Source organism: Labrus bergylta, chromosome 4 (assembly GCF_963930695.1).
Source record: "Labrus bergylta chromosome 4, fLabBer1.1, whole genome shotgun sequence".
Taxonomy (NCBI): domain Eukaryota; kingdom Metazoa; phylum Chordata; class Actinopteri; order Labriformes; family Labridae; genus Labrus; species Labrus bergylta.
The window spans coordinates 24,843,166-24,987,344 of NC_089198.1; the positions used below are offsets into that span (position 1 = coordinate 24,843,166).

The 144,179-nt window shown below is 39.9% G+C and overlaps 5 protein-coding genes across 12 annotated transcripts in view; 3 read left to right on the forward strand and 2 right to left on the reverse strand.

Annotated features, from left to right (window-relative positions):
* Window positions 1–15,294: 15,294 nt before the first annotated feature.
* On the forward strand, window positions 15,295–36,694 carry cables1 (Cdk5 and Abl enzyme substrate 1). 2 transcript variants are annotated; one of them, XM_020635216.3, is made up of 10 exons: window positions 15,295–16,368; window positions 23,339–23,410; window positions 23,577–23,669; window positions 24,889–24,966; window positions 28,720–28,825; window positions 29,419–29,575; window positions 29,711–29,814; window positions 31,843–31,949; window positions 32,927–33,134; window positions 34,365–36,694. In XM_020635216.3, the coding sequence occupies exons 1-10, from the start codon at window positions 15,788–15,790 to the stop codon at window positions 34,503–34,505; spliced, it is 1,647 nt and encodes a 548-aa protein (XP_020490872.2). In that variant the 5' UTR covers window positions 15,295–15,787; the 3' UTR covers window positions 34,506–36,694. The 2 variants fall into 2 exon arrangements, with proteins under 2 accessions (XP_020490872.2, XP_020490873.2); XM_020635217.3 differs by lacking the exon at window positions 24,889–24,966 and having other exon boundaries at window positions 15,298–16,368.
* A 4,389-nt stretch (window positions 36,695–41,083) lies between these two features.
* npc1 (Niemann-Pick disease, type C1) lies at window positions 41,084–55,322 on the reverse strand. The gene is made up of 25 exons (XM_020635220.3): window positions 55,165–55,322; window positions 52,951–53,079; window positions 52,696–52,802; window positions 52,185–52,330; window positions 51,755–51,922; window positions 51,369–51,618; window positions 51,137–51,219; window positions 50,658–51,028; window positions 50,292–50,518; window positions 49,803–49,903; window positions 48,997–49,099; window positions 48,683–48,872; window positions 48,260–48,442; window positions 47,649–47,763; window positions 47,355–47,482; window positions 46,915–47,049; window positions 46,684–46,773; window positions 46,233–46,423; window positions 46,006–46,121; window positions 45,373–45,502; window positions 45,014–45,199; window positions 44,313–44,544; window positions 43,404–43,517; window positions 42,956–43,118; window positions 41,084–42,863 (listed from the first exon to the last, which is right to left on the reverse strand). The coding sequence occupies exons 1-25, from the start codon at window positions 55,258–55,260 to the stop codon at window positions 42,781–42,783; spliced, it is 3,837 nt and encodes a 1,278-aa protein (XP_020490876.2). The 5' UTR covers window positions 55,261–55,322; the 3' UTR covers window positions 41,084–42,780.
* Window positions 55,323–57,724: 2,402 nt separating this feature from the next.
* egfra (epidermal growth factor receptor a (erythroblastic leukemia viral (v-erb-b) oncogene homolog, avian)) lies at window positions 57,725–100,599 on the reverse strand. The gene is made up of 28 exons (XM_020635214.3): window positions 100,339–100,599; window positions 78,797–78,948; window positions 77,928–78,114; window positions 77,681–77,812; window positions 77,481–77,549; window positions 77,085–77,203; window positions 76,556–76,697; window positions 75,838–75,954; window positions 75,277–75,403; window positions 75,112–75,185; window positions 74,937–75,024; window positions 74,581–74,780; window positions 74,276–74,408; window positions 73,552–73,642; window positions 72,746–72,903; window positions 72,245–72,283; window positions 71,946–72,090; window positions 71,688–71,810; window positions 69,589–69,687; window positions 67,964–68,149; window positions 67,426–67,581; window positions 65,665–65,740; window positions 64,748–64,894; window positions 64,520–64,617; window positions 63,698–63,865; window positions 61,356–61,403; window positions 61,133–61,226; window positions 57,725–59,748 (listed from the first exon to the last, which is right to left on the reverse strand). Exons 1-28 carry the CDS (start codon window positions 100,415–100,417, stop codon window positions 59,405–59,407), a joined length of 3,591 nt encoding a protein of 1,196 aa, XP_020490870.2. The 5' UTR covers window positions 100,418–100,599; the 3' UTR covers window positions 57,725–59,404.
* Window positions 100,600–107,236: 6,637 nt separating this feature from the next.
* mmp16b (matrix metallopeptidase 16b (membrane-inserted)) lies at window positions 107,237–126,302 on the forward strand. Of its 7 annotated transcripts, none has more exons than XM_065954204.1 (11): window positions 107,240–107,833; window positions 110,160–110,308; window positions 110,547–110,561; window positions 110,926–111,042; window positions 112,609–112,913; window positions 116,287–116,454; window positions 116,972–117,189; window positions 117,282–117,420; window positions 118,756–118,906; window positions 121,793–121,908; window positions 122,507–125,765. In XM_065954204.1, exons 1-11 carry the CDS (start codon window positions 107,702–107,704, stop codon window positions 122,869–122,871), a joined length of 1,875 nt encoding a protein of 624 aa, XP_065810276.1. In that variant the 5' UTR covers window positions 107,240–107,701; the 3' UTR covers window positions 122,872–125,765. The 7 variants fall into 7 exon arrangements, with proteins under 7 accessions (XP_065810279.1, XP_065810276.1, XP_065810280.1 ...); XM_065954205.1 differs by having other exon boundaries at window positions 107,244–107,833; window positions 122,510–125,765; XM_065954206.1 differs by having other exon boundaries at window positions 107,246–107,833; window positions 116,287–116,448.
* A 13,446-nt stretch (window positions 126,303–139,748) lies between these two features.
* The window catches only part of pter (phosphotriesterase related), a 5,099-nt gene continuing 668 nt past the window's right edge, over window positions 139,749–144,179 (forward strand). Inside the window, exons 1-5 of the mRNA XM_020635273.3 lie at window positions 139,749–139,847; window positions 140,337–140,794; window positions 141,497–141,762; window positions 142,962–143,102; window positions 143,462–144,179. The exon at window positions 143,462–144,179 is cut by the window's right edge and continues 668 nt beyond it. Coding sequence (XP_020490929.1) covers window positions 140,363–140,794; window positions 141,497–141,762; window positions 142,962–143,102; window positions 143,462–143,672 — 1,050 coding nt within the window. The 5' untranslated portion in view covers window positions 139,749–139,847; window positions 140,337–140,362 and the 3' untranslated portion in view covers window positions 143,673–144,179. The remainder of the gene's footprint in view (window positions 139,848–140,336; window positions 140,795–141,496; window positions 141,763–142,961; window positions 143,103–143,461) is intronic.

Sequence of the window (144,179 nt, forward strand, 5' to 3'; positions counted from 1 at the left end):
CAGTCGAGGTGGAGGAGTGGGGGATCAATTGTAAAACCTCTCACCCCGGTCTTTCACTCAGTCAACCAGACTTTCTTATTCAATTGTTTTCTCCATCTCCGCTCAGACTGGCTGCTCCGCCAGCCTGCACCCGACCCCTCACCTTTGGTCGACCTGTCACCTGCAGACACCCTCTGTGGCTGCCTTTGATGTGGTGTTTGCTCTTATGTACAGTAGGGGTTAATCACACACCTTGAGAGAGGGACGTGGAATTCCATACAATGGGTCCGTTGGCCGGTGTTGTCTGAGGGCTCACAGAGGGATTAGAGATTAAAGGGCAGCCAGTGTGTGAAGTAAACAGCAGAGAACAATATTTTACCTCCTCCACATTCAGTCAGCGGATGTTGATGTCAGTTGGCCTTCTTAATATATAGTTTGACTGAAGGGCTGGTGGTCGTCCAGACTGTGACTATTCTTTCCGTTTTAATAATAAATTAGACTTTTATAGCGCTTTGCTAAATACTCAAAGACACTTTTGACTTTAGAACTGGAAATTCCAACAGTTCCATAAAAAATATGAACAAATATAAAGTATTTGAGTTTGAGTTTTGAAGAATAGGAAGGCACATTTCCTATTTTATATTACGAACTGTCTTATGCCGAGGTCAGAATACACAATCTTTTTGTCTGTTATTATGATGATCACTGTCAGATTAGACTGGAAATTTCTATAAAGCCGTGAATTTGTGTCATGACTTGACCGACCGACATGAATGACTACACGGTTGAACAGACTAATCACCACAACTGATGTGATGACGTTGGAAACAAGAGGGGCTGGGCTAGATGATACCTAGAAATAGAAAAACAGTTCCTGCCAGAGCTCAACAAACTTTTCCTTGTTTGTTACGATCGTAACTTCTGTGTGTGCAGTGTGCTCTGATTGGTCAACATTAATGCTGTGACAGAACACATGGCAGAAAACAGAAAGAAAAAGAAAAAACATTCTAGACTTTCTGTCGGGAGGTCGTGGGGCATTCCAGATGTGGCCTTGATTGCCGGTCACTATAACACACAAGATAAAAATAATTGATTTTCAGGGAAGCTGGGTCCCGAATCCCCATGTCTGCTGGATCGGGCTCAAATCGTGCTTCATGTGTAGTTCCACCTCGGCATTAAGTGGTCAATGGAAGATGTCGAAGGTGTTGACAGGAACATAGAGGTCTGAAACCATTTCTTTAATGTTTATAATATGTGACTTTTACTACATAAAATCCCACTAAACTTATTCTATCTAATTCAAAAGTCAAACAATTTTGTTCATCCCAGAGGGGAAATTCAGTTTAACAACCTACCAAACAAAAATGGTCATGGTCGTGGTTGTTTACATTGAAGAAGACTCCGATGATTGAACAATACTTCATGACTTCATCCGACTGTGTCTTTTCTTGTTTTGATTAAGAGTCTGCTAGCACTACAAAATGACAGACTGTTTCTTAATATTACCATGGGGCATTACAGATTTGTGGTGGACAGCACCATTTGAAGAGGACAACATTTGGCTCCCATGAGAGTATAATATTGAATTGACAATAAATGAAATCTTAAAATTTGATGTGACTTACATAATTAAATGTTTCCGTCTACCCGGTTTGGCTTGTATGCTAATCATGTTTGTTTATATGTTTCTCTACTCATATAACTGTTTGACACACATTTTAAGGGCATTTTCCCAAGATAACTGTTTTATGAAGTATATGTAGACAGTGATTGAACAGAAATGATCTGCAAGCTGAGGAATGGTGCTGTTTGGAGCGTTAATTGTAATATTACACTCCCTCAAGAACATGGTCAGTCACATGCTCACTGCAAGTGAGGTATATAAGTTATGACTATTTCAAACAAAGAGCACCATTCATTTAGTGACAGCAGAAACAAATCAAACCAAATAGCACAGTAGACAGCATCTCAAAGTTAAGATACCTGCAATGGACAGTTAATGGACAGTGGATGAATATCAAAAACAAACAAAAGGACACTTTAAGCTTAAGCAAGTTGAGGATGAGCTTAAAATGATTATGATGTTTAGTAACTATGACAAAGATTTGTAAAAATTGGTAAGTGATGGATTAATGATTACCTGTCCCTCTGCCTATGTCTTTAGGGAAAACTCAAATGTCTCCTGTTTCTGTGAGCATACCTCTAAGTTAAAACAAGATGTGCTCAACCGTGATTCCAGATTCTGCCACCAACATCTGCTCTTCAATCTCCCCACCTATACCACATTCCCTTTTAAGCCACTATCTGAATATCCCAGTCTGCTTCCTTGGTGCATAATCTGAAGTTTGAGGACCCTAACATCAATAAGGAAAAACAACTAAACAAAAGTCAGTTTCCACACCCCACAGTTACAGAAGCATGCTGATGATGGAGCCATTTCACTACCAATATTACTTAGAATTTCTGGTTGAAAAAACAAACAAACAAACAAAAAACAGTTTAGTGAAAATGTTCTTTTTTTGAACTGGACCTTGTTTTTGTTTTTTTGGTTAATACCCAACAGTTTACTCTTGGCTTCATTTGTTAAGAGATTTCCAATTTTGGGATTAGACCATATACCATTTTCTCTTTGAAGATGGACACTGTCAGAGAACGCAATTATAGTGTTGTAAATAGCGTTGCCACGATAGCAAAATTATGACTTTTTAGGGGCTCAAAGTCTCGATACCGATACTGAAACTATACCACCACCAAAACCTAAAAAACCCAGGACAAGTGATGATTAGGCCACAACAATCCCCCAAAAAGTCTGCAAAATCCTGAATGGACTGGCTATAGTACTGTTACAACGCACTAAAACGAAAGTTTGGCTGAAGGCCATTCCATTTTCGCTAACTTTTTAATGTCATCAAAGACATCATAAAGGTGGTCAAACTGAGGGTTGTACAAAATCCTAGAAAAGATATCCTAGATTGTGTCCACAATGACACACTGTCAGGTCTGACATCAATCCACTTTTTTAATTACACGCCCCTTTTTGAGGCAGCTCTATTATTTGACTCTGACAAGCGTTCTGATCTTGGTCTAACAGGTAGTCAACTTCCACAATGTTTTCAATGATGCCAGAGTCATTCAAAAACAACTTTGTTTTTGGGATGAGCTTCTCTGTTAAGAAGGTTTGTTGAGTCATTTATCAGCTGCTGGTGGCCTGGTGCAGATCTGAGTCATTAAAACTTACAACTACAGTACAGTTGAATGTCTGGGAGTTTTTTTGGTTTCTTTGTGACATGTTAAATACAATTAAATCAATCTGGACTTGTGTAAATCACTAATTTTGTTCTGCGAAAATTCTTGTTAGCGTCAGGGACTTTTTCATTTGTTATTTAGCACCAGTTATCATGACACAAAGAACACATGACAATAAGGGTTTTTTTCTGAATGGCATGAGACCTTATAGAATAAAATGTTCTTGGTTGATAGGGGATGCTTAAAAGTTGCCACACAATCATTTCGCTTTGAAAGCTAAGCACAGAGGCTTATGAGTGCTGAAAGACATGAAGCCTCTGGTTTCAAAGGGAATTGTTGATGAAATTTCTTAGAAGAGGTGTAAGTGGGAGTCAGAGCCTGCCGGTGAATCGGCCTGTTTGCTCTTTGCACAACGTCTTCATCCATCCCTCCCACTGGAATCTGATGACAAACTAGGTTTAACCTCACAGCTATGAGTAGCTGGGTTCAGCTCCTTATTGCTCTGCGTGGGAGTTGCTCCTTTGGTGAGAAATGCACTCTAGTGGTCGGTTATGATTCAGGGCAGAAGGAGGTACAGATTTATGTTACCTCTGACTTACTCTGTTTTGAGTCACAGGCACTGTAAGTTATTGTTTAGGACAAAGACATGTGAATGACTGAAATCAATGTGATTTCTCTATATTCTGCACTACCACTAAACCCAACATTGCATACCTTACTGGCAGCCTTATAAAGTTGTTTTGCTTATACCTAACTGTTGCCTTTATTACAGTCTATCAATATTGAAGGGAATTGCAGCTTAAGTACACACTGCTTAAAAAAATACTAAAATGTGGTTGCTCTGTAACAATAAAGACATTTGTATTCAGGTTTATGAAAAATCAAGCAAGTTTGTGAGTATTCCATCAGATTTTTACATGGTACAGAAATGAACAGAAGTCAATAATGATTTGTATGAGGCAGACACTCCAAACCTCTTATGGGCCCTAGAAGTGCATAGTCCTAAATGTATGTTTACAGAGATGAGGCCACTGGTTTGTGTGTAAGGTCTGAATAACACTGGCCAGAGCACACTGGATTAAATATGGTCCTAGGAGGAGATAAAAACTAGTGAAAGCTCAATTAACTATACTTCAAAAGGAGACAAATTGCCAATACTTCCCCATGACATTTTAAGTTGTGCCAGTTCTTTCATCTCTTCCCAAGTTGCTTTCGGGCCAGAAACCTAGATAGGGTCAGGAAAACAGTGGTACAGCTCAGCTTAGCATTCTGGGATATGAGAGGCAAAGCACTCTATAGTGTATAGAAACAATTATGCTTGTAAGAGAATTTAGGGTCCTGTATCCACCAATGGCATATTTTGTGCTAGCAGTGCCCATGACCTCAGTTTTAAAGCACTTTTCATTGGCACTGTTAGTTGCGGGGTTATGAAAGTTTGCTGGCAGCTCTTCCGCTTCCCTTGGTAGTGACTGTTAGGTCTGTATGAAATGTATTGGTATGCTTTACATTTGTCTTTATTCAAGGAGCTATCGCCAAAGAAAAACACAAAAATAAAGTTGAGGTTTTGTGTCCTAGCATTATCAGCAGCTCTAACGGGAAACTATACCATCGAAGAGATGAGTCGGATTAGTTTCTCCCCCACCATTTTTGTTGAGCAAGTCGAAAGAAGTACCACTTCTATTCTATTTTCTTACATTTTCAACTGAGAGCGCAAAACTGCAGACACAAGCACATTTTTGTGCTTGAGATGCTGAGCGCTGTAAACGCTGGGCTGCATTGGTTTTGTATTGAAAACAGGCCTTGCTTATTCCAATAGACCGCGTTTTAGAACTTGATCTGAAGGTGTTTTTGTAAGATGTATCATTCTTTTAAATTTGGCTAAGTCTCTGAACTAAATATTTAGGACAACAAGAAATGCTGTTGTATATTAGCCCTGCTGGGGTAAAATCCCTGACTATAAAATTATTGAAGTAGCTTACTCTTAAAGTCACCACTAGGTGCCACCAGTTATGCTTTCAACATAAACAATTATTAAAATTTCAAGCCTAGGTGTTTTCCTCCATTTTCAGGACAAAAGAAACCAAAAAGTGCTGATGTAGCATGAAGGATGGTGTTTTCATAAGAAGTTTGGCGTCTCTGTCGCAAAGTCTGCCACACACAACTATCCATTATCTTTCGGTGGGACAGGGGAAGTTATCTTGGGGACCTATTGTGTGCTTGGTGGAGTTTTGACAGTTTGTGGCACCTCTGCAGTGCATACAGGAGGTGTCGGAAAGAAAAAGGCTGGAGTCTCAGATCCCAGAGGAAGGTCTTGGCTCCAGGGGGCCTGTCCTCCCCTCTGGCCCTCACTTGGCTGCTGGGGAAGCCAGGCATGGAGACAGTAGGATGAGGAGGGGGGCCGGCATAGAAGCAAATGAGCAGGAGAGGTGCTAGGCAGGCTCTTGCCCTCTCACTGACAGGATCTGGTCAATGTCCTGCCGCCAAGGGTCGCGGCCCAGCTTACGCACACAAACTTATCTCCAGTGCATCTGCCGGGCCGCCTGCGCAGTCAGGCTGTCTCCATTGCGGGCCACAAGCGTTTTCCTGCTGGGGGTGAGAGGAGGATGGTGGGAGGATAGAGGGAGGAAAAGGAGAAGGGTGGGGGAGATAGAGGGGGGAGAGAGGAGCTAAAGGCAGAGAGGGACGGGAGGGGGGCTCAATGTGAAACTGCCCCTGTAGAGGCCTGCCAAGTCGCTGAGCTATATGGAAAACACGAGCTGCCTCCAGGGTAACAGGACCACTTCTGAATTTCTACAAACAAAAATAGCTCTGATGTCTGGCTACGACCTCTCTGTTCTCTGGCCCTTGTCGCTCTCTGCTTGTCTGTCGCATTCGAATTCCCACATGTAGACAAAGCTCATGTTCAAACCCAAACAGGCCTCACGAACAACTTAATTTACTGTTGAGCAAGAAGAGAAAAAAAGAATGCAGAAATCTAATAATTGTGCTGAACGTATTTTTCATTCCTTCTCCTCTCTCGGCTAGAGATGACCTCTTGGTGACCAATTGCGTGGACCTCGATCAAGGTCCCTTTGGTGAGCCATTTCATCATTTAAACAGCACAAGTTCCAATTCTCATGACCTAATGCGTTGTAGAATGCCTGAAATCTGCTGCTTGTGTTTTCTCTTCTCTCCCTCAACCCCTTCTCATCAACAGCAGCAGGGATCCATAACAGGAAGAAAAGGCGGACAATGCTGAGCTGCTGGGATGAGGTAGTCAGCTTGCATTCAAGACAGAGTTGAAATTTCTGCAGTGACACAAATGATTTCCTAATGTCTGTGATATTCAGCTTTTCTAAATCTATGTTGCATCTAATAAAGATGCACACAAGAAACATAGGAGAAGAGTAAGGGTCTCTATAAAGAGTTAAACCAGGGAAGATGCAGTTGTAAAATGTATGTATTAACAATAAGTCCATTAGGACACAGCATAAGTATCATTTTCAAAGGATACATTTTGTTTTATTATTTAGGTCTGCTGATGTTGGTATGAACAAAATTGTATAGTGATCGTCAAAAAAAATTGGAACAGTTAATACTAACATTGCAACTGCAAAAACAGTACATCAGACAATTGGACAGTCATTGCAAAAGCTAAATTCTAAGTGAGCTTAGCAGAATAACTTAAATCAAAGGTTAAAATTAAAGTTAGCATGCTGTAATGTCACCAATATTCTGGAACTCTGTAGTAAAACTTTATGCTACCACAAGTATTGTAGATCAAAGTCGAATAACATAGTTGCTCTGCATTTAGAAATTGATGTTAACACTGATAAGTATTACATTTTGTTCGGTCTAAAGGTCAAGAATTAGTTTTCAACAACATTTTAAAATGTTGTCCAACAACTGTGCATGTAAACAACAGCATGGTTAAAGTTAGGTAAAGACTATCGCCCTTCTCAGACTACATTGCATTTCTGGAAAAGCATCTTCACTGAGCTTAGCCGTCATTACATCTGTGTACATTCATATTGATTCCGTGACGGCATAATATCGGTGTCCCAGTCTTTTCTACCTCTGAAGACGGTACAGAGCGGGGATCACTTTGCCCCACCCCCATTTACACCTCTGAGACAGTCATATTTCAGGCAAATTGTAACAGCAATGTAAAGCGCCTTAAAACGGCATTCTGAATGGGGCTTCAGGTTACATTTATGGAAAGATGCTGGTAATGGTAATGGATGGTTTCTCATGAAAGACGGGCTTGCTGGATTTGTCATCCTGACCTAGAAACACACTTTCTGTAAGTGTTTCTGTATAATAAACAATCTGTGTCCTGCTGTGACCCTGAGCAATGGATCCAAGTCATATAAATCTCAATTTAAAGTGTCTTCCTTTTCCTAAATTTTTCTTTTTACTTTGCTCTAGAGAGGGACTTTTTGTTTACTGCAATTTCAACAACCTCTGTAGGTTTTCCCTGAATGGCAACCTCCTGTGTTGAAAAATGTCAATGTGGAAGTGCAAAATCCTGTAGTTCCTCGAGGGTCCGCTTGAGGCTGGCTCCAAGAGCCCCGCAAGTCACATACACACCGTATACAAAAATGTTCAGTTTTTACAGTAGACATTAACATGTTTACAGCCTTGTACAAAAAACTATATTAATCTGATTAGTTATCTTCCTCAAGGTCACAAACCTTATTGGGGGTGAATTTTTTCATGATGCGTCTTTTTACGTGTTATGGTTCTCCAACATGCTATAGGGATAGTGATGGGTGAAGATAACATTTGGGTGACATCTGAAACATGACTGCTAGATGCAACTAAATACAACACACTTGTCTTTTTGAACCTGCAAGAAAAACTCTGTTACAGCTAATATGCACTTTTAAATGTGTTTATTTATAACACATTGTATCGTTATCCCAATATTGAACTGTTGCACATTGCATATCTTTTTGTCATATTGTGCAAGCCTAAGTAAAAAAGAAACCCCGCCCCAGCAGTTATTCAGAAGTCCCAAAACCTGCAATAGGTCTTCCAAGTTTAACATGACAGCACACCTGACCCTGACACATGCACACCTATTAACCCTACACACACACACACACACACACACACACAATTTACCTCGTCTGCTACTCATTGGGTGCACTGTTAACCCAGGACTTTCAGCAAAAAGATAAAACTTTGCTATGCGTGTTTACAAGGCAGAGTTTAGCCATGTGACCTCCAACACTAAACTATTTGACAGTGACTGAAGGAGAAAAGGTGCAACAGGACGAGTGCTTGATTATAGTATTCTACTTTTGGACTTTTAACAGCTCTTAATGCAAGAAACAAACATCAAGGTTAACTGGAGCAAGTGCTACGTGAGCCACATTTTGGTATCAAGTTGCCTCTGTGAGGGAAGTAGGGAAAAACATAAATAAGGAAGAGAGGAATTTACAACTTAGTTTCTTCAATAAATGAACCATAATTTAGCCTCAATCCTTACTTCTATGTAGTTAGGGTTGAGGATGTAGGGCAAGAAATAAGGAGAGGATGGTAAGAGAAAAGACCTCCTTAATGTACATTCTGTTCTGCTTTGGCTGCGATTCCCAAGGTTGCCTGTCTACGGTGGGTGTGTTTTTGTGTATGTGTTTGTGAGTGAGTGAGAGTGTGAGAGAGTGTGTGTGTGTGTGTGTGTGTGTGTGTGTGGCGGTGCCAGGCACAGCGTCTCTTTCTGGCTCACACAGTGTTGACCCTGCCCTGTACTCTCCTCCTACTATGGGCGAGGCTTGGTGGTGCAGCACGTAGCAACACTGTGCTAATGTGAACACACAGATGGGTCAACAGACAGACAGACATGCACAAACACATACACACTTTTGAGAGAATTAAGACTGTGATTTTTGCCCACTGCATTAAAGCTTGGAGCCTACAGAAACTGAGTCTGCTTTCTAATCTTGTTTTTTGTTTTTTTTACAATACTACACATAGTAAAAAGCTTAGCTGTATTCATGATTCATGCTTACTGTTATCTATACCTGGACAATGGCTAGCAGTCTGCCAATCAAAACAGTTTTTTAAGTGTGAGGTGTAAAAATGTCAGCGCAGGTCACATTTTTCTTCTACTCCTATTGGACTGACTGCTTTAAAAGAACACAAGAATTCAAATAAAAGTCCTTCTCCCCTTTATCTCACTCCTCCATTACCATCACCCAACACTCCAAGGCACAGAACTTTTATGAAATAAACTGCAAGGTATGTGAAGGTACATTCCTGAAGCTGTTGCACACTGATTTAAGGCGTCTAAAGCCCCCATGTTGATGTGTGAGAGACCACGTCCCCCCAGTCACAGCTCTCGATCGTATCTTGCCACATGTCTACTTCATGTTTCTCTCCCACTCAATTCCAAATGAATATAAATGAGTGTTTTCCTTGTGAGACAGAACAAAAACAGCAAAGTATGTTACTAAAAACACTGGCTTATATTCTTAAAAGGAGCAAACTTGTCCAAAAGAAAACAAAAGTAGGAAATACTTGGAACTAAGTTGTTTTCATGTCTGCGTTTGTGCACAACAATGCAGGAACAAATGAAAGATGAGAAGGACACATGCTTAATAACTATTGTTAAACATAATCCACATTAAATGCTCAAGATTCAAATTCTTTGGGCATTTAGCCTCTTAATTTTCCAAAGCATGCTACTATAACTGCAGCAGTGAAACAGGCCTACATTCCTAGACTAAAAACATTACAAAATGACTAATAGGAGCGAGTGCAAAGGCCAAAGCAACAGGAACAAGTCACTGGATGTGACATGAATCTGTACAAAAGCGGTCCAAATTTTCACATACAAGATTAACTATGGATCTCATCTCACTATTTAAAAGGAAATGCAAAAAAATAACTGACCTAATGTTCCCAAAAAGTGATTTCGTCATAACTGTGGAATTCTGAAAGATGCCAGGAACATGTCAGAAATATAAAGGAGGTTTTGAATTACTTAAACCCTGCCTGCCTAACAGTCTGACAGAAAGTATGTGCTAATGTGTTTATGGCGTTAAATGATACTTTTGAATATTTACGTACAATAAAATCACAAATATGACTTTATCAATCATGGCAGTCATGATATCTGCAAGTTAACTACAAACTGGATTTACAGGCTGTCAAATGTATCACAGACGTCACAGAGCTAGAAATGTATTTTTCTAGGTTCATGCTACGACCTGAAAGTTGTCTCAGTGTAAATCTCTCAGTTCAGGACCTGCGCTGACCCTCAGAGTTAGCCTTTGTTTGGCAGACGCCTTGGCCCCCTTTAATCTTGTGAAGAGATAAATCCTTTGATGGACCTGGTCGGACTCAGTTGAAAGTGCTGCCCAGCCATCTCCATAGATCAACATAATACGGCATGTTTGATGTTTGGGGGCTGTGGCACGCGGGTGGGCTCTTACTCCACGACCTATAACAGAGTCATCAATCCCAGACCTCAACCGCAGACCCCCTCCTCCTCTAACTGTGGACTGGACCACAACCAGCCCTGCCCTCTTGACCACAGAGCACGAACACTCAACCAGGATAAGAAAACCTGTCCACATCAGGCACCAACAGGCAGAATTGACACAGAAAGAATCATTTTTTTAATATAAGAGTGCCATTGAAAGGAATAGCTGGATGATAATATTTGACACTGACTATTTGTCTTGTCTTGTATAGTGAAGTGGACGATCTGCTTTAGAACCTTATTGCTGACATGACTCTAGAAATCACTGCTCCCAGCTAAGAAACAGTCAAGCACAAATCCTGCATAAAACTTCAACAAATATCTTTTTTTTCTGAAAAGGAAAAGGATAACATTCAAAACTTGTGAGCTTTAGAGGTGCAAGATGAAGCATTTTCTACATTTCAGAGTCATGATGGTGGTTTTCTATTGTTTCTATATGCTGAACTAAGATATCCTGTGTTTGGCTGCAGCTACAGACCTACTCCACAGAAATGGGAATGATGTCAATCTTTTCATGTAAATTTTGGAAGGAAAGTAGATCATTGCAGATTATTTCCTCATTAAATTCCTCAGAGACACTATAGGACAGAAATAAATAAATAGGGTTTTCTTCATCTGTCTGTCACCAAGCTTATTACAGCGATTGCATCACAGTGCTGTGTGTCTTCCAAAAGCCTGTGATTAAACTGAGGTGAACTTCAGGAGCTCTTTTGATTCCTCTGATAAGACCCTGGTGCCATTAGTGAGAGCAGTCACTGTGTGAAAGCTGAGCGCTGGCCTCACGCAGTCACTCTTATCTTAATCCTTCATCAACACACACCTAATCTGACCACGGCTGCTAATGTTGATAAATTTGATTCTTGGTTGGTGGTTTCAGTGTCTGAAATCAAACAATTACAAACTATATCAAAACCTAAAATTTAAAGTTGATTGGCTTATATTGTGTTTCCAAATCTGAAGCAATTTCTACTGTTTTCGCATGATCCAGTTTTCTTCTTTGGTTGCAGTAGAAGTTAAGGCACCTAATAGATGATGCTGTGATGCTATTTTACTTCTATAGTTCTGTGTGTGTATTAAATATGCATATACCATGAGTGTGTCCCAGCAAGACCAACTATGGCAAACAGGGACTTTAGCAACCCTGAAATAGCTTGGAAGGCATTTTAATTGCTTTCCTCTGCAATGGCTCAAACTGTTATTGCTATAAGAAGGTAAACACCTTCACAAAGATGTTGTTTTCCCCGTCACTGGCGGGGAATTTCTCCCTCTGAAAGGTTTATTCTAGACTTTTAATAAAACATTAACTCTGATGACTAAACTTTACATCCCTATTGTTTTCTATGACTTTTGCCCTACTCCTTCCAATTTCTCACCTTAATCCATTTGTCTTTCAAATCGCTCCTTTCACTATTAGGTCCATAATTATTGCACTACTGTACAATGCAATATTCTAGTAGAGACTGAAGTACTGTGCCAGCTCTGGGAAATTTATGATGCATGTTGGCCTGTTTCTCTTTAATCATTGTGAAAAAATGGCAGAGTCATGTGCATGAAGCCTCACAATGAGGTGCTGAAGTACTTCATGAGTAGGAAACTTCACACAAACACAGGAAGCTCAGCGTTTCTCACCGAGGGCAGGAGGCTTTGCTGCGGCGCTGCAGGGACTGATGGGCTGCTCAGATTAACTGGGGCCAGAGAACCTGCAGTTTCTACTTTTTATTGTTGCCCTGGCTGTCTACAGAAAGACATCAGAGCACTGATCTGCATGGTATGGGGCTGTAATCATTAGCTGCAAGATAATGTAGATTGTACTTAAAAAGCACAACAGTTCTGAATGTCAGAGACAATTTTTTATTTATAAAACAGGAGAGTCAAGACATTTTAAAATGCAGTATAACATAGGCTACATAGTGATGTGTCTATCTGCCAATGCCCAAAACCGGAAGAGGTTGGGTGATTAAATAAAAACATTAAAAAGGGTATATCGTATCTCCTAAGGGTCTTTTGGGGACTTTTGTATGAATAACAGTATTAAACAAATTAGTAAAACTGCCTGAAGTTTAGAAGTGTTATTAATACACTTAAGCCTGACATTATGATGAATTACACCCTTGGGATTTTGAACATCAGTTACTATGTAGTTTTTTTTAAAGTATACTGGAGACATGCAGCATCATGCAGATTAGAGGTCCAACAGAGCCCTCTAGTGGTAAAACAGTGCTCTGTTATTGACGGTCTAATAGCAATGACACATTCCAACAACGTCTTTCTTTTATATTCAATTTAATTTACATTTATTTTATTTAACATGGATGGAAGTCTATTTTGTAAACCTGTTCCGTGATGAGGACAGGACTGAGGGTGCAGTTATTAAAAAAGAGGAAATTAACTGCTTGGGTTAAAGTTAATTTTACAATAGTCAGCATTGTAATTGCGATAAACACATCATAGGAAAACAGCTTTTGCTGCAATTAGAGGAAATGTTTGTAAAATGTAAAAACTCAAATTGTAAAACAAATCATGCTGATAGGCAAAAGGAGATACATTCGCAAAGTATGCAAGTAACCTGCTCTGTGGCCCCTGATCCCCCCCCCCCCCCCCCCCCCCCCCCCCACACACACACACACACACACACACACCCACAGAGCCTGAGGTCCACTGCCTGTCACTTTGTGGTGATTGTTATTCTGGGAATTTTGGGTTTTTGTTTTTGTAATAAAAAGGAGAATTAATGTTTCCTCTTAAGTTTCTTTTATTCAATAACAAAGTGTGAATTCAATGCCAATGGAAATGTTGACTGGGGGAGATATGAAGGGTAGATAAGTGGGCCTACCCGAGTAAAAGCATAAAATTCCAAATGAAAGTAACCCAAAAAAGCATTGATTACTCAGTTTTTTAAAGAAAATTCACTGTAGTCCTAAAACTTCATGAGTTAAATATACTATTATTGTCGAGCAGATTAACAACTTCCGTCTGATGAACAATCATCGTAGAACCGCCAAATTTCCGACGCTTCAGGTATAGCCAGCGGTCAGCAATAGAGGACTTCCGGTAATTTCTTAATTTTCTCTGAGTTGCTCTCTGACTAACAAACTGGGGGTGGAGGGAATACTATTTAAGTTTTATGTTGCATTATGCTCAGGTATTCTTCAAAGCTAGGCCTAAATAAAGTGTTTTTTGTTAATTTTGACACAAAGTTAAGCACAAAACTTGCAGAATTAGTTTGAATACTGGCTGTTCACTGGGTCTAGACCTCTATGGTTAAACTAAAGTGACTGCCATGTGTTATGCTACATTTACCACGACGGAAACAAAGAAACTGTACATGATAGGCTATAAGCCAGCAGGGGTATACATCGGCTTGGACACGCCGGCTTTTAATTCTTAAGATTGAATTCACAACCTTCGCTAATTGGACATTGTGCAATTTGTTGTTCCCAAAGCTAGAACTATAATTTGGGCAAGAAAGCATTACGGTTTTCTGCACCTTTTACTTGGAACAATCCGTCTGATGTGTTTAAAATCCTTAGTGAAGAGTCTTGAATCCAAACTTTCTGCATGCAACTGTTGCTGATGATTTTATCATAAGTTTTGTTATTCAGAAAAAGTGTAGGCTACTGCATCACTTTTGAGTGTTTTTATTATTCAAACTGTATATTGCTATCTTTGCCAAGAGATCTGTATATCAATGGGACTATCATGGACCAAGAAGGGTTGAATAAAAATGTAAAAGAAAAAAGCCATAAACCGGCGCAAGGACCAGTAATCTTTCAGATCCCCTCAACCCCCAATCTGGGAATCCATCAGCAATTATTGTCTTTCATCGGCTGATGGCGATTTATGCTTCAGAGGTGGAATTGCTGACTTCTTTGTGTAGCCTTTAGTAACAGTTAAAGGACTTCCAGGCCAGCCAAGTTCTGTTCTGTTGTATTAACAATCCATTTAGCATTGCAATTTAAGAAGACAGTGTTGGCAGATCCAAAGAATACCAAAATAAGCCTGCTCAACGGTTTGACACAGTGGCTCCATGCTAGTTTACAGAGGATAATAATAATCAGATATTATTATGATTTACACGTAATTTACAGGTCGTACATTTGTCATACTAACATGATAATGCAGAGTTAAAAAAAAAAAAGTAAAAAATGCAAATTCTGTTTTCTCTAACCATGGAAAGGAGTTAGTAACACATTTATTCAGACTCCTTAGAGTGAAAACACCATCCACATCCTGTAATATTTGTGGGATAAGCAGTATTCTTCACAGGACTGGTGTCAAAGTTTTAACTCAAATAAAAAAAAATACACAACAACAATTTAAACACAGAGGTATAGGTAAGTTACACTGCTGATTGCCCCTCAGCCCTACCCCTCCACCAATCCATGATTGTATGCTCCTTCAAATACTGTCATCCAAAAACCACTAGATGGCATATATATTATTGGGTTATGGCCAAACACAGAACACGCATTGCATGTCAAACAGACAGATGGCGCAATTGTTGCAAATATGCTGACTTGCACAGTTCATAAAAATGATCTGTGTTCTCAAAACAAACAGAAAAAGGGCTTGATTCTGTCTGTCAGCGCCCATCGATCATTCAGCATAACTACGCCTTATGCGGACTGAGGAGGCAGCAAGCAGCTCTCTCACCAAGCCCCTCTGAAATCTATATGCAAAAAAGCGTATAGATAATAGATAAATGTGACTCCTATGAATACAATTAATGGAAACTGATAAAATGTTGTTATTATTAGGTTATATACTACTGTGCAGGTTCGTCTGTTTTTGAGATTTTAGTGTAGTTTGTGTAATTTTGTCAATTACTGTCAGAAAAGCTATAGCAATAGAACAGGCTTCATCAGGCAGGAAAGGTGGAAAAAAACACACATATTCCTGACAGCTCATTGGTCCAAATTTTCCCTGTACTGCCACAATACTGCACACACGTGACCTCCCTGTTTTCACCCAGTTAAACGCATGTACTTAAAAGACAGGCCAGTGCCATTCACCAACACAAGCACGATCCACACAGTATTCATGTCAGAAAGGTAAGATCGCTGCTGCGGGGACTCGGATCTCTGGAAGTGGACCATGGCGGCTGCCACGAGCAGCAACACATCCACAGCCACGCTACAGATCAAGCACTCCAGCATCGAGCATACGCGGAAACGCATAGACCCGAGGAGGAGACAGGCGGCGTTGTCTTTTCTCAGCAACATTTCTCTAGATGGACGACCCGTGCAAGACGATGCAGACAATCAAACGGAGGAGGAGAACTCGCTCGAAGCAAGGACTAGACAGAGCCTGGTTTCTCCGGAGCGCTCGGCGTACGGGGCTGCTGGAGCCGCTGCTGCTGCTGCTGCTGCGGCCGCAGCGGCGACCACAGCCGCCCAGGCGCTCGCCTTTGCAAACCAGGCTCTCCTCGCCAACACTCGGGCCAGCTTTGGGACAGGTCCCGCCGCTTCCCCGGCGGGCACAGACGCGGAGGGAGACGCATTCCTGCCCTCGACGTTCAGCTCGCCATTCTCCGCGGTCCCCGCCTCGACAAGAGGGAGGCTGCAGACGTACACTCAGGGAATCCTACCTGCCCCCTACTCCAGGCAAACCTCCCAAAACTACTGCCTGGAGGGAGGACAGATCGCAAACTCTGCAATAGAGCTACAGCGGTCAAGGTAACCTTGTGAAAAACGATTCTTATTAACTGTCTGGTGTTTGGAAACATGTAGGCTACAGTCAGTGTGATTGGTGTAACGAGGGTGTTTAAGGTGCAAGCTTGTCTGCAGGATGTGCACAGTCAGGTCGTTAAACTGCACGCTGATGTTATCATAGCAAGCAAACAAGAACTCAACTAAAACAACTATAAGCATGCTGCAGCAGTCAGTCCTCATGCATGTTTGTCAAAATAGGTTATGCAGGCAAAATATTTCCTTTTATATAACCATCAAAACCATGTTCATCACTGTTGTAGCTCCATTATGTTTCCACCTTTAAGATCATCTGTTGCATTTTGATGTTTCTCTTTTAGATGACCTCAATCCGCGTTCAAAAGCGCCCAGATTATTGGTTCACTTGTTGAAATTTTGATGTCAAATACAACTTTATTAGGAACATTAGTTAGATTAAGCTTCTTAATGTTCCTTTTTCTCAACCACATTCACCAGTGCCGTGGCTGAATGAACTCTTGGAACACTTTTCATCTCTCACACTATGTTTCGAAAGGTACTTTTGGTTCTTAGCATCAAATTCCAGCTGGATTGTGTATTTGCTCCATGCAGGTGTTTTTAGCCTTATGACTCACAGAGACAGATCGATCCAGTCGGATCTCAGGTCCAGCAGCTGTGGAGCTGTAACCTAGTTCCCCCAGAGAGAGAACTCAGCAGCACACCTCATTAGTCTGTGTGTCTTTCTTGTTTCCACTTGCTCACATTCTTTCACACTCTATTTCAAATTTAACAACTCAAATCATTTTTAGGGAATGTCAGTGCAAAACCTTCCCCACACCTGCTGCCTTCTCCGCCGTAAACATCCTGTAACTCAACTCCCCTGTTCTTACATGTATCCAACAAGGGGCTCGTCGATCCAGCATGTGCAAGCCTTTTATTTGCCCTTTTTTCCATTCCGCCTTCATGTTGGAGAAGAGTTCGGTGGGTCTGACCTCGCACCAGGAAAGCTGTCAGCAACACTCTTCTCATGGTCCTCTCACTGTCAGAACCTGCTGTCAAATCCCTCCCCCCCTCTCTGCTATCCATTCAGAGCTCCTCTATTTCCCAAATCCTCTCCTCGCTCTGCTGCCTCTGCCAGACTCTTCAGGAAGCTCCTCTTTATACCGAAACATTCATTGAGCATTTAGTTCCCTTCCTAAACTGATGGAAATTGCACTCCAGGACTAATAGCTTCCGATAATCTTGATCTGTTCTTTTTCAGGAAACATGAGAAATGACTGAAGTTATGTAACTCTTAAGTGCATGGTTCATAGGTTTGGAAACAACAGGAACCATGTAAACTCTTTGCTTTTCTTCAGCTTTATTAAAATAGAGTTGAATCAAATAAAAGACTGGAATAAAGTTTACATTAGCTATTAATCACCACAGAGGCCTTTCTTGTGTTATACCAGTTGAATAGCAATTGTGGATGTGTTAACTTAAAGTAGGTGTTTTGTCAGCTTCCATTTCTTCGTACTAGTTGACACATTTCAGGTTTTAACCAAATTATAAGTTTGAGGTTTAATACCCTGCCACAGTGCTGCATGTCTGGCAACTCGTTCGGTTTGCACATAATGAAGTTGTTAAACCCTGACTGTATCCTGCTTTAGGAATGTGCTTGGAGGACATCCATGCAAAATGAATTCTAATGTTGAAGAGTAAGCAACCTGTTGATGGAGCGTGGCCATATTCCACCGGCGAGCAGACAGACCAGTGCTGTGCACAGTGCCGGGTTTGTTTTCCGAGGGCAGCTGGTAGAAACGTGTCCAGAGGTCCCTGGCTGGGGAGAGGCAGAATGCCCAGGCTTTCTGAGAAGCAGCCTGGCTCTCTGCTCTTTATTTTTCTGTCCTCCACTTCCTCTCCCAGGGGGCATCAGAGACACACTTTCCCCTTAGACTTTTGGCCCTCTGTCCTGCTCCTATTCAGGAAGTAGCAGAGCCTCTGATGTGCTGCCAGAATAGACTCTATGAGGCCAAAAACTGCTTAAGACCATCTCTTGGGCTGAACTTAATGCATGAAGTGATGGATGATTTCTTATTCAGCCTTCCTTCCCCTCCTCAGCCTTCATCTATCATGAATCAGCATGCCAAGAGCTGAACGTTAAAAATAGCATTCCTATAACCACCAGGCCTGGTCTGCCGAAGGTGAATAGCTATTTTCATTCCATTCTTTTCACCTTAAACATAGACAGGTTGCGTCCTCTCACACCCCTTTTTTAATTAACATTCCCATCACCTTTTGTGAGTGCAATCTCACATACTTTATAAGATCTTTTTTCTTTTTTTTTTTTAGCATGAAGAAGCAGAGACTGCGGCTGGAAAACAAGCAGCACAAGCCATCATAATGGTCCTGTGGCGTTTTGCGTGATTGGGTCACATACTTCTGGTTAGGAGGTTGATTGTTGTTTGCTGAGGTCATGGTGCTCATTTTCCTTCAGAGTTTCAATGTCAGTGCAGTCAGCAGACACTCAGAAAAGCCCATGAGACTTCAAACCAAAAAAAAAAAACACAACAAGAAGCAAAACACATGTTCAACTTGATACAATTTGGAGTTGGACTCTGAAGTGAAATATCCACATTAGTTTTGAACTCTTCCTGCTTTTACTTGTTTGATTTTAGATGTTGCTTGAATGCTCTTATTTAAAATTGTAGCACTTTGAGATTTGCTTTAAAATACATATTTTATATATATTATTATGATAACATCATAACTTGTTATGTTCTGTACTGTAGTATTACTGGAATACACAAAGGACTATTTTAAGCGTCCTATTTGTAGTGTTCTTCAGTGTTCTGATCTGCTACATTGGCTTCTTTATTTTTTTTGGGTTTACTTTATCTGAATAATCACATTTCCGTTTTCCTTGGTCGTGTTTTTGTGAAGAAGCCGGAACGTTACGTTTATTTCCACTCAGTGTTTCTCCAGCAAAATGAAAGACTATGTCCAGTGGCGTACTGCCAACTGGGTGTACGTGTGAAACTGTTTATTCTCCACATCTAAACAGTCCACTTGAGTTTTATAGCTCCATTGCATGGTACCTCTGGGCAGGGTTATCAATAGCTTTAGCTTATCTTAGCTCTGCAACATTACAACAACCACGAGAGTGTGGCTTTGTGTTTGCAGGAGAAATGGCTTTCTGTGACACAGGTTCCATTTATGAAGCTTATTTAAATGAAATCAGATGACTGGAGGCAACAATGACAGGAACTGTGTCACAGATACTGAGGGAAACTTGTTGCTCCTGAGCTGCTGATTTATTCTGAGGTTCCTTTGAAGCTTCTGACCTTGTTAAGGTCAAACTGGGTAAAAGCTGACTGTTCCTTGGCTTTTCAGAGTGCTGTCTGAGGTGAATGAGTGGCTTGGCTTGTGTTATTGTTTCCAGGATCTGTACCGGCCTGGAAAACATCTTTTGCAGTGATAACATGTCCTACCACTGCTGTTCATCTACAGGACCTGGATCAAAGTCCTTACTGTTCACTTTTGTCTTTACAAATGGAAACATGCCCTTTGGCCAAACTGGTGAATTAAAAGATGATTCATTCTCTAATGCAGATAAAGAAATTCTTTGTAACAATCTTTACATATTTTAGCAACAGATGTGGATTTTTTTTTTGTTTAAATATAAAATTCATATCTGTTTGATCATATAGTAGTATAGAGGTATATAATCTAGAGGTAGTGCTCAATGATTTCTACTGTCCAAGCTAACTGTCTTGGCACTGTAAGAGGCGGGACAAAATGTACACATTATTCCTTTTCTGCAAACATTCAGCCCAAGTTTAAATTAATCAAGTTGCCTCTCAAGGTTCAAAGTTTCCTTCTTTGTCTTGCTTACCATCCTTCTGGTGCAGTTCTGCCATTCAAATATTGTCTGTAAAAATGGGACTTTTTATTAATGAGGCCATAATATTTACCCCATTTTTAGTTTTGGGCAAAACAATAATCCTTCTCTATTCATGTCAGTGTTTCCCCTAGGTTTACAGCGTTGGGGGGGGGTGGGGACAAGCCGACATGCCAACACGGCGACACGACGACACAAACACTTGAAGGAATCTTGGTGTTACTTGTGTAACACTGCATGTTATGAATCAGTAGCAGCGTGTCAGTAGGGACAAGGGGAATGATTACAGCAAATAGTAACTCTTTCTGTGTATGCATTAGCATATAGCAAATGTTTTACTGGTACCTTTGTTTTGTTAGCTCATAACAAATAAGGGAGACAAATGTTTTTTCTGACATATCCGCCGCCAGCACCGAGGGGCCACGCGGCCTCGGGTGCGGGGATCTCAAACCGGTAATGATCCTTCCGCGGCGGATATGTCAGAAAAAACATTTGTCTCCCTCATAATAAAACAAGACTAAGTTACCGAAGACACAAGTGTACAACTTCAACTTTACTGTTGATGCACGTAGCTGCCATGTTGAATTATCCGACTTCAGGCAGCGTTCCTGATGATGGATCAGACTGGCAACTTGGAATTTTCAACTTCCAAGTTCAAAATGAACACTCGTAGGGCCTACATATTTACACGTCCAGGAGACACATAAAACTGAAGTATTGTATTCTTTTAGTTCTATTTTGTTTACCACCGACTCCTTTAGATTAGTATTTAGCTTTTAAGCTGCTAAATGCACCATTTCTGTTTACCAGCTAGGTGCTAACTGTGTTGCTGTTGTTTTGGGCTTCAGGTTGATAGCACTCAGAAGGTCTCTCAGACCTTTTTGGCCCTCTTTATCTGAAAGTTGTAGGATATAAAACCAATACAAAGCAACCTCCTGTATTGCAAAGGAGAGCACCAATTTTGCGCGATAATTATCTGTGGGTTTGTTACTTTTAGTGTCAATACACACTTGATCCATTGTTCACTTAATAGTATTGGTTAGTGCAACCAGAAGGACACTGAGCCTCAGACCTGGACTTGAATGAAGTGATTTTTACTTTAACATTAGCTTAGGCCTGTTTTCCACGCCAACATCCCATTTCCCCTCTAAATACATCAAGATACAGATAGATGACACCTTGTAAAAAAAAATATTTGTAATTGGATTGGTCGAAAAACTTATTTTTAAAATAAAGTAGCTTAAGGAATCAAATGATGCAGCAGGAAAACTACAAGCCTGTCCTTCCAGACTGCCTGTAGTCTCAGATCCTTATCCTACCAATCCATCTTTCATGGTTGTCACAGGAGGAGAGGAATGATGCAACGCCATAAATCACATGATCTCACTCGTCTGACCTTCTGGCAGAGGTTAGGCCCCCTCGTAATGACCCTTTTGACTCCCATTAGCAGCAACTGCTCATTGTTACAGCTTAAAAAATGTTCACATTCAAATCAGTTTGAGTTTTTCCTTCCACTTCATGACCATAAGGGTCATAATTTACAGTGCAGAGGGTTAGCCAAATTAATGGTCTCGTGTGCTTCAACAGTCTGGCTCCTCCTGTAAACACTTATCTCCCCTCGTCTCCTCTGTTATACAGTGTTCACTCAGCTTTTGTTGGTTTAAACCCCAGGAGATCCTCAAGGACAGAGTCATCTTTTGTTAATCTGTCCTCATGCTTTGTCATTCATTAACCAGACACACTCTGTTTACGCTCTTTACGCTCCTCTGCCTCCCCCTCTGGCTGAAATACTCAGTGAAGATGGGTTCGACCGGGTCATGTGTCAGCAGCTTGTCTGAATGCTGCAGGAACTACAGCTTCAACTACACATTCTGCCTTGTGAAAAAAGTTAAAGATGACACACAGTGTGAACAGTCATTTTATTGTATCCAAACTTGCCAAGTAGTTAGAGATTGCAGATAAATTAAGAACTTGATGACAGACCGAGCCCTTTTGCACCATTTCTTTTTTTTTGTTTTACAACCAACGCATCCATTTCCTCAACCCAAATCCGGCAACTTTGTAAGGCTGACTAATGAGTTGGATTATGTTGTTGTTGCGGTGTTAAACATTCAATTACAACCTAATTTTGGAACAGCTCATGCACACTTAGCTATCACATGTGGGTTTGTTTCTTAAACTGGCAGCCGATCATATAAACGAGGTCCAGCAGACTTAGCTTGTTGAGTCGTGCAACCAAAGTGTGAAATAAAGGCCATCTGTGACAAAATGTGTTACACAAAGTGCTCGCGGAGCCAGATTATTATCCTCTTAGCCGCTCTGATCCAGGAGAAAAGTCTCTGTGATTTACCCAAGATTGAACAGTGATCATTAACCACACAGGTCCCAACAGTGGCGATGATAAATGGTCATAACTAAACCGGCCAAGACTTGTTTTTGTAAATTAACTGCAGAACATACAGACAGACACTGGTGATAATTTAAACCAGTGTTTGACCTTTCCCCACCCAAAACCTTTCAAGACCACACATACACTGTAGTCAAGGGCTGGGTAACGAGCTTTATGCTTTTTGAGTTCCAATCAAAATGCGTCTATCAAAGGTTCAAGTATCAAAGGTTTGCATTGATTTCATGGTGAAACTCTCAGGCTAAGATTCTTTTCCGTAAAATTGTTCAATTTAGAAATCATTATCTTTTATTCTACACATTGAAATCAAATGCATTTGTTTTAAGTCAACCAGAATGAAAACTTGATTATGGTTTGGTTGAAACTCCCTACACTGTTTCTGAATGCTGATCCATTGTTTTATAAACTACACAGCACATATGTTGAAAAAATAGATGTATTTTCCATGTGCACTCTTGCCATTCTAGGTATTGCTGTCTAATTGACTTTGATTTAGTGGTGTGCCCTTTTCATCAAATCGCTTTGCAGAGCCATGTGTTAGTCAAAAACAAAAGAAAACACAAAGTATTCATCAATTTGCCAAAATTGTCTTTTATGAATATCTTTTTAGTAGAGAGGCAGTTAGTCCTGTGTTGTTTTTTTTATCTGTGATGTCTCTTTAAATCTCCTAACTTTGAACTTCTTCTCTTCAGACGAAGACTCATCTCTCAGCGCTCGTCACTTGAAACACTAGAGGACATTGAGGAAAATGCTCCCCTCCGAAGGTAGTAAACTGCACAGAAACACTGTTCACATTCAGACTTTATGCTGCAACATTCAATGCATCAACTGAGTCATTTCACAAAGTGTGCTGTATCCCACAAGCAAAGTATCAGGATATTTTGTTTGTTTTTTTGTGGCTTACTTTTTGCTGTTTGTTTCCCATTTAAGATGCCGGACCCTATCGGGTTCACCCCGACCAAAGAGCGTCAAGAAGATCCACTTCATAAAGAACTTGAGGCAACATGATATGCGCAATGGAAGGTATGAAAGCAAACAATGCCAGCTCTTAGTCAATACAAGTCCTGAGTGTATAATGGCAGGCTGCCCCAGTCAATGCACTGCAGTTTGCTTGTTTCTCACATTACAGGCCACATCGTTGTTAAGCAGGGCTGGTCCATTCACAGCATGCCATTCTCACTTCTTAATGAAATGTTATTGATTGAGAATACACAGGTTAATCTAATTGTATATATTTTTTTATCTTTATTTGATCATCATTGGAATCATGGGAATCTGCACCATCAATCACCTAAAGCTCATTTAGTGTCACTCTTTTCATGAGCATGTATGCAGCACACAAATCCTTAAATCCCAAGATATACAAGTGAATTGGCACAGTGTTGTGTTATGCTTTACACTTTTTGCAGAATGTAACTTAATAAAAGATGGTTGCTTAATCAAAGCGAGGACTCCTAGAAAGTGTTTCTGGTTCAAACAGACCCTTTGGTTTTCATCAGCAGCAGGAGTGTTACATTCTTTATATTCAAAGTCTTAATCAGTTAGCCCATTTTTCCAGGAAGGTTAGTAATGGAGAGTTTAGTTGTTGTCCTCTTGGAGGAAATATAGTTTCAGCTGCATTGTTTTATTAGAGGGAGGAAATACTTGTCAGTCTTCACCTCTATTTATTCAGTGTTTGGTTATTTTAAAGAAGCAGATTTGTGTGTTAGCTGGAACAGTTTATCTTTCATCTGTTCCATCTAGATGAGTTGATAAACCAAGTCACCTGATATAGATACGTTGTTTGTCCTCATATCCAGACACATGGCTCTTGTGTCCTTATGTCCTGCTGTTTACTTTGGCAGAGTTGTAATTGTCACCATGTGAGTTGAATATTTAAACAAAGTAATTTTAAGTTATGCTATTCACTTTTGATATCTGGTCGTTGGAAACATTGGATACTGTAGATATGATTACACAAGTACAAGCTAGTTTCGCTTAAAAAAAAAAAGCTAATAGCTAAAGATAGCTAACAGCTAGCTTAAGTTTATGACATCTTGTAACAAAAATGCATCATTGTTGCCCCCAAACCACTGAATACATGTTCTACAACACAACACCACAAAGCCCAACAACACACTCATACTGATGTTTCTGCTCATTCTCTTCATTCTTATGTTTACTGCACACTCTCTCCAACTTGAATCTGTGGATCTTGTCACATAGATATTGATTAGCGTGTTTACCATTTTTGTTTTTTTAGGATAGTCCTTATCAGTGGCAGAAGATCCTTCTATAGTGTATTTTCTGTCCTGCCCTATCGAGATTGTAGCCAAGCAGGGTATGTATCCTACAGCATGCCGAACTTTGTAACCTCCTCCAGCCTGTGCCTCCCTCTTTCCCTTTGTTTTTTTCATACCTTCTTTTTCTTTGGATGTATTGTCCTCTGACTGGTGCATACATCTCTCAGGGTTGGTTTTGGTGGATGCATTTTTTTTTATCATTAAAGTCAAATAGTCTGTTTAACTGTGGGATTAATTGGGTTATTGTTTTTTTATGATTTTTATACATATCTAAACTATATTGTAGCTCAACTCAATTCTTGTTGTCCATGTTGCTTTTTTCATAAAGGCCTCGGTGGCTTTTGGGCTCTCATCCTTGTTGTTCAAGTCAACCCTTTTTTCTGTTGCATCTGTCGCTAGCTTTGCTGTTTAGCATTTACGTTTCATCTTCGTGGGGGTTCCTGCTCTTAAAGACTAAAGAGTTAGTTTTTGTCATGTTTTGTCTTTTGTCTAATTGTCAGCGATGCTGGAAGACCGGAGCTTCTGTTGCGTGCACAACCTTTTTGTAATCAAACTTGTTTGTTTATTCAGCACCTCATAGTTTCCATCTATTGGTGCTAATTGCTAAAATACAAATGGCTTTTTTGCTTTTTTTTTAAAGCAGAATACAGCTCAGTGTTATTGTAACCTAACCCGCCTGGTTTGCATGGCAATAGCTCTGGGTACAGCCTTGGTTCTGAGTCCCTCGGTCACATGAAACGGTGTGTTTTGGAGGAAGTGAAAGAGAAAGGGGACAGATAAACACCGGAGAATACAATGCAGAGGCAGAAAGGCTTCACACTGGGGCCTTGTGAAGAGCATAAAAGACTGAATCTGTTCGTGGAATGACCTAAGCCAGCCAATCAATGCAAGGTCGAGGGTTAATAACCCACCTGGGGTTATCCAATGTGGACATTTGACTATTTTGCTGCTAATTAACAATTTACAGTCAGACTTTGGCTCCCTCTGTCAAATGTTATACTTTATTAGATTACTTGTCCCAAAGCAGCTGATTGCATGTTTCTTTTCCTCTCTCTTTCCTCTTAGTTAATTTATCCGTATTAATACTACAATTACTACAGCCCCATGAACAAATAAAACCAAATTAAGCACAGTCACAAAAAAAACCTATAGGGACCTACAGTTAGCCTAGTAAATAGTGAAACTGAAAGAAATAGTTTGATTTTGATGGGAAAAGAATAACTTGCCATCTTGACAAGAGTTAAAGGAAGAATGTTCAACTTTTTGATCCAGTAGATGTCGCCCTTGAGCACCAGCATGAAACCAAAACAAACTGCTGTGTGGTGACACCTCCGCCACACTGAATCCTCCGCTCTCCTACAGCGACACACCGCCAACCCCTCTCCCCTCGCGTTTACACAAAGGAGTTATCAAATTGGAACGTACCATGATTAAGCACTAAGCGTTGAGCTTAGAAAAGCTAAATTGTCTTTGTCCCGAGCTGCATTGTTGTGTTAGCAGGCTAATGTTAGCACTCTTTAGTTTGCTCGTAGCTTCTCACTGCATTCAAATTGACCGTGATCTAAAAACACTTACGTGATATTCAAATAAGCAGTGAGTACAGTATGTTATTCGTCTTTTCTATAGTCACTCACTCAAACAGTTTTTATATGCAAGGGGATGAGCCTGCCGGGCCGTCCCATCCATGTAAACACGGTGTAGATACGGCTCAGACAACATCACAGCCACAGCGACTCGTGCGTCACACTCATTCAGGGCAACATTTACAGACTGGATATACTGGATTTAAATTTCTAGTGTAATTGGGCGTCTCTTTATAGGGCATCACTTTCCTGGACCACCATATAATCCTGGATTCAAAACTCACTCTCGTCATCTCTGACTTTTCTGTGTTGCCGTTGCATGCTCTGCCTCTGTTGGCATGGGTTTCCTTATTCAGTGAACTTCAGTTACTGACCTTAAAAGACATGCATGTTAGGTAATGCTAACTGGCAATGAGTGTAGTTGGAGTTGGCTTTCATTGAGAAAAGTTAGAAGGGTCAAATGCAGAGGTCAAATTCCCCTCACAGGGAATAATAAAGCATAATGCAGTGAGTCTAGTTTAATGGGTGGATTCGGGGCCAGGCTGTTGGGGAATATTATTTCAAGCAAGTGAACCAAACCCTAAAACAGTTTATGTGAGCTGTAAAGTATTTGGTCGGGGTTCAGATTCTTTTACTTCTGGTCATATTCATTCTCAGTTTGCCTGATGCTAGATTTAGAAACACTTGGCAGGGCATGATAATCACTCTTTAATAACACTGCTAACATTCAGATGTTTGACTGTGATTCCTATTCATGCATGTTACTAAGAAATGTCTACTGTTCTTTTGATTTACTTCCATTTCTCTTCATTCTCAGCAGACTGAAGCAAAACTATTTATTTTGTGGTTGGCTTAGTAGAAAAAGCTCTATCCTTAGCAAGCTTTCTGTGTAATATGTTCCCCCCCCCCTTTTTTTTTTTTGATCTCCACTGTTCTGTAAGACGTCTGCTGCTCGGGGATCTCTGTGTCCATGATGCATCTGTCAGCATTGTGTCCTGACTTGCCTTGTCTACCAGATAACACTGTTTTCATTTAAACAGAGTGGACCCGCATGTCATCAAAACACTATTGAGAGTCACGTGAGGGCCCACTCTGTCCTCTCTTCAATTATCTGGACACCATTTAAAACAGAAAGAAAGACAGAGCAAGGGCAAACAAGAGAGGAGTAGAACAATACCATAGTCTTATATGTCTTTTGCTGTAACTAAATTATGGCTGAAATTATTATATCACAAACTCCGGTGGCTTTTTTGGTATCTCTGTGTCCTTGCCTCGATTTAAAATCTAATGCAAGAGCAATTCGCTGCTATATATAAAATGCAGCGGAACATCTGCCCTACATTTTGGCTTTTTTAATTTCCCGCCAATCATTTGATCCCTTATCTGAAATAATGAGAGTTTTTTCACATGCATTACCTATTTGGCTACAGCTATTCATAATGGATGAGTGTGAATGAAGTGGACTGTGCGCATGTAATCTTTCTTGTCAGTGCACACTCTCATTAGCCTCCGTTTGCACTGACCTAATATGCTCAAACAAAGTTTAACCAAAGCACTAACCGATTTTTATTTTAATTATCATATTTTCCTATTAAGTTTTCTGCTTTTATGGATGTTGCGTTTTATCCTCTAATCCAAACACAAAATAACTATTTAAATTTGGCTCAATATGGACAAGATGTTGAGTTTGCATGCAATCGTCCCTGTCTCCAGTTCGTTCCTAAGAGCCTGCACCAAGTACAGAAATATTTGAACAATACAAATATTGCCTGGTCAAGGAGTCTCGCTTTTTTCTCCATTGACACACTCCAGTCTCCAGTTTTCTTCTCTCTACTTCTGCAAATGACCTCTTGAAAATGTCCCACAGTAGTATGACATTTCAGGCATTGTTTAGGCAGCAGCTGCGTCTAAAGAGACTTGCTCAATAGAACAAAACGGCACTGTACTCCATTCATCTTCCCGGGGGAGCTCTTTATTTCTGACTGCCCTGATATGCACCCAAAGCCAAGACAATTGAAGAGACTGGGCCAGCTGATGAGTACAGATCAATAAAGGGCCAATCTGTGAGGTAGCAAGGTGGAGGTGAGCTGGAAAATTGAAAAATCCCAAGCAGGATGGTTAAGGAAAAGGAGTTAAAAAAAAAAAAAAAAAAAAGAATCTGTCGTGTGTTTTGTTCAAAGATGGCTCTAAAGATATTCTGCTCATTAGGGATGTAAAGCTGGAAGGTGGGCGTCAGCGGCACCCGTCAGGAGGCGTCAGTGCCAAAGAGATGGTGATTGGGCTGGAAGGGGTGGAGCTGGGAGCTGATGGAAAGGTGAGAAATCAATAGTGGATATTGATATCATAATGGATTAAATTTAATAGTTACCTTGTGAATGTATTTGGCCAAAGGAAAGTGCCAAAAATGGCCAAGATTTAATTTTTCAACACCAGCTGTAATTTTCAACTGTGTAAAAAATGGACGATATATTTCATGTTTTTCTCCCAAGCTAGCTTAAAAGAATGCCTTTGAATTATTTATCGCTGAATTACTCATGAAGCTTTTTAAAGTGGCAGATAAAACAATTTAATTGTTGGCTAACCATAGTAGCTACAACTTTCCCCCTAAATGCTTAATGATGCTAAGACGTTTTTCTAACTGTATCTTCTTGATCTTTATGGTTATGGTTAGGTACAGCCTACCAATGAGAGAATCTTTTAAACCACTCGCTCAATAGCTTGTTGTTTGCTAGCTGCTACACTGGCTTGAATTTTTTCAAAACAAGGTGAGTAGTCAGGGTACGTGTTGGATTTACAGAGGTTATAGTCCTTGTTGCAGCAGCTGTAGGTTCGAGGGGAAATATGTATAAGCAAACTTTTTAGCCTTCTGTGGAATGAAGATCTCACTTCTTGCACCTATGTCTTCAGACTGTGTCCTACACCCAGTTCCTGTATCCCACTAATGTGCTGGGGGGTCGAAGAAACACCATCGACTCCACCTCGTCCTTCTCTCAGTCTCGTAACGCCAGCCATAGAAGCCTCAGCCTGGGCCGAGCCAATAGCAACCAGAGCAGCATAGACACAGGTCAGTTGCATGTTGTGGAATCCTTCCCCCGTAATTGCTTTTTTTTTCCATGAATCGGCAACGTTTCATTTTTAAATGATGAGCCGCAGATGTTAAATTGCAGCTTGTGTCTGTTTTTGTCGTTATGCTTTTCAGGGAATGATTTGGGAGACTTGAGGGAGTACGACCCAAATCTGCTAGATGACCCTCAGTGGCCTTGTGGGAAACACAAGAGAGTCCTCATCTTCCCTTCCTACATGGTTAGAAATCACACAAGCAGCTTCTAACGCAACATGACCACCAACAGCAACAAAAACAACAACAACAACACTGGCAAAAACAACACTGACAAAAACAAGCGAATCATTTTTTTCTGAAAGATCAAAGTAAAAAGTTAAGGACATATTTTAGCTGAAACCGTGCACCTCTGTTTGACATGTTTTGTTCAAATGTCCTTCAGTTTGTAGCATTTTGATGTTTGTCATTGTTGAGAGATTTTTCGGTGTTTATTTCTCCCATCACAACCAAGGACAAAAAGATTCCAGAAAAATATGTCTGCCATGACAGTTTTCTTGTTTAAAGTCAGGAGGATGTTTCAGACTTTTCTAATCAGCAAGGTCACTGGCTGGGCAACTCCCCCACCCTCTGGGACCTGAGTGAATACTTTATCCTAGTGTAGTGAGTAAGCGTTATTAAACAAAGCAACAGTTTTATTTGTGTCTCTGAGGTAGTGACTCTCACACATTTCCGGAAAAGCACAGATGTTTTATCGTGGTTGCAAAAGAAAAACAAGCCCGACTAGACTCCCACCTCTGTTTTTGTTACACAGACTGGCAGAATACACAGCAGGGACTGACATAGTTGAAATGGTTATACAAGGCCAGTCTATGTGTTTTTTTTTCTTCTCTTCCTCCAATTACAAAACCCAGCATCTCACAACAATGGCCATTGTGTTTACTACAGGAATGGAACCAGTGAATTCTCAGCATTTCACTGGTCGAACACAGGCCGAGGACATGACTCTCTAAGTGAACTTACAAGTTCCACCTGGGGATAAAATTAGCTTTTACACTCATGCAGTTCAATGAAAAATCTAGACCAACCTCTATTTATAGATAGAAAGTCAATCTTACTTTAGTTATAAATGTGGTTAAAAAGCTATTTGCACAAAAGGCTCTAGTATTCTCATAGACTTTAAAACATGGTGTAATGTTTTATGTGTAGTCAGTTTGTTTACATGCACAGTTGTCGAGCGACAATTATAGCTCCATCAAGCCATTTAATTTAAATATCTTCCTCGGCCCTGTTTACATGCACCCTGTAAAAATGTATTTATTGACGGAGGTATGTTATACTCCGCTATTTTAGGTAGAGGTATGTCCGCTTTCAGCTAGTTACTTTTGGACTTTCAGAATCACCCTGCATACCTAGCCGCAAAGATTCCTTCTTTCCCTCTAGAACATCTTGAACAAATTCTAGATGAAACAAAATTAAAGAAATGCATCATGTGCTCTTACACTGAGCTTAAACTCTCAGCCACTCATTAAACCAGATTTTATGTGATTCACCTTCCTGGTACTCATAGCATGCTATAACAAGCTCTAGAGACTGTTTAATAGGGGCCTGATGCAGACATGCTCTGTTAGCAATTACGTTTATTTCCCCTTGTTTATTACAGGAAAAGCTTAGAATAATAATGTGTGAAAAAAAACAACAACAGCAACATTTCATCCATCTCTGAGTGTTTGTCAAAATCAATAATCAGTCTTTGGGCCAAAAAGTGTAGAAAATGCTGACACAGCAAACAAACAGGAGTAAATAATGATTCTTTTCTGGGATTGTTCAGCGGAGGATTAAAACACATTTGGTGTACAAGAAAGTAATAACAGCAGCAGGATGGTGTGTGTGGGACTGACCGAGAATAAACCACAGAGCCCATGTTTATTGTAATGAAGGAGCATGTCGGCCAGTGCAACAGTGTGACTCACACTAAATATGACTGTGTTGTCATATTTGGACAGCAGTGGTGTTCCGTGTTTGTTGATACACACAGCCGGGTGTGAGTCAGTGGGATCAATCCATTGATGGCGCTGGTCTTGTCGAGGGATTAATAAGAGAATATAGAATACTACCCGACTTATCCTTTAAGTGTCATGTGTAACAGCAGCTCTCTGCCAAGCCTCATTGCGAGAGGGTGGAATCCAACACTGGTGTGCGAGGATGAAATCAGTTCGCTCGGTGCTGAAAGCGTGGCCTCTCTTGACACCTCCTCTGGTTTTTCTTTTCAGACTACGGTCATCGAATACGTCAAACCCTCTGACCTCAAGAAGGACATGAACGAAACCTTCAAGGACAAATTCCCCCACATACGCCTCACACTCAGCAAAGTTAGGAGGTAAAACACACAGATATGTACAGGGTGTTTGTATTTTAACGTGAAACGACCTGAAATCTGTAACTGCTCGAACAATGTTTGAACAGTCATTCTGTTTAAAAACAATTCCATGAAGAAATATGAAAACTGAGAATAAATAGATCTGTGATGATAGGATAAGTAGTATTGACTTCCCTTTTCTAAGGAATCATCACAGACTGGAAAACCCATAAAAATCTGTTTTATTACAAGATAACAAACTGACTTAGTAAAAAAAAAAAATCTGTGAGCATAAACATGCTGAAAATTATAATAAAAGTATCTAATCAAAAATGTAAAATATGGAATGCGGGTTAGTTGTGCGCCCTCATGTACAGAGGCTGTAGTCCTCGAAGCGGGCAGCCCTGGTTCAAATCCGACCTGTGGCTTCTTTCCTGCTTGTCATTCCCTACTCTCCCTGATTTCTGACTCTATCCACAGTCCTGTCTATCAAATAGAGGCACAAAAAGCCCAAAATTCAGTATAAAGAAGTACAATGCAATAACAGTGTATTTTCAGATTATGCTCTCTTGAACAAGGCATGGGTTTGTTCTGGGTCTCTTCTCTTCTGCATTGGTTTTAGGTCAAAATGTTAAAAAAAGATGTTGCAATATTCTAATGACACAGATCAAGGATTGACACAGAATGAAGAGCAAGAGAAAATGACAAAACTGATAAAAGACAACCCTTCATGGACCTGCAAGTTGAAAGCACATATAAATCTTCTGTTTTGTAATTAACATTCACATTTAGGGGAGGTCAAGGTTTCGTGTTTGGATGGTTTTATTTCAACAAAGTCATAAGATTGCAAAATTTAAAAACGGTCAGAGCAACCTCGTGGTTGTTCTTTTGAAAGCAGGTTTTCTTAATAAAAATAAAAAAAACTTTTTGTTAACTTCCCCCTTTCTCTTTCTCTGTTTCTCTTCCTCATTCTCTCTCTTTTTTCCATCCCCCTGCAGCTTGAAAAGGGAGATAAGAAAGCTAGCCCAGGATGAATGTGGCTATGAGGAGCCAACCGTGGCCATGGCTTTCGTCTACTTTGAGAAACTCGTTCTTCAAGGCAAACTAAACAAGCAGAACCGTAAACTCTGCGCTGGAGCTTGTGTCCTTCTGGCGGCCAAGATCGGGGGTGATCTCAAAAAGCATGAAGTCAAGCAGCTGATAGACGTGAGTTTCTGGATCAAACATGTTGGAAACTGACCACATCAACATACGTGGACTATCCTGATGAACCAACTTTGTTTTGGTTAACGAACAAGTACAAACACTGAAAGATAAGACGTTTTTTTTGTCTTTCAGTTCTTTCAAAATCATTTAAGGTTGAGCATCTTTAAATGATTTTGAAGTCGGCATCAAACAGAAAAATATAGAATGCTGAAAAAAAACACCTTGGGATGGCTTTCATCGGCGGACGCTTTCTATTGGACAGGCAGGTCCAAAACACCAGGACCAGTTAGCTTCTGCTAGCTTTGCTAAATGTCCCTCTTCTTGACAACACATGTAATATTCTCAGGAAATTTGCAGTAAACATACATGCTAAGTCCCGCAGTGGGTGTGTGCTTCTGGGGACAATGAGCCCAGGAAGAGGGACTCAGTTTGTATGTTGTGTTTACATGCTGCACAGAACATTTGTACTGACTCTACCTCTGAGGGCACTTTATTGTTGCCTGGGTAAAATTTGTCTTGGAATGTGTCTAGCACATGGAGACCAAGAACAATTTCCCCAAAGAGACAATAATGTGTATGGTTTTGTATCTTATTGGATTGTAACATTGTAATTATTTGAACGACCTCAGAGCAGACAAAGCCTTCCACCCCCCCTGATATATATTGCGCCTCCCTCATGGGGGGCTCGTATCCTAGAGACTGATTTAAAAAGTAACTTACAAACTGGACTCAAAGCAGATTGTCACTGCTTTATTCTTTTCAACATTTCAAGCTTATATCACCTCTTACCACATTTAGTGATGTCACAGAGTGTCAAGCAAGGTGAGAACAACTTGAGGTCAAAAAAGAGAAGGTGTTTTTCAGGTGTTAAGCTACTCTTTAAAAAATAGACCCAAACGGTAAGACGTATGGAGAGATGTAGTGAGAAGCCTCTATTGGCGACAAACTCCAAAGTTTGTTAACTCTCGTTTTTTTCAAATGTAGAGCTTTTTTCATAAAATAATTGGAGTGCTTCTTTTATAAAGGATTATTCAGGGGTTAACTAAACCCCTTTCCATTAACCATTTTGGCAAAAAAAAAACACTATTTAGTTGATGTTGACTTTCTAGTCAGCTCAACATTTACACTCTGTTACTGTTTTTGTTTTTCATTGGCTTGAACAGCATGGTGGTTGCCTCAGGCATCTGTCCAAACAGGCGTCTTAACTCTAGTTTCCTTTTTGTCTGGCAGAAACTGGAGGAGAGGTTCCGGGTGAACCGCAGAGAGCTGATCGCCTTCGAGTTCCCCGTCCTCGTGGCGTTAGAGTTCAACCTGCACCTGCCCGAGCATGAGGTCATGCCCCACTACAGACGCCTGCTCCAGACCTCCTAGCATTAGTGACCCATCAGGAGGACAACTAAGCAGGTTCTCCTCCTGATCCTCCGCTTCCCAAGACATCCATCCTCCCACATATTCTTCACCACCCTCTGAAATATCAACCGACCTCCTGCAGCCACTACCCGACATCAGCCTCCTCCCTCTCAGAGACATGAAATCAGCCAAAGTGATCCACATTTCCTGAACTTACTCTTTCCATTGTTTGACTTCTACATTCATTATCACTACATGGACCACTGAAAGAAAGGGTTGTATCGTCTGCAAACTGGTTGTTTTTCTAGTTTGCATGTTTCCACGCGTCTTCTTCTTTGCTTTCAATATTTTAGACCTCTCTTGTTGATAAAGAGAGCTTTGAATCTGATGGACCATTTTTTTTCAGCTTAAGGAACCAATGATTGTAACCTTTTTTTATCATTACTTTCATGAATCTTCTTATAAACGTTGATTTTATTGGTTGCCTCCTGACTGGCATAGAAATGAAACAGAAGCCTTTTAAGTGGCTGTTTTTTGGCTGGACGTTTTTTCCCTTAGAGTGACTCATATTTCCCGAGGTCATGGTCTTAAAAGTGCACTTTTTTGCAAAACAGAAGGGGAAGGGGGACATTTTCTAAGACTTTTACTGAGCTGTGGAACCAACCACGAAGAAATAAGCTGTGTTCACAGGCACCACAATCATCTGCATGAATACTAACAATCATTTTTACACACAGGTACAAAGGTGCTTGCAGACCAGATGGGACTTTCTATTTTCATTGAAGTATTTCATTCATTTTCTACCATTCAAATGCTTGCTATGGACTAACCCAGTCCACACACCCTTTTTTTATCAGTGTCGAAATTCCCTGTGCTCTATGTTAGAGTGTATTGCTAGCACGTTTACAGTGCTAAACTGGGTCAGGAAGGCACTTTTGGAGAGGTGTTTGAGTGAAGAAATGCCATTAAGCAGTGATCAGGTTCAGCTGGAGGTGCTGAGCTCTCCTGCTGAAGTGTCCTCAAGCAAAAGTCTCTACAGGCTTCAGGGACTCTTCTCTTTGTGGACTTCTCTTTAATAAAGTCGATCTCTGAGGAAATCCTTAACGAGAATGAAACAGGGATCAATGATGGATCAAATATTTGCATACAGCTTGAATCAGAATTTGTTGATTTAAAATTTAAGAGGTTTTGAAAAAAGTCAGACTATAAAAGTCAACAAATTTGCTCATGTGACCAATCCGAAAAGTATTATTGTGTTTATTTGGCATGTATCTCGGCTTGATTTCTTCTTGTATTACCTTAAAAACGGTCGCATGCATTACCACAGAGTATTGAGAGGTAACTTAATTTGGTATTATGCGACCCACTTTGAAAATGCTATTTGAGTTGAATCAAAACTTTGAAGTAAATTGCAATAAAAATTAAAAAAAATCATAGACTGAGCTGATAACGGTGAAAAGCCCAAGCTTTTTTTTCCCTCTTTGCAAGCCCAAAGACTTATGCATTTAGATGCACACTAAAATACTCGGCGAGGAAAGACTCATGGGCGACGCTTGTGACCTGTGTATGTTTGTAAATAAATTGCTTTGCTTGTTCAATCAAAACAAGATTCTCGCTTTTTTTTTTTTTAAACTATACCTGAAAGTTCACATTAATCCTGGGGTGTGAAAAATGTAATGGACTGCTTCATCTTGTAATTGAAGTTAAAATCACTTCATGTTTTAGGGAGGAATTGTCATCTCTTGTTATGTAACAGTGAGTGCGTGCGTGCGTGCGTGCGTGCGTGCGTGCGTGCGTGCGTGCGTGCGTGCGTGCGTGCGTGCGTGCGTGCGTTCCACTTAACCTCCGCATCAACTCAGAACTCACCAGAAACTTTGGTTCTTTATTTTTTCTTCTTCTCCGTGCATTTAGCCTTAGTAGAAGTTTCAAGATATATTTTTTTATCCTTTTTATCTGACACTGTTTAAGCATCAATAACTGCCGATCAGGCTTATTCCATTTATACTCAACTTGTGCTCAGACACATCTTTATTGTAGATATAGAGTTCTAATTTAATCATGGTTTAAAGATTTACACAAAACCAGTTTCCAAGCAGTTGTTTTTTATGGATCGTTTGCAGCGTCTTTCACCTGGTCTGACCTCGGGTGTGGTTAGAGATGTACTTGGCTGCACTTTGCAAACACACTGAACATTAACGTCCCGTTTTCCAGCGGTACACCTGTACAAATCAACTGAGGACAAAAAAAAAAGATTAACCGCTGGCGTTACAGCAACGAAACAGATTGTCAGCATTTGAAGGAACTTGTTAAATATGAATTACAAAGCGACAGTCGGACTTTTAGTTTTGACAAAATATGTACCTTTAGTTTATCATTTAATAAAACAACATCAAACCTAAACAAATTGTTACTTAAGCGTCTCAATTGGGTCTGTGTGGGTGTGGTTTGTTTGAGATACATGTGACATAAGAAAACAACGACACAAGTGTCACCAGATTTTGATTCATTAGTTTGCAAACTGTGATTGGTGCATAGAAATATGTTACATCATCCTTTTTTTTTTATTGGGGGAAGGTTATGTCTTCATTTGAGACAGGACAGTGGAGAGAGCCAGAAATGTGGGAGAGAAAGGAGCCACAGGTCGGATTCTAACCCGGGCCGCTCGCTTGGAGGACTAAACCTCCATACATGGGCCGTGTGCACTAACCGTCACCTGTTCCAGGACATTTCAAAACATCCACCAGTACACACTAACTGTTCAGGGTCAATGTCTCAAGAGAACCTTTGAGGTGTTTTATGAAACGACTTTACCAGTTAAGGCACACTTACTGTACCTCAGTTAATCTGGTTTACTTTCGAGGAATGCTGTTTCATCAAGGTGATGTGGATTAGTCTATGGAGACTTAGTCCTCAGGCTAGCTTATTCCTGGTATGGCACGTTACAAGCTTACTACTGTACAGGTTGAACTAGAGTGACAATCAATCTGGCAGACTTTGAACGCGTTTGTCCCTCCCTGAAGGTTTCACTAAATGCTGCTCTGTGAACACACGTCATGTCAAAGTCAACATGCGGACATGTTACATTTGTCATATTTTGAAATGGGCTCTCTTAGGGCATAGTTCAAATATGAGCTCATGCCTTCTTTCCTGTTGAAGTCATCCACACAGTATCCCATGTGTACAGCGTTTATAATGAACCTGATAATTAACACAGCCAAACTAAAGGTTTATTACAACATATTACAACATATTCACCATGTGGATGAAACTTAATGGTGGATTACTGAAGTTTCTAGAGAGAATGTAATCTTATTGTGATAAGATCAATAACCTGTATTGGGTATTTTCAGCACTTCAATAGGAGAAAAATTCACAATACTCATATTTTGGACTTTTAAGTCTGAGATCACTGCTTGCTGCCAAAAGTTATCTTCTTCTTTGTTGGTGGGAATGTTTGCATTCATTTTACTTTCACTGTTTTAGTCTCTATATTTATCCATATCACAAGCATCATTGTCTTGTTTTAGCCATTCTGTTTGCTTTGTTGTCATTTTCTGTGATTTGTGTTTAATAACCTTCAAGCCTTTTAAGATTCATTCATTCCCGCTTTTCTTAAACTGACTGTCAAGACGGGCTTACTCCTCTGAAACACACCACTCTCTGTCTTTTAAATGCAAACTCCTTTTTGTCCACCTGTCACGTCTGATTATTTCAGCACAGTAAAAAGGTGTGACTCCACAAGCCTCGACTAGAAAATATCTCCCACATGTGGCTCTGATGCAATCCGAGAGGTCAGTTTCTCATGCAAGAGTGGGAACTCTCCTGCCTGACACACATATCCAGTGTAAACAAGGCCCACAGTCACGCCAGTCTCGTGCTCCCATCAAAACAAACAGGCCCCCGAGTAGAGTGTGGCCACATGGCATACGTGGCTTAGTCCCCTCCATTGACAGCCTAATTCCCCTCTCGTCTCCTCATAAAGGGCTCTATTGACAGGCCTTCCTGAGCACTGCTCACACATAAGTGACCCTCATTGTCAAAATATGTGTACCAAATATGTGTACTCTGTTGCCCTTCTCTTTAAAATAACAGCAGTTGGCTGAAATGGCATATTTCCTCTTTCCTGTCATGATACTGTGACCCCGGGCTTTTCTACCATTTACAGTAACATGTAAACAAATAGTCGTCAACATCCAGGACTTTATAAAACTGTAACTTCTAATGTTTGGTTACTTGCTTTTTTTCTGTACCATATTTTCTGCAATATAACAAGTTTGGCTTTTATCTTTACTACACACAAGCCAAGACATAAGGTTTATGTTTAAAAATCTACACTGGTAAATGTTCTGTTTTTCTTCCCCGGTCAGCAGGGGACAGCACTGCAGGTGGACCTGTGAAGCTGATCTTCTCCTCATGTTTTTGACAAGGCCACCTAATCCCTTTTGTTCCACTTCAAGAGTCCATTTCAGAGACAACCGAGCCCACTGTAACAGAAAACCAGTGACGCAAAGCAGGGCATTAAACGCTGCTCACACTTTATTATTCATGGGTGTTTTTAAAACACACAGAACAACTTTTTTCAAGTCAGTGTGGTGGAGGCCCCAAGGTGGTTTCAAGGACAACTGTAGGGAGTCGGCATAACTAAAAGTAGGCTTGCAGTGAGTAACATCATATCGTTTTACAAATGAGTTTCAGAATCAGGTGTTATTATGAACTCTGGATTTAATAATGGACCAGTTTTTATAAGTACAAATTTCTCTTGCACCCATCATAATAATGGAATAAACAGAATAATAATAATTTTGGAGCAATTGGCATCGACAAATAAGTTCCCTTCTAAGGCATAGTCACTATTTTTTTTATTAGTTATCTCATGAGTCGAGGAAATTCGTTATTTGGGTTCACTAATCTTGAAGAAATTTGAATCCTTCATTCATCATTAAAACATTAAACCGTATTTTTTTAATCATGCTGCTTTTCCTGAAGTTTGAGAATTAACATGACATCACGTCATGATTGCTGTAGCGCACAGTTAGTAATAACGAATGGCGCTGTATTGACTCACATTTAATACAGCTACTTTGGTTATACCACACCCCCTTTAATCTTTTAATTTCACCTCTCAGTGATTGTTGTTATAAGAGCCACTGAGCTGCATTAGCTCTGAGATGATTTTCTAGATTAGTCCCGTTCTCTAAGCGAAAACAAATTCAATTGTAGGGACTGATAATCCAGAGTCATCACTCTGATGACAGACAGTCAGGGGGAGGGAGATTCAGCTGGCACTCGGCCCATCAGAACAAATGATGAGATGAAAAGTTATTGTACTGTAATATATAATAATAAAGCATGTGTCTCCTATTGCATTAATTTATACACATAAGTAGGAGACCAGAATGAGCACTTTCACTTGGGTTTAAATTTTGCAATATTTAATATCAAAAGCATTACAGGGTGGCAGTAGCTCGGTCTGTAGAGACTTTGGTTGGTATCCTGAGGGCCGCCAGTTCAATTCTTATAATGGACCAAAGAATGGAAATTGGTCTGGTTGCTGGAGAGGTGCCAGTTCACTTCCCAGTACTGCAGAGGCACTGAATCCCAAACAACAGAAGCATCCCCTGTGTGCAGCCCCCCTCACTCTGACATCTCTCCACTAAATCATGTCCAAAGATCCTGTTTGTGTATTTGTGTATTTTGGGCCTGTGTGTGTGTAGCATGTCTCAGAGTATAAACCCAAATTTCCCCTGGGGGGATTAATAAAGCATAAATATAAACATGAATATCATTCCATTTTATTGAGCTAAAACACCCTTACACTACAGTGGGTGTGTACCTTTCTGTCACAGTGAAGTATGGGGACAGGGTAGAATCCAGTGAGAGCCAAGCCTTGCACAACTTACATAATAGTTCTCTCACAACCTGCATATAGACAGCAGTGCAGACCTGCAGAGGAAATTAATATTTTAATCTCTCTGCCAAAGAACAGTTCCCCGCTCTCACAGGGCAGCGGATAAATAAGTCATGAGGTGGAGGTTTGTGTGACAACAGAGCTGGACAGACAGACACAACAACACTCGCTGTGAGGAAGTGCACGGCTCGGGGGGTTTTGGCAGAGACTTTCAAATGGGATGTGTGAGTGACTCAGGGCCTGTGTCAAGTTTTTCTGCAAATGTCTTGAAGCTGCAGGTTTAGAGGCAGAACATCCAGCTGCATCCAGAGGCGACGTGGACTTGGCATTGGTAAATTCTGCACCCTGCAGAAATGTAACGTACCCACTATGTAAAAAGCATGACTGCTTCTCCTCAAGGAACATAAATTAGGTCACTCCTACTACACTAGTGAGAGCAGGATGCAGGCAGAGCTACAAGAGCGGACTCAGGCGCCACACTGTGGTGAGACTGAACAATCTCAACAGCAGTATCTGTGATTTATGCCACATAAGCATTAAGGACAGTAACATTAAAGTTATGAATAAAAGTACTTTAGATTTTGCTTAAAAAAGCTTAAACATTTACAGTGACATTTTGATTTAACTAGAACCTCTAAAACAAGCAACAACAAAAAATAAACAGTGAACAAATAGTCAAGAAGAAGCAGGATCATTTACATGAGAACATTTTAATATTTGTTAAAAATGTTAAAAACTAAAGTCTCCCACCGGTGGTTTCAGTCCTCCCCCACACACACACAATCATATTATAACAGTTTCAGAGACGATTTGTCCAAATCAATGCACAGCACTGTTAACAAACAAATTTCTGCATTATTCCTGTCACAACTTTTTCTATTAGTTCCTCATAAAAGATGTTTCCACACCCAAGATTTAACTTCTCATCCACAGAATATCTTTTCCCATCAACAAAAAACATAACTGCATCTTGAGGGGAAAAAAATGTGCAGAGAATTTTAAAAACACAAAAAGGCTGTTCCTTTAAATGATTGTATACCAACTGAGTAAAACATGAACAGCAAAGCATGATAAAAAAAAAAAAAAGTTAATTAAAAATAATAATAATAACTTAAATGAGTAGGAATGAAAAAGTCAGGACTGTACCATTATCCATTTTTGAAAACCAACATTTTGTATGACAATATCAAGCTGACAAATGAATCAATCTAAATCAGTCCTGGTCAGCTATCTACAGTTAAGCTTTGATTTTTCACCTCTTCATGCAACAAAATGTTGTTCAGTCTCATTTACACGTCATTGTAAAACCATTATTAGAATAAGAGAGCCTCATAAACCCTGGCATCAACACACCCCGTGACTGGATCGTTTTTAAAAAGCACCAGAGAAGGATTTATAATCTAGTCATGCAAACACGTCAGAGGAACACTTAGGATTCATCACCTAACTTTAAAATGAAATGTTGCACCAGATCATGGTGCTACCCGCCTATGTTGAAATAAAAGACCAGATAAAATGCTGCTTTGAGAGCAAGTGTGCTAAAAACGATCACATTTGCTCAAACAACGTCAACAAGGCCCATCTTGAAGTTGTTCACTTTTTTTTTTTTTTTTTTTTTTACACACTGCAAAGAGTAAAACAAATCCTCCTAAATCCATTAAACAGAAGTCCTAAAACGTTACCGTTCAAATCTTTAATAGCTGTGTAGAAACACGTCACTGCCAGGTGAAACCTAGCCTGTTATACATTACGAGATATGATGCATGTTAATGCCAGTTTATGAGGACCTGTGATATCAGGATTTTTGTCGGCTTTAGAGCATGCTGTGTGCGTGTCATAGATGATCATCATTCATATCAAATGTTCGTACAAAAGTCCTGTTTTCAAAAATGTCTTTATAGATATTACTTTTCTCTTTTCTCTTCAAACAAACTGACCAGTTTTACCCTTAAGAGTTTTCCCAAATCTAAAAATCTCATAGCATATGGAGGCGACTGCCAACTGATATTTGACGCCGTGTTTCTCCTACTTCCACACTGTCGTTGTACTTTTTTTTTTTTTTTTCTTTCTTTCTTTTTTTAAAGTATGTTGCCCAAGCTTCGAACGCTGAAGACTGGCTCGTCCTGTAGTGTGAAGGAGAAAAGAAGGGGGGAGAAGAAGGGGCAATGTCTGGGGGGTCCAAAGTCTTCTGAGGAAAATCAATATGTTTGCAGTCTGACAAGGCCTCTGGCACTCCTCTCCACGAGTATATTCCTGAGTTAAAATCCGTGCATAGTAGTGGCAACGATGATGAGTGTGTCAGTAATCACAGAAACGGCCTGCGCTCACACCCACACGGCCACTCCCAGACAAATAGTTAGTTCATTGTTCAGTGTCCCAGGCAGTGTGCTAGTAGTTGAGGAGGCGCTCCCTTTCTGTACCAGCGTAGCGTTTGTTAGCAGCAAACGCCTTGGCTTTGTTCACTGAAGGACCTGTGGGAACACGAGAAGACATGACACTCAATCAAGATGTTGTACATTAAATCTCTAAATTAAGTCTTTTTTCTTTTTAACTTAATACTGACCGATATAACTGAGCAGTACAGGGAGGAAGATGAGGCCGTGCGTGGCCCCCAGCAGGACTATAGCCAGGTACATGCGGAAGTAGAAGACCTTAAAGATCTGAGACTTGGAAAGTGCCAGGATAAGGATCCCTCCAAACTTTGTTAATGTGATCCCACTGAACACCTGTGGAAAGAAACATTAAACCGCATGTAAGAATGACCAAACTTAAACTCAATCATCGTTATTTTTAAACAGATTTTGAATCAATAAAGGTTTGCATTTAGAGACTTAATTTTCTGAGCTACAGCATGTACGTAAATACGGTTTTCTGGTTACAATACCAGAAAACAGATGCACAAAAATAACTAGAAAAATCAATAAACGTTCTGGAGCCCAAAAGCTTCTTGTCTGCTTCTACTGAAAAGCTTCTTCTTGTGCATTTGATTGGAGTAAAAAAGTGAGACTTACAGAGCTGCCCATGTGAGCCAGAGCCTCCTCAGCCCGTTCCACTCGGTTCTTCCTCACACTGATGGAAAACGCACGCACGATGTGACTGCAGAACTCCACTGAGATACCACAACTCTGCAACAGAGGACAAAACACAACTCAGCACCAAAACACAGAAATGCTGGAATAAAATCCATCTGACTAAAGTTTTTATTCAACTGCCTTCCTTGAACTGAATATTTTACAGGTGAGATGAAGAGCAAGTCGTTAAGAGGCTCCTAATGGTTCTGAAAATATGTTATTCACAAACATTAGAAGGGAAACTTAAGGACACGTTGACATAGCTAGAACAAAGTCCTGAAAGGGTGGCAGAATGAGGAGTTGAGTGACCAGCCAGTATGTAAACAAGTTCAAAGTTTAAAGGTTCAGTCTGTGATTTAAACTGACGGATGTAAAATACATCCCTAACAATCCTAGTGACAAGTCTTCAAAACATGTGCCACTTCTCTGTTGTGTGCGAACTCAATGACTGATGTCACTTATATTAGTCATGATTGTAAATCAAGACTAAAACTCATTCAAATATTTTCAAGTGATGTTAACTACTACCATTCCTTTTAACAGAAATTGTTTGGAAATGAATTGAACTAATAAATTAATGTATCCGGGGGGAAAAAGCCCATTGTATTGAACTGGATGCAGAGTGAGAGTCCAGTTAAAAAATAAGTTGCTCCTATAATCTGAGGCATGACTATAAATAAACAGACGATGTGGTTCTGGTCTAGAATGGTATCACCCACTTGCCATAAGGGTGGAAAGGATAAATGCTACTTTTCCTGAAAACCCAAACTCAGATCAGTTTTGTTGCTGCATTAAGGACTCTATTCAGATACTCCACCCCAGTCATTTGTGTCTCATGTCGTTTCTCACCATGACGAGGTTCACTAGAGAGACCGCGTTGAGGCTGATGTCCCACAGCCACATGACCCCGAACATGTTCACCAGGATCATGGCGATGGTGATGCTGACGATCAAGGCCGACCACAGCTCGAAGCCGAGCAACACCGTCGACACCACGAAGATGGACGCCAGCGACACGCTCAGGTTCACAGCTGTGTCGTACGCAATGGTCAGGTACTGCTCGTAAAACACGTAGAAGACGCTGCAAAGGGAGGACAAATGGTTTTGAGTGCACACTGCTTTGAAAATGACACCTGAGGGCTACTTGTTATTCAGCTAATCGATGCTCCTTTAATCATTTTCGTTCAATCCAAATGAAATATCCGATCTCTTATTGCTACCACGAACTGTCCCACCAAATCAACTTATTCTAAAACCTTTAGTTTCATCGAGTACATTTACATTTTTACAGATATGGTCAAGCAGATTTTTAGATATGGTCAAGCATGATCTTAGCCATTCATAATGTCCTCTTTGCTTATCTTTGAACTACCCCCTGCCCCCAATAAACATGAGTTTTTGAGGGGAGGGGGTTCAAAACAAGCAAAACTTGTGTCACATGTATTTCCCTTGAGGAACAGAAAACGGAATGCTAGTCATTATCGTCACAAAGACAGCAATGACTGGGATTTGTTCAGCATATTATTCAAAGTGAGAACACTTGTTGTTACCTGTAGGCAAACACTTTGTGGTCGATGGACTGAGTGATATTGTTAGCCAGTGCCCGAGCCATTTTCAAACCGTGTATGAAGTCCGGTGATTCCTTCATGATGGTGTGATAAGTCATGAAGTAATTGGCTCCGACCCCCTTGTTTTCAGGATAGATGTCGACTGCTGTTGCGTAGGCTGCGTGGCCTCTGGAGGAGCGTTGTTAAAAAGGGACACAAGAGGGAAAAATGACCAACCATCACATTTAAAGCAACACTAGCAACACTAGAGGTTGATGTGAAAGTTTTGAATGAAGCGCTGAGTGTTTTCAATCAAATCTAAGAATGAAAACACATTTCAGCAGAGCTCTAAAAAAAATTACCCTTTTCCACACTTGATGTTAGGATTGTCTGACAGAAACATGGGTAGAAACCGCATGAAGTCGTCTCCTTCTGGCCTCTGCTTGCCACTGGGAGTCATGGGCCGACAGTGTACACATGAAGAATTCACCACTGGAAAACAGTATCAGAAATATTATCATCCATTGAAACAACTGGATAGTAGAAACGACATTTTTCTGAGACAAAAGAAATGAAAAGAAAAAGCAAACAAATGGGGAAAATGACCTCAAACTTGCACTTTAAAGAACAAAAAGAAATCTTGATGAAACCTTTTCTTGATATTCAGAGCCCGGAAATAATAGTACTTGAGTAAAAGCACACTATTTGTTCATACGTGCTTTGACGCAATGCTGAAGCAACGTGGCTGCAGAAAACATTGAAGTAAATGGCAGGCCTTTTTAAATAAAAATAACCCTACTGCACTGAATGTCTCAATGCTTTTGCTGCATGATGTCCTCAACACTAAGGGCATTATGCAGAAAACAATGTCCCTAAGTTCACAGTGTTCTCTACATGAAAACAGAAAGAAAAGGTTGAAAGTATGTCAAACAGCAGCTTGTGAAATAATGATTAGGAGGCAAGGGCATGTTGACATTTGATTAAAAAAAATGTACCCGAGGCATTGCAGAAGGCTCCGCTGGTGTTGAAGTATCGACAGCAGGTGGTCTGAGGCTTCACCCAGTCAAAGTAGTCATCGAGCCAAGAGGACGGTGTGTAGGCAATGGTTGTGCTAGGAGTGAAGGGGAACAGAAATGAAATAGATTGCATAACGACAGGTCAGGTGATCTAGATTTAAGCCATGTGTCTGTGTGACCCAATTTTATTCACAATTCAAACGTACTAGTTGCTGATGAGTGAGGCGGCGTAGACCTGCTGGACTAGAGAGTTGTTGCTGCAGCCAACTCCTCCACACACAAGATTCTGACCCTCTGGGCTGCTGTAGTTTAAACCGTCCTCCACCACAAAGTAGACTGGAGCTCCAGTGTGGAGGTACCTGCTCAGATTCCTGAAGTAGTCCAGCACGTAGGAGTCCTAAACGGAGAGGAAGACTGTTAGAGCAGCACGATGCAAGGCTGTAATGTTATGGGGATGAAAATACACACACAGCACTCGATGATGACGATTGGATTGATTTAGCATTGATTGATGTCTTATAAGAGCATGAAAATACACAGAGAAATAAGAAGAACTACTTGTGTTTATTGCAGCAATCAATTCATAGAAGGAACAAGCAGAGTGCACTAGCAACCCATAAAAAACACAACTATGACAGAAACTGGAAATAGACTTACATCAGGCATGGAGAGCTTCTGGTCCAGTCCAATTTCTACTTTATTCACCACAGCAATACTGAAGGAGAGCATTCCCACAAAAACTGCAACCTTTACAAAGACAAACACAGTTAACAAAAATCATCAATACATTTAGGAATGCATCGACATGTTTCAAAAAAGAAGAGACAGGAGGGGGGGAAGTGAAAGTCAAGAGATTCACGGCTATCGGGGCGTCTCCGGGGCACTTACTATGATTGGTCGCACCCACTCTTTGAGAATGAATGGAGCATAGACTTTTTTGAAAAACCGGAAGAGGAAGCTGTCTCTCTTTGCTTCCTGACTTTCTGGCAGCTTGACACAGCAGAAGATGTCGAGACGATTGCCCTGCAAAAACCAAGGAACACACAAAACTCTATAAGTGAGTGAGAACGCTGATTATTCAGAGCAAGACTTCCTGAGGCCACCAGCAACTCTTCACTGCAATCACAGCACTGGCTAATTACAATGCTCTGAAAATATTCAACCAGAAAAGAAGATTTATCTCTTATATTAGCTTGCACAGTGTTTAAAAGAATGAATACTGATAAACGTGTAGAAGATTCTGTCCACAAAACCTCACAGTTTGTCAGCCCTTCTGTGAACCCTCCAGTGTTGTCATTTAGGTAACCACCATTTCCCCGCAGTCTCACCTCTTGTCTTTTGGCGTCCAAGCCGAGCAAGCTGACAAAGCAACTAATCTGCAACAGGAAATCTATGAAAACCGCCAAGCCAGCGAACAGAGAGAACGTCCTCACGGCGGGCATGTTGGACAGCGCTCCTGCAGGAGACAAAGAGGACATATTTATCAGGATGTGACTTACACACTTTTTCAAGCAACTGGGTCACGTCTGTCCAAGAAAAACAAACAAACATATTCTTCACTTATAATAACTAAGAAAACATAGTTTCATTTCCATTGTCAGGGTCAGTACTAGAGATTTTACCCAGTAAAAAGGCCACTGTCTCAGAGAAGGAGGAGAGGAACATGCTGGGGGCTACGTCTCCAAGAATACGACCGATCTGCTGGTGGAGTTCCTCTTGTGGCATCCGCTCATCCCTCTGTTAGGAGACACAAGTGTGAATTTTTTTTTTTTTTTTTTAACAAGTTTTACTGGCAGCATCTACCCTTCAGACTTTAACCTCACTGACATTACAATCTCTTTTTAAACATCAGAAATGTATTCATAAACTAAAGATGAACAATGTTGAGATAGAAAGGGTGAAAAATACATTTGAAAATACAGATATAATATATAGAATATATTTGAAAATACATAATGAAATTACATTTCTTGGTGAAATATTTGATCGTAAACTTTGTTGGAAGCAGCATGTAGATCACGTAAAAAGCAAAATGTCTAAATCTATTTCCACATTGTTTAAAACCAGGGCTACCCTGAATCAGAACTTTCATTTTCTTTTCTTTTTTATTTATCAAGGGGACAGTGTGAAAATGACATTAATCATTTATGCAAATAAAAAGTGTATATAATGAACCCATTATAAAAAGAAGGAGGTACATAACATGCTCAAGTATGGAGAGAAGAAAAGGTACCTGATATGTTTGAACTATAATAAAGATGTTATCTACTCCCACGGCAAGCACCAGGAAAGGAATCACTTCGATCACGATGAGGGTGAGGGGGATGCCACAGTAGCTGAAGATGCCCAGTGAGGAGGACACGGAGCTGAGCACAATCAGGATACCCGCGATACCCAGAGAAATCTTAGAGTCCACCTGTACGGGCCAAAAGATAAGAGGATCAGACCTGGTCGTCCTTTTCTCTAATCTCTTTTCTGCTCCAGAGTTGGGAAGTTGTCCAGCATGTTTTACTAGTTTAGTTGAACCATTTCCTCAAGCTCTTATGTCACAGGCAGGGGAACATTGAGTAACATTGCAAAATGTTGTAAAGCATTCCAGAGATGGACAATAACACGTTTTGCAGGGTGGGAAAAAGAGTGGTGCTTAAGCTCTTACCATCACCCTCTTGAAGCTGTTGATGTGACCCAGAGCCAGGGAGATGTAGATGAACATGATGGCATAGCTGATCACTATGGTGCGGACGTCGCTGTCACTCTCTCTGTCTAACTCATCTTCAATGCTCCTCTCCGCACTAAAGGCGATGGTCAGGTTGGGGTTGCTGAAGTTCTTCATGAAGCTGATGAATCTTGAAATAAGTACACAAAAACAATCAAATCAGTACAAGCCATCCAGCAGTAGCTGTTACTTCTGCTCGCTAAACAAGTTTGAAAGGCTCTAACGGATTTTCGAAACAGATCATTTTCTCTCACTCTTTCTCCCATGCCAGAGATTTGGCCATCTTGACTGTGTCGTTCAGGTAGTTGTTGAGTGGGAAGGTGATCACCAGAGCGGTGGCGTTGTTGTAGTTGGTCTCTGTAATGTAGATAAATTCATTCAGACATCAGAACAGTTAAAAAAAAAAAAAAAAAGAAAGAATCCACCAAACAAAGAGCAGCCATACAAACAAACACAAAACAAGAACTATAACTAGAACACATCAGAAGGGCATGAAATAAAACAGGGAAACCAGCAAATTAATCAACCAAATCATCCCCATGAATATATCAGGCAGAATCTGTACAGCCACGTGTGCCTGCCTCCATGTCATTTGAAATCTCAGGGGACTCACACTAGGCAATCTGTACCGTGCATAAGCATGCTTCACCCCTAAAGTCCAGTTTGTTTTGCGAGTTCTCCGATCACTTCCTTGGCTTTGGCACGGTTGGAAGAGGTGTTCTTCGGCACAGTACGAGTACACAACGTGGATTAAAGAGAAATTTCCTGAGTGTTATTGCTTTATTTTTTAAAAGTCGATACAAACTGCTGCTAAAATGCGTGGACCCTCCTTGAGCACGATGTAAGCTCTTGTTAACACAATTTTAGAGATTGCCACATCTAGCAGGATGATGCTTAAAAGTTAACCGACCACTGTTGGACCATATTTTCCTTCTTAGTGCTATAAACTAATCTACAGAGAGGTTGTAAACATTATGAGATTATGTTACTGCTTACAGTGGGGAAAAAAAACAAAATGTTTTCTACTTCTCTGCACACTAAATGTGTTGATCCAACTCACCATCGTAACCACCGAGGGCCAGCCACGGGAAGACGGGGCCACCATATGTGCCTAAACAGGGGTCATGGAGGAGGGTGGTGTCATTGAGGGATGCTGGTGCACTGTGGAGGAAACAAACAGCAGAGTTGTAATGCTGAGAAGTCACATTGTAAGAAGATAAACCACAATCATCGGCCATTATATGACCCCATTGTTGGGCAGTAAAGGAGAACATCCAAAGAACAACCAATGAGGAAGTTTGAATTTGCTATTTTAACATGACGGCTTCCCCCACAAATTGCAGATAGTCGCATTTTGTGAAAATAGATTCTCGTGACATGCAGGTGTTTGATTTTTCTTTTGTCAGCTTTGACCTTTTCCAAGTCCTCGAGCAGATTTCTCCAGGCAGTAAACATGATGTCTACCCATTGAGTGCCAGACTGCTTGCCCAACATTTGAAATTGAAAACAAGAACTGAACCAACTGCAGAAGAAGAAAAAAAAGAATCACCTGACACAATAGAGGAAGTGGCTGTGAAAGTCAGCGTAGGTGAAGAAGTCGTCTCCTATTCTGTGGTCCAGCACAGTGTGGCTGTTCTGGAAGTAGTTGAGGACACTCAGGATGGTACAGTTGGTATTGAACGGGGCCAGTGGAGACAGGCAGAGGTCTTTCAAGGTGACTTCTGTTCCATTGTCTGTGGCTACAAGAGCTTCGATTTCAAGCTGCAGGTCTAACACCTGATTTGGATAAGGTTGGAAAAAGAAACAAGAAGCAATAAGTTAAAGTGTCAGAGTTGCTTTTCACATCGCAATGTTCCTATCCAACTTGTAAGAGAAAGACTAAATACTAAAACCATACAAACTCCATCTAACCCACCTGGTGCAGGAGGCCTTTGTCCAAGACGGCTCCGAACGGGACGTCTGATCCTCCAAAGTATGGGGAGTAGAGGAAAGTGTCATTGAGCGGAGTGGTAATAATTAGCTGTACAGTTCTGAAGAAGGGTCCGAAGTGGCTGTCAAAATAATCCTTCTCTTGGCGAGCCTGGCTAGACGGAGACGACCACAGCTCAACAGGGTTTGTGGTGATGCGCATGTATACCAAACCCCCAGAGGAGGCCACCACCAGTATCAGGCTCCCCACTATGACCACCGAGGGATGCCTCACGCAGAAGGAACCCCAGGAGCTAAAGAGGGTTCGCAGAATGTTCTCGAAGAGCTCGCCAAGTGTTTCACAGCAGGACGCATTTACTAAAAGAACCAACCAAAAGAAACACACATTGATGAGTTTGTTGCAGCAATAACAAAAACATGTTCATTCTACCAACAATTCAAAACACTTCGACAGTACTACTATACCTTGGTTAGGGTTATCACCGTTGAGGGATAATGGGTTATTGCTATCTAATATGGGGCCGTACTCAGACATGATGGTCCTTGTCCTGTTTGCACAAACAACAACACAAGCCAAGTTTATATAACTCTAAATTAAGCATCTGAATAAAAGTGTGTTCTTTTACAATGACTGCAGGTAAAACACATTCTAAACCCTTCAATTCAAATCAAAACTAAAAGCCAGTCAGGGGTTTACCTGTAACACCAAGCTCCCACTACAGCCCCAATAAAGATAAGCAGGAAGGCCATGTAACAGATCCACATGATGACAGTCATGGCATCCATACCGAGGATGGTCCAGGGAGGGGGGAGAGGGGGAGGCACAGGTTTGGGACCACAGGCCTTTGTGCAGTCCTGGCAGGAGCAGGGGCCTGAACCGTCCTCCAAACCCTCGGTACAGTCAAATGTCTTGTTATTCATGGGATCGTACCCGGCCACTGGGACATCTAGAACAAAGAAAGCAGCATAGCAAAGCGGCGTGGATGAAATATACAAAAACTGCAAAAGATCTTGGTAAGGTAAACACTGACTTAACCAACATAAAATAAGCAATGGGGGAATGTTTCTAAAAAATGTTTTTACCTGAGAATATTGGGATGATGGGAAAGGGAGTCTGCCCATTATTTATATTAAACATATACTGGATCCAGTTAGTAGCATTGCACTGATCGGCATCCTTCCCACACAGCAGAGCCAACGCCTTCACGTTGCTGGATGGTGCCTGGACATCCCTACAGGCATTATACATTGCTGACAAAAAAGAAAGCACAATTGTATTATTTTAGGGGAATACTTCAAGATTTCTATGACACTAAATTGCCAGTTCCCCATTTCATTTGACCCAAAAAAGAAACGTGTAAGTTTATGGCCAACCACAGATTTACACAAGTGAGAACATGACTTTGTCTTTAAAGGAGGGAACTGCAATAGATGCACAAAAAAAACCAACAAGAAAGTAATGTGGGTGAAGCTGTCTTTTTATATCCAAATCACAATCTGGCAAGGAACTAACCATTCGTAAATGTCTGTCCGATGTAGTACTGCACTTCCACTACATTTGGACCGTCAACCTTTGTGGCATTCATGAACTGACTCTGGTTGGGGCTGCATGTCAGCTCACAGAAGAGGTTCATCAGGTTGAAGAAACACGCGGGACACCTGCACACAGACGGGATGGAATAAAGTAAAGAAAGGGATTATTACACATATAGTACAGTATGATAGAAACAAGTTTGAGGATGCAAGGTAAAAAAACAAGGCAATAACATTTCCACTGGAGTAAATCAAATCTATAAAGGTAAGAAAATATGCCAACCTTGTAAAATCATCTGTGTGTCTGTCGCTAACCAATTATTTAGAACATGCAACGGCGAGGCTTGCATGTTAGAATAACAACATAGATTTGACAGATTTAAAAAGACAGACAGTCTCCTGTTTTTGTTCAGCGTTCTGAACGGCTATCATAATGCTCTTCCACCAATGTCATGTGCTTTATTGGTTAATGTTATAAAGTCAGTGCATACCGAGACAAGAACTGAAGGGGCAGCTGAAGACTTCCCTTGAGAGTGAGTAACTGGGTGGTATTACAACACAGGCTTCGGTTTCCATAGTCAAATCCAGGACAAAGTTCCTGCATGCAAACACAAAATGTGTGACGTCACTTTGATTCATTTCTTTCCTTGGTGTAAAAAAAAAAAGCAGAAGTTTGTTGCAAAACACTGTTTTGAGCATCAGATGTCAGGAATAACACACACGAAGCATCAAGAGGCTGTACGTACCGTGAGAAGCTCATAACCCTCCTCTTCAAGTGGGATGGGAGGACCTGTGTAGTTGCAGTTGTACTTTTTCCCAGGCACCTTTATTGACTCCCCACATTCCCCGTACCACACGCAATGCTGGGCCTCAACCTGACAGAAAGACAACAAGAAACACACGGTGAGCCATGGTGCAGCGTGTGTACATCAAAGGAATCCTCTTGGCCTTATTGTTTCAGGATGAGTGTCTGAGTAAAGTGTATTTCTTTTCTCTCGAGGCTGTTGAATCTTATTACTGATAGTAGCCTACTTCAATTATATCTAGTAAGGACAAGAACAAGGTTGCCAACATATCAATACCAGAGAGCCAAATCATACAGATTCATTAAAAGCTTCAGTGGGCATTTGGACTGTGTTTTTGGCCGCTCACCAATAGACTTTAACATTCTGATCTGATACTAAACCTCTATGTGTGTCTCATATCCTGTCCTCCTTGTGTCTCGTGCTTAGAAAGTCGAAAAATAAACTTCTCACTTCTTCTTTACAAGGCGGTATTTTAAGAGCGAGCTTTGAAGAAGAGACAGAGAGTTGTTTCAATTGTGTCCCTCAATGCTGCTCTGATTAACCCAGAATTTAAGATAGAACAGGCCAGAAATAAAAAAATAAAAAAGAAGAGTTGATAGTAAGATGACAACATTCGCATACTGTTGTTGAAGCTACAACCAAAATCAGTTTGTTTGAGTTGAGGAAACATTGATTTTAATCGTGTCATGTACAGGAAATATTACAAATGGCAGTAACTGTTTCTTCAAAAGATGGTGCTTAACATGCATTAAAACCATTGAGAGCTTCTGCAGTCTAGGTTTTTACATTATCCGTCTATTCAGCATCAAAGCCCTCACGTGGTCTTAGTTGGGAGGGTTGCTTAGGGAAGTTAATTCACTTACTCCACAAACTGTTTTATGAGTGGGCCTCAGTGTTAAACCCTGTCCTACTTGAGCCCTGTGCTATTGAGTTCAAGGGCAGCACTCGTATGTCATTATCCCCTCACTCTGACTTCTACGCAGCTGCAAACAAGGAAAACTGTCCAAAGTCAACTTGCAAGAACTGAGAATTTGTTTTAAGAGGATTTTCTTTTTATTAAAAAAAAGAACCCGATCCCTGCTAGATTTCTTTGAACGGATTTATGAAAATCACAGAGCTGGTGTATGACCCCCATACCCACAAAAAAAAAAGCAGGCACGTAGGCAAGTATTTGCAGTCTCTATAAAGTCAATATTTCACTTCTTCTTCTTCTTCTTCTTCTATATCCTTGCTGTTGTTTCCAGAATCAGAATTCTGATCTCTTATCTTGGAAAAAAAGAATAATCCATCATATTTGGTTCTTGCATTTTAGCACGCTTTCAAACAGTTCTATGAATTGCAGTGGACTGTCCTCATTACCTGATGAAAGGGGAGTGCAAACAAGAAAAGAAACACCCATTGGATTAGAGAGAGACCTCTGGTGATGAGAAGAGACAAGGTGATTATCTGTGTGTGTGATTAACTCAAAATAAATGCATCGAGCAGGGACAACTGAGTCCAATGGTTTTGTATGCTTTTATAAATAACATCTTTACCTAAAACCGAAGAAAATATGAATGTTCATCCTGTATATTACACCTTTATGCCCATCATTAGATAACGACTAATCATTTACAACAACCCATTTCATTTAAGTTGGCTTTTGTTGCCCATCTGCTTTATTGTAACTACGTACTTGTTTTTTGTATTTTCTGCAAGAGTTGCTTAAAATGTTTGGACAGTCAAGCCTTCTGTATATGACAACATTACAGGAACACAATGTACACTCAACTAAACAGAAAATTCACTTTATCAACAGAACTGCAACACACACACACACACACATATTCATCTTGGCTGTATTTTCGTTTTGTTTTCCGGGACACTTCTGGATAAAATCGGAACTATCACCTTTAATCTGTGAGGAATGTCACAGCTAACATCGTATCCAGTTTCGACAACGTTACGGCTCCTGCTGTTTTATCTTGTAATTTATCTCTTACTACAGCTGTACTTTATCCACCAGTAAACCAATCACTGTCAGAATCTAATTTTATCCCGGATAGAAAGAGTGTAAACCACGGAGAGCCTGAATGATAGTTTCGCTAGCCGCCTCGGATAAACAACAGAAGAGCGAGCTGAGTCATCTTTTAGTCACGGCTGTGTTAAACTCACCCATCGGAAATGTTCCTCTGACAGGAGAATAAGAAGGAAAAGTACATGTAAAATGCTTCTTTTCCGTAAGAATCCCATCCCTCTTACTGAAGACATCCAAACGAAGTGACAGCCCTGTTGAAGTTTCGCATATCTTGTTGATGGGCTCTTCTTCTTCTTCTTCTTCTTCTTCTTCTGTTTTCTGGTAATGTGTTGCATTACCGCCACCATCTGGATGGTTCTAACTATTTTTCTTAGGGAGGGAGGGAGGTAGGTATGTATGGAGGACGAGATCTGACAGAAGTATAAATACTGGAATAAATAAATAAAAGAATGACTAAATAAATAATTTAATTCGTGAATAAATAAATAAAAACTGGTAAATAAATGGGACATAAATAATTAAATGTCTTAAATTTATTTCTACATTTATTTATTTCCACATTTATTTATTTCTACATGTATTTATTTCCACATTTATTTATTTATACATTTATTTATTTCCACATTTATTTATTTCTACATGTATTTATTTCCACATTTATTCATTTCTACATTTATTTATTTCCACATTTATTTATTTCTACATTTATTTATTTCCAAATTTACTCATTTCTAAAAAAAAATTCTTCATTTATTTATTTCTACATGTATTTATTTCTACATGTATTTATTTCCACATTTATTTATTTCTACATTTATTTATTTCCACATGTATTCATTTCTACATTTATTTATTTGCACATTTATTTATTTATACAATTATTTATTTACATATTTATTCATTTACACATTTATTCATTTCTACATTTATTTATTTCCATATTTATTTATTTCCACATTTATTTATTTCTACATTTATTTATTTCCAAATTTACTCATTTCTAAAAAAAAATTCTTCATTTATTTATTTCTACATGTATTTATTTCTACATGTATTTATTTCCACATTTATTTATTTCTACATTTATTTATTTCCACATGTATTCATTTCTACATTTATTTATTTGCACATTTATTTATTTATACAATTATTTATTTACATATTTATTCATTTACACATTTATTCATTTCTACATTTATTTATTTCCATATTTATTTATTTCTATATTTATTTATTTACATATTTATTTATTTATACATTTATCTATTTATCTATTTACTCATTTCTACATTTATTTATTTATACATTTCTGTGTCTGTATGCTAATGAGGTAGGAGGGACTAACGTCAGTCTCATTCAGGATTGGTCAACTGAGCGATCCAGTCAGATCTATTCCTAACGAGACTTCCTGTTGACATTAAGCAGACTAGCATGGCTTCAACCAGGAGACCGCTGACAGACCTGCTGCTGCGGGAAGTTGCTGTTAGTTATACTATCTAATGGCATACTCAAAATAAACTCACAGTTCTCAAGCTGGTCAGCAACTTCCCGCAGCAGGTCTGCCAGCGGTCTCCCAGCGGTCTCCCGGTTGAAGCCATGCTAGTCTGCTTAATGTCAACAAGAAGTCTCGATATGGAAAATAAAGTGGAAATAAATAAATGTAGAAATAAATTTAAGACATTTAATTATTTATGTCCCATTTATTTACCAGTTTTTATTTATTTATTCATGCATTTAATCATTAATTCTTTTATTTATTTATTTCAGTATTTATTTATATATTTATTTATTTATTTATTTATACTTCTGTCAGATCTCGTCCTCCACAGATATGTTGCAAAATAGGAGAGCTTGTAGAATGTGATGTGAGAACTTACTTATTTTATATGTATAAAAAGATCCACTACTTTTCTCTCGTGAATCTGCACTGCTTGAGTTTTGCAACACATTTTGCGAGACGTCTGTAGCAAAACAAATTTGTACTTGCAGAAATGCCCCCCTCCCCGCCTCCTCCCCTCGAGGTGTGTCTACGTGTGGGGGGAATTGGCCAATCGTAAGCCGTTACCCACTCTAAAGTTTTAAATTGGTCAAAATCAGCAGTGTAAGCAGTTCTTGCAGCTTGTAGCTCATTCTCATTGAAGTGTGTAATATAATTATTTCACCCTCTTATTAACATTTTAATTTCACTTATTCTTCTTATCACACCTTTTAAACTACAACAAAGGTGTTCACACATATAATGCAAGCATAGCTAACAGAAAAGTGAAACATTTGTTGTATCATAACTAGAAATTAAATAAAACAGGGATTTCAGAGGGTAATCAAACTTCATCTAAAGCCTTATTGATCTAGTTCTGTTTCTTCCTTAAAATGCGGTTTAAACTCCTAATCCTCAGTCAAGTGACTTTTATCTCATCAGAGGAGGTTTTATCTCACGATTGTCTGTAAGATGTTTCGACATACTGCAGCTTCAGCCTTTTAAATATGTTCGTCTGAATCACTTTGAGTGAAACAACAAACCATTGGGGGGTGGGCTGCTCTCGTTCAGCTGATTATCTGCTCCAGGCATTTCATCAAACTGTTTTTTGCAGTGCTGCAAGCATGGAGATAAACAAACCAGAGGAAAGGAATAAATGCCAGAGCACTCAGTCTCACACTTATCTGTCAGGGGGAAAAAAACAAACAGGTTCTTCCATAAAAAAAAAAAAAAGATTTATTAATGTTCACGTCTGAATGAAATATTCACAAATCAGGAATAAGTGCATATTCACATATAATGTGACAAAAACTGTGTACTGAGTATAAATTATACACAATTATTTTAGGGTATATTACAGTATCATGAATGTTTTCTGTACATGTACCTGTGTAAAATCTGCAAAAGTAGGTTTAATGGTTGCTACAATAGTATATTCCTTTAAAACTAGGAATAATGTTAATGCTCTTGCACGACTACAAGACTTGGAAGCTAGAAGCCTTTTCATAGACATGGTGTCAACACCCTGTGTGGAAACAATAGTCTACACTTTAGTTAAAAAAAAAAAAATCAGACAAGGTAAAGTCTCTAACAAATATAAAGTCACAAACAATATAGACACATTTAGAGCCGAAACCTTAGAAACAGTCTTAGTTTCTGACCTGACATATAGACATTCAAATAAAACTCATATCTACAGGGAATTCCTCTAATCTAAAATTCAAACAAGTTACTCACATGACCTAGGACAGTTCATCCAGCATATTCAAACAAAGGACAAAACAACATAAGATAGTGAAACAGGAATTCAAATACATTGGGAAGTCTTGGTTTTAACTGCTTTACAGTTTTCTGGTGATTCTGTCAAGTCAATGTGGTTTCTCATAAAAATAATCTGAGTGCAGTCAGATTGTTACAAGAGATGCTGAAATTGGGAGGTGATCATTACAAATGCTTCCTGGATACACCAACTTTAATGCCATACTGCTAACAAGCTTAGACTTTCAGGACTGTGAATACTACCTCATCACCTCTGCTATTTGTATCATTGCATTCTGTATGCAGTTAGTGTTACATCACAGATCAGGTCAAACACTAAACTCTCCTGTTTCTATCTCAGAGAAACAGACACGTATGTAGTACACACAGAACTGTCTTAGAGCATTAAGGTAACATATTTCATCCTTACAATAAGACAATATTTCCCGTTAAACTGACTGTACATTCTATACATTGCAACATTTTGTTTCCTCATTGACTCATCCTTTAAGACGAGTGTCGTCAGGCCTCTGAGGACCCAAAACAGTCAGCATTATTCTCTTTAAGAGCTCCCTTTAATCATCTTGACTTCATCACAGTGAAAGCTTCTGAGTGTTTGTATTCGTGGATGCCTTTCGATTGATTGTGTGTCTAACTTGTGATGCTACAACACATGTACCTTTGTGGCGTTTTTTTTTTTTTTTTTTTTGGGGTTGAGCTGCCAGTTTCTGTTCTTTGCTTTGCTTTCCGCTTTTGAAAACCTCATTTTTCAGGAGAGACTTTCACTTCTTGACAGAAGTTATAATATGTAGATGTAGTGTATCTGGCCCAGAAAGTCTCAGGTCAACTGAGTCATTTAGAAGTCGGCCTTCATCCAGCTTTTATTCATAAAGAGTCATTTGTGGTTAACTGATGAGATAAAAAAGAATCTTTGGAATGAGAGGAGGGCGTTTTGTGTGACAAGTCTGAGTGCATGCAAACTACCAAAAAAAAGCTGCACAAAGTGTCACATGTCTTTGAAAGGAAGAATACAACATATTTGATAACTGATGGTGCCACTTTGCTATGCCCTTCCAGTCAAGACCTCAATGTCCTTTCTTATTGGAACAAGAAGAAGTCTCTTATATTTGTCCACTCGGTCCTCAGTCAGGTCCCAAGTACTCTGCGTTCTCTGCTGCCGGGATGTGTCCGTTGGTGTGTGTCTTAAAGGTGGGAGTAAAGTCTTGTTGATAATCAGGGTTGTCTATGCTGTTCTGAGGCTGATATTTCTGAACGCTTTGGACCGTTCCATTGGATGTGTGTGGAAGGGTGGCAGGGGATGGGATCTGGTTGAGGTACTCGGGTCCCTTGTCCCCGGTTTTAAAGCAGTTCAGGTACTCTGACTCTGCGTCGTCTGAAGAGATGGTGGGGAGTATGGTGCGAGGCGGACCAGGGTGCTGGTAGATGGGATTCATCATATCCGAGACACCGTTCTGGTTCATGTAGTCTGTAAGAAAGATAATGAAATGAGTGTATTATTATGGTTATACCCAGATAAGTTTATATAATCACTGCTTTGGTGATCATTTCCAGTCCATGATTTTCAGCCTTCCTAGCTGATAGTTAAAAGTGAATTATATACTGCATTCTTTTACTCTTAAAGACTTTCTTAATGTGAAGGAAATAACCCTGAAGAAATCAACATGTCGTCATTATCATGGCTTTGAATGGAAGACCTGAAAAAAATTTGAATAAATGTCTGAGTTACAAACTAAAGGGAACAAAAAATATGCTGATAATAAGCATTATGGAAAATGTAGGATCTAGTTTTCATAGAGCTTCATTCCTACTTGGATGGTTTAAATGTCTAATATCTTTATCTCTGCTGCATGGATCTATTTTTAGAAATCTGACAAAAAAAAGGGGATTGCATTATTTTTGTTAAGACAAATCAATGTTTCTTTAACTTGTCAACGGACACTGAAGCTTCCATGTTTAACCAGCTGTTCATCAATCTTTAAACCTTTCTGCGTTCTAACCGCTCCGTTTTTCAAAAGCATCTCCAATATTTATCAAAGTCTTAGTTTCTGATCGTTAGAAAAGTGCAGAGGCTTTTTAGATTGGGTAGAATCAGTTAGATCTAAACCAGTTCCCATGCCCGTTTCAATTGCTGTAACACTGTTGGTTTGGCCGTTTGTTTGGCGAACCGAGGGGCGTCCAAAACGGCTGTGTGGGGTATCTTAAAAACGCCAACTTCTCTGATCAAAACAAAAACTAAACCATTCCAGATTGGAATGGAAAATTATGAGGACATACTGGCTGCTACATTATTCTAAGAGAAGCCAGCACTTCAACATAGCATGTTTCCTTAATGTCTGATGATAAAGTAAGGTCATTTTATGATTTAATTCAGTAGATAGCTTACATATTGCTCCTTTAAAAACAAACAACAACACATTTAAGTCTGTCATTTGCAGCCAAAAAAACAATTAAAAATATTAGCAATATTTTACAAATGATTTCAAGTGTAAAATAAAGAAAAATGAGAATTCAGAAGTCTGTCATTTAAAAAGGGTGCTGGCTGATAATCAAGTTTTCAAAAGACAAATAGTTCCTGTTAGAGATTTAAATAGATCTACTGAAAAGGGAAGTTAATATGAAGATAGAAACAAGTCATGTTTGAAGTTTTTTTTTCTTTTGGGCTATCCTCAAAATGCTGTAACTAATAGATTTGTGTAGTAAAGCTAAAGAAAAACAAATGGATCAAGTGTTATAGTGTTGTGTTAAAGTTGTCCACTAGATGCTCCTCTAACTCACTGGATCACATAGTGAGACAAAGGCCGAGCTTTACTGAGATTCATTTGAATGAATTGTGGTTGAGGTAAACTTGCCTGGAGCTGGCAGGAAAGCGTCATCTAAGTTTTTGTCCGTGGGGTCAGGAATGTACCGGAGAACCATGCTTCCATCTCTGCTCGGAAATGCATTCTGCAACAAAAGATTGAGAGTTTTAAGGCTGTGGCTAACGACAACATATGAAAACAATTACATCAAAATAAAGATTAATTATTGTTTTCATTTTTTTTATTGCAATTTAATTAACATATTTTCTCTTACCAATAAGCCATTTCTGCTCTGACACCTTCCAATGCTGCTGTTGAGGCTCTGCAAAATAGATCAAATCAATTTGGGTTCATATTAAAAGATGAAATGCATATAAATAAGGCAGAGAGGAAAAAATTAAGGAAGTCAATATAATGCAGAAAAAGTTAGAATTTATGCAAATCTGTTACTTTGTGGACTTTTCTATCCCTTTAATATTTCTTACTTCATTTATAAATTTGTGTTTTTCTGTAATGAGTGTGTTTCTTCAAGGAATTGGGATTTATTTAAAGCCTCTCAGGGGGCAACAAGTTCTCTTTTGAATATGACTGTAATGAGTTTTTATAGCCCCGATGTAACCATAGCAGTCTTTTCAGCATACGCAGATAAGGAAGGAAACAAACATCCAGTGAGTTGACTCATATTAATTCAGACAATGTGAAAAGCTTTGTTGTGGCTGTCACTTTCTCGAGTGGTGAACTGGGTGAAAAACCATGGAAACTGAGGGAATCAAAAGGAGAGAATGGCAGCTGTGGCAATGCAATTACTTTTCAACAAGAAAGGAAATTACAAACGCTGAAATTGCAGCCATCTGTAAAAAAAAAAAAAAAAAAAAAAAAGAAAATGCTCGACCCACATTGCCCCAACTGTGATATTACAAAAGCAGGCTTACGCTGAGCTTTTGTAGGACACAGGTTTTAAAGAGTTCGCCTGCTTGCCTGCAAAGGTAATCAAAGTTTAAAGCTCATATGAGCTAAGCAGGCTGTCAGAGTGCAGCAATGATCCCAGGTAAGAAGAGCCAGACCTACGCATGGCCTTCACTGAACCTGAGGTAAACGAGTTCTGCTCATCTATCAAAGGGAACCTGGGAGGAAACGTGGGTGAGGGGATGATGATGAGGGCGTGTGGGTAGGGGGTCAGGAAGAGGAGAATTAGTCCCTGTGGTGTAATAGAAAGAGGGCAGGTGGGTTCAGCCAGGTTCAGGTCAATCAGGTACGACTCTCCTCGCTGTGGGATCACCTGGATTCAGTTAAGCAGTCAGAGCTCTGCTGCTGCTTGAAATGAAAACTAATTGATTTCAACAAGGCAAAAAAAAAATGACTAACTATTTTTTCCTTTCCCACTCATGGTTTAATGACTAATGCAGAAATTCTACTTCCCCAAACTCAGTTTAAATAGCACTGTTCCATTTTGAAGAGTTGGTAAGCTGTACACTGCTCAGTGTTTCCCCTAGGTTTACAGCTTTGGGGGGGTGGGGGGGAAACACGCCGACACAAACACTTGAAGGAATCTTGGTGTTCATGCGTTACTTTTAATGACAGATGTCCTTTTCTATGGGAAAGGTATCCTTAAATGACTTCTTCCCCTGATTTCTGACTCTATCCACTATCCTATCCCTACAATAAAGGCAAAAAAAGCCCCCCAATTTTTTTTTTACTTGACCTTCAAGGGGGGCATTGGGGGGGCTGTTGGGGGGGGGTTGCCCCCCTAATATAATGGTAGGGGAAACACTGCTGCTAATGCATGTGGTGCAATTTCTTTAACAATTAATGCTTCTTTTTCTGGGAAAGTTCAGCATCCAACACAGCTGCTATTCTCTTTTCTTCAGTGCTTTGACGGATATGGCCAGTATAAGTGAGTCTGGTGTGTATCCCAGTCTCGTTTCATGCAAGACTAGAATTTTTAAATCTTTTTGTGAGTGAAAGTTCAGAGCTTAAAATACAGGGACACTGTCTATTTCCACTTATTCTAAATCCTTTCATGAATAGAAGAACATTTGATGGACCTCAAATACAAAAGTCTCAAAGTAGTTAATGTGAATGTTTACATGTAATGGGTTCTCCCTTGTTGTGTCCCCTATTGTCTACTACTTTGGCTTTTTTAACCCTTTTTTCTTTATGTATAATTGTATCTAGATCATCAGTATCTGAGATTTGACATTTGAACTGATCTCCTTGACTATCTGTTACTTTACAATGTCTTGAATTTGTTATTAAACAGTAGGTGGAAAATACAACATACTGTACCTTGTGATGTTTACAAGTAGCATAGGAGGCATTTTCAGTAAAACTACACCACCTTGAGGACATTCTACATACATGCACTAAAACACTAAAATTACATATTAACCCAACTTTCCCAGGAGTCTCTCATTGAGGACACTGAGGACATTCAGTGCATGATCGCTTGCCTTCAGCAGAAAATGATTTACTCCTTTAGTGAATCATAAACAAAGGTTTTATCAGTCCAGAATGCATTTTTTTTCTTAGTAGCTTTGGTAACCTAGGACAGAGATTCAGATATACCGACACCTGATTCAATAGCTCTGATTGTATATATTTGTCTTTAGAGCTTACTGTGGAGTGAAGCAGGGGGGTGACAGATGTGCTTGGGCTGCTGAAGAAGCCATGTTGCGGCAGCAGGTACTCGTCTGCGTCCACAGCGTCCTCCATGTCCTCCCCGCTGATCAGGCTGCGATACAGTTTTGGGTCCGCAGGACTCGGCAGGTGCATGCGGTCATCCCCCTGGAATAGGAACAGAATTTATAAAGTCAGCTTCACGTGTCCAGTGGGTTACTGCAATTCATCATCAAGTATGGACTGCAGGAAAAAAGACCTAAAACCTAGAAATGAGTAAGCAACTTCCACTTCCACTTCCTTCTTCTCTAAGTCAAAGGTTTTTTTTTTACTGGGTATTGGTTGCATGAAAAAGAATTGGTTGTTCACTCAAGCTAGTTATCCAGATAGTTTTGGTTTCAACTTTTAGTTATGTGCTTCTTAAAAACCTACCACAGGTGAGGTTTATAATTTTACCTAAGAAAGCGGGACAACAGGAGTTAATGACTACATGAGACTGAAGAGATTTATGTTTATACACTAAAGGTTACAAAGAGGCCAAAGACTAATTACAATTACAAGCAAAGCGCTGGCTAGACTAAAGTAATCGTGACCGTAGCATGACTTTGCTTTACAGCCATAAATTTAGTTTATACTCCTGTTGTGGCATATTTTGTTTTTCACAGAGCTTAATATCCAAAGTATTCCCAAATCTTATAGAAAATCTTTTTATTGAGGGAACCAGGGTTATGCTCACGTTAAAAATGGTCCCTAAATGATGTCATCTTTGCAAATCTCTTTTAATATGAATTTTATTAAGTTAGTTCGACGGTGACATTTTACCTGAATGACCAGATAACGAGAAGGATCCCGAGCCATCTTTGTAAACTCGGCTATCAGCTCCCGGAAATGCGGCCGACTGTCTGCATCAATCATCCAACCTGCATAGAGAAATCAGCATTATTAGTCATCATTACATAAGGACATTAAAGGGAAAGTTTGGAATCATTAGCTGCACATTTCAAGTACAAATATTGTGTTTTTGCACATTAGAATTAGTGCTCAGCTTACATTTCACCATGATCATGTACACATCTATGGTACAGATTGGTGGCTGAGGAAGTCGCTCCCCTTTCTCCAGGACCCCTGCTATTTCACTGGCTGGAATCCCGTCGTACGGTTTGGTCCCAAATGTCATCAGCTCCCAAACAGTTACTCCTACAAGAAAAAAAACAAGGACAGTTGGGCCTGGTGAGCTGTCATTCACTTGTTTTTTGCTCCCAATTAAAGAGGGAAAAAAAGAGTGACAGGATGTAACCTCGACAAATATCACACAGTATCAAAATAACTCTGTTGACAAATTGGCTGTGGCTGCAGGAGTGGGAGTAAGCAGGATGCGTATCTGTGTTGGAGGAACTGAAAAAGGGAAAAGGAGGAGAAGAAGCCTGTCTCTTCTGCCAGGGTCTACTGATGCTTCTGCCATATTGAGCGGAAGGCATGATCAAACCCTCAAGGGATTTGGAAGCTGGCCCACACAAAGAAAGCTGTGCTGTGTTTGGCTTCCGTGTGTGTGTGTTTAGGCATCTGTGCAAATGTACTCTTCTGTTTCTGTGGGTGTTGGTAACAATCTCTTTGACGTGATATTGTCCATCTGAGACTGCTGGTGTGTAGGTGTGCGCTACCAGTGTCCTAAAATCACAGATGCTAGCAAGATGTTCTCCTCTCTCATGTCATGCTGTAAAATGTTGACGAGACTTATTAGATCCCAAAAACAACATCTTAATCTTCAAACCTCCTTCCTCTCTTGATGTTAAAATATTTAATCAAGCAATAAATAAATATTACTCCACTGAGGCCGTCACCAATTCCCCAGAGTACAGAAGCCCAGCTGCTTTACATATCTGAAATCAAACAAGCTCAGACTGCAGCAGGCCTCCCCCCTTAGGTCTGAGCATGCATTCACAACACAAGACAATCACCAGGCTTACCGTAACTCCATACATCACTCTGGTGTGTGTATGTTCTGTTCAGGATGGATTCAAGAGCCATCCATTTTATCGGCACCTGTGGAAGGAAAGGGAGAAATTAAATCATCTCCACGTAGTGAGTTTTTTTGTTGTTGCTTATATTATGTTTAATGTTTAACTTTGTTTAACTTTGTGTGTGTGTATACATACATGGCCAATAAAGCTGATTCTATTCTATTCTGATTCTATATCAATAAAATGACATAAATCTGTTGATTTGTACCAATAATGTTTCTTTAAGTACATCTGAACATGAGCTTGACGTGCACAGAAAACAGAGCTTTAATGTAAATCAAGGCTTCATGTTTAATTAGATTATTTCTCATGTCATATTTGACATGTCTATGTTTGGGGGGAGGGGGGGTTAAAATGGATGAAGAGGTTTATTGGCTCAATGAAACTGGATGGAACAGCAGCAATTATACATGTGCCAATTAACTCTCTAAAATAATAGACTGTTGAAGTATTCATAATTGAATTAGTACAGTAACAGAACTTGAAGAAACGTTGCATTTTCTGAAACTGATATCATGTATTGTTCTTTTCTCATGTAAAATGAAATGTAACAGTGCTGCCACCTAATGGTTAAATAGCCACACATACACAATTCCACACTTTTAATGGAGTTACTGACAATGCAAACATCTTACAAAGGTTTGTTTTTGAGGAAGGTTTTTTGACGCGGTTTGTATTTTGTCACAGTTTGTTGTAATGACACAAAACTTATAAATGAATTCCGGGACGTTTCCTGCCGAGGGATTACGTCCACTCACATACTGACCGTGTTTTCTGAAAGATTTCTATACTCAGAAGGTCAATTCCACAACTTGAAGGCTGTTTATGAAAGTTTTAAAAAAATCAATACATTTTACTACAACAAGTACTCTTCATGTTATTCTCATCATTGGGAAGATTTTATGAGATGTATAAAAAGAGCTGGACATTCTCCACATCTGCTCCTCAGTGGAAAAACAAGAAATCAAATCGTTCAAACTTAGAATTGTATTACATTTATCAGGAAAAGTCGTTATCTTGTTCGTTGGAACGTAACTAAGCAAAGGAAGTTTTAAGAACATAAAAAGTTGATACATCAACATAAAGCAGTAAATGTGTCACGACAAGGTCTACCATTTGACTTAGTAAGGATGCAAATTACAAGTATTTGGGAATTATAACCATATGGGAAACTTGTTTATTAGTACTCGGTTGTACAGAGAGAAGTGTGTAGGTCACTGTGTAGTTTCAGGTGAACACAAGTACTACATATTTTCCTGTGAGGTAAAAAGGGACTTCGAGAGTATGAAGATTTTTTGATAAGAAAAGGAACTTACTTATCTGACTTGTCATTTCTCTTAGAACTCATTTCTCGAGCAGAACTATTTATACTACATCCCTTACATAAGATACAATCTAGAGCAAAAACTACAAACACAAAAATACCATCTTTCATGACATGGAGCAAAATCCCTTCATCTACAGGAAGTCATCTTTCTTACAAGCCCCCAGTTTGTTGCTGGCTATAAATGTAAAAAATAAGGTCATCAAGAGCATCATCAGCACATCACTAATGGACTCTTGATTTAATGTGTTTGTTTTTGCTCACAATAAGACATAGTTCAGTCTGTTTTCTTTAATCTGATGGAGGAATATTTTTGTATTATTGAGGACAATAAAACTAGAAAACCAGTTCATCACAGACAGACAATTTAATCTTGTGCATACCTTTCCACCATCTGCATGGTACTCTTTCTCATCTGCATTGAGGAGTTTAGCCAGACCAAAGTCTGTGATTTTCACATGCTGAGGAGTCTTCACCAGGACGTTTCTTGCTGCCAGGTCACGGTGCACCAAGTGCCGCTCCTCCAGATAGTTCATACCCTGTTTTCAAACGAGAAGGTTATTATATAAGAGCATTGTTTTTTCTCCATATGGATCCTATGAGATTAAACTTGGGAAATGCTGATAAGACAACAGTGTCCAACAGTGCCGAGTAATGTCTTGGTAGACTTATTAGCATATAAGCCACACCATTTAACAATTGTTCTTAGCAGGTAAAGACAAAATTTAAAAAAACAAATCAACTAGACTTGCTATGCAGATATGCTCAGTTGCTTTTGTTGCCCCGTATGAGAGAAAACAACACAGACATTGGATCTGTTGTAGGTGTGGTACACAACTCCAGCCCCATACAAATTGTATCAACCAAATATATTCTCCCATGTAACTTGAAACTTTTACAAGGTTGGGGTTTTTTTCTCACCTTGGCTATCTGCACACACCAGTTGAGCAGGTACTGGGAGCCGATATTGTCCTTGTTCTCTCTGACGTAGTCCAGCAGGCAGCCGTAGGGCATCAGCTGGGTGACGAGCTGCACAGTGGAAGTGAGGCAGATGCCGAGCAGACGACACACGTGGGGGTGTTCAACGGTGGCCATCACATAAGCCTCCTGTAGTGTGAATATAGATAATATATAAAAAATCTGTACATCAATACTTTATACTATCTGGGAAACAGAAATTCAAAACTACTCTTATCTGCCAGATGGGGATGATACAGTATAAAGAAGTGTCATTCATTTCCCATGAGAACCAAATGAGAAGTGTCTGTACAGTAGCTTGTATTAGATATCATTTGTGAAGTGATAAGTTTTTTAGCAGCTGCCTGAGCAAAGTATTTTTATAAGTGACTCAGCTAAAAGTGGAAACCAAAAGTTGTTATAACAAGAAAAGTGACTTAAAACTCCTATGAAGAACTTAAGGTTTATGTTTATTTTAGCGACCGCTCTCTACAAAGTCGTAGCTCTTATAGCTTTCTTTGCCGTGGAAAGTGTAACAAAAAGAAAAAGGCAGTTTCTGAAGTATGCTGTAAACTCACTTTGTTTGACACCTAGACCACGGCAGCACTTTTTGGAAATTTAAAATATCTATAGAGAAAAAGTCAGTCTTGTTTGTAAACCATAAAGAGGCATTGATTTCTGTCTTTCATAGCAAGCTAAAAACGCCACACAGTAGCTTTGAAGAGACACTCTTCACAACAACAGGCTTCCTCCAAGGGAACACGTGCAGACAGCACTTCAAACTGAGTTTGATTTTATTGGTTTCCTGCCACAAATGGCTCATTTTAAACCAAATAATTTTTGTGTGCCTATTAAAGCATTAAAATTGTTCAGTAAATTACCACCTGACTGTTAGAAGCTCTGTAATTCAGACAGTCTGATGACAAAGAGGCTTCACATTTAAAAGCAGGCCTCTAGCCTCATGTCATGAAGTACAGCACACAACATGTCCACCACAACTTCCAAGTGGAGTGACTGTGCACCGTGACCGCAAAAATCACAGGATCCAGGATGCACATTCAGCCGTTTGCATTTTATAAAGGCTGCTTTTTCAGAACGGCTACGAGACTGCTTTCCTTCCCTGAACACCTCAGCCTTGTATTACACGGCAAAGCCCACACACAGCCTTATGATGATTTAATCCCCTTTCCTACAGACCTGTAAGAGGGTCACCGTTTAGAAAAATGACGCATTCCCTGTTTCAAAGAAAGGCAGTAGGCATGCACTATAACTTAAAGAATACATTACATTTTAACTGACGTACAGGAGGCAATCATTGTCTCTCTCTTGAGCAACATGTTGAGGTACTTCTGAGCCCTTCAAACTGAGTCAAAATATTGTGATAATTACTAAAAATGTGCATACAGCTACTGACATTTATATTTCCTCTGTCATTTCCCACCAGCTGCACACTCTCAACTTAAATACTTTTGGGAATTATAAGTCATTTAAAAATCTTTTTTTAGTTCTGACTCAGTCATTTTAGTTCTGAGTCAGTATATCAGAAAGCCTTCAGTCCAGAGGTGCACCACATAAAACAGTAAACCTACATCCAAAATCTCTTTGTTTGCTTTCGGTGATGTGGCCTCTCTCAAAACCTTGATGGCCACAGGGATCTTCACATCCTCTCCCTCTGGAACCCACAGGCCCTGTAGTGACACAAGAGGGTTAATTTACATGCTGTAATTACATGTGACATGATGTGACCACATGTGCTTACATACAAATGTTAGTATATGCAGCACAAGTACAATTGTTGACATGTTGTGTACTGCACGAATGAAACCACTCCTGTGACGTCTTGCCCTCAGTCTGCAGAGGTGGAGCTGGAAATTGTTCCCTATACTAGTGAGGACCTTGGATTTCCCCTAACATGAGGGAAAATACAAGAACCTTCACTTAAGTATCATTTTGAGATACTTGTCCTTTCTTCTAACACTACTTTCATAATTCTTCTCCACAGCACCTGGCTAATGACAGTCTTTAACTTAAATACATGTTTCTGACTGCTGTATTATACAAACAGAACAGAAAGATATATCAACAAATATTAAATAACATTGACAGAAAAACACAATCCCTAACGCATCCAGTTTAAGCAACTAAATGCTGCTGCAGTAGCTCAGTCTGTAAGGACTTGGATTGGAAACCGGAGCCGGTTCGAGTCCCGGTGCGGACAGGAATATTGACATTGGTCTGGTAGCTGGAGAGGTGCCAGATCACTCTCTGAGCACTGCAGAGGTGCCCTTGAGCAAGGCATCGACACCACGGCAGTTGTTACTCGGTTGCTTAATGAATACTTTTTACTTTGATGTTTCTACTCAAGCAAAAGTATGATTGCAGAAGTTTTACTTGGAATGGTGTATTTTTATGGCCTGAGTTTGGTAGTTTGACTTAACTGTAGATGACAAAACTTCTCTCATACACTTACTCGTGCAATATTTGAATATATTTTTGAAGTCCAAATGACTAAAAAGGTAGAAAGGAATTGCTCCAGTAGACCACCTCAGCTGGCAGCTGTTAAACAGGCTGCATGGCATCAACATAATGCTTGGGAGAACCTGTTCCCAGCTAAAGTACATCCACTTAAAAACCTTTTTTATTACCACTGACGGGCTCATACTGACATTCTACATTTCCGAAAATGGTTGGGAAAGGATTCTAGAGATAAAGTCTCCTCCTGCAACAAAACACCTTTGCAACATTTTAGAGTGAGACATCTATTTGAGTAGTAAAAAGGTTGTTACTCTCTTTGGATCTGTATTATTATGTTAACAGACACTTAGAGTAACAAATCAAACCTCCTTAAGTAGTTCTTCACTGTGGCACTGCCTGCAAGAATGACCTTGAGGCCATTGCAGCCTATTTTATTGCTGCAAGCTGATGTGATGTCCTGGAGCAATATCAAAACGTTTTATAACTATGAGTTACTTAGGCAACAAAATGTGAAAAAATGTACAAAGGTTTAAGACACCAGAATTACCCTTTAACTTTCAGGAGTTAATGACTGAGCCCAATGTTCACTCTAACCTCAAACATGTATTCTTATTAAATTCTAACTAAATAACCTGCAGCCAAATATAAAAACTAAACCAGCACCAAAAAAGAAAAGTGCTTACATTCCAATGACGTCCTTAAACTCTGAAGATCTTAAAGTCATGGTGGTTCTCACAAAGATAGAAGTCCAAGAGTACACACACTTGTTTTTGTACTGAGGGAGAACATTGTGGTAGCCGACATTCTTTGTCTGGGGATTTACTCTAACCTTAACCTAAATGCAACCCTTAAATAGATATTTAACTTTGCAGAGACCAGCGAATTGTCCCCATATGGATGATTTGCCCTACATGTCACTGTGTAAACATACATCCCCACACTGAGATTAAAACAAGTATATGTAGACACACCTACACCCTAAGTGAGATTGGAGTTAGTCATGCATGATCTGGCAGTTTAAAAATGCGTCTCTTAATTGAAAAATTGACAACAGATGTGGATGAGGGAAACACTGACGGGTGTTGGTTTTGTATACTTGGCACGCACAGTATTCCTGAGCTCCAGTTTTGATAAAGCCGAGTGGAGTTTGGGAAAGGAGTGTAATTTCAACAACAATGTGTTTTGGAGACACAAACCTGAAGCATGCTAATACCTTGTATACTGTACCAAAAGCTCCTGATCCCAGCACTTTGATTTTCTTAAACTCAGGTTCCTTCAGGATCCGCAGCAAAGCCTGGTTTGGGGCCTCTCCACTCGGAGTCAAAGGTTCAACCAACTGGAGAGAAAGCATTTCATATCTTACATACAGTCTGATCATTTACACATCTGACATCTCTAAAACAACTCCCCGTCCATATCTTGATGTATTGATGTGCAAGTGTGGTGACTCAGTTTCCTCATCTTATTGTACCTCTCTCTCTTGGAGGAGCCTGCGCATGGTTCTCTTCCTCTTGATGTGGCGGCGGCGTAGCAGCACAAAGACAGACAGGCCCGCAAGAAGAACAGCCAGCAGTCCACCAACCACACCAGCCGCAATCATGGAGACACCGGAAGTGCTGAAAACAGATTTGAAATGATTTAAGAGTGAGGATGGGGAACAGTGCACAAATAAAATTTAATAAACAAAGAGAGATGAAATTAGGATGCTGAATTAAGGCAAAGTCAGTGCATACTTCGGCGTAGAAAATCAGTGTTAATGTATTTACTAACCCTCTGCCCTTGCAGCCTTCAGGACCAGCCCCAATGCAACTGGAATGAAATCAACACAAAGAATATTTTGTTATCATACAATCCCTGTACTTTATCTTTGCAGCTATAACAAGTCATTATACATCCGGTATTTCCCTATCAAGATGTGGAATCCCTGAAATATCTTCCAGTTTCCATCCCCAGTGGTCACAATTTTTCTATACTGATTAACATTTATTGTGCGAGTGTAATGCAGTGCAGTGCTCCAAATCATTGACATCTTTCCTCTCATCTTAACCCACAATATCCCTCCTCAATGTTCCAATTTCATCAATCATCTTGGCAAACATTGCCTCATTCTGAAAGCTGACCTTTCTGTCCAGCCTGTGCCAACAGAACCACATCTGACCCTTCCTGCCTGTATTCAGTTACAGCATCAACATGATGACGGACAAATGTTTTCAACTCAGAGAAAAGTAGTGCCAGTTCTCAGGTCGGCAGAACAATGCTTTTTTTTTTTACCCTTGGGTGCAGTTTTTGTGGCAGAGCTTGCACACTTTCATCTCATCTGCGTATTTCCACACCAGTGTGTCATCCTCTCCTGGCACGCCTTGTGGACAGCGAGACACACAGAACAGTCCATCCTGGAAGTTGGCACACTTCGTACAGTTTCCAGAACCCTGGAAGTAAAAAAAAAGAAAAAAAAGACTGCTTATGTTTACAGCTCCCTTGAGAGAGTAGTAAATATTATGTAAACCGCACTGTCTTACAGTAATAATTTTTTTAAGCAAGCTGCATCCATCTTCCTCATAAACATGCAAATGTTAAGCAATAAAAACCCACCCACAAATGTAGGGGACTTTACTTTAGGTCAGCAGTCTAGTGCTGCAATGTAATACTTTCACTCAACCTATCTATGCTGTTTTCAAGAACAGCTGTCTACATTATGGAGTTACTTTCACAAACATTTAAAAAGGTGCTTAAACTTTTCCTTCTCAGTCAAAGATGGGATTATGAGCCTTTTTAAGTAGACAACTACTTCTCACACCCACATCTCTTATCCAAAACAAAACATGTCTTGTGGCTTCACAATTATGGCTTGCTGAATGTGCTGTTGATGGAGAAATTGGTACAGTAGCACTAACACTTCACTAACAGGTTACATGCCGAGTTATTTGTTAGTTTGTCTTTGATTCTGAGTGATTGACAAAAACAAGACATCTATTGTTGACATCTTGGGTTCATAAATAATGTTAACAAAGCTTGTCTGTAATAATTCATATCTTTTATGGATGTTTGTGATAATAGTGAAGTTGTTCCACACATACAGGCGCACTACAGGTCGCAGTCCCGTTCATGCGATGACACTCAGGGTGACACTCCATGCAGGTTTTATTCATGACGGCCTCCCGCGGCTCTCTGCAAAAACAATAACAAAGCTGACAAGACTCTCACTGCTGGTGCACCACATTTCAAACAGTTACATGGGGAGTGAAATTCTTCATCCCTTTTTTTGAGGCCATGAGTTAAATTGTAAGGATGTCTGGATTCAATGTTTGACAAAGTTCTGCAAAGATAAACTGATGTGCCAGTTCAGCTGAATAGTTTATCGTATATCTACTGGACTTTTGACTTCCAAAAAAGAAGTCTTGCAAAGTTTTGAGACTATACTGTTTTTTGGCTAATAATTGTTTTTACAATAAGAAGCTATTCCAAATGAGAGTGATTGTAGGTCTGCTTATTCATTCCTCAAAAACAAAAGAAAGACATGATAAATGACAGTCTCGAACACCTCTAATGAGCTAGAAATGAATAGTATCAATTGAGTTTTACCTTCAAAATACCATTTACTGAAATACGTCTTAGAGTTGTTTCAAAGACAAATCTCAGAGCGTATTGTACGGCAGAGTTTGGAAATGCTGGAGGTATAACTACAGACTTTGAGGGAGTTAAATCTACATCACAAAAGACTGACACTCACTTTGTTTGTTTAAATAAATAACAGTGCACTTCAGTGCTTAAAGGGCATTTAAACACTAATTCCTCTCTCACCCCTCCAGGATGTTGCAGGAGTCAACACAGCTCCCTTCACGGGTGAAGTCACGGCAGGCAACACACATGTCGGGCCCGGGGCCCCAGCAGCCGTCCTCCGTACACTTTCTGTCACAAGTGTTATTGCTTTGAGCTGAAAACAAACAAAAAATCTCAGCTAGAGATCTTACCCATGTAATCATCCAATTTAGGAAATACAAGTTTTTTAATTAAATCTGGCTTGTGCATTACATAATGACAAGCTACAAAACAAAACAATTGAAGAGTGACTGAATATTTTCCAGGAAAAAATAAATTCTATGTACCACATGTAGCAGGATCAGCGCTTTCCTCTAAGGTTACAGTTTGGCTCTCTGATTTAAAGAGCCTCTTCCAGTGGCTTTTATTGGTGTAACACAGGTTCTGGTTCTTAATGATGACCACATCCCCATCACTAATTTCTTTGAGGGAGCGAAGACCAAGGCTCTGGATATTGAGATGAGTAATCACCACGCTGCGGCTCCCACTACAAAAAAACAGAAACGATGGGACAGGTGGAGAAGCACAACAAAAGAAACGTTTTTAATGAAGCCTTGTATATTACTCAGTCCTTGAAAAAAACAATTCCTTTCTTGTGATCCACTAGTTGTTTATCTACAGGGGGTCTTTACAAGGAACATACCGTTTAGTCCGCCCCCGAATGATCTCCAGATTCTCAAAAGGACTGAGCGAGTTCAGGTTCTCCGGCCACGTTTGAATCCACAAGTATCCTGAAGACACAAATGGAAAGTTCATTTGGAAAGTCTTACATTTGCTTTTAGCGTGTTATTAATTTCTCAAGTATTTCAAAGCCTTACCAGTAATTTCTTTTACTGTCTTAAACACATCAAGCTGGGAAGGAATCATCTTTGGTGTTTTGGTGTATTTATCCCTACAAATAACCAGGACACACGTGTTAACTACCACTGTTGAAGTGTTGTTAATATAGATGACACATAAGAGCATAAATGTCCTTGATTTACCCATAAATTGATGTGTGCATGATGCCGATGTTCCCATTAATTTTGGTGCAGTTTTTAAAGGAGTCGATGTTGGTGGCATTGATGGACAGGATGCGAGTCATGTTCCCTGTTCCAAGTCCATTACAAACTGTAAAGCATAAAGAAGTGTATCAGTACAGCAAATTATCTAACACTCTTGAAATCTACTCCCATTTTTAAACTAATCTAAACCAAACTGAGTATATCAATTGAAAGAAATCTAACTATGTCGGCAGTAAGTCATAAAATCCTTAATTCAAGTAAATAAGAAGCAGTGCCACAGTGCAGTGTAATGTTCTTCTTAGCTTAGCATGAATCTTTTAACAGTGGAAAACAGCTAGCCTTGGTCTGTCCTTACTAAATCCACCTAGCAGCGATTCTCAAGATCACAAGAGGAAGCTCTTAAATGTTGAGAAGCTGATGTTTCAATAGAGTAAAACTGAAGCAGTCTAATAAGTTCAAAACCTAATTTAGCCACATACTTAAGTAAACGTGAGTGAGAAAACGCCCCCAGGTCGCACAGTGATAGTTTAATCGCCCTACCTTTTGGGCACAGTCCTTCACACTTGGCACACTTCCTTATTCCCCCCTCGTCCACCTCGTAGGTGTTACCACTGCACGTCCGCACACACGCTCCGTGATCAGTCACTACATAGTTATCTACAGTGATTGCAAAATACAAAATGTTACTTCATAATCACTTAAAATTCAACATCTACAGGTTAAATATTACAAAGTTTGAACACAAATAGCCAAAAAAAAACAAAACAACAAAAGCAACTTGATTTAATGTTGAAGCATTGATTACTTATAGAATTATACAGTCAGTGTACCTATACAGTAGTTACAAAACTGCAAGCTCTATAGTCTGAGTAACACTGGGACAAAGCTGTGTAAGTTAAACGGAAAGAGAACAGTGTTGCATTAACAGGCCTTAAAATTCAATCATTTTCTTTTCCGCGTTTATTCAGTTTATAATTAAACAGAGTCTAACTGTAACCACTGAATATCCAACAACTCAGAAGAACAACCAGGCCACTTGTTCAGCTTATCACACTGTGAAGAAACTCATAATCATGCATGGTGTGTTTCATATGGGCCATTAGAGCAACCTAGTTCTCTTTTATTTATCTTGGCTGTCAAGATCATAGCTACAGAGCAGACTTGTATATAAAGTGATTAATATGCCAGTGTCAAGAAAGGCTTAGAGACGTTTGTGGTTAAAAATACAAAAAGGGTATCTGTTTGTAGTCGTTCTTACGTGGGCAGCTCTTAACACAGGTGGCCCCGAAGTTGTACTTCCCATGTGGGTTGGGTACCAGCTGGTGCAGGTTGGGGTCGTAGCGCATGAGGCCTGGGCAGGAGTCCTTACACACCCCATCATCCTGGAAATCCCGACAGGCCTGCAGCACAAACAACAGTCATCCAGCAGACTGGGACATAACAGAGCCCCACAGTAATGATAACACTACATTCCTCTATCACAGCCTTGGCTTAATACTCAGATCTACACAGAGAGGGAGAGCAGACGCTGATACTCCAGGCAGTGCCAGATGAAAGATTTAATCTGCCATTATATGTCTCATTGGTACAGAAACCAATAACAGCTACAACTTCTGATCATAAAAACAGATGCCGCCGAGTGAGGGCTTTGTTTTATTGGAGGCTTCAAATCCAGATTTAATGCACAATACTATGAAACTCTCAGTGTTTTTTTGATGATATATATACATGATGATTTCCTCCTCTTCATTGCTCTTGTCCCACATATGAAGGTGTCTCTCTCTTACCAGACAGTCAGTTGGCCTTGGTCCTGTGCAGCCTGCAGCACAGTGCTCATTACAGCAGTCGCTGGGTGAAATTCCTTTGCATCTTTTAGAGCACTGCTGGGCACAGTTCAGTTTTGTTACTGGAAATGAGAACAGGACAAAGTCAGAGGAACAACCTTACTGTTGTTGGCATGCAGTGAAAATGTAAATAACGGACCAGGTAATGCAAAACAAAGTGGCTAATATCTTCTTTATCATCAGAGTTATGTCAAAAAATGTGATGAACGGTGACAGTAGAATATTGTAATATCCTCAAACATGGCAAACTGTTTTGACTGTTACTAAGGGAAAACAATACAGATGACATTTTTGGTCTCTAAGCCTACTGTTACTTTCCCATCTAAGACAACAGCTTACAGGTCTGACAGTTTTGAGGCCCAGGGGCCCAGCATGAACCATTGTTGCAGCTTGAGTCACATTTTTTACCTGTGGAAGCAAACAATGAGAAAGAAAGAGGGTAAATGTTTACTTCAAATCCATGAAACACTTTCATGAAAATGTGCTGATAAAAGGATTTTCATTAGAATCTTTGCTTTTTGTGGTGAAATGTGACTTACAGCGTGGGTTGTTGCTGGCCAATGGGAGCTCCATAACAGGTTTGCTGTCAGCATTGACGATATCATTCCACTGTATTGTTTCCACATTACATAGGCGGCCGGGCCCAAACTTTACACCTCCTTTAAGAATTTCTAAAAAAACACAATGCTTTGTGAATATATATATAATTATTTTCTATAGAAAAATACATATTTTATTTTAAAAAATGCATAAAGTGCACTGAAAAAAATAAAGATATGGAGTTACCTGTCAGGCTCTTCAGAATGAGCTCATTGGTGCCCTGACCTGTAGTTTTGTTTTGATTGGCTATAATCGCGAGGCCAAACTCTCCCTCATAGAGTGAATGACCTCGAATGATGCGCAGATTATCCAGAGCAATCCTTGATGCTGTGTTGAGAGCGATCAGGACGTAGCCCCCAACTTCTTCAATAGACTGTGAAACAAAAAGGTGACGTGTTGTAAACTGAAGTAGCCAGTGTGAAAGTCAGTGGTTCTACCAGAGAAAATATAGAATTAAAAATAATGAAAACACACCTAGTGAAAATAATCCTTCACAGTAATGGTGGAACAACAAAATATTAGAAAACGTATGCCACTAAATGTAAAATGAGTGCAACATTTTTAAACTAACATTGAACTTTGTAAATATATAAAGAGAAGATAAAAATATGTTTTTCAAAAGTGTGTGGGCTATGGCCCTGTCTTCTTAACCAGTGGAAATTAGATCCGTGGAACTACTGCATAATATCTGCTGACTGTATTTTATTCTGTGTTCGAGTGTGCAAGCTTGCAATGTGAGTGCGTGTGTGGTCCCTCATCACATCTGCCCAGTGTTCACAGCCTCGTCTTTACAGCTGGGGTTAAAGCGAAAGCTCCAACCATAGCGTCATAAACACATTGAATCATCTGTCACTACGGACTTACTCTCCACTGATTTTAATTATCTGCACTGAAGCGATAAGAGCCTCAGTGATGAGCCTGTAAAGATCCAGGATAGATTGTCTGGCAAACTGGCTTCAGACCACAGAAGAGACAGCTTGAAATAAACCGATAACAGGAAACTTTTTTAATCTGTTATTCAGCCTCCTATCTGCTAACAGAGAGAAAGTCTTTACCCTGAGGAAGGACAGGTCGCGGTGCTCATCCATATAGGTGATCTCCAGGTTTTCCAGAACCACTGTGCAGTTGCTGTAGGTCCTCACCATGTTCAGATAGTGGTCATCTCTTGAACCCAGGAGATTTAATCGGTTGGTGATGCCTTGGCATACTGCAGAGGAAACAAAAACAAAAGGAGAATTTGTAAGATTTATTGGAAAAACAAGACACAAAGAGGTTTTTAGCATTTATCCACAGTGCTTTCGTCAGACGCATTCACTTCTTATGTAACACATTGGCTGCAGTTACAACTTTCTGTGTGTTTCTGTTTGTAAATTTTGGTCTGCGCAGTCATAACTTGGCCAGCTGTGATGTGAAAATACACGATCTGGATTGCATCTACGACAGGAATCAGATCTCACCAACGAAGCGACTCCTGGCCCATGAGTCAAAGTGAGCTGGCCGTGTTTATGCTGAAAGAGGCCTGAATCTTTCCACTGCTGCACAGGCTAGTTTAAACAACCACTGCATCTCCAGAGCCATTGTGTCATTTCCATGAAAAAGATTTGGTGTGTCAGATATTCCATGAGATTTGCGAGCGCGCTTCTTTGAGGAACTATATCTCTTTAAATCTCATGGTTAATAACTAATTCAATAACTTTAGCCTTGGGAAAGCATATGAGTTTTTGGGCAGGTTCTTGACATGATTAAATGAAAGCTGAGGACTTAAATGTAATGCTGATCCATGCAGTTTTCAAACTCATAGATGACTCATTGATAGGGAGATTCACAGGAATTGCAATGTGGGCTGATAAGTTGTTATGCAATCAAGTATTTAGATAAGGAAAGCAGTATTACTGATAATAGCACAAAAAAACAAACAAGAGGCTTATTTTGTAGTAGTGTTCAAAAAAGGAGTTTCAAGAAAGCATGATGTAGTCCCGAGCTGGTCGGACAGGTTCTGACTGGCACAGAAGACGGTTGTGTCTAACACCATTGACATCACACACACGCACACAAGCATGCACACATAATAAGCATATAATGATTTTCTCTTTTAAGTCTCTAGTTTGTGGTTTACTTGAGCAATAGGGTCAGAAAAATAACAGATTCTTCCGCCTGGTTATTATAAATGATGGCGTTGCTGTAATGTCTCTTGGGTCACATTCCACAACATGTCTGCTCTTGACTCTTAAGAATGCCCAAACACTCACTGCAACTTCTGAGACACACCTCACGACAACACTCACAACAGTACATTTAATGACATTGTGGCATATCGAATTGACCATATTTTACAAGAAAAAAATATATATATATCATCATCCTCAATCTCAGTCAAATATTTCATAGTTTAGTTATAGCCATGTTGTTGTTTTGAATTCACACAAACCAACAGAGCCCAGGCACCCAATCAGTGAGAATTAGTGATAAACATATGTCTCCCACTCCCCTCCTTACACCTACTCCTCATTAGTTTGTCCCTCAGGGATCTCCCTGGCATGCACCCTGCAGTCCAGCAGCCATAAGTCCAGGCAACAGAGGCAGAGAGTAAAGAGCGAGCTGCCTGTTCTAATTAGAGGAGCAATGTGAGATGTGATTAGCTATTCAATTAACCAGACTTAGAAACCAAACTACTAAAAAAACAAAGGTTGTTATCACTCTGCAACTGTGAATTTCAATCAGCCGGATTTGGACCATTTGCTAGTACCAATATTAATAATACGTTTTTTGATTTACTACTTGTTTACCTCCCAGCTGCATATAAAAGAGTATGCTTCCTGTCTGTCTGTTTTGTTCAGCTGATATTTATGATGTGCAGTAAAGTGTGCATGAGGCAGGTGTCTAAAGGTTCAACAAATTTCCCCTACTAGAGGCAAACACTTGTATGCTGCACAAGGAAGGAGAAAAAAATGGTGATTGCTCAAGCAAGCAGCACTACAGTAAACACTCTGTTCAGTTGTGATTTCAAAACTCTGTTGCAGGTGGTAAGTGACCTGATATCCAGGCCTTCCTCATCAGGCTGCAACACAGGGAAAAGAAACGAGGTCAGGCTGTAACTACATTAAAGGTATTATAAAAGACTGCATCATAACTCTACCTGGACCTACAAATTCTTCTTACAACACTGCCTACCCCAAATGAAAACGACTCTTGTATACTGAGTTTAAAGGATCACAAAAGGTGGCACAACTTGAAAACCTAATTTCTGCTTGTGAAGATAGACAACAGCAGTGGGTAGAAAACTATAAAGGTGGGAAACTGCTGGGAACCCAGCAATATGATTCATTTTTTGACTCATCAGACTAAAATACAGTTTTTTTGTCTGCCAAGATGCAAGGGTGGGGCTTTGGATGACATAACTGATACTGTGACAAAGACTAATTACAGATTGCTTCACTTCCTCCAGCTGTATTGTCGTCACAAAACGTCCAGGAGGTACTTTAGTATCAAGGAGTGGCAGATCTGGTACATATCTCATAACTTAAGACTCCATGCATGAGTGTGTGCGCTTACATGCATGTGAGTGTGCAAAACTGTGAGCAGTGCATAACATTTCCTGGATTGTGCTGCAGCGATCAGCACCCAGCCAGAGCTCAACAAAAGACTTGATAAACCCAATCATTAGTCATCAAAGCTTATTGAAATGTGTGGCTGCATATCGCTCTCATGGTGTTTACTTGGGGACTAATGGGTGTGTGGTGGATATGTATTTCTTGAGGCTATAAGAACTGCAAAACTATGAAAAATACCACCTGCTGTATGTTATAATAGAGTACTTTTAGCTCATTATTCAAGCGCTAACCCAATACATACTTAATTACCACACTTGTATATATAATTTTTCATAAACTATTTTAAAGATCTACAAAGGCTAGTTGGATTGCAGATATGCTTCTTGTGCTTCGGTTATTTCTTTTTCCATGAATAATTTAATTGTTGGCACCAAACAACACAATGTTGACATTTTAGTCCAACTTAGAAACTTAAGGACTTATTTGACAGAGAAAAATAGGAAAAAATGAAGCTAGGTATAAAACCAAAGTCATGGAAGACCAAATTACAGTAAACATTTGGGACACAATAACCAAACAAAAACATGGTAAGATCAAATGTACAACCAAGACCAACCAAAGGAAAGAAGAAGGCAAATCACATTTTGAGGTCTCATTTAAAATCTTGGTGGAAAAATTGTGCTCTTCTAACCATTAGAAGAAATACTGAATATCCACGCAAACCAGATTTTCCTGGGACACATAAATCTCCAACTCATCTAATGGTTTCCTCCTACGGCACGCTGAGTCACACCATACCTTTAAATCATCAAGCTTCATACCTTTCTACAGACAACAGACCTGGTCCTGCAGCGGCGTCTTCCCCTCATTCACTACCTGCAATTCAATTACACTCTGTACAGAGTCTGGTAATTCAGTTATCTGAAAACTTACACATAATTAATGGGAAGTAGCATTGCTAACTGACATGACTTGTTTATTTCTTTCTCCAAGACCACAGCATTATGGGAGAGTTCCTTATGTAACTCGATCTGCAGTGTTCCTGCACTGATAACAAATCAATGCCAGGATTAATTGCCTTATTTAGAGGTAAATTATGACTATCCCCTTCTATGTTTCTGCAGATATATAGTAGTAACATATTGATAAGAGAAGGGAAAAAACACATGTTCTGCTTTTATTGGCCTTGGTTTAAAATTGGGGCTCACTTGGGGTTGCGATAACTCACATTTCCAGATCTTCAGATTTCAAGGAATAAATCTCACAAAGCTACCCACTATCAGGAGAGAAAAGTCACTTCCTTGAGTCTTACTGTGCACATGTACTTCCTGTCAGACTGGCTAAGATACAGGAGGAGATGAGGGATCAAATGTCACATAAACCAGCAGCACAAGTAGAAATGTGTGCATTCTTTGTTGGTGTACTATATCTGTACAAACACACTTTGTAGTTTGACATAGAATTTCATGATATCCTGCTCTCCTTTAAAAGGAAACGCAATCTTCCTCTGCGTGGGAGATGCATCAATCCCTTGGAGAAAACATCTTGGGGCCTCAGAGAAGAAGAAAAGAGGCCAGTAAGGACAAGAGGATACCCCCCCCCCCCCCCCCCCCCCCCCACACACACACACACACACACACACACACACACACACACACACACACACACACTTTCCCTCCCCATCCCCAGTGAATGCAATAACACACGTCCCTTTGACATTTCAGGAAGTTGGTCTTTGCATGGGGTCAGTTCCAGACGGCTACCCTGTGATGCTGAACCAGATGGTAGCTGATTGTCGTCTCCAGCGGACGAGGATGAACATACTATTGGAGAACTGATGGAAAGGAAGTGAGTGAGAGGCAGAAACCAAGAATAAAAAAATAAGTATTCAGAGTGGTTTGTGGTTAAGCTACCCGTGATGTAGATGTGGGACGTCGCAGCCGTCTGTGAGGTCAAAAAGTGGGAAAGGGGGGTGTAAAGCCTCACACTTGATGTATGAACATAGCTGACCTTTTTAGGAAGGCTAACAAAGGGGGAGAGCCACGTGAAAGACCAGCTGTGGAACACAAGCAAATGAAGCATCGCACATAAACGTCACATATCCTCTGAACAGTTCAACCCCAGAGACTATACTCACCAGGCAATGCCTCAGCTGGAGCAAAGTCAGTGAAGTTTAGTCTGTTAAAAGCTCAGCAAAGTGACCAAATAAAGACCAAAAAGGCTGATGTTTACTTCTGGCTCCTGAAGAGCACTCTCTACCAGTCAGTAAGACTCTCCAGATACCTGTTGCTGGGCCTATGCTAATGTTTACTCCTCACCACAGTGTGAGGAAACTGTGGATTTAGGTTCCGCACAAACACAGGAATACAGCATGTATACTCACACTGCTGCATACTGTGTTCATCATTTCTTAGATCTTAAGGCATATAAATAAGTCCAACACAGCTGTTCGCCCATATAAAAACAGTATTTAGAATTGAAACATTTCCTTCTGGAAATGTTGGGCCTTTTATTCTGGATAATCAAATTATAAACAGTGATTCTAGGAAAGAATTCCTTGGCGGATATAAATTTCCAAAGAAAATTGTTCATATTGACGTCTGTTTATTTTCCGCAGTAACAAAGACATTGATTCTGGAAAAGAGTTCTGTTTTCCCTTTCTTAAAAGTTGCAGCAATCAATATCTTTATATGAACAATGGGTTAGATAACTCTGTCTTATGTGACAGTGGTTACTCATCGTGCCACACTTACTGATAACACTAAACTCTGCAGGTGTTTCGATCAGACTTGGGGAGACTCAAATCTTTCAGGTCTTTGGGTTTTATGTTCACTCTCGCTACTTATTGATGTTGTTTCCAGTCACAGCAGGATTATTTGATTTTTTTTTGCAAAGAAAGAGTAATAAACCAACTTTACTCTTTTAAGAAAACACCAGATAAAGTTGGAAACAAGCTTGTGAACATTGAAGCACTGCTCATGTCAGATATGTTTTTCATAAGGCTGCCACCCACTAGTGATTTTCCTGGTCAGATAGAAGTCATCACTTGCAGCACATTTATGTAATCAAATTAATTATAAAAAAAGAAATGTTGGGGAGGATTGGAAGAAGGCAGAGTTTCATAGCCAAAACGAAGGACGTAATCAGCAACATTTTTACTTTTTTAAACAAAAAAGGGACAATACGCTTTAAAAACATACTATCCTAAGCTCCATTCTAATGACAATGCTATCGGCAAAAAGTCTAACATAACTGTTATCAAATTGTGGAATAAACAGTTTAAAACTGTATCTGCCTTGCATTAGTCCTCCAAGCAGATTCAGTTAGCTTCAGCGTGGCTCACAGCCGCTAGTTAGCGTTCTAGTAAAGACTGGAAGACTCAGACTCTTTCATCAATTTACATTCATTTGGTAGACATACATCTATGAAGCCAACCTAGATCAATATCTTATCAACAGGTAATCCTGTATTATTTTCATGTAGTGAAACTGACTTCTGTTAGGATACTTTGATGCATTATGCTGGTTATCATTTGAGCTAGAGCTGTGAATAATCCCCAGTCTGCACATTTATCTCAATAGTCAATGATCCATCCATTACCCAATAGCTATACCCATGACAGTGGAGATAAATAAACCCTAAATGATAGAAGATGCATTGAAAAAGGGATTAATTACTGGGCACCGAGTAGATTTATTGGCGGTAGTTAAACACAGCTGCACACCTCTTACTCTCCAGCTGTGCCTGATAGAAGAGGGGCCCAACATCACGGCCCAAATAATCAAGCAATACATATCATTAGTCAGATAATTCTCCGCCAACAAGCCCTGTCAGAAAGTCCATTACTCCCTCATAAAGGCAGCAAACAATTCCACCCCTACTACCCAAAACTCACACGATCTCTGTTTGCCTCTGCCCCATTTGAATTCCAATAATGCACCCACCATTCTCCTGAAATGTTCAACCCACTTCCTCTATAACGTCCACACATTCTCCCTATTGAAGCCCATTCTAGCCAAGACAACTCCCCCCACCGCCCCTCTTTTTTTCTCTTGCTCCTTCCCTGTTAAAACCATACTCCTCTTCAATCCCACAGGAAGCGCAAGAGGAAGACTGGAGAGGGAGTGGGCGGCAAGCAAACTGCTGCTAGCTCTATGCTCAATGAACCCCCCCCCAACCCCCCACCACCACCACCACCTTTCCCTTACACAGATCCGTCACTGAGCCATGCCTGGAAAAGGAGAGTAGAGAGAAAGAAAAATAACAACCACAAGCGAAGAAACCCACACATTTTTACATCATTCCAGCAAGAGAAAGCAGCTGTGACTCGGGAATCCCCAGCTGGTTTAAATGCTCGCAGTGCAGAGCAGCGGGCCCAGGTTGGAGCACATCAACTGAGAGGACAGATAACTCTCACTCATTGACTCCTCACTTCATCTAAACAAACGAGATAGATGCTCTTTGAGGCTCAAGGGTTTCTTATTTTTAGCCCGATTGCTGACAGGCTCATTTCTGTCAAGGTCTTACCACCATTTCGCAGCGTTGCCTGCCAACAACTCTGTTACTGGCTTAGTCATGTCTCTAGCAACTCTGGCCCGCTGGAGTCTTACTGAGATAGACCCCATAAAAGGAATATTCTCCAAAAGCCCTGGGGTTTGCGTTAGTAAGCTTTCCTCTGTTGCTCAGCCCTTACTCACCATTTCAACCTCTGCTTTACACATCAGCAGGCCACTGATGAGTAGTTTCTTCCTCATGTCCGCTGGCAGAGGGCAAGAGTCACGGACAAATGGGGCTCGGGGAATTAGTTTGTACAATTGAGGAGCTCTCATAATTCTCAATGCTGTGAAAGGGTATTTTGTTACATGTTGTGTTGTACTCGCCAAAAGCATGACCAATTTAATTAGCCAGGGAAAGCTCGGAAGAATTTAGCTCCATCTTCCTGCTGACACATTCAACTGAAATGTTTGAAATGCAACAGGGTGCCACTGCCAAGTACTCGGGGCCCCAGAGCGCTGGGTTATAATCTTCTGAGTATTTTCATAACCATTCTGTCTCTGCTGAAAGAGTGTGAATAGCCACGACTGACAGAAAATGGTGCTAGTTTTTCATCAAACACCTCTCCCACAAGCCCACGGCTTGGATTTCCTCCATTGTTAATGTGCGGGGCGTTATCCTGTTCCTGACAATAAAAGAACATCACACATAGTTAACAACGCTCAGAAACAATGCGATAGCTTGTTTAAGACGATTATGACTGAGGAGGTTGGTTGTTTCAAGGCCGCCCCCTCACTTCAGAGACACAGAGGGGCTTTTGCACAACCTAAAGGCCTGGCTGCTCTGCGTCAGTCAGCAAAGGCATCAGACTTGGCAGGCCAGAACCGTTTCTCGCTATCAGCTACACTGCTGAACATAAGGACCTGGCTCAGAATCACTGTATGAAACAAGCACTCAGAACTCTGTTGACTTCAACAAAGTGTGAACAATCAAAATATTAGCAAGGATGCAAAACCTTTCTTACTTTATGGTTGTTCAATGTGCAACCCAAAAAGTAACAGAATGATATAAGCCAACAGTGTTTCCCCTATCATTATATTCGGGGGGGGGCGATAGTGGTAGAGTCGGAAATCAGGGAAAGAAGTCATTTAAGGATATCTTTCCCATAGAAAAGGACAGCTGTCAATAAAAGTAACCCATGAACACCAAGACTCCTTCAAGCGTTTGTGTCGGCGTGTCTGCGTGTCCCACCCCCCAACGCTGTAAACCTAGGGGAAACACTGAAACAGATAAGAGACTTCCAGCAACTTGGCAAACTCCAACATGTTGATCTTGTGATGAGATTCTAACATAGCCGTTTCACAAATTAACTTATAATTCTGAGTTTTGAGAACAATTTTACTTCCAGGGAGGATCTCACAGTTCTGAGAAAAATAAAAAATTTGAACATCTACCCTTCCATCACAACTGGCTAAACTCCATGTCCTGGTGAAGATTGAGCAACTCTAACACGAGGTCATTGTGATGATATTTTGTCAGTTACAAACAACTCAACAGATGTAATGATGTTTCCGGCTCCAAATCCTGGCTCTCATTTTAGGATGTTTTTCAATTGACAAGCAGGTGCAAAGCATTTATAACCAAGGATAAATCTAAAACATTTCCGATCACTTCATTTCCTGGAAGCTCAAGATACAAGCGCATAAAAATCATCCAAAATGTGGTCTCACCAAGCCAAGAAATAGAAAGTCAATTTTCTCTCTGACTGTTACCAAAATAATACATTCAATGGATTGTTTATACGTCCTTTGACCCCAAAACCCAATTAGATTTAGATTGTTTTTTAATCTCTTGGAAATCTTATGGGTGCCTGATTAGTGTCACAATACTCTAAACTAAACAAGTGGATTCATATTAAAAATCTCAGACTGCCTTAATCAGCTCAGGAAGAGGTTGTTGATGTAGTGGATATACTGCTGGCCCAGAGAGCTAATCCTTACTGCATGGCACTCATCCAACTATGCACTCCAGGGTATTTCTACCAGGGAACCCATTCCATTCTGCTCCTCGCTGCTATCAAGCTGGAGTGGTTTGTTGTGAAGCTGAAAGCAGAGTAGCTGATATTGATCATTTATCAGTGCTGCTGTTAGGTGTCAGAGCCATAATGTTGTGCAGTGCATGGGAATATATTTACATTTTACAGCCTTCTAATTTTTTGTGGGCAATCTTGCTATAAGAGGGTCAGGTCCAACTTTTTTTTATGAGGGGAAACATTGCAAGTAGAGCAAACAGAATTCCTTCTTTTTTTTTTACAGGCCTCTGGCTTTAATTATGAAAACATGTGGTAATGAAGATGTTCCGCTCAAAGTCCCACCAGGAAATTAATCCAGAGCTCAACTAAGCATTGGTGTTGTTGAAGCATACAGGGCAATTAGAAAAGGTACTAGAGTAGGCGTGTTTGGAGCACATTATATTTTAGGGCTTTTTGTGGGAGTGAAACAAATCCCAGATCATCTCTGTAGCCTGGCCTTGCCACCACTATGATATTATGACCAATGCTGTTAAACTCGTCTGCAAAGGGCTGGAATGAAACATGTTTTACGATGATGATGAAATCCCTGAGAGTTGATATTGGCTTGTAAAACAGAGAAACCATGGCCAGAGAAAGACAGACATCTTCTTTTCTTCCTCTTACACTCTTCACTATAATACACAACCAGCAGCACTATCATTATTGTTGTAGTAATTCAAACAGAGCTATATGTCATGGTTTGTTATTTACTTGCCAGAATTGTACTGTCACTGTCTATAAGAGATTGCTCATTGGTGCCCTATTTGTTTCTGGGTTCTTGTAGATTAAACCTCCAGGCATACAAACACATTTTGATCAACTACAGATAAAACACTTTTTAGCCATACTAGCATCAAACTATTGACATAGCTCTACAGGCACAGAAATGTCCGTCAGTCTGTTGGCTGGTGCAACACTTTGGTTCAGACTGATCATGTACCTAAACAACGAAGGAAGGATTGGAACAAAATGAAGTGCATTTATCCATGGCAAGTAAAAGACCTATCCTAAATGCCTTTTGTGATGCCCAAGAATTCCTTCCAGCTCTAACAACAGCTCAAAATGTCTGATCTTTTGTTTGGATTGGAACATAACTTTGCACATTTGTGGTTTCCATTGGATCAATGCTAATAAGATTGGTTTTTCCCCCGACTTGTCCTCTGCTTCCACCACGAAGTTGACATTTGTGGTTTTGTGTCACAACTCCAATGGGACAGGAGGCCAAAAAAGTTTTGGTAAAATTCCTCTCATAAATCGTTTAGACTTTGAGAGTAATTAAGTTCTCATGTCATGTTATTATCATGCCACAACTGAATTTCAGAAATATTTCCGTTATGACAAGATAACTACAAAATTAAACACTTTCCCATTAGCCTCTGTATGTTTTTAGCGCTAAGTAGCAAATGTATTTGCATGCATACTAGACCTGTATACTAACATTCAGAACATTGTAGACATTATTCCTAGCATTCAGCTTGTTAGCACTGTCATTTAGAGTAACTTTTATGTCAAAATAACTGCTCTGCCAAAGCACAGTCACCCGGAGTTGCTAGCACAGCAGCAGACTGTTAATCCCAAAATCATTCCAGGAGGTTTTGCTCTCTACTAATATTTGTATGAAGGATTACATGCCCTGATCCAGCATAAAACTCAAAAACAGCTCAATAGATTATTTTAACCTAGCAGCCTTCATAACTTTTTCACAAACAGGGATGCCTTTCTCCTCACTGTTGACACAGAGCTGTAAAGTCATGTCTACAAGGCAAGTTAAGGTCAAGGAAGACAGATAAGCCTGTGTCAAAGAAGACAACAAAGTCCTAAATAAAGAACCCTTTGTCCTAAGACTTTGGGTTTCAGCGGGGAAGGAGGGATCCATTCAAGTTAGGTCTACACATGTGCCACAGGGGCTAGATAGAAGTTAATTCATCTCATGGACTTTCCTTTTCTTTGTGTATGTTTCTTAGTCATGCGTGTTCTGTCATTATCTTATTTGGATCCCAGCCACCCACCCAGTATGTATATTGGCAAATTCTCAGCCTGATTAGCATTTCCTGCAGGAGACACCCAGAGACTCTTACCACAAAAGTCACACTGTAAGTTGAGTGTTCAAGCTGTGCATTCTGCAACTTGTCAACACCAGACCCATTTCAAAGATGTGACAGGGGGTCTAGACAAGAATAAACCCATAGGCAATACAGGTATCAAGTTAACAAGTTAATCTGAAACTCTCTCGATGTTTACTTTGCTTGTGAAGAATATTCAGACTCTCATAGACCTACAATCAGCTCAAAATCAGCAAATTGGCAAGCTATTTTGTTTCTTATGCTGGCATTCAAGTGCCGCTGAAAGCAAGATAAAAGGCTTCAACTTTACTGAAGGTGTTTGTCTTCTCCTTGCAAAGAATACAACACATGATTGATTCTGTACCACGCCCTTGCAGCGAAGCAGGTAATGCCTTAATAACACTGTCAAAGAAAACATACAGTACTTTTTCATAGGTAGTCAAGCAATGAAAACTAAAAGACAAGCCTGATCAGGATTTCCTGGAAAGACATTTATCATTATGTATTTTATAAATGAACTTGACACAGTTTTTGACGTTAACAAATTAACCCTCACAGTGAGTGATGTTGTCAGCTGCAGTCAAGTCAAATAGCAGAATAACTGTGAGTCACAGTTTAAAATGCACAATTTAGTTTACAAGGCCAAGGGACCACACGGGAAGAGGCTAAATACTGAAAAGGAAGTTTCACAGATCAGCCACCACCCCTAAACCAATGCTTTCTTCTGGAATATTCTGAGAATGGGGATTTTTTTTTTTTTTTCAAAGCTATTGTTCCCTCCCTGTAGGGGAGTCCTTGTCCAGGCCAGCACTGTCTGAGATCCCTCAGAGTCCTGTTACCCTTAGGTCACTGAGAAAATGCCACACTTATACATGATCTTTGGGATAGTGCTAAAAGATGCTCATCTACAATTTAGATGCAAAAGTGAAGCAATAAAAACAAGAAAGAAAAGCTGTGAGGGCCTCTTTGATAAGTGATTATGCAAGGGCAGGAATACCAAAGTCAAAGATCTCACCCCATCCTTCTGATGTTTGTTTGTGTATCCTAAACTTTCCTGTTTTTCTGCCCCTGCCACCATCCTTCCTTTAATCCCTGCTCCGCCCCTGTCCATCTAATTGACATCTCTTAAATTTGCATTGTGACACTAAGATCCATGGAGCTCAGAACTGAATACAAATACGCTAACTTATAAATCTGTCAGGAAAACAAGGGCTTAGTCATGCCTGCCTGTCCACTTTCCGTCTGAACTGAGCTGCAAAATTCTCCAGAGCTGGCATCAGTGATGGTTTTGATTCAAGCTGAGAGACTCAAGGACGGAAGCCTTTTTCGTGCCCACTTTCCATCTTTACCTACACTACAAGAACTGAGCGTTGGTTTCAGCAAGTCCAGCCTGCCAGGAAACATCTTAAAGCTGCTTTAACCAACAGAAAAAAATGTGGAATTCTTTAAACAGGAAATAATTGGTCAGGCATATTTAAGTTCCTGCATCTGGCATTAATGTAAAGCCAGTGCAGAATATACCAGCGACACAAATTATAGTTTAATTTGGCTAATTGACCTGAGGCAAAAGTAGGTCACTTTCGGAAGAAAGAAAAACTGCATACATATTAGTTACAGCAGCAACATACTGACATAATAATGGCATGAATTTCCCTGAGGATGTCCAATTTACACCAAATTCTAATGCTGCAATGCATTCTGATCTAATCTTAATATAAATTCAAGTTTAAAATAAACGGTCATATGTATCATAAAAGAAAAGTGGAATTTACATTTCATTATCAATCAAACTGCATTTAAATGATTAGAAGAATTCCAAAAGTATCTTGTTTTGTTTAACCAGCAACCCAAAATCAAAATATGATATTACATTTGATATAAGCCCAGTAAAAAGTAGCAAATCCAAATAAGTAAAGGGCGTAATCAATGTCATGTAGTACTTTTCAATTATTGAAATAGAAGATTCATTGATTAAGTTATCAACTAAATCAATAAGCAACTAATCCTTTGAGTTCTTTGATTTTCATGCACACCTATGTTGATGACTTTTCTGTCAATATCATTATTTTTGGGGGGGGGGTTAAAATATTACTCCTTAAGGGAACAAGAATCATACAATTGTCTGACCATTCTTCAGCACTACCTCAGTTTGAAATCCCTCAAGCTCAATAATTCAATTAGAGCTGTGGCCTCTTTCCCTTTTAACACGACACTGCACCTGATGAGATGGGAAGATTGCAGAAGGCCTTTTTTTTCCAGCCTGAATTCCTGGGTCTCTTTCCACTGGAGACACCACGCACAGCTCGTGGATCATGGAAAGGCCATAAATGCAGCGGATCACTTTGCTACCATGTACAAACAAAGGACACAAATCAGTTCAATGAGTAACCACATTCACTCACTTATTCCACGCTGGCTTCTCGGTGCATGTATACAAACTACACAATGGATTTAGGTAGCTGCAGTTACAACACAATAAACAATGGGTTTGTTTGAATAAAAGTCCCAAAAGACAGTTTTCAATAATTCAAATAAGAGATGAAGCAGGCAGCATTTCCAAACATATTAAATATTTATCCCAAACATGAAAGCAAAACATAAAACTTTATTGTTTGAGCTTTGTTTAGTCTCAACAGCGGTGGAACCAGACACGTAATTAATGGTTTAAGAACTGAAGCACTGCTTGATTTTCTACACAACAGATTAACTGTGTTCAGATTTGTCTTCACAGTTTAAAGTAAGAGGAACAACAAAAAGTGACTTCACTTCTGTTCCCTCTTGATGACATACGTGTCTAGCCTCGGGTGCGTCTGCTGCACGCCACAGATCTCGCCTGCTCGACAAAAGTATCAGTGCAGCCAGATAACCTGCCCTCTACAGAGGCACTATTGTCCCAGAGTGAAACCAGAATCCTACACCTCGCCAGAAGCTCTTTTTAAAAAAAAGCTCTACCACTCAGACATGGTGCAGTCTATCAAAGCTGGGGAGCAGGAAGGGAAGAAATTATCCTCCAGCTCCCACGGCCGAATCCAACAAGCCAAATATCCAACAATGTCTGCAGCAGATGCAAGTCTGGGAAGGTCATCAGAGCAGTAGCTAGACACAGCACAAGTAGAAGTAAGACCAGGACCACTCTGGACCTGAAGTAGAGATTCTATTTCACATGATCACAACCTGTATTTCACTACTGTCGTCCATCTGATCCAAAAGAGGGGGCTTCAATGACAAGAAAAGGCATTGTTTCTGGAAAAAATAGAAGACTGATGATGAGGGAAGCTGGTTTGTTAGGTCCCCACACAAGGCAGAGGAAAAAGCACTTACTCAGGATGCTGAAATGCACTGCAGGAGTGAAATTTAGTCATGATTCAGCTCAACTTTTGCAGGTGTGCAGATTTATATGCAGAAAAGATGGAGCTGGACTTCACCTATATTCATTATCTTTTAATCTCATTCTGTTGAGAGCTTGAATAACTCAGAAAAGCAAACAGATATAAGCTGGTTATTTTGTGCACAAAGAAAGCCGGCGAGCCCTTACTAAGAGATTAGGGATTAAGTCAACATGCCCCTGAGATTATAATCTGATCTTTCACAGGTTAACTAATAACCCAGTTAAAGGGGCTCTCAGGCAGATATTCCTCATAACTATACTTTGGCAGCTTGGAACAGTTATATTGAAAAGGTAGACTAGCTTGGAGATATTAAACATGCCATCATCCTCTCTACAATACAACTTCAGTCCAAAAGACCATTTAGCATTTCATCTGGGAAATAAATCACCTCAGTTATTCCTCGTGGTGGAGTGCTGTGAGAAGCAGTGGGCATTATTTACAACCTCTCCACACATGATGACAGTTAATAAACTGAGCATGCCAGAGCGTGGGGACGAGGAGCTTTTCTATTATTCAGCAGGTCCTGTCTGACTCCCACAATAACCATCTCACACTGTTAACTGTCAGGAGCAGCAGACTGACAGGTGGGCGTCCTCTGGGAGAAGCTGTTCGCTGCCAGGACAGTTATCAAATCTCAAATTCATTTCCAAAAAGACTTAATGGCTTCTGCATAACACTACTGCAACTAGAGTGGAGGAGGGCTAAATGGCTACATGGAGGAATCTGTTTACTTTCAAAGTAGGATTATGATTAAGAACACTGGAAAAAAAAACATATTTTATATAACTACAGACAGTGGTGTATGGTTCCTGAAGGAGTGGGTATAATCTTAAATTTTCCCCAAATGTTTTTTGACGTGGCCCGTCCAGCAGAGGATAAATGGCCTCTGTTATAAACAGTGACATGTAAGACTCTTCTTGCATATTTAGTTCTAAAAAAATGACCTTTTGTAATTGCACTTTGACACTCAACTTCTGTTGCTAAACTTAAAGGGGCCATATGTAACTTTCAAAAATACTGCGTTTGTAGCGATACCGCATGGCCGTTAGGTGAACTACAGCAGTAACCTGTTGCTTGCTCTCCCTCGCGTGCTCGTCATACGTGCTCGTACGTACACAAACGAGCATCATCATCGGCCGCGAAACACTGGATATTTACCGATATAATGTTTACAGAGGAGGTAAGTGGTCATACACATGTGAAAGTCTGTGAAGGAGTCTGTGTGTCTGTATTCATTCTCCATCCTACAAACGACAGTCTCTGCAGGCACTGGCTGAGAGCGGGAGTGTGTGATGAGTTTGTCCGTCTTTGAGAGCTCCTAGGGCGGATAGAAGTGTGTGGAAGGCGGCCTCTGGCTGTAGCGAGAGTGTGTGATGAGTTTGTACTGTTGATCTCTGTAGTGGAGTGAGGAGGACGTTGAGAACGTGCATAAAATGTCACTTCCTGGAGCTTTCGCGGGAAAAAAAGGCCCCAGGGAAAAATTGTATACAGGCAACACAGATAGACAGTGAACATCTACTTTTTCACATCAGTTAACCGTTCGCTTATTAATGGGTGATTAAAAAACGATTTACACATGTAAAAAGTTCCATACAGCCCCTTTAAGGGGATATGGATTGTTGTGAAATGAACATACGTCACAGCAGAGGAGCAGATGCAGAGCAGATCATTTTAACTGGATACAGACTGTATAAACTGTGACAACTATTGTTAAGCATTTTGAGTAAACTATTTCTTTTTCCTAAGCAGTGTTGGGGGTAATGTGTTACAAAGCAATGCAATAGTGTACTCAGATTACTTTTTGTTAACATGACACATTGGTTTTGCAATTCAAGTAATAAGTTATGCGGTTACGTTTTAAAATATATTCCATGTTCCTTTTGTTGCCAAAAACATCCCTGTTTGTATCCTGTAGTTGTCTTATTGTAGCTCAGGCTGAGCAATCACATGGGATTTAGAAATGGTTATACTCTATGGACACTGTAAAATAACTGGGTATGCTCTCTTTACCTGTGTAAACCGTGCACTACACCACTGACTGCAAATAAGACAAACTACACTATCAAATGCAACCTACCTCCTTTATTTAGCGCTGCTATTTTTAACTGTCCAGTTTCTGTCTTCTCTCAACACAAAGATACAGAGATGTGCACGTTCAAACAGGCAAACAAGTTCATACTCAATATTCATAGTCATCTTTGAAAGAAATAAGTCCTTAATGTGAGATAGAGGTAGACAAAAATCAGGTATCTCTCATTAAATCCCAGCCAATTTGTTTTTGGCTTAGATAATGACTGGTGCTGACACTTCTGCTGTAGCTAGCTAGTTAAGCTAACATTAGTTTGTTGAGTTCGTTAAAAACTGTTTTAAGCTACTTTTACGATTTAAGATAATGTTGTAAAAGGGTTTAAAATACAAAAAAAGATATCAAACTAGAGGCCTTAAAGACTGAGGGTAAAGCTGAAGTACATCTTCACAAATTTGATGATTCTACTACAATTCCACAATTCACTTAGCAGACGCTTTTATCCAAAGCGACGTACATCAGAGAGTAAGTACAACACAAGCAAGGATCTAGAAAAAAGGGAACAATGTCAGTAAGAGCAAACAATCAGCTTTGAGTCCGATTGGACACACAGGTGCTGAAAGGAAGTGACCAGAGGCAAAGCACAACATTGACGGCAGTTCTTGAGAGCTCTAATCAGTATAGAAACCATCTTCAAGTCATCGTTATCAAACAAAAACAATCGTCACAACCATCATCATCATTAATGATATCGAAACCATCATCATTAAGTTAGTAGGTATTCATGAAAGAGCTGGGTCTTTAGCTTTTTCTTAAAGGTGCAGAGGGACTCTGCAGATCGAATGGAGTTTGGAAGTTCATTCCACCACCGGGGGGCGACAGAGGAGAAGAGTCTAGTCAGAGACTTAGGACCCTGTTGTGAAGGTTGGATCAGACGCCTTTCATTGGCAGAGCGTAGCGGGCGGGAGGGAGTGTAGACCTGGATGAGAGAGTTAAAGTAAGGAGAAGTCGTTTTTGTCGCTGTTTTATAAGCGAGCAGCAGAGTTTTAAATTTGATGCGAGCAGTAACTGGGAGCCAGTCGAGGGAGATGAACAGCGGAGTGACATGAGCACTTTTAGGAAGGTTGAAGACCAGTCGTACTGCTGCATTTTGTATCATTTGCAGAGGTTTGATAGTGCATGTAGGAAGACCTGCCAGTAGCGAGTTGCAATAATCGATGCGTGATATCACAAGACACGCGTCAACTGCCTCTCCTGTTGATGCTCAGAGAATGAAACTTAAGTGCTCAGTCCAAACAAAGCCTGACAACGACCCACTATCAATATCTACTCAAAGCAAGTTTTGATTCACCCACCTAGCTGACAAGACCTTCCTAGTTTTCAGATCAGAGCTTGTTCTGCTGCAGTTTCGGATTCAGACTCTTAATCTTGGATTTTCGTGAAAATCCCGCCCCAGATTTTCATCTGATGATCCACATAAAACACATTGGACTTAAAGCAACAGCATTGTATTTCAGAGCAAATGAACCAGCCCGATACCATACCTGAGGTACCTGAGGTTTTTTTTAGATTCTTCGACTACATGTTTGAATTTTCAGAGATTTTTAGTATTAAAATAAAGAGAGAAAAATGTTTATGATGAGGATGCAAAGTGTTTGCTCTTCTATAAAAAATAAGATATTGTAAGATCCAGAACCATCTTTAGAAATGCTGCACAGTGAATTTGACTTCAGATAAAAGGGCCTTTTTTTGTCACCTGTAACTCCAACATGTGTAGTTGGTAAATTATTATCTTCCTTTACCTTAGGTTAGAAAAATAAACACACAGTTAAGTTTATTAATTTTTACAATTTTGCTTTTACTGTACAAGCAAACATAGAAAGACACCACCCACCAAACTCATTAAATCCCTCTTACCTCATCCTCATGCTCACTGTTTCAACATATGGACAAATCCAAGGCTTGACAGGCCTGCTGTGCTTGGTTACTGTTGCTAAACTTTGATTGGACAATCACTGTATGGGGGAACTGTCATTTAAAAAGTGATGAATACAAGTGTGTTAAATGTGAGTGTACATTTCACTCCACTTCCAGCTCTCTAACAGTTTATCTGAAGAAGAGAGGATTGTCAATGACATATTTAAGTGCTCTCTCTCTCTTCAGCTCATCGATATATAAATGGGGGAAAAATAGTTAGTATTGAATGAATAGAGCAAATTTTATAATTTAGATGGACTATTTAATATCAGAAGAAAGCCCCTAAACCGTAAACCTAGAACCATGTTTTCTGTTTTTTTAGCAGTGATCGGCAGAGATTTAAAGTTTGTCTTTGTACAGCGCTGTAAACATCTGACCAGATGTTCCACTTGCCTCTTTGCATCATAAACATGTTCAGGTCAGGCCAACTCTAGATCATAAAGTCGTCAATCACTCACAACCATGTATCTCCTGGTTTAGTGATTTTAAAATAAGTCAAAGGATTACATGCTCCTTTGTGTGCTGAGAAAATTATCCTCCAATTTAAGTCTCATTAAACCCTTCCAAAACCCTCAGATTAACTGAGAAATGCATCGTCACTAAGCTAAGATCAAGACTGTTTTGTTGCCTTTTGTTTTGACATTTCGGAGATGTAGACGGGAAGCTACCACACACAGTCAGGTTCATAAATCACTTAACTTTCTACTATTCTTCCCAATAGGAAAAAAACACCTCTGGGTTTTGAAATAAAATGTTAAAGTATGACCAAAGGCAATATTTTCAGAATCTGATTTACATTCACTTAAAAAAAAAAAAAATGTGTTTCAAATCTTAATGCATCATCAGCTAATCAGTAATACATAGTGGGCACCTTGCTGCAGATTTGTCAAAGAAAATAGAAAATACACTTTAGAAACTTGGGGTTTTTTTCCCAGAGAGACAGAAATGCTGCTTGACAGGCTCCACAAGTTACAGAAAATAATGAAAGTAAGGCCTGGATTTGACGTCATGATTTAGCGGACTCCATAAAGATGTGGAGATCCCTTTGAGAAACAAATAAGGGTTAAATTCACCAGACATGATTGTAGGGAAGCCATGACACTAAAGGTCTTTTAAGGAAGAATTTCTTTGTCACCAACACCTGAAATAACAAAGAATTCCAAACAGTCAAAAGTTGTTACAAGGATTTATCCTGAGTTAATAGATAAACCACCTGCAAACTGGATGGCAATAATCCCCAGAACACATTGCAGCCCTCCAGCTAATCTAATCAAGAACAATAACTAAGTGTTTATCAAAATATAAAACGACCTTTCAATTAAAGCGCTTGTAATTCAAGGGGTTCATCCAAAAGATTCGGTGCCAAAACAATGTAATTGCCATCTTATGCCAACGATTCACACTTTTTGGACTTTGTGTGCTAGAAAGACACAGTTTGCAACACAGAAACATCTGTCTTAGCCTCTGGCCAACAACAACAAAAACAACAAAAACACATAAAACTCTCGCACCATATGGTGAACTTGCGTTTTCCTTTGGAATTAAAGTGGAAAGACTTAAACTAAATTGCACTGCATAACATATCTATCATTTCAGCTGCTCCTTTATCTTCTCATTACAATTCTATAATCCTCATTTACTGTGGAAGACTAAATGCTGAGGGAAACCTGCACTGTCTAGTTTGTTTAGATGCTCAGTAATATTTAGGGACTGTGTCTTTTTTGGCTCTGAAACACTTTTGATTTGTTAGGGTTGTCTGAATACTAACAGTGGTTCTTACTTGTTGAAGGAGACAGGAAAGATGCAACTTGCACATGTGTGCAGCTGGCGTGGGGCTGTGTATACAGTGCTTATCTGCTTATAAGGACGAACAACAGTGCAACGAGATGGACAATGATGATTCATGAGAATAGGAAGTTAAAGTCATTAGGGTGCAAAGTGATACTTCTGGTCACTTTCTCTCCCCGACATCTGGCCTTAATGAGGCCTTAGTCACTCAAACTGCACGTGAAGCACTCTTTAAATTCAACCACTGAGAAACCAGATCTTTCCTGTGCTTATTTTTCAGTCAAATCAATGTCAAATATTGTCTTGGCCTTAAGTGAGATGTTCATTTAAAGTCTGAAATTTACAGAAAAGACAATATGTGTGAGAAAGCATTGAATTAAGAGTCAAAACATTGACATGTGATTACAGCATTGGATCTCTGTGACCTTTACCTCAGGGCCAAAGGGAAACACTAAAACAAGCAAAGCTAGAGCCAACATGAAAACCTGCTCCTACTTCTGCAGCACTTGTTCTTTAGTCATCCTCTTTATATTCTCTCCTTTATCAGTCATGCAAGTCACATTTGATAGCATTTCTTCTGAGAACTGGAGACCAATAAGTGGGAAAGGGTAGTTTTCCAGAAGTTGCTTTAGATACAAAAAAATAGTGGATCTGTGATTCACGGTGACAGCAATGTCCTCATTTTAGGCTATTTCTATTTTTTGCCAACAATTAGGTCAAACATTGCGCACTTCTAATTCTAACTCTTTCCGGCTAACAATGAGATCAAACACACCTTAAAAGAGGGAGAAACTTCAATTAAGTGACATTAAATTCAATAAAGCTGCCAGTAAATTGCGTCCAATTCATCCCATTCTTGCAGCATCATCGATGTAGTGCAGATATGCGTGCATTTACCTCTTAAAAACTTTAAAAAAAAAAAATTGGTCGATTAAATCTAAACTTTTCTGTAACACAAACACGGATGTATTAATTATAAACAACCACACCGCATTGGTAATGGTCAATGAACTGTACAGGAGCCTATCTGTAGCTTTAACTGTGTCACAGGCTGAACATAGAAGGCACTAAGAAACTTTTCTCCCACACACCCTATCAAGTTTCTGCGGCTTTTCCAGCGCTCTGTGATTTCTGTGAGGTTCATGATAATGTAGGACGAGCAGAGAGGAAAGCGAAAGACGGGTTGGAGCTAAAAACTCAGCCACGTACATATCGTAAAAGCTCCCTGTCTGACATACCTTTCTTTTCCGCCAGAGCACAGCAGCCCAGACACAACGCAGAGGTGAGACAGATCCACTTCACTAAACGGGCTGCCATCGTGTTTTTGAAGCTCCGCGTGAGAAGGTGTCATTCCATGTTAACCACACACGATATTCCGCTTTCTCAAAACTGAAACAATGTGTAGGCTTTTCTTTTGTCCTTAAAGTAAAACACTTTTCTTTCCTTCTCTGGGAAACTTTGACAGCTCCTCCTCCTCGCAGATATCTCCAACAGTCCGGGCTCGTGCAGCGCGAGGACAAACTACTGGCTGCTGTGACGTCAGCAAGAGGGAGGACAGATGCGCCTCTCAAACTGCTCAGGTACCGGCAGAAAAGACGATTTTTAGAAGAAGGTTGAAAAAGATTTTGTGATTTCTTTATATGGTCTTTATGGCGAAGTGCATAGCCTATATTATTTTAAAATGGGCTGAAAAATATAGGTGAGGGAAAGCTTTTGTATTTACTAACAAAGGATTAAGCCTATTTTAAAATTAGGTCTAAAAGTTGATATTCATATTTTGGACTGGAAGTAATTTTTACTAGACAAAGATATTCAATTTTTTTATACACAAGCATTCAGTTTTTACAATGATGCCTCAAACTCACATCCAAATTATAGTGACGGTGACATATTGAGCAACTTAAAATAAAGTTTTGAGACATTTCTTTAATCGATAAATCATAGAGAGACTCAAACACAAAACATGCCATAAGCATATATTGACAGATGCATTGATCCAGCTCTAAAAGTATTTTAACTTCCGGTAATTTTGAGGTTTGATATGCTGTAAGTTACATAATGAACTGAAGAACTTGAAATAGGCTATATCCAAATGTATGACTTATTAGAGTAAATTGAATGCTCTGCTGTTCTTATGACCAGATTTTGGTGCGTTATGCAACGGCAGGAAAGGAAACAAAATAGTAATTTCATTGGGTGTCCCAGAAAGCAAATAAGTAAACAAGCATGTGTGCCTTTGGCGCCTCTGTAATTAAATTGGAGTCATACAAGTTTTATGTATGTGCTTTTTATATATATATATATTTACCATTCATCAATACACCAACTCTGAGGAAAATATCCCTGGAGTTATTCAAGGTGAACACCAACATATAGAAAGCTAGCAGAAAGGAGCTTGATGACTCATCCAGTCTGCCAAACACAACCCCTAGAGGTTTCTTACAGTTCAGCCCACAACACTACAAAGTTAAACAGCTCTAGCGTCCCTAAATCAGCCGTTCTATTTGTATTTAATTGTTGACGTGCATGCGTGAAAGACAGTCAGTGTCATACAGGGGTTGAGATGACTAAATGTCTAGACTGTTGACAGAGTTACTGTGTGATCAGACTTGAGTGTAATTGGATGTCAAGCTGCTTAAATGTGTTTGTTGTTGTACACAGATCAGACTCTATGGGGACAGGAGTGATAGAAATCATTTTTCACACTGGTGTTTATTTCATTACTGCGGCCTAATGGCTCAGCAAATCGTCTCTGGTTGTACTGTTGGAGGAAGAGGTTATTGTGTTGGGTGAAATTATGACCGTTTTCCTGCAGCTGAAATCACCTGTAATGTGAGGCTAACATTTCTATTTTCAAGTGTGCTGTGGATGTGATGCAACTGTCAAGTTTGACGTGGTTTAAGTGCTTTCTCAGGGAATTGGAAAAAATCTGAGTTTGTAACAGCAAAAATGGTAGCTGAAGGAGCAACAATGTTGGAAAGGTTTTTTTCCCTTGGCAAGGTTATGCACCTCAAAATGGTCCAAGTCTCATAAAGGGATAAAGAGAGGTCAAGTATTGGAACTCACTTTTAGTTAAAAGGAAATTCAAGCTACACTTCAGGGTAATATTTTTGATTCTAACGCTGGGGTGAGTTTGAAATGTTTTGCTCAGTAAAGAGCCCCTCGTACTCAAACACAATGGAGGCTCATTTAGAGGAAAACAAAGGACCACCTTTGACTCTCAGCAGCGGTTGACCTCTAAAACACTGGCCAGCGTCCTAATTATGCAATGTTCCCGAACGAAAGAAAGTTTCATGTCTCCATCCAGTGCTTTCTTCAGGCATTGTGCATTTTCACCAATGCAGAGCCTCAGACCACAGCTGTCTGTCAGCCGAGCAGAAACACTAAACAAACACAGAATAATGGCAAGACCGCTGAGAATTCAAAAGAGAGAGAAGCAAAAAGAAGTGTGAGAAAGAGCGAGGGGAGAGATGACAACCACTGGATGGCAAAGTCAACATATGATAGGCTATTCATGTCCCACCTTGTATATTCTCCTATTTTCCATCTCTTCTGTTTGGTACTTATACTGGTATGAAGGAGCATTTTGGATTATGTCTCAATACGTACAACTCATATTTAAGAGTTATGGTATTTCAGGTATAAATAACAAACATGAGAAGACCTCTAAGAGAATGATGTTTACACAAAAAGTCCTATTAAGTGGTTCAGTGAAGCAGAAAGGTCGGGTGCTGTGAGGGGAGATGAGTCGTTATCCTGGAGGTCTGAAGACTGATCTGCATGACAGGGCCCAGATGGACCAGCAACTTCTCAGAATATATATGGAAGAAGAAAAAAAACATGCACAGGAAAAATACCATCCCCCAACTATCACAACGTCTCGTAGATAGAGAGAGGAGGTGCTGCAGGAGCAGGAGAGATGAGCACAACATATGGGACCATGCAGGATTCACTGTCAATCAACGATGCAACATCTGCTGCATGCACACAGATATCATCACGTCGCGCTTCGGCAATAAACATGAGGAATCCAAAATGAATTTATCAGCTAAGAGAAGCAGTTGGGTTGATTGTGTCACAGCAATGGTTTTTGAAAGACTGCGATTAAAGGGGAGTAAAAGGCAAGAGTTTGTTGAAAAAAATAAATCCAAATAGGGACTTTTCTTTTCAACTATAATTCTGCAACCTTGCTCTTTTAAAAAAAAACGTAGCTTAAAAAGAATAATAGAAAGGATGAAATAAAGTAAATTAGCCAGAAAGTCAGTAAAAATGTCAAACAAAAAATTATACAACACACAGGTGTAAAAGCATAAAAATAGAACCAATTTATGTTATGAAATTATCTTTATTTTCATAATGTCAGGGGAAATAATAAACTATTTAGGCCTGTCAAGGACAAAGACATATATCTTGTTGTCGGCTGAGCAGTATTTCAAAGTTTGGCACTCCAGTTTCACATATTTACAAAAAGAAATTGTGGCATCTAATTGAGTATTGCTATTCTTTTGGAGATTAGAGGCAGAACTCTTCAGTTAATGCCCTTATAAATGAAACAAAGCTGAACACCTTTAACATATCCACAAGTGTAGAACATTTAGTCAATATAGTTTACAAGGGATCGAATAAATGTCAGAAAACTATGCTTTAAATTTGGCCTTTCTGTGAGTCTCTGCACTATTTTAAGCTCTCCTCACGTCTGCCATATCTCTGACATGGGAGTTAAGAACTTGGACTTGGATTGGATTTGACTGAATCCATACAAGCTTTAATAATAGCTCCCTAAATCCTGTTTTCAGCGGTATGGCTGAACAGCCTCAGGCGCTCAGAACAAACTGTCAAGCACCAATTAATTAGGTTTAATTAGAGAAGCCAGTGAGATTACCTTGTATCCCACCATCTGCCCCCCTGAAGGAAATTCTCCTCCAGCTAAACTTAGACGGTAAATATTTGAATGTATGAATGAGTTGTTGTTTTGTTATCGTGAGTAAACAAACTTTCACATACTTTGTTTTCTCTGCACTATACAGAGCGATGAAACACGTGTATGTTTTTTTTTTCTCTCGTTTTTTTTGCTGTTTCCTGGTAAGGCCCCCGGTGTTTGGATCCGAGCCATGCTCACTTGCCAGAGCATGTGGTCTCCATGGCAGCCCATTGGGTTACACAGTAAACACCTCAGAGTAAATGAATGAACCTGTTTTAATCCAATAGGAATCCCTTTCTCAACTCCTCAACCAGTCACATCCTGTTTCACAACACGGTACACCTCGCTCACAGTTATGAGTAATGGGAATAATTCCCCCAAGATTAAGTGTGTGTTGATTTTAAAGGTAAAGACGAATGTTTTCAATGTGAGAGCATGGGTTTCTACGTGTGTTTGATGTACATGTGTCACAATAAAAATAGTGAATATCGGTTCATGAAGCATTTCAAATCACAGGTGCTTCACAAAAGCCCAGCAGAAGGAAATAAACCTTTGTCACATGATCAGTGTACGGAATACATGCATACAATGTACATATACACACACATATATCAAAAGATAATAAAAAACATATAAAGGTACATACACAACCCTGTGCTGATGTGAGGATTTACTACAGAATATTCAGTGTATAAAACAATACTTGGGGTTATTAGAAGTTATGAAATCACTAAGTAGAGCAAATCTCAACTCCATTGTTTACAGTACTCCCAGCTCTGTCTGCAGTACATGTAGTATAGATTTGTATATGCTAAGATGGTGCTCTTCCCTGATTGATAATGTTTAATAATTAAACATATTCTTGAGTGTTTTTGCATAATCACGCCTGTGCAAAATCAGAGCAAACTACGCAGAAAGAGTCTCTTTTCATTCTTTTGCTCAAACACTGAAATTAGTGAATACTGCCACTGCAAAATCAGTACCGTTCCAAACAATATTGTTAGTTTGTATCTTGCTGTAACTGTAGTATATTACAGTATAAAATAATGAATTAAGTCTTTTTAACTTATATAAGCAGTTTCATTTTACTTAATCTTTCTATAGGCTACGTCTTTAAAGGTTCTGTGTGTGGGCATTATGGATTCTTCTTCAGCCTCTTGGTACCTGGTCATTTAAAGACAATATGGCCGTCAGACTCAAAAATGATGATGAACTCAGACAGGATTATGATCTGAATCCTCCATCAGGTTCAAACCTCAGCTAGGTGTGATATTTTACACTTTGATGAGGGCCTTTAGAGGTAATGGAGCTATGATTACCAGAGTGCACTGAAGTGGTTTGGAGCTGACTGTGGCACAGTTGGGGTGAGTGTCTGCATTCACAAATCTGGCCATACCATGGTTCTCTTCGGTTAACGGTTGGCCCATTCTATCAGATCCATTCAGATCTTTGGGGAGAAAGTGGCACACACTACAGGAACCTCTGAGTCATTCAAAGGAAAGAATAAAAGGGATCAAAAGATTGACCGTCAGAAAACTGGCTACAGCAGCATCAGGCCACATTGGACTGTGTTCACTAAAAGAACTGCCAAACCACAAATGTGTCAGCCTGGCATGATGAACATCATTACCTTTCTGTCTTGTAAAAGTGAATTAGATCATGACTGTAAAATTTAAAGTTGTATACCAATCTGGAGGTAGCTTTAGTGGACCATGAAATCGCTCCAACTAGAGCAAACAGTTTTGTTTTTTTCATATTAGTGGGATTAGACAATGTGATAGCCAGATGCAATGGGAACATATTTCTGGTTTGTGTTTTGTTTTTTAATGTAGCCTATAATGATGTTCCACCGATAATGATGACCTTTGGCCTCTGCAGCTTGTGCAATTCCATTGGTTGTCTTGTATCACACTGTGCGATGTGAGAACATAAACAAACCGTGTTCTTCTTCTTCTTCTAGAGGGCTGTCTGACTGAGCTGCATTAACTCTGTAAGTTAACATCGTGTGCTAAAAGTCTGTCTACATCTGTCGCTGCGGGCCTCTGCTAGGTAAAACAAGTATCGCTGTTACTCCTGTTTAGGCAACAACAGCAGCATCTGCTTAACTTTATTAGAGTCTAAGATAAATAGTAACATTACATTCCTGTTTGAGGCACAGTATTTTGCAATTCCACAGCTCCCTGAGGTCACTTTGATTTGTATTGTGATCGTTTTTGATTGCTGTTGTAGGCTTCACTTTTGGAAGCGTTTTCTTTGTTCAATAATTTGCATTAAGGTACATTTTTACGAGCCCCTGTAGTTCCAAAAAGTAAAAGTAAAACGTTTTTTTTGTTGTTTTTTTTCACTTTTTGGGACTTCAAGGGCTCAGTACATTTTGAATAGGCCTGCTTAATTGAATTTGTATTATTTTTTAACCAAATTGGATTGTTTCTTTTATCTTTACTTGGTTGAAATAGAAATACAGTCCTTATCTTTAACAATTTGTGATTTATGCACAATATTATTGCCAAAAGAACGCATTAACCACACTAGATGCTAATTAAAAAATAAAATTAAAAAAAAGTAGTCATGACAAATGTTCCCTCTTCTCACTCCTTTCTATGTGCCTCTTCGCCTGTCACATCAAATCAAAGTCAAGTCTCTTTCTCGGCTCATTAGTTTGTGTTGGGGTGGATTTAGGTTCCGGTGTGTTCAGTGTCCTCAGAGGGTTTTAAAGCAAACAGCTGGCGGCTACAATTCCTCAGTGAAACACCGCCATCGTGTGGCCTGGTGGCTTAAGGCAGCTTGTTTTACCATCTCTGGGCTATAAAGAGCGGTAGGAGCTATAAATGTCTCGAGAAGCTATTAGGTCATGTTTTCTGGGTCTTCAGGGTAGCGATCAACCCACGGGAAACAGTGAACTCATATTTTAAGCTGAGTGTTTGAAAATTAGAGATAATGGTCGGCTTTTGTCTGTCCTTGTATCTAATCGGCCTTTAGATGATAATGATGCAGATAAAAAAAAAAAAAAGCCTGATTTATTTAGGCTATTATTTGCAGGGTAGCCTATTTTCTTTCATAATAAAATACATAGATATATAAGCCTACTATTTAGGGTTATAAAGGCATCAGCGGAGGAATATAGGTTGCATAAGTAATTCTAATCTGGATCTAGGCCATTTTTTTTTTTTTTTTTCACTATCAGGAATTTAATGTCAAACCATCTGGCTGCAGAAGTGCGCCTTAAAATTGCACAGATCGTCGGCCTTTGCCATGTGAAACGTACGGGCAGTTCTGAGGCATGGTGTTTCATCTCTCATGCACTCTGTAGGGCAGCTCTTGTGATGCTGCCAAGAAGCGCTGCGCCGTGTGAGAAATCAAAGCGCAGGCGTGGAGTCGGGAGGGAGCCTATCTTGCGCAGACTGGGTACTGTACATGGCCATTGATGCTGCTGGATAGATGTAGCCCCTGATGTAAATAAGAATGGCGAGGGCAGCGGGTCTAACATGCCGCGTTTTCTCTGCTTGACATCGGAGCATTTTTATGTCGCCTTCGGGATTTTGCAAAGCGCGTTGGCCCTATTTTTCCTCGTTTCCATCTGAATCCTGCCTTGACAGCTCGCCTGATGGTTTTCATTTGACACAAGAGCCAAAGCAGACGGGCGGCTTCTTCTAATAAACACTCGGGAAAAACAGGTCATTATGACCTTAGAATCCTCCAGGACAAGAAAACCATCGGATTGCGTTCACGCGGCAGCTGTCTGCTTGCATCTTTTGCTTTGGATTTCGTGTGCCGTGTCCGGTGAGGAGGATCATCATCAGTTCAGCGTTGAGGTAAGACAAATGGCCTTCCCTGCCTCCCCTAGTTATCACAAATGACCGCGCTCTCTTCATCCCCACATCATCTGCCTCGGCGTCAAAAAACATACATGTCGTCTCCCCCACGCTATATATCCGTGAGCTCCATTACCATAACGGAGAACAACATGGATGTATTGTAAGCCTATCAGGACAGCTCACGCACTTTTAAGACGAAAATATTCCTCATTTGGAGAGTGCAGTGGAACAGAAGGATGCTCACTTTATTGCACTGCGGGTCCATGAGCCGAGCTGATCCAGCCCACTGATCCCCAATGTGCAACCTAGATATGATTGGGCTATTTTAGCAGAGTTTGCCCTACAGCGAGATGTTCTCACTGTTAGATTCACTTTTTTTTTTTGATAGGCCAATATGAATTCAGACACGCTTTGGCAGCATCATAGTGTTGGAGGAGATTATAAACATTTACAGACACCAAGTTACATAATAGGATTTTTTTTTTGTTGTGCCTTATTAATAGATGTCATTTTCATCTTCACCTCTGGCTCCCCTCCCACCAATCCGAAGAAATGAAATTGTTGAGGCTGGATCTCACACACACATACACAGACATCATTATTCAATTTTATGGTTCACTGGAATGTGCCTGATATCTCTCTCGGAGATCTCTGCCTTTGAACAAACACAACACACGCAGAAAACACACCCACAGGAGGGAGAGAGAGAGAGAGAGAGCGAGAGAGAGAGAGAGGATGAAAAAAGAAGGGATAAACAAGGCGTTTAGCTCAGCAGAAAGAGGGATACAGGCAGAAGGGGGAGGGATGGATGGAGACAGCTAGTCAGATTAGCTATCTGGAGCATTTCTCATAGGCTGAGTGGTGATGGGTTGGCAGCTGGTTGGCGTGCAAACAGCTGTGGATAGCGTGGGCACCGCATGGCCCCTCTGCTTCAGGTTTGATTCTGCCTGGCAGTGACCCCTACATGATGCTCGGTTTCACCTCTCCCTTCTGTATGTAGCCGACCTCTCGCTTTGTAGGACAAGAGGAGGCAGGGCCAAAAGACCTGCACATGTACACTGACCAGCAGCCGCAAGACACAAACACTGACTAAGGTCACTAGAAGGGATGCAAATGCAAAACAGTTGCACTTGCAATACACATTTACATGCAATGTTTACTTCATGAAATCCTACAAACATGGGATATTGTGAGCAGCTCATTTAAGCGCTCCATTTAAAGAAAAAATAAACATAGTGGTGGTAACCTAATCACCTCTTGTCAGATGCAGAATATTACATGTTAAGTCATATTCATATTTTACTCCGGGTGTGCCAAAGAATAGTATTTCAACAAATAACACATTGTACTAATTTAACAGCTACTGTTTTTGTGCCATCAATCTCAACTCACTCCAATGCAGAGGAGGAATGACTGTGTTTGGGTTCGACTCGCAGCAATAAGTGAAATATGAATATTGAAAAAGGGAATGTTTCAATACGGATGTGTATGGGACCAAATCTAATCAAACACAAATTCAGGAGAGTCAGATAACTTCAGCTAATGAGAAGTTTGAATGCTCAGTAAATCACATACAAATCATCATTCTCGCATGTGCCAAAAAAAAAAAAGACTGCCTGAATTATAAAAAAGAATATATATACCTTTCTGTGACACACAGCATGCAAACGTTGGGACGTTTAGCAGATTGAGCCCCGCGTACATGAGCCCCGCCAGAATGATTCTGCCAATCAGATGTAGCCTCAGCTAGAGTCGGCTCAGATTAGTTTTTGTCAATCTGGTGGAAACTGAGAGGTTATTGAGCACGATGGCTGAGAAAGGAGAGAAGAGGGAGAAAAATGTGGTTGACAAAAAACCTTGAGGTCGATTCAGGACATACAATGTTTTTAACACAGCAGGTACTGTAAAAAAATAAATAAAAAAATTGCAAAACAGCAGGAACACACAGGAACGGTAACATTTAACTAATATTCACACTTCAATGTGTATCTATTTTTTGCATGACATATCATTGTAATTTAAAATGTTAACATGAGTCACAGATTGATATTATATCATGTAGCCTCATCAGACAAAATAAACAGAATAGACTTTCACTTTGATGTATTGTACACACTGTTGATACATGTGAATTACGACTTCAAACTTGCAAAAATGGAATGCACAAAATCCTTTATGGGATTTCAGCTCTTGGCTTGTCATCTCTATCCCCATGTCACATTTTCCCTCCCACCTTCTAATAAAGACAAAGAGTGTGAAACAGTTCTTAAAATAGCCACAGTTTGAAGGCCCACATCTTTCTTCTTCTCCCGCCCTCTTGCAGGGATGGCTACAGAGGTATGGCTACCTTCCCCACACAGAACCGGGAATGTCCGTCCTGCGCTCTGCCCACACCATGCACTCAGCCATTGCTGCCATGCAGCGGGTCTATGGCCTCAATGTCACAGGGACACTGGATGAGAGAACCAAGGAGTGAGTATGCACACATAAGAAAAACACTAGCTGTTATGCACTAGGCTGATAATGTGACACCAATGCAAATTCTCTGCTCATTCATTTAGAATGCAGCAGGAGTAGTTATCAATATTTCAATGAATTAGCGAGAGACAGAAATAGAGATGCTCTTTTCACCCCCCGTCACCTCGCCTGATGCAACCTCAGGCTCAGGTTTTAACACTTTTCCTTCTTCTCATTTTGCATGATGATGCAGTGATATCACGCTGAGGTGAGAACAAATGCTTTGCCTACATATTACATGTTTTCTGTACTTGTGTTAACCTTACGTGGTGAATGAATGAAAAACAACAACAATGAATTTCTTTGCAGCTCTCATTCACATGTTTTGATCTCACACTTGTATCAGTTGCTGTAGTTTGTAGTAGTTTAGTTACATTTTGCACTTTTTTTGCTGCTCTGATTATCTGTCACCTGTCAGGAAGAGAACTACTGAGTTCTCTTCAGTGCTGTATGTTTGTCTTGTGATGGTGTTTGCCTGTAAACTTTCATGTAGCAAACTTAATTCACACCTCTCCTTCTTTTTCCTCTTCTTCTTCTTCTTCTTCTTTTCTCTTTTGATTTTTGTCTTGAAGTTGGATGCAAAAGCCTCGTTGTGGAGTTCCTGACAAAATTAAAAGTGCTTCGAGGTCGCGGAAGCGGAGATACGCGCTGACAGGACAGAAATGGCAGCGTACACACATCACCTACAGGTGAGAGATAGTGGAGGCAGTTGTCATGGCGACCATTGAGTTTTTCCGGCGCTTGTTGTAAGGTTTGGATGTGCCATTGTTAATTTTTCACAGCTCTCCTCCGTCTCTCATCTCCCTCTGGTGTCACATGCTCTCTATTGTCATAGAGACAGCCTGCGCACATCACATATGTGGGTGCACACACACAAAAATAAAGTCAGAATCACACATTCAAAGTAACACACACATACACCCCTGTGTGCTGTGAGTGTGTGTACATTTCAGTGTATAAATAACATGCCTGCAGAATGGAAAACTAGATAAGGCATTTTTTTTTTAACCCTCTTTCATTTGTTCTTTTCTTTTCAAAAAAACAAAACAAACAATCTTAGCTGAGTAGCATGAAGATTGGAGGCTTTTCTCTCCTTCATTTAAAAACTGTTTAAATTGTGGCTAATCTCAGCAGAAATATGCAAACTCTCATCTTATCTCGCCTGATTAAGCTCCAGTTTTTAATGGGTTCTGAGGAGGACTGATAAATGGCGTCTTTGGCACAACTTGCAAATTGACAGGTTACAGCAGTAATAGACGATAACGCTGTCAATTTATTCAAATCCTTCCTTCCTCCACAAATTTGAATTGATGAGCCACCTCTCCTAATGGAATGTCAATCAGTGCTGCTGCTGCTGCTGCTGACTGCACTTTATTCATGAAAATGAGTGGAGAGAGAGAGAGGGAGAAGATTTCCCATTCCTCTCTGCCTGCCAGGGACTGATAACGACTCCTATGTTAAAAGTTCACTAAAAGCTGCCGGCTTGAAATAGTTGTGTCAAGTGCAACTTTTCTTTTTTAGAGTCTCCTCATTTTGAGAAGTAAAAATTGTTCTTTTGAAATTAATTGGATAACAAGGCACTGGTTTAATGCAGTGTGACTGTGTACTTTATTTCTGCTTCCCTTGTATATTTTCTTCCCGCTAGTTTGGAATGATGTGTACTTTTTCACATGATGAAATCAGGCCTGCACAAAACATCGTGTCATTGCAATATGAGCATTCACAAAAAAACGCATTGGAGAATTCTGAGTTTATCAATGAATTTAATTTGATTAATGAATAAGAACAGGATAAAGTTTAATGTAAAAAAGCCATGCTTTTTTAATCAGCATGTGTAATCTTTAGCGATAGAGGTAAGTGAGGCCCAGGTATAATGGCCATGCTTTCAAGTCATTTTGATGCAGTCAAATAAAGCTCCACTAAGCTACCAGCTCCCCTCAGATTCAGTGTTTAAAAAATGCTTTTTGCATTTATTTTTTAGAATCAGGAGAGGCATGTTGCAAAAAATAGGTATTGTTTCACACATTGAGTTCAACAGGTTGACACAGAAACTGTGAGTTAAAGATAAATATGAATTATTTTCACACTTCATATTGTTATCACAATAATGAGCAATGTTGTAGCACATTGTATGTTTTTTACATCATGCTGGCCTACGATAAACACAGCCTAGGAACTACAACCTTCAGAGTGTTTTCTTCTTCTTCGCTTTATATTCCCACTTTATAATCATTTTCCTTGTTTCATATCCACAGCATCAAAAATGTCACGCCAAAGGTGGGTGCTCGAGAGACCCATGATGCCATCCGGCGGGCATTTGACGTGTGGCAGGGTGTGACTCCCCTCCGCTTCGAGGCCGTTCCATACAGCGCCCTGGAGACTGGCAGGCGCGACGTGGACATCACCATCATCTTCGCTTCAGGTTTTCACGGCGACAGCTCGCCATTCGATGGGGAGGGCGGGTTCCTCGCCCACGCCTATTTTCCCGGCCCAGGCATCGGAGGGGACACGCACTTTGACTCAGACGAGCCCTGGACCCTCGGGAACCCCAACCATGATGGTAAATCAAAGAAAAAGTGGGGTTTAACTTAGATCTTTAAAAAGAGAATGTGGTTGGTGTGTGGGTAAGGAAAGGCAACAGAGATCCTTCAGTAAAAGAGAGAGATGAGGCAAAACAAGGAGAGACCAAATAAAGAAGTATGGCTGAGAAAGAAACAAGTCATCAGGAGAGAGATAAGGACTGATCGAGAGGATATATTGGAAATGCAGATGGCTGGGCAGGAGGGCAATATGACAGAGATGCTATCACAGAGTAAGAGGGATGCTTAACCAAAAACAAAGAATGTAGAGACGTCTTTGATTGGGCTGTGCTCTGTAAAGACGCATCACCCCATCTGTCAGGATTTTGATTTTTTTTCTTTTTTATCCTGCATAATAAGCTCTTCAGATGACAGGATAGAAAGCTTTGCTATTTTAAGACGTCGTTTGCTGGCACATGATTATGGCTACTCTGCTGGTAGTGAATTTGATGTATCTCAGTGGTGTACTTCAAGAGAGGTAACACAGGAAGCAAACAACTGCCTGATGTATATCTAATACCAAAAGTAGAAGTCAAAATATTGGAATGCAACGTCTTGTTATGCTTTATTATGCTATGAATTATTTCATTTGATCACCTAACACATTTACAGTACCCTCAGCATGATGGTATGGCCATTATAATGGGTTATGTTATGTAATATATATCGCAGACAGAAAATGTATCGCGATGCCATTTTTTTTCCAAATTGTTCAACCCTAGTTTGGTGTGCTGTGGCATTGTATTGTGTTTTTTTTTTAGGTTGTTGTCATCCATTTTATGTGTGTGTTATAGTGTGTGTGTGTGTGTGGTAAGTCAGGTAAACATTGCATGGAGACATTTTTTTCCGCTGCTACATCACCTGCGCACCTAATCGGTAATCACAGCCACAGGCAGCAAGAAAAGAGAGTCATGTGACTGGGGAAGGGGAATCAGGAATCAGAAGAAGCCACACAATTTTTTAATCGTTTGTGTGCGTGTGTGTGCAATAAAGAGTTAAATGAGTTGGAAATTACTTTAAGTTCCCTCCAGTGGTTTTTTTTGGTTGCTAGATTGCCACTTCATAGGTCATAAAGGAAAGTGAGTATTAGTTATATTATATGGTTTTGCTACATGATGCTACATGATGCTCTTTTGTGTTGTTTGTTGTTATGTTGCCTTTAGGGCCAAATAGTGACGAGCTATTGTAGCTCTAATAGGTCGACTTAAAATGTAATTATTGTGTCATGTTTTTGTTGTGTTGTGTCGTTCTGTCATGCTGTTACAAGTTTAACAGGTTACCTCAGATTAGTGAGTTGGTTGTTTTGTTTTGTATTCTTGTGATTTGTTTTGATTTGTTGTGTTGTGAAATGATCGGTGTACTAGGTTAATAGGTTTTTTTTTTGGTTTTTTTTGTTATAGGTATAAAAGGTGGCAGAGTTATGTTGTGTCATGTCATGTTGTGTTATATGAGATTTTAGGTAATGTGATCAGCGATTCATTTAGGTCATGTTATTGCGGATGGTGCTTCAGCATAAATAGGAGGAGGCACGGAGAATCATTCAAGAGAGAGAAGACGCCTTTTCTTAGCTGTGTATCCACACACTCTCTAATTAACTTACCTACAGGGTGCCAGGCTTGTCAGAGCACCACCAGGCTACTTTGCTAATACCCATACAGAGCAATACACTTCCATTTTATCCTCCCATTAGTGGAAGAGGAGGGAAACAGCTCACATTGTGTTTGTTCTGGGAAACTGCTTGCCACCCATCAGCTGCTCGCCCGCCCTCTCCCTCACTCTCTCTCTCTCTTTTTTTCTCCTCAAACTCTTAATGGTAATTGTCTCAGACTCCCGAGTCAAATTCGTGTTCACCCTTGCGCGGTGTCCTACGGTTATCTGCATGGAGCATCGAGGCTGAATCTGAAAAGCTCCTGTCTCCGCTTATGTGTCTGGAAAGCCGTGCAACCTTTAATGGGCTTTCACAGCAGCAGTTGTAATTGTAAATGTTGCATGTTGACATGTGCGCTAATGGTAGCTTGGGCCTGTCTCTTGGGAGCCCTTGTGGGACAGTTTTGGTGAGGTGGAAGAGGCTGGCTGTGTGAGATTAATGGGGGGGGAAGGGGAGGTGTAACCTTTTAGCTGCTGGCTTGGGGGTCAGTGGTTGTTCGTTGCAGTGCTTCCGGCAGGAGTGCATATCGTGTTTTAAAGGGCAGCAATCTCCTGGGGACAGCTTCAGTCACAAGCTGTATGTAAACGGCGTACTTCTCTCTAAATCAGTTTGACACCACGAGCTGAGTGCTGACCAACGACACTACCCATGACATTCTTCCTTTCCCATGTATCTGCATGTTTTTGATTGTGATATATGAACCAAACCCACAATGTTTTCATGTGCCATGCCAACAGTCGTGTGTCTTCCAGTGCATTATAAGAATGTTTGCTCTGATCTTTTTGTGCTCTGGGCAGCAAACAGCAGAGTGTGTGTCCCTCTGCTCCCTGTGAGCTGTGGTGCACATGTGGCTAATCGTCTCTCACAGAGGAAAAGAAGAAAAACAACGGTCATGCTTTGCAATTTTACCTCCAGTAAATCTTTACTTGCACTATTGAACCACATCAGCTCAATACAAGAAACTGTTGGACCAGAGGGCTGCAAGTAGTGATTAGATTCATTGTTGATTAATCAACTGGTTACCTGTCAATTCTGTGTTTAATGGTTTGTTTATAAAATGTCACCGATAGATGAGATCTTAAGCTCAAAGAGAGAATGTTTACCTTTACATTTACAGGTTTTATCGACAACATAGAAGTGAGACAGAGGCACTTAAGATCTCTTAAGGAAATCTCTAAAGGTAGCTTTCTTAAACAACTTCAGTGGTGAACTGGTTATCAAAACAGTTGTTGGTTTATTTCATAATCAAGGAATTGCCAGAGGACTAGTGCGTAGGCTGTTTTTTTTATTGTTTTTTTTATGCAATGTGCCTACACATGCTCCCACATATCTTATTGTCTAATCTCTTTGTTGGATTCCTGAAACACATTTGCGTTATGAGCTCGACTTCCTTTTTAGTGTAGTACCTGGCACAATAGCCATTCTATGTGTAAGACAATAATGTATAGCCTTTACAGGCGGCTGTATATATATAGATGCTGAGTATTTTCACAGATGCCTGATTGTCCACGTTAAATGTTTTTCTTTGTGTTGTTGTTGATGTGTTTCTTTGCTTTTTACTGTCTTTGAATGTATTTTCTCTACTCCTGTTTCATAACAGAATATATCATATACATTAATGTCTCCACCTGGCACATATTGTGTGCTGTACTATCTGATGTTTGAGTGATTTTGCACTCACAGTGTTTTTTTTTCTTCTCCTCCAGGTAACGACCTGTTCTTGGTTGCTGTGCACGAGCTTGGCCACGCTCTCGGTCTGGAACATTCGAACGACCCGACTGCTATCATGGCTCCTTTCTACCAATACATGGACACAGAGAACTTCAAACTACCTCATGATGACCTACAGGGCATCCAGAAAATCTACGGTAACGGTAGCTCTTCATAATAGTCTCTTATTCTGTATAATAGAGTGGATGTAGAGGATAAACAAGGTCAAACATCTCCAGAGAGTCCAGCGACTTTCAGTCAGTGCTACAAAGCATTTGCATTTTATTGTTTCATAACTTCATTTGAGATATATTATGAAATCTCACCATACTAAAGCCTTGAAGTGACTAAGTTCCCATAACAAATGCTGAGGCAACAATGAGTAATGTCGGGTTGAATGCCAGTAAACAGCATTTGTCTTGTCAGCTGTTAAAGAGAACAGCAAACAGGTGTTTTGAATACAACATGAGTCAGAAAACAGAGCTAAGGACTAAGTCTGTGCCAAAATTGAAGATGCTTTGGTCAAAAAAAAGTGTTAACTTATGCAATATTCCTCTTGGCAAAGACCCAAACGTAGATCAATCTTACAAACACAGAAAAGCTGGACAGACAAATGCAACAGTGCAACCAAAAAGAGCTGCAAGGACGATCTTTTTTTTTTTTTTTTTTTTCTTTTTTCAGGTCCACCAGATAGAGCACCACAGCCTACCAGGCCCCCGCCCACAGTCCCTCCACCTCGCTTCCACCCTCCCTCAGACCCTCGTAAACATGACCGCCACGCCAGACCCCATCGCCCTCCTCAGGGGGCCAAGCCCTCCAACCCCAACTCCAAACCCAACATCTGTGACGGAGGCTTCAACACCCTGGCCATCCTCCGACAGGAGCTTTTTGTGTTCAAGGTAAATGAAAACATCAGCTTGAGCTGCTTTTTAAGCAGTTTTCTGCAGAGATGATGTTGATGATGATTTTTCTTTATCCTCTACTTCTATAGGACCAGTGGTTTTGGAGGGTGCGGGACAACTCAGTAGTTCCAGGCTACCCCATGCAGATCAACTACTTCTGGAAAGGCTTGCCTCCCAAAATCGATGCCGTGTATGAAAACAGTGAAGGGAAGTTCGTCTTTTTTAAAGGTACTAAAGCAACAGTGTATATGTGTGGTGTGTGTGTTGGTACCCTAGTAGGTTTTGAAGTGACCACTAGTAGTGCTAAAGAGCAACGCTCCATATGATTGGGTCAATGTTAGGTGATCCTGTGAATAAGCTGTAGCGCTCACATGAACATGTGAGAGCACAAAGTTAAGGAACATTTTTCTGTCACTTGTTTCTTACTGTTCAGTTGATTAAAAAAGTGATGCTGTTAAGGCGTTGAGAGCTGCAACAAAATCAATGAAGAAGAAGCCTGCTGGTTAGCAAACATGTATGTAAACAATCAATGATTTACAATATTGAAAGGATACGCTCTGTTAATGTGTTAGAAGCAAGGAAATACATTTGACCAAATCGGAATTTTTGTGAAATCATCAAAACGAAACATCCACAGGATACCTTTAGTTTTATTTTACAGATTAGATGTTTTTATTTGTTTTAATTCAGTGGTTACAATCATCAAATACAGCAAGTAAACACACACAATCAGAAAAAGTCTCCTTCAAAATAAAACATGAATAAGCATTCTTCCTTCAATTCTAAGTAAAAAACACTAACAAATTTCAGTCATGATATTTTTCCACGACACCCTGATAATATATTTGTTGACAAATGAAAGAAAAGCAAAAAAAAACAAAAAACAGTTATTTTATAACATACAACCTCTGCAGTTAAATGTGTATATGTGAGCTCCTCTCACAAACAGTAATCTTTCATCGTACATCAGTGACATCGTACTGGTTCACTCTGAGGTTGTTATGCATTCTCTACGCTAACAGAGAGGATGCAGGTCCAGTACAGCCCATCCATCCTTCCATCAGGCAGATTAACATGACATCTGTCACCCAGTGGGATCAGAGTGCCTCATGCTTTATTTATTCACTCAGGGGGACTTAGCTGCTTCTCTGTCTGTGTGCGAGTGTCTTGCTACTTACTGTGAGCGCGCCACGGCAAAGCATCTCTCCTCGCTCCGCCTGAGGCACTCATGATCAAACTGAATTAAATGCAACAATAGCGTCAATAAAAATGAAAACAACAAGTCTCAGCGGAGTTGCGTGCGGAGTCTCATCTTGTTGTTTATTGTATTAAAGATAACACCGCATAGATTTGCTGCCGTGCAGTATTTTGTCAACGAGTTAATACATCTTACCTTCGAAATCACATCGAAAATGATTTGACTGACTGACAGAAGAAGCACACAGAAGGTCCTGAATGAGAGCTAGCAGTGTTTCCCTGCAGTGTACTTTTTTAAGGTCATCTTTATGATAAAGTCTCTGTCCCAGAGTCGCCTAACTTTGTGTGTGTGTGTGTGTATTTTAGGAAACCGTTTCTGGGTCTTCAAGGACACAACTCTCCAGCCTTCGTACCCTCAGGACATCTCGCTGTTCGGGAGCGGCATGCCCACTCAGAGTATCGAGACAGCTGTCTGGTGGGAGGATGTCGCCAAAACCTACTTCTTCAAAGGAGACAGGTCGGTGTGGAACGATTATGAGCGTTGTTTAGAAGTTAAGCTGTTGGATCAATCGAAAAAAATCACTATGAGTGATGGCTGGAATCTTTTTCTCCTGTCGATAAACGTTTTTCTTTTTGTGTGTGTGTGTTAACAAACTGTGAATAAAAACATCACAGTACACATTTTAATCTGGTGTCATAATTAGAGTTAATTTTTCACCTTTTATTCCGCTCCTCTTTATTGATGCAATCTGTCTGCCTTTGGAGCTTTTAATGATTGTAGAGGCTGTTTTTTCTTGAGGTATTTAATTATTTTTGCAGGTTTGTGGATCAATACATCTTGCGTTTTTTTGGCAGCGATTTCCTGGCGTCTTTCACTGCTTCTAAGCGTCTACATCTTGCTTTTGAAAGCTGCCTTTTCAACAGCTGATCAATTCTGCTCATTGGCTTTTTAATCCATAATGACCTGATGGCAGAGCAGAAGTTCTGAAGTTGTTAAATAATTCAGTCTACTTGAAGACATCTCTTGGTTAATTCATGGTTTTAGTTAGTTACATGCTGTTGGGCATGAAACGAGGCAGTCCTTCCAAAATCAGAGGATCCGGCGTTTATCTATCGCAGTGATCTTAAAATTGAGTCTGGACAGTGTGACTCACATGTTTGTTCAGCTGTCATGATAAATCATATACGAAGAGGTCAGGGGACCGTGTGGTGAAAGCTTGACAAAATGCTTTGTCATGATACTGTCATCCCTCAACCTGCTGCTGCACATCATGACAAACAGGACGTTCTGTCCATCGTCTTGAACACGATTTTATCTCTCTCTCTCTTTCTCGCTCTCTCTCTCTCCCTCGCTCTCTCTCTCTCTCTCTGATATGTGACAGGGTGTTTGTTCTAATTCCAAGAAATGACACTGTGTAGCGAGATTAATGTGTGTGAGCACCAGGGTATGAGAGGCAGATCAATCACAACAACCCCTGAAACAGATTTGTCTGGCAGAGAAACACAGTATGGATGATTGATCGGACGCTTTCTCTGGTTACGTGAATAAAGTCAGTCGGTTATTATGCGAAGAATTATGACCCACAGAAGTCCCCAACTGGTTGCCATATCAAATTCAGAATCAGTAAAGTCTTTGTGCTAGTAGGCGACGAAGCCCACTGAGATTTGAGCTGTTGGTATGTGGACTACTGTTTTGAAATGTTAAGATGAGCATTGAGCTGCTACCGTCTTGGCTTTTCTGGAACTAGACGTGATATTCGGTAATGAGGGGTGAGATGAAAATAAGTGAGGGGTTAGCAAATGCTTAGCAAGCAGCTAGCACTAGCTTGGTCAGCAAGGTGTAACTGTAATTAAGGATACTGATTAATCGGTACGCTGCACTCACCCTTTTTTGAGGATCCAACCTTAGGGTACTACGATTTAAAGCATATCCTGCTTTTTGGTCGTTTTGCTCTCAATGGAAGCATTATTTAGAACATTAACTCAGAACATTAACTCCCAGCTGTATTGAAGAACACGTGAGTTAGACCATAAACTGAACTTAAAAAACTGTTTCAAGTGAAAAGAGTGCTCATTTTGCAAGCAGTGGGGTCCCCCCTGCTGGCCATGAGAAAGAGTGCAGGTTTAAGGTTTCACTACATCAGCTCTCCGTTAAGATCCCAGAGGGAAATCCTACTTAAAGGTCACATATTATACTCCTTTTCAACAAGTTTAAATAAGTCTCGGACCTCCCCAAAACGTGTCTGTGAAGTTTTGTTGCCAAAAATCCACTCTTATCCTGTATTTGATCATGCCTATAAACCCCTCTATTTCAATCCTGCTCAGAACAGGCTGTTTCTGTGTCTGTACCTTTAAATGTAAGTGAGCTGTTTCTGACTAAGACCCTCTGGAAGGGCTTGGGTGGCTAGGGCTTTCTCGCTCCATGCCCAAATGTTTACAGTGAAAAGGCAGACTCAGAGGGCAGAGCAAACAGCCAGCAGTGGGAGTGTCACCCACCTGGGGGAGGGGTTACTGCCCTTTGTGATGTCATGAAGGGAAAATCTCCAAACGCCCTGTTGAAGCATACATTTTCTGAAAAGTGGAGCAGGCAAAAGACACAGAAGATGGACTTCTATCATAATTGGGGGTTCTGTAGACAGGCTAGGGAAACATATTTGTTGTATTTTGTGTAATTTGCATAATATGTGACCTTTAAATTACACTATAACTGATTCATTTTCATGATGTAGTTGAAGTACTTTTGAAAAGCATGAAGTTTATCTTCAAATAAATATCTTGACATTATTCAATCAACATTTTGTGTGTGTGTGTATGTGACCTATTTCAAGTTTTTTTTAAACTACATGGTCAGGTGTTTGTCACGTGACATTTTTATATATAAAGTCCCAGTCTGCAAATGTAATAAATGTTTTTTTTTGCTTCTGTTACATTTCAGTCAGTGTGTGGGCATTTCTCTCCTCTGCAATAGAAAGGAAATCTTGGCTGAACATGCTGTACACCTGGCACTGCTTTTGAAAAAGCCTGGATTCAAGAGTGCAAAATCCTCTCACACTTGTCTTGATGATTTTTCAGTTCTGTCCCTCGGCCTTGTTTTAGGTCCATTTCAAGGGAAAGACAAAGCTAGACTGGTTTGCATGTTACAGTCACCAGAAGTAGAATAGCCAGTTTATTCTACAGTATAAACTATAATATATAATATGTCTTATGTGATGGTTTCTATATCTATGTCCAGGTGTTGGATAAATTAAACTATTATCACTGTGCTGTTTTGTGTGTACTCAAAAAGTGGCCTCCTTCTTTGGATTGCTCTTTGTTTCTGCACACGTAGGTGTTTGTAAGTGGTTCATGTCTCTGGTGTGTATGTGTGCTGGAATGACTAGTTTTTCTCTGTGTCCTGTTGCAGATACTGGAGGTACAATGAGGACATGAGGACCATGGATCCAGGTTATCCCAAACCAGTCACCATCTGGAAGGGCATCCCTGACTCTCCACAGGGGGCTTTTGTGGATAAAGCTAACGGTACAGCATCTGTATTTATGAACAGACAAGACCAGTCAGTAATTATGAAGCAAAAGAGAACATTTTACACACTAGCATTGGTTAAATATAATTTGTAAGAAACAGTTGTAACAGATCAAGAGTAAATCCCTCTAATACTTAAGAGAGATCTTACTTGGAATTGTTTTTGTCAGGTTTTTGTTGCTTTCTTTGAGTTTTGAATGAATCAGCTGCAATGTTCTGAAATATTTCTCTTCTTTGTAAACAAAAAACAAAGCTGCAATATGTCAGATTATCTGCATTAACTCTTCATGGAATATGCAAAATGATGATTTAAAAAAAAGGAACTGAATGCACACAGAGCTTTGTACTTATTGAGTCATTTTGAATCCAAATTTAGATTATCGTTGTCAAGTTTTTTGCTTGTTTGCAACTTCTATGAAAGCAAATTAAGTTTTTTTACTTTGTTTTAAGTCAAATCAAAATTAATCAGTAACGACATTCAATGGAGCAAACCAAATGGACATGATCTTTTCAGCTGCAGATTGTGTTTTATTTTCAAGGCTCTTTAAAAATAAATACAATAAGTTATTCCTTTGTGTCCCCCACTCTGTCCCAGCAGGTTTTACATACTTCTACAAGGGAAAGGAGTACTGGAAGTTCAACAACCAGTTGCTTCGTGTGGAGCCTGGCTACCCGAGGTCCATCCTGAGGGACTTCATGGGCTGCGACGGTCTGCCTGCCGACCCCGACTGGGACTGGAGCCCCCCTGTTGCGGAAGAACGCCACTACGACAACGGCGACGTGGACGTCGTCATCAAACTGGACAGCACGGGGGGCACAGAGAAAGCAGTGGCCATCGCCATCCCCTGCGTCCTGGCGCTGTGCATGATGGTCCTCCTCTACACCGTTTTCCAGTTCAGGAGGAAGAGCACACAGCGCCACATACTGTATTGCAAGCGCTCCATGCAGGAGTGGGTGTGAGGGGACTGTTACTGCTCTGTATAGAGAGGGGTGTGAAGCTCTGATAAAGGTCTAGTTATTACTTGAAGCCCTGAGTCCAGTAATTGGAAGCACTGTAAAGGGTGCATAAGGATTGCCATGTTGGCAGATTTTAAAACTGCTTGAATTCATAACGTGCAAGCTGCAAGGGAGCGAAACGATCAGCAGAACTCAAATGAAGACACAGTGAGGGAGCCACATCCCCTATGTCCAACTAATATGTATGTATCTGCTTCGACTTTTTTCTGTATCTTGGAATGAACTCAATTAAGTGAGACAGAGTTAAGCTACTGTAAGTGGGACCTTTGTCTGTCCTCGTCTCTGCACGCCGCTTAAAAAGCCCCCTAGCACTAACTTCAGCGGACAAATTAGATATAGGCTTCTACTTTACTTTCATTTCTTAATTAAATCGCTCTGAGCTGTGCTTTTTTTAAATTAAGGGTCCCTATAAAAGATTATTCATTGTGTGGAGGACTGATACACAAACCAAATATGACCTTTTTTCTTCCAAAGAGGATTACCGCTCGATGTTGTTTTGGATGGGATCACTTTCCTCCATGGATCGAAACATTGTGGCATCATAACTCCGATTTTTTTTTCTTTTTTGCCATCGGTATTCACATCCACCCGTCTGCTCTGTAATCTGTGGGGATATGAAGCAGCCGTTAGTAAAAGCTAGAAAACTCAAGACTGTTGTGGCGGTCTATCTCCAAAACAGGGGCCAACAACCTCTCTGCAATATTTATGAGACTGCCTTAATCACGGATTGCTTAAACTCCCTTCTCTTTCTCTCTGTTTCTCTGGTCTGGAGCCTGGAAAACTGGGGTGGTGGAGGGGCACAGTAGGAATATAAACAGGCACTAATTACTGCCCATAATGCAATTTTCAAAACCAGTAATTAAGAACAGTTTGATCCACAAAGGGTTCATCGCTCTTGAAAACGTGCTAAGCTGTGCTAAAAGCCTGATGGCAAGAAGGCTTTCAGCTTTGATTTGCTGCCTCACTAGGGGTGGGGAGAGAGAAAGGGAAGGTTAGTTGTTGTGTGTGGGTGGAAGAGACAGTAATTACCCACATTATATATGTACTGTATCATACTCTCGTGTCGGTTTTAAACAGCTAACAGCTAATCATGCTTCCCTTTTTTTTTTTTTTTACTGCCATGTTTTGACTTTAATACTCTGAACAGTGTCGGTCCATACGTTTGTAACATTTGAACTGATCCATATTTTGTCTCTGATTTCAACTTTTTTACAAGGTTTGTAAGTTTACATAACATTTCTCATCAAACTGGAGGCAGGGCAGGAGGAGAGAAAATGGAAAGAGAGGTAAAACCATACTACATGATGCACCCATTACTCAAATGAGACTCAGACAGTGTTCCTGTAAAAAAAAAAAAAAAAAAGGATTCATCATCACTGCATATCTACTTTGTATCAGTGGCTGTTGCTGTAGCTCAGAGTGCTCCATCTTCACACTTTAGTTACTGCAAATCATTTGTGAGGGAATGCAAAGTGGCGGCATTGTTGTAAAGAAGAAAAACAATATAACATGAGACAAAATAACCTGGCAAATAAATGAAACGTGTAGTTGTCTGAATTCTGGATTTCAGAAAAAAAAAAAACCTAATTCTGCTGATGCTAAAACCAGGTTGTTTTATGCACTGCATTATACAAAGAAATGTACTAATGTTATATTAACAAATTACTAACAAATGTTTATAAAAACTAGTCTAACACTGTTTGGATTAACAGGCATATCTGAAAACCTAAACCAGCTAAATGAAGTCTGATGACGAATGATCGTCAACTTGATCACAGTCTATGAGGTTAGAAGTATTTACAGCTGTATGACATCAAGCATAAACCAGGATGTGATTAATAAGTGAGTATGACAGACACTTAAGTGACATATTCTCTCTGATGTAAGATGGAACGACACTGAGCAGGAGCTCTATTCTCTTACTGTCTATTGTATAAAAACACAGCAACACACAGCCTGGGTCCTCGTGAAATATTGTCTCGCAGTATTGCCTTTTGATTGCTGCCATACATGTGACCAGTCTGTGAGCATTCATGATGTGATTTTTTTTTAAACTGTAAACTCTCTTCTTGGTTTTCTCTTTTTTTTTTTTTTTTTAACTTGAAACGTTCATTTCCATAAACTGTACAGGATAAATGCATATCTTCCGTTGATATCGAGACAATGCCATTTTTATAACGTACTTCAGAAGGAAATAGAGATTTAAAATATACCTATAAACTATCTACAGGATCAATCTTGATAAGATGTGCTTGAATCTGTCTTGTTAAGGGATAATAACTGAAAAATCTACATAAGGGCAATGCATGCCGTTGTTAAATTAAGATGTCAGCCTGTTGACCATGGATCATTCAGTCTTTTCCATTCTGGTTAAATGAGGTGACAGATTCCTGTCCAATGCATAAACGCATCCAACTGTCATGTTTTTTAAACCATGTGAAATGACTACTTTCCAGTCTGTCCTCCCTGTTCCAATCTCCAGATGACATCCAGAGCGATGACAAGAAAATGTACACATTTGAAAAAAGAAAGGAGCATCTCTGCTTTCCTGCAGCGGTGCAGATTCGCAGCGCCCACCAGTCCATGTTGATTCATGACCACTGTAATTTAAGGAGGAAGCAACAACCTTTGGCTCAGTGTTGTGTGTGATGTCTTATCAGTTTGTGTGTTTGTGCTGAGGGTTTGACGGCTCCGGCGAGTGTGAATCAAAGACGACCAGTGATGCGAGTCAGTACTATATTTATTGCTGTATTTATTCCTCTGTGCTCAGCACCTCAAATCTTGCATTGCATTGTACTGAGGGCGAGAAGCTGTCAATAAAGTGGGTTTGAAATGCATTCTCTCCCTAAAGTAATTTTTCTTCTGATATTGCTTCAACAACGACATCAACAACAAATCACCTGTGTGAATATCTCCCGTCTTTAAAAAGGTGGACCTCAATCTTAAAAAAGGACAGCATAAACACAGAGGTCTCTTCGACACTTGCAAGTCTGACATTTTAGAGATTGTAAGAAAGTCTCACTGCTCTGACCTGTCCCTGTTTATCTCCAGACTCCGCAGTGCTCTTTTCACCCTGCCTCGACACACACTGCAAAGCAAGTCATTAAAGGAAGTAGATGAGCTTGATTAGACGGCAGTCGATACGCCAGAGAAGCAGGGCGCACAGACGAGGAGAGATATGCAATAATTGCAATCAAGATCTTCTACACAGCTACACACAGAATATATACTTCAATGTGTTTGAGAAGAATACGTTTTACATAATGTGTCGATAGACGCCGAGTGTGTACTGTCTGCTGGAGAGAATTGGGTTTTCAATCCTTCATTCCATGGATAAAGAAAATGTGTGTTGTAAATAAAGGAGTGCAACTTGAGTGTGTCTTTATACACTGATATTAGACTGGTGAACTGTTGTACCGTTCATGACCTCTATAGTTATCTTCTCAAGCAAAGTGACTGCCCTAAGATGCACAACAACATTCCAGCAAAGAAGATACATAAAAGAAGGTTTCATGCAGGAAACTTACATTAAATCCTGCACAACTTACATCAACTCTTTTCACCCAGGTCAAAGAGTGTGTTTTAGATTTAGCATTAATACAGCATCAGGGAGTACACACAATAAAGCTCAGCAGCTTTTCATAATAAAACTTGATCTTGTGAAGACTGAGTACATCACATGTTAACAGGGCAAGGCAAGTAGAAATAAATCCTTTATATTGCAGTTGATAGATAAGCAAGCAGGACTTGTTCTTGCTGTAGCTAATTTATTTGAGGGCCTCACTGCCGCTCTCTAGCTTTAATAATATAAAATATACTTTTGTTACAAACTTATATTTAATTCTAGTCTTTTACCTGTGGGCCCATGTATCCAGCTGAAACTTGAGTGAAATGTGTATTCTTAAAACATTTTGATATAACATTTTGAAATCCATTATGTCTTTACAAATTAAAAACTCGAAGCATATTATTGAGTAAGTAAAGACAATCAGAACGAGACACACAAGTCTTACCCATCGCCAATTCAGTTTAATGGATCTTCACAGGGCCGCATGACAAGCCTGATATTTTGTATAAATTAGATTGTAAGGGAAGGGCAGCATTCACTCAGACAATCCTCTCATCACTCCCTCTTCATCCACAGAGAGAGAAACCGTCTCCATCTGAAGCATGAGGACTCTGCTGCTGGCCACGGCTCTCTTATCAGGACTGTTGGGCTCTTTGGCAGCCCACTATTCTGCTCCTGTTCCTTACCATGCCTTCTGCAGAGTCATGTGGTGAGCCTTTTCATACCTCTTGTGCATCTGAAAATGTTCTTTGTTTATAGAAATTATATGTACAGTCATTTTGAATATAAGCTTTGGACATTTAACAAATGTTGAATGTGTCCATCCTTGTTTACGTCTCTTCTTCTAGGCTCTTTGCAAAACCTTGTGATGAAATTGGCACCAAAATAGTTCAACAGATACGAGCGTTTTACCCTCAATATATGGTACTAAATATTCATCTGTTAATTCAAATTATGTCAAATTGTTATTCCTTATAATATTGCACTATTGACCATATTCAGCCTCAGGATTTGTTACTTTCTGTTGCAGCTCGTGTCAGCCTCCGCTCTGTCTGTCAAAGCTAACCACACCTCGCTGGACGGTCTCCAGGCTGAGAACGTCACCTTCACATTCAGTTCTGCTGTAGAGACAGAGGGCTGCCGCACTGGCGTAAGTCATGGTTTTAACTGGACACTTCTGTCTGGAAAATGGCATCATACGTTGCTGGCCAGTAACCATACTGTATATGGCTGATTCTAAGTGACTGTAATTTAAATTATTTATTAAGGTTTTAGCCTCCACTTTGTTTTCGGGTCACAACACATTCATGCATTCATATATTTTGAAAAAAGACGTCACTGCCATTAGAAGGTAACCGCAGATATAGATAACTTAAGAAAGTAAAAGAAAAAAGAAATCTTCTATGTGAATAGGACTCAATTTGGCAGCAAATAATTTATTCTGAAAGTCTTTATAAAAACAATCCAAGTCAGGAACCGTTTGTAACTCCAGTAAAAAGAAACTAGAAACTAGATTTAATTATTTCTCTACTTTCCTCCTTACAAGGGTCAGTCCATTTCTCTTGGATTCACCAGCCTTCTTGATAATGGACTAAACTACTGCAACCTCTTCAACCTGCTGTCAGGTGAGTTCAGGAGTCAGGATCTTTATCACCTGAGGTATTTTGAATCAGCTTTATTGGCCAGGTATTTTTACACACATGGTTGTAGTTGTATTAGATTGTACTTTCCTTTATTACAGTATGGACTACAGAGACAGAGGATTATTGCTCATGACTGTAAAATAATCTAAATCACATTTGTGTTTGTGTCTGAATGTTTTGATGGTAGCGAGTGGACTCACATCATCACCAGGTTTCATCGAGATCACCAATGAATGGGCCTGTCTGGGCTTTGGACTCGCCACCTGTAAAGCTTGAGCTTTTATTTTGAAATAATGTGAGCAAATAACGGCCTTAAAACTTCATTTGTCTCACAATGGCAAACTCATGTATGTATCGCTGAGAATAAAACCAATAAAAAGTTGCAATTCCATTATGGTTTCTGTGTCATTTTATTTAATCTCAGAGCTGTTTAAATGATCTGTAAGACCTTCGCTACACTAGAACTCTCTTCTGATGAGTGTAAATAAAATTTTACTTTGTAAATAGAAATGAAATACAGAATGACACATCACAGCCTGTTTTAAATTGGAGCTGGTGAACTTTTCCACTTTAAATTCACTAATGGGGCAAGCTTTAAGGCCATGTTAAAGCATGGGTATTCACTGACATTGATAACTGAGGACAGGAAACAATGATGTGCGTTTATTCAGTGGCAGTGATTACACGAGATTAAGAGACAAGAGACCAGCATATCATCGTGTTAAAGTGGTGAAATTAGGAAGAAGCTCTCAAAATTCCTTCCTGTTTGCTCTTCGACATGCGGTCAGATAAGAGATTTAGCAGTCAAATGACTTTTTGGTCATTCAGAGGTCTGTGTTTTAAAGGTCAGAAAAACAAATGTCAAATCATGCTGGCACATAAAATGTTATGTCTTCATCTATTGTGGGGGGTTTCTTTTGTCATGGTTTTTTTTTTTTAAGCGGAAATGTCCTCCATACCTTGCCAAGATAACACACCAATTCATTTTTCCAAATAAATGAAAACATAAATAAATTAAACGTTAATTGAATTGACTATAACAGACAGAGAACTGTTATGTTTCAAAGGCATTAACACTGAGCCTTCATTAGTCCTGCATCCAGGATCAAGAGCAGCATCATTGCATTTGCACTGGTAAATAAACATACAGATAACTCTGAACACATTACTTTGCATTGCCTCTAATTGCTGTGACTTAAGACATGAGGAGAGAGAGTTGCTTTAGACCAATATCTCAAGTCTTTGATCTTCTCTTTTCCAATCCTTCACACTGACCCTTGTGACTTCTTTTACATCCGACTCTCTTCATAAACACATCCCCTGGCTCAGTCACAAGCACAGATTTTTGCAGTGACAGTTCACTCCCCTGCTGAGCGAGACACCTACAACCTCTATACTTTTTAATAGTCCTGTTTGATTACGACCATGAGGCCTCTGCTGCTGGCCTCAGCATTTCTTGCAGGACTGTTTGCCAGCCCTGCACCTGTTCCCTACCACGCTTTCTGCAGGACTCTCTGGTAAGAAGACTCGCCAATTATACTTGTTTCTTTGTTTTTTAGTATCCAAGCTTCAACGTCAAACTAAAGACCCTTAAAAAAAAACATCAACCGGAGGCAAATTGTCGCCTCCTGCTGTCATTTCAAGAATAATGTGTCTATGTGATAATTGCTCTTTTCCCTGCAGGCTGTTTGGGCTGCCCTGTGCTGATGTTGGTACCAAACTGCTGCACCAGATTCAAGCTTTTAGTCCTTTGAATGGCTGCGAAAAATGTCACTATATAGTGAGTTATTTTCTTTTATTGATTAATGGTGGGTTGATGTTGAGTGTACATAGAGTATGAAGAGGTTGACACCTTTCTTTTTTCAATGTCTCTATCAACCAACTGAATAAGAACCTCTTTTTGCAAACCTTATTACAGTAAATGCTTTATAGAGTTAGGGTATACCAACCTGTAGCTGTAGATCATTAAATCTAATGGGGGAAAATAGTTTAACTTCAATATTTTTTATGTCAACAATTCTGGTCAGTGTGGTATATTCTTTCATGTCTTAAGCTGTTTTATACAAGTTTCAAAGCATAAACATCTTTTTTTTTTCAGTAAGTAGATGTGCTATTGCTTATTTTGGATCATTTGTTGTTAAGAGTCTACCCTTTTGTAGATGCAATGATAAAATAGAGTTAACAGCCATGAACATGTCAACTTATTTGTGTGCATGTTTGGTCATGAGCCTGAGGCTGTTTTGAACAGTTCCAGTATGCTCCCTGGTTTAAAGTTGAATGAAACGTAATGAGAGCAAATGTATATACCTGTATGTACTGTATATATTCACAGACCATTTATGGCAACATGCAGGGAAATGCTTTTTTCTGTTTCAACAAGATAATGCCTCTGTGCCAAAACCAAGAACCAGAGAAATGTTTTTATGAACACTTCACAAGATGCCTCAGCTGTCACTTCAACCCAAACACCTTTATTTGAACACCCACTTCAAAGTCCGACCTTATCACCAATCATCACAGCCAGGCCTCACCTGCTGCACAAATCTCTGCAGACATGCAGCTTCAAAATAATCTTATGTTAAGTCCTTCAAAAGGAGGGAAGTCTGTTAAAGCAGCATGTTACTGTCAAAAACGTGTTCATGGAATGAGATGCAATCATCACATACAGAGCGTGTGAGATGTTTGGATGTCGAGATATTTTTTTGTCTTGTGTATTTTGTGTAAACATTGCAAAATGACTCTGATGTCCACATATGAGGTCTCACTTTAACAACTGAGTGTTCTACTGTTGCAGCTCGTTTCAGCTACGAATGAATCGATCCATGCCCACCACACTTCCTCCGATAAGCTGCATGTTGAGAGCATAGAGCTCACCCTGCATACCACCATACTGCCCGGCAGCTGTCGTGTGTCTGTGAGTCTCACCTGTCTTCAATCATTCATGAATATCTTGCTGAATGAAGAGAAAAGCACATAAAAATACTTGTGTATGTGTTTGTTTGTTACAGGCTCAGTCTGCCTCTCTCACATTCACCAGCCTTCTAGACGATGGCCTCAACTACTGCAACCTGCATGACCTGCTGACAGGTGAGTGAGTTTTTAATGATGACTTAATTATTTTAAGGCCACTTAGTTTATTCTCTGGCTGTTCAAGTGTTTATTCAGACAAAAACACACTTTCTTTGCTTTAAGTGGAGTAGTGTATCAGCAAATGAAACCATGCACTATAAATGTGGAATGATTGATTTTCATCTTTAATGTGAATGAATGTTTTGATTTCAGCGAGTGGACTCAACTTAGCGCCGGGCTTCATGGAGATGACCAGTGAGTGGGCTTGCCTCAGCTACGGATTTGCCACATGCTGAAGCTTACAAACTCATACACTCATTTATCCTTATCGTGATAATTAATGCTTTTGGAAATGAACGCACATGTTTCAACATGGGCTCATGATAAGGAGCACATCTTGTTCATTTCCTTTCACTGAAACATTCAAGTTTCTGGTAATATTTGTTAAAAGTCATTTATCCCATGCAAGATTATTTTTGTAACATGCAATACATGAATAATTAAACTTTGTTCAAAGTGAAAGCTAAAAACAAGCATCTGTTTAATGCTGTTTTTTTTATTTTAGACATAAAAAAAATCATTCCATCATCATGTGGTGATACCAACAAATAAACTCACTGATATTTCCACCCCTGTTTTTATTATCCATAAACTCACTCTTATCCTGATTTACACGCTGTAATGCAATGCGGTCATTCAAGAGTCAGATGACTCAGTTTGCCGGACGGAGTCAGAGTGGAAAATCAGAAAATCAGGAGGTCTGACAGGCAGTCAACGTCAGCAGTCGATGTCTGATTTAACGCAGTTTGTGCGCGTACCATGAGGCTAATGGCCCCCAAGCGGGCAGCCTGAGTCTGAATCCAACCTGTGGCTCCTTTCCCGCATGTCATTCTCTCTCTCTGTCCCTGACTTCAAACTATCCATTGTCTTAGCTCGACAATAAAGGCATAAAAAGCCCCAAAATCAATCTTAAAAACAAACAAACATGTGAGCCCTTAAACCAGCTGCTGAAAAGTGTAACTTATGTGACATCCTCAGCAGGATCAGCTGCTCCCCGGCCCGGTGCACTCTTATCTACAAAGATCTTCTGGTTTCCCTCTCTCTCTCTCCCCCCTCAGCCTGACTGATGATTGTTGTTGCTTTAGTTCTTTTTGTCATCGCACTCTTCAATGCCACACACCACATAAGGACTTCACACACACCCACACCTTATTTGTTATACATGATGATTATACACACCTCATAACTTGTTACTGATCATTTATTTAACTTATTTTGTAATCATAATTTGTGTCTTGCCATCACCCACGAGTCGGGTTATGACACTTAACCATTAACTAATGTCATTTTAACTAGAACTTTACACTCCACCCACCACACACACACACACACACACACACACACACACACACACACACACAGGCCTGTAATAGTTGCCTCAAACATTTTCCATCACTACAATATAACAAAAAGTTAAACTGAAGTCCAACTAACATAACCTAACTTCATCATCGAAATGTGAAATCGATAATATGGATGCTTGTGTTAAGAACTATTAGGAGCTGAATTTCAAAATGAACTGAACATATTTGCCACAACGCAAAATGAGTGATTGACTTGAACCTATCACTAGAAAACCACATTAACAAAGCTTTAACTATTTTTATGGTAGTCTACATTTGACCTTAACTTGTGTCTCTATAAATGTTTTTCTGTAATATTTATAAAAGGCTCAGATATGTTTAGGAGGTTTTGCAAAAAATAATGGCTCCCGTTAAAATTCTGAATGTTTTATTTCTTAACCATTTGGTGTTTTTTTTTGCTTAAGTTAAAGCAGCCTCTCTGTAAGTATCTCTGTTGAAGAGCATGTCAGAGCTGCAAAATATCAAATGTGGTTTTACTGATTATGTAATTCCTTTAGATCAGAAAATGTTGTCAGCATACAAACTTGCAAATTCTGGGTACAATGACATATCCTATTACAGTTATGCATCTTAGCTCACCATTTAATACTTTCATATCCCATGTTTATCACAAAATAAATTGTTTAAAATCAGAAAATATGGCATTAATTCAGAGCAGACTGGTTAGCTCCTTTGGCATAGCAAAACAAACAAACAAGAGTTCACATCCCAAAGTTGTATTTTATTAAGTAAATCTGTTCTTTAAATCTGTGTGACCAGACAGAAATGTAAACAAATACAAAGATTCCACATCTATTTGCAGGCAGAAACTCCCATCCCGAGGCAGAGCCACTCGTTGGTGTACTCAATGAAGCCCGGAGCTTTGGAGAGTCCACTTCCTGAAACACAAACACGTCATTCAGACTGTGAGACTTTCAGCATATGAATATTTAATGACTAGATTCTGATATGAAGATCTCCATATCATATAAAGATTGACTTCAATTAAGTGGAATGAATTTCAGAAATGAAGTCAACAATATTATCAGGGATGGCTTTGTAAAAATGTCCTACCTTGTATTACGTTGCGAAGGTTACAGTAGTTTGTGCCGTTATCAAACAGGCTGAACCAGAATGCAGACACAGATGAACCCTGGAGATAACACATGTACAAATAAAAAGCCATGATTATTTTACTCCACATCATTTTGCTAGCATAACTGTAATGTATCAGATGAAGAAAGCATCTGACTCACCTCTACATGGCAGCCCAGGCCCATCGCCGTGCCCATCATGGTGAAGTTCACCCCCTCAATCTGTCCGACTGCAGAGGTGTGGTTGGCCTGAATAAGGGCCGCAGTCACAGGGCCGAGCTGGATCGCCACAACAGAGAGATCATTTTGTAAATAATTCTAAAATTCACACAATACAACCAAAATAAAATTAAAAAAACATTTGAAACGTTTTAATTATTTTGATGTTCCTTGCCTTGTAAGAGCCCATGGCTTTAATCTGAGTCAGGATGGCCATGCTGACTTGATCACATGGCAGTCCAAGCAACCTGAAAACAGAAAGAGTTCAAAATATATCATTAACTATCTGTTTCTCTATCCAAAATGTGGTTACTGATTGAGGAATTCTTACCAGACGATCCTGCAGTAGGCATGTATAGTTTCAGTCGGCTTGCCACTTGTGATGATGCATATTCCCAAAAACAGAGCCCCGGCCACAACCAAACTCCTCACAGCCATGGTGAAGTTTCTACTTTCTCCTTGCAGATTGTTCTCACAGGACTGTGTGGCTGTTTTGTGCAGTACCAGTTTATATAGGACACAGCATGACAAGGAGCAACGTGAAGACCATTGGCTTGTCATGTGGACCCGTGGAAAAGATGATTTGCACGACACTTTGCAAGGAACTGCACGGCATCGTTCACACCAGCAAGTCTGGACTCAGTGGCCTGAATTCAGGGCTCAGGGGATAAAAACAACAACTTTCAACGCATAAACATACACCTAAAAAGTAGACCAACAAAAAACATGTTTCTTTTGTTGTCCTTTTGTTTATCATCCACCTGGAGTTCTATCTTTAAACAACCTTTCACTGTTAACATATCACTACCACAATTTGTTACCGGTACTACCCAAACAATTATCAATCTTCTTCATCTATTTTTGCTGATTGCTCCTCCGAGAAGATGACAAATCAGGTGACTGTTCTGGATTTTCTTGGCCTAGAAAATGTCAGACCACCACTTTAACCCGGGAACAAAAGGTGATGAGGCATTAACATATAGTGTATCTCTTATTAATAATAATCTGGAACTCATAATCAAGATAACCAATGGCCTACTGTACCATAACAGCAGAAAGCTTGCAATTATTCATATTTTAGATTTTAAAAAACAAATTAGTCCAAAATAGTCAACTAGACGGCCTTTTACATCAAGGTCCATAACTCTTTTGTGTATGAATTGAACCGAATCCTTGCAGCCACACTCAAATCCTAAGAAGTATATTTATGCAGAAGGATGTAATGATGCAGATTTATGCCCATCGTTTGGGATGACCTCAACAATTTGATGAAATATAATGTAACGGATTAGACATTTGTTGGTACATTAAACCGTAATGAAATGGATTCTTCTCCTCATTATTTTAGTTTGTTTGATATCTTTATGAATTCTACTATTAGTCTTGTTGTTAACAGGAAGCACAGTATAAGGCAGAAGTTGCTCATAAGAGTTACATCAAATGTTCCACACTCCTAATCATCAAAAAGGAAAATGGAAGTGTTTCGTTAACCTTGTTCTCCTTTGTCAGAAAATCATCTCTGGAAAAATGTGTCGCAGTTAGGAGCATGCGTTGTAATTCACCACAGACTCATTCTTCTCATATCACTGTTTTTTCTTTTCTTCAGACAAACAGGCCTATTGATTTAGAAACCCTGGAGGCTCTGGTCAGCCTAATCCAGCATACAAATCAAATGAAAGACCATCAACAAACAGCAAACCACAGTCAGTCAACCACTGGCTTTCACAGTCAGTTATGTCATTTAAAATGATTGAAAGGACCCCAGTTCACCCTCAGACTGGAGTACTGTACTACTTTGTGCATAGCTCTGGTTTGATGTTTAATTCTGGATCAACAGGGAATAATTCAAGGTCTCAATTTGATGTTTAATGGCTGCGGGCCTCATCCAACTGCAAAATATCTGCCACCTTTCTGTCAGCAGAGGGCACCAGACTACAACATTTGGACGAAACCTTGAAATTCTGCAGGTTTCTGGCAGCGTCACTGAAATGAGAACTCTTCTCTTTTGGATTGGAAACATTTTTGTTCTGATTGATGTGTATTTGGAAGGAAAGAAAACATAAAATGTCTACACATACAGAGGAGGTAAAAAAAAAGAAACTTGGTGACTGGAAGGACTTCAGAGGAGACTTTACACTGTAGGCCATCTTTTTTAATAGATTTCTTAATCAAACATGACAGCTCTTTAAAGGCTTTTTAAACTATTTACTTTGCATCAAAGTCAGATTCCTCTTAATGTCCGAGCTGTGTCTGAGGAGATCCGTCCACTTGGGGGAGGTGGTTTTAGTCATCCCTCTTTGAGAGCACCCTGGGGTCATGTCCGTCTGAGACATGTCATCTGTACAGATGAATGGGAGTGACAGTCTCCTCTAATGAGGAACCCTGCAGAGGGACGATCCAGCAGGCTCATGAGTAACTGCATCCAAAAACCCATTTACCATAAAATCTCTGTTTCATTTTTTAATGTTGATGAATTCATTTCCCTTCCCTGTTGTTTTCTTATTTGTTGCTGTCACAATGGCTGTGGGTATTGAGTTTGTCCGTAATCTTATTTTTAGCTGCTTTTTGATTAAGTTTGTCTTGTCTTTTTTAAAATATTTAATATAATACTGAATTTTTTGTGTATTAATACAACCCCCCCCCCCCCCAAAAAAAAAAAAAATATGTTTGAGAATGAGCAATAACAGTGTAGGGAAAGTATGAAAACATGAACATAGCACATTTGTAGGTCAAATATTCCAAAGCGCTTTGTATTAAAGTCAAAGTCAAAGTCAACTTTATTGTCAATTTCAAAATATGCCAAACATACAGTGGAATTCGAAATTTCGTTTGTCTCCGTCCCGCGGTTCAATACAACCAAAATAAGGTAAAATAGATAAAATAAAATGAGGTAAAAATAAGATAAATAATATTTACAGTAATAAATTCTAAATTGTGCAAAAGGTACAAAATGGTAAATAAAATAGAATAACATTTAAAGAAAAAGTAAACTTGTGCAATATGTGCAATGTGCAGTAAACTGAGTGGACTTTTGAATAGTTAGCTTCAGAGTTATTAGTCCAGAGTTCTTGGTGGCAAACGGGAGGGGGTTTCAACGTCCAGTGTTCGTGGGGGCAGAGGGGAGGGAAGGAAGAGAGGGGAGAGAGTTAAGCTTCCTGACAGCTTGGTGGAAGAAGCTGTTTCCCAGTCTGGTGGAGCCGGCCCGCAGGCTGCAGTACCGTCTCCCCGATGGCAGGAGGCTGAAGAGGCTGTGTGAGGGGGGGTTGGGGTCACGCACAATGCTGGTTGCTTTGCGGGTGAGGCAGGTACCGTAGAGGTCCAGAAGAGAGGGGAGTGGGACACCGATAATCGGTTCAGTAGCCTTCACTGTGCGCTGCAGGGTAAAGGGCAATGTCAAAACTTTAAATACATACAGAAATATGTGAATAAGTAAATGAAACTTAACAAACGCTATAGGGGTCTTGAGCTGCTTTTCACAAAGGGTATCCACAGTAAATAAGTCAGATTTTCAAGAGCTAACACCCTTGATCAGAAGAAATCTACTGCTGATTTCTGACCATGCAGAACTATAACCTAGACCTCAATCATGGCTTTCTTAATCAGGCATAAAGAGAGGAATAGTACCTTTTTTAGGACAAAGTAAAGTAATCTATCCCTTCGCTGAATCTCTAGTCTGCAAAGTTTGTCATCTTGCAGACGAATGGAAGGATGCTCAGTGCGATGGTGACTGTTCACAGGGCAGCTCCATGAAACAGAAGACCAAATGTTGTTGAAGACCATCTGCTGAGCGAGGAAGGCAGAAATACAGAGTCACAGTCTGTCTCTGCGAGGCCCTGCATCTTTCTCACGTGTCCTCGCAACAATATCATTTTAATGTCAAACTGATTCCTGGAATATGTTCTACCTGCTACCTCAAATGAACTGTTTTGACTTGATTTCTGAAAAATGTGGTTTCTAATAAATGATCCAAAGAGGTCCAAAGAATTAGCGGTAATCTAAATGGTAATGTCAAAATTAGGCCAGGTTTGGAGTTCATGGTTTGACTGATGAGCATCACATATTTTGACTCAGAACAAAAAAAAACATTGATTTACGAACATCTTATAAAAACGTATATTTTCAAACTTGGCCTTATTAAGAAAATGTTATATTTCACAGTCATACATGGCTTTTTCAAATGATACTGATGAACTATTATATTGAGTTCGGAAACCCTTGAAGACAATTTTCTCTATCTTTTAAGGTAGTTTGACTTAACTAATTCATTCAGTGTGGTTAAATTATTTAGTAAATACTAATAAAGCCATAAAGACATACTTCTAAAGCCTTCAACATGGGAGTATTTGTAGTAAATGCTACCCACTGTTTATTCCAGTTTCAGATGATGCAACATGTAGGGTGAATTAGCCAAATGTGGGACACCTAAGCTCAGGTGGGTGTAGGTCTCCCTACAACAAATGAAAGTCAATAAAACTAAGGGTTAACACAAGTTGTGATATCATGTGATCAAAATAACATGACTTCTCAAATGTCCAATCAGAGATTAGAATGATACACTCTTCAAAAATGAAGTACACAGCATGAAGACCACCCAAAGGTCAGAGACATACTGTGTAGACAAACTTAATGTTAAGGATATACATTTCTTATAAATAAAACAATCCTACTTTTTTATCTGGATGTTTTTATGATATGCTTGTTTATCAAAAAATATTATATTATGTTTTAAATACATTCTATAATTGTTATTTTAAATTAAAATGTCCTTTGTCCCACTTTAGGAAACATGTTTCCTAAAGTGGGACAGTATGACTTGCCTAATGTGGGACAGTTTTTTACATTCAAATATGCCTGTTTACTGTTTAGTGGAGCTACCCCCATTAGTTGACTTATTGGTCGTTTTTTCCCTGCTGAATGACATATTTTTTAAGAAACCTTAGTACATCTCTGGTAAAGATATGATTAAATAAGTTATGTTGCATATTTCTATGTGGAAAAACACAGTTTTAAAGATTTGTCGATCAATTAATCAATTAGTCAGCAAAGTATTGGTGTTGGTGAATTTCTTTTGTTCAGGACAGAGGTATGAAATAGAAAAACATTTTAACATTTTAACATTGTAACATTGCATTTCTTTAAATACATTAATTCATAACATGTTCATTACATTCTGCTTTCTCTGCATGTCAAATATGATCATATAATAGCCTATTGTCTTTCTACAAAATGCATCAAAACTATTTTAGTCCTTTTTTAGTGTTTTGTAACACCAATATCATTGTAAGTGGTAAAATTACAGAATATGGGATTGCACATTTAATACTTGAGTGTGACAGATTTGAGAGGTTTTTATACCTGAATTAAGGTGATTTAGGCCTTTTAACATTTGACTTTTCAGTGTCCCAAATTTGGAAATGCAGATTGTCCGAAACAATTTGGCACTAATACTACTGATATGTCTACTATTTCTTTAATGAGTATGATAAGTGGATTTTCTCTTTTGGTTTGATTAGGGGACATTCTGGGGATTTCAGAGTGGTACTGGGTGTGGATTTAATGTATAGCTTCATGTAATTCATGCAATATATATCAGAAGTCTGAAATGCAAAAATTGTCCCACACTAGGCTAATTCAACATAATTAAACCAATTAAATAGGATAAAAAAGTACAGGCTACAGTTCTATATCAAGAATTATTCCTTAATTAACTTACAAAAATGATAAGCATATGTGATACTTCTCAAAGCCGCCCTCACAGTGGTCCACGGCGGCGGTGGTCAGAGAGTCTATGGCACTGGCTAGTGGTCTCGTGTCTCTGAACTGTAATCTCGTTTTATCTCGCGTTGATTTGAAGGTCCTGCGGAGCTGCTAATCCGTCGCTAACAGAGAAACTGTCTGGTGGAGGCGAACCGAAATAAACAAGGTCAGAAGACTGTCTGTCAACAGTTTAGATATGTTTTGGGATCAAAATGGATTCATCTTACAGGTTTACAAAGCAGCTCTGAGTTTACTGCACAGTGTTTATACTGGATTTAGACGAGCTTTACTTGGAAAAAGTGCAAACGTTGCTTTTAAGAATTTAACAGCTATCATAATGATACTAATCCTGACTGTTTTGACACCGAGCGAGTAACTAAGAGAAGAAATAAACTTTACACTCAGACCTGGAGGTTCGGTTTCTTTTTTTTTTTAAATAAGAATCGGGTTTTGTTCTGTGCAGTCCAAAGGTCTTTCTTCTGCTTGCACCCTGTGGTCAATCTGTCAACTAGCGGTTATAGAGTCTCCTTTAGGAAACACACACTCCTGTGTGATCTGTAAAACTGAAGCACGGACCACTTTAACCTGTACCAAATCTAATTTTTGTATCGTGCATAAAACATTGATATGAATTCCTTCTTTTTCCTCCTTTCAGCTTGTTGGAAACCTTGAACACCAACCATGTCACAGCTGAGTGGGAAAGTCCAGACCGTCCTGGGTCTAGTTGATCCGGACCAACTTGGCCGCACTATGACCCATGAGCACCTGACCATGAGCTTCGAGTGCTGCTACTTCCCCCCTCCTCCAGGTGATGAAGCAGTGGCAGAGAACCCCTTCCACATGCAGCACATGCACTGGCTGAGACAGAACCCGTACAGTTCTCACGAGAACCTGCTGCTGCTGCAGGAGACCAACGCGGTGAGGGACGAGCTGCTGGTCTACAGGAAGGCTGGCGGGGGCACCATAGTGGAGAACACCACCACTGGCATCGACCGAGACCTGCCCACCCTCAGACAGCTGGCAAAGGAGACCGGGGTCCACATTGTCGCAGGAGCCGGGTACTATGTGGACTGCACCCACACCGAGGCCACAAAGAGGATGAGTGTGGAGAAGGTATGAAACAGTCTGAGAAAAAGAAAACATATTTGTTGGAAGGTTATAAACTTTTATAACTAGAGATGTTCCAATACCACTTTCTCAACCTGATACTGAATCCAATACTTCTCCCTGAGTGTAGACGGATGCTAAGTACCCCTCAGGTACTGGTGGGGACACTGATGTTGACATGCTTTGAGAGGGGAAAAAAAGAATTAATTGGATAAAATGTATAAAAAAAAATTAAAAAAGAGTGAGCATGTAATTAATGTTTCAAGGAAATGACAAACTCTAAATATCTCCATCAAAACAAGACTTCTCAAACTACACTTGTTGAAGTTATTGATAGTTTTAGCAGAGACCTTCAAAATGACATTTTTGTATTTTTGATTGATAGGATAGATACTGTTGAAAAAGTAAAAGTCAAGTGATGAATAAAAAATCTATTTTGATTTCATGGATACTTTAATGAGTGTGTGTGTGTGGAACTTGCTACTGGTAAGTATGTTGCAGTATGGAGTTGTTGGTGTATGAACCTTTCTGTTTTTATGTGCATAAAGAGTTTACATGTAGTCTTTATGGATATTTAAATACAATCAATCCTGACATCTCTGTTTGTGGCCTTCCAGTCTGTTAAAGGGACACATCAAAGAGTCTTTAACTAGTCTTTTTAAAGGATTGATGCCATCCTGCTTCATTTCCTTGTCTCCTGCACGTCAGCTCACAGATATCATTGTCGGCGAGGTGCTTCAGGGCGCGGATGGCACCGACATCCGCTGCGGCGTGATTGGAGAGATCGGAACCGGCTGGCCAATCACAGAGAGCGAGACGAAGGTGCTGAAGGCGACCGCTCATGCTCAGGCCCAGCTCGGCTGCCCTGTCATCATCCATCCCGGCAGGAACCCCGCTGCTCCAGCTGAAGTTGTCCGGATCCTTCAGGAGGCTGGCGGGGACATTAGCAGAACTGTCATGTCACATCTGGACAGGTAAAAAGTTCTCCAGATCAACTTTTTATTCGTTACCATAGAAGCATAATAAAATGTTCCTTCATTTTACAGTCCCAGAAGAACACTTCCAGCTCTGTATGCTGTATCGACATTAGTTTTCCTTAAAGGTGCACTATGTAGTTTTGATAGAGAAATGGGAAAGTTGGAGAAGTGTAAAGATTCTGTGGTATATGTTCATAACTCGATACACAAACTGTCCTCAGAGGAGAATCTGGTCTCTGGTAAAATGTTTGAAGATAAAATACTACGTGAGAAGTGATGGTGGGCCCACTACTGTGAAACCTTAACTCTCCTGATAGCTTTTTGAGCTCCAAAAAGAGTTCCAGGGACCCTTTTTTTTTCTTGGAATAAAGTTTGTTTATTCAGTTCAGAAAATATAGCATAGAATTGTTTCACTTCTCCAACTTTCAAATTTCACTACCAAATCTCCATAGTGCACCTTTAAAAATCAAGTTGAAGACGCAGTTGATGTCTGCTGATTTTCCTAAGAGATCATTTTGTTGTTAACTTAATCCTAGTTATTGTGCATACTGTTGTATAATATTGGTAAAGTAATCTCCTAAAGTCACCCTAATACTTAAAATGAGCCTGGTTGATACCTTCCTTTATTACATTTCATTGTAAATCTATACTTTTGGATGGTTGGTCACTAATACAAAGGTGCTAATCTGGTTCTTTCATATGATTTCTAAGGGCATACACAAGACTTTCAGACTTGCACCCCCCCCCCCCCTTCAGTTGTCCTTTATTTGAAAAAAAAGCAGCTTTTATCATGACAGCGGTGATCAGTTCCTTTACTGTGTGCAACACAACTTTTTAATTTAAATTGATGCTTTTTGTACTTCTGCGGTTGAAAATAATAATTTAATTCACAGAGAACTTCACTAGTTCAATATCAGAGAAAGAAATAATTTAAAGGTTTATGGGATAGTTTGGTTTGAGGGTACACAAGGTCTCTGTAACATATCTTTTATTACCTGCTTTAAAAAAGTTTGATTTTTCATTCCACACTTGGTTCAGAGATATGATGGACCTGCTCTTCACAGAAACGTTTATTCACAGCTGGGTTTTTTTCACACTCTTAAGAGGGCTAAAAGAATGTACTGTAAGACATTTTTAATTCAGATCTTGATAAGCCTTGAGGCACACATCACCTTTGTTTTTTTTTCTTCATGCAGGACCATATTTGATGAGGGGGAACTGCTGGAGTTTGCAAAGCTGGGCAGTTATCTGGAGTACGATCTGTTTGGAACAGAGATGCTAAACTACCCGTACAACCTGGAGTTGGACATGCCCAGTGACAGCCAGAGAGTGCAGACGTGAGTAACAACAGACAGGGTTCCACCTGTCTTTCAGTCCCTCAATACTTTGATAATATGTCTGTTTAAATTTGAGACCTTTCCAGAGTCCAGATGTGGAGCTAGAGTCTACATGTGGTTTGTTTCATTTTGAACAAAATGCTGCTTTTAGTGTAAAACTACGAGACTGATCTCTCTGTAAAAAGCGAGAGGGAGGAGTGTGTGTGTGTCAGCAGGATGAGTGATGAATGGATAATGTTGCAGATGCTGGTTGGCACATACAAAATACAGGTTTGATAACACATGAAGGCAGATTGACCGCGGTGGTTCCTCTCCAGTTTTGTAACATTTTTGTCTCTTTTCTGTTTACGTTTCTGTAGCTTGGCGTTCCTTGTGAAGGAGGGCTATGAGGACAAGATATTGGTGGCACACGACATCCACACTAAGAACCGTCTCACCAAATATGGCGGCCACGGCTACTCTCACATCCTGAAAAACATTGTGCCAAAGATGCTAACGAGGGGCATCTCCCAGCACCAGGTGGATAAGATCCTCATCGACAACCCAAAATGCTGGTTGACCTTTAAATAAAGCAACAACGCTAAAACTGAAGGACCGGTAGACATTGTTCTGATATGTCATTTTATTTGGTGAAGAAGACAAACACCCTACAGTTACAACTTGGCGATTTTAGCAATAATCACTGTCGCAGAGGGGTCTTCAATGTGCTTCACAGCCTCGATTTTAGTTGTGTAAATTTGTCTTTATGATCATTGATTGTAATTTTGCAGCAAAGCCGAATGTTATGTTTCTGTCTTTTCAATGGGAAATGATCACGAGCTGCTGTTTCATCCAGCTGAAAGAGTTTTGAAAGAGGCGTTATTAATCAAAACTTGATTTACATTTGTAATAATACATGATTAACTTTGTAAGCTTATTATGTGAAAGCGCTTTGCAGGATCACAGTGCCTCTCGTACTTAACCTCGTCCCACACGTCACAAAAAAAAAAAAGCTTTTTAGTCGGCAGGAAGGTAAATGCAATCTAAGACAAATATTTCCCTCTCTGGTGCTTAAAAACATGGTGCTAAATGAATTTG

Excerpts from the sequence above, each read along its gene's own strand:
- mmp16b (XM_065954204.1), top strand. The coding sequence starts at position 107,702 with ATGACCTTAGAATCCTCCAGGACAAGAAAACCATCGGATTGCGTTCAC. Across the intron at positions 116,455-116,971 it reads CCAGAAAATCTACGGTAACG|GTCCACCAGATAGAGCACCA; the intron begins GTAGCTCTTCAT and ends TTCTTTTTTCAG. Across the intron at positions 117,421-118,755 it reads GAAGTTCGTCTTTTTTAAAG|GAAACCGTTTCTGGGTCTTC; the intron begins GTACTAAAGCAA and ends TGTGTATTTTAG.
- egfra (XM_020635214.3), bottom strand. The coding sequence starts at position 100,417 with ATGGCAGCCCGTTTAGTGAAGTGGATCTGTCTCACCTCTGCGTTGTGT. Across the intron at positions 75,955-76,555 it reads CTGTGTTAAGAGCTGCCCAC|ATAACTATGTAGTGACTGAT; the intron begins GTAAGAACGACT and ends CAATCACTGTAG. Across the intron at positions 59,749-61,132 it reads CGCTTTCCTGCCAGCTCCAG|ACTACATGAACCAGAACGGT; the intron begins GCAAGTTTACCT and ends TCTTTCTTACAG.
- npc1 (XM_020635220.3), bottom strand. The coding sequence starts at position 55,260 with ATGTCTTCAGTAAGAGGGATGGGATTCTTACGGAAAAGAAGCATTTTA. Across the intron at positions 50,519-50,657 it reads ACAAAGGCCTCCTGCACCAG|GTGTTAGACCTGCAGCTTGA; the intron begins GTGGGTTAGATG and ends TATCCAAATCAG. Across the intron at positions 47,764-48,259 it reads TTATAGTTCAAACATATCAG|AGGGATGAGCGGATGCCACA; the intron begins GTACCTTTTCTT and ends GTCTCCTAACAG.
- cables1 (XM_020635216.3), top strand. The coding sequence starts at position 15,788 with ATGGCGGCTGCCACGAGCAGCAACACATCCACAGCCACGCTACAGATC. Across the intron at positions 23,670-24,888 it reads CATGATATGCGCAATGGAAG|GATAGTCCTTATCAGTGGCA; the intron begins GTATGAAAGCAA and ends TTGTTTTTTTAG. Across the intron at positions 29,576-29,710 it reads CCAGAGCAGCATAGACACAG|GGAATGATTTGGGAGACTTG; the intron begins GTCAGTTGCATG and ends TATGCTTTTCAG.